Source organism: Amblyomma mixtum, chromosome 5, assembly GCF_055824585.1.
Source record: "Amblyomma mixtum isolate Tamu chromosome 5, ASM5582458v1, whole genome shotgun sequence".
NCBI lineage: Eukaryota > Metazoa > Arthropoda > Arachnida > Ixodida > Ixodidae > Amblyomma > Amblyomma mixtum.
Window position 1 is genome coordinate 177,527,988 of NC_143016.1, and position 139,251 is coordinate 177,667,238.

At 47.9% G+C, this 139,251-nt stretch overlaps 6 protein-coding genes, 35 non-coding genes and 3 pseudogenes across 41 annotated transcripts; 43 read left to right on the forward strand and 1 right to left on the reverse strand.

Annotated features, from left to right (window-relative positions):
- The first annotated feature begins 4,774 nt into the window (after positions 1 to 4,774).
- Positions 4,775 to 4,856, forward strand: TRNAS-UGA (transfer RNA serine (anticodon UGA)). Its single transcript has one exon. It is a non-coding gene; the product is annotated as a tRNA-Ser (tRNA).
- A 4,950-nt stretch (positions 4,857 to 9,806) lies between these two features.
- On the forward strand, positions 9,807 to 9,888 carry TRNAS-UGA (transfer RNA serine (anticodon UGA)). Its single transcript has one exon. It is a non-coding gene; the product is annotated as a tRNA-Ser (tRNA).
- Positions 9,889 to 10,722: 834 nt separating this feature from the next.
- TRNAS-UGA (transfer RNA serine (anticodon UGA)) lies at positions 10,723 to 10,804 on the forward strand. Its single transcript has one exon. It is a non-coding gene; the product is annotated as a tRNA-Ser (tRNA).
- A 142-nt stretch (positions 10,805 to 10,946) lies between these two features.
- Positions 10,947 to 12,212, forward strand: LOC149344861 (uncharacterized). Its single transcript, XM_089542675.1, has one exon. The coding sequence runs from the start codon at positions 10,947 to 10,949 to the stop codon at positions 12,210 to 12,212; it is 1,266 nt and encodes a 421-aa protein (XP_089398801.1).
- Positions 12,213 to 15,927: 3,715 nt separating this feature from the next.
- On the forward strand, positions 15,928 to 16,009 carry TRNAS-UGA (transfer RNA serine (anticodon UGA)). Its single transcript has one exon. It is a non-coding gene; the product is annotated as a tRNA-Ser (tRNA).
- Positions 16,010 to 16,103: 94 nt separating this feature from the next.
- TRNAS-UGA (transfer RNA serine (anticodon UGA)) lies at positions 16,104 to 16,185 on the forward strand. Its single transcript has one exon. It is a non-coding gene; the product is annotated as a tRNA-Ser (tRNA).
- A 119-nt stretch (positions 16,186 to 16,304) lies between these two features.
- On the forward strand, positions 16,305 to 17,512 carry LOC149344864 (uncharacterized). The gene has a single exon (XM_089542676.1). It carries the CDS (start codon positions 16,328 to 16,330, stop codon positions 17,510 to 17,512), a length of 1,185 nt encoding a protein of 394 aa, XP_089398802.1. The 5' UTR covers positions 16,305 to 16,327.
- A 3,739-nt stretch (positions 17,513 to 21,251) lies between these two features.
- On the forward strand, positions 21,252 to 21,333 carry TRNAS-UGA (transfer RNA serine (anticodon UGA)). Its single transcript has one exon. It is a non-coding gene; the product is annotated as a tRNA-Ser (tRNA).
- An 11,351-nt stretch (positions 21,334 to 32,684) lies between these two features.
- Positions 32,685 to 32,766, forward strand: TRNAS-UGA (transfer RNA serine (anticodon UGA)). The gene has a single exon. It is a non-coding gene; the product is annotated as a tRNA-Ser (tRNA).
- An 87-nt stretch (positions 32,767 to 32,853) lies between these two features.
- TRNAS-UGA (transfer RNA serine (anticodon UGA)) lies at positions 32,854 to 32,935 on the forward strand. The gene has a single exon. It is a non-coding gene; the product is annotated as a tRNA-Ser (tRNA).
- Positions 32,936 to 34,594: 1,659 nt separating this feature from the next.
- Positions 34,595 to 34,676, forward strand: TRNAS-UGA (transfer RNA serine (anticodon UGA)). The gene has a single exon. It is a non-coding gene; the product is annotated as a tRNA-Ser (tRNA).
- Positions 34,677 to 36,888: 2,212 nt separating this feature from the next.
- Positions 36,889 to 49,839, forward strand: LOC149344869 (uncharacterized; annotated as a pseudogene).
- On the forward strand, positions 46,543 to 46,624 carry TRNAS-UGA (transfer RNA serine (anticodon UGA)). The gene has a single exon. It is a non-coding gene; the product is annotated as a tRNA-Ser (tRNA).
- A 2,471-nt stretch (positions 49,840 to 52,310) lies between the features above and the next one.
- Positions 52,311 to 52,392, forward strand: TRNAS-AGA (transfer RNA serine (anticodon AGA)). Its single transcript has one exon. It is a non-coding gene; the product is annotated as a tRNA-Ser (tRNA).
- An 89-nt stretch (positions 52,393 to 52,481) lies between these two features.
- Positions 52,482 to 52,563, forward strand: TRNAS-CGA (transfer RNA serine (anticodon CGA)). The gene has a single exon. It is a non-coding gene; the product is annotated as a tRNA-Ser (tRNA).
- Positions 52,564 to 52,652: 89 nt separating this feature from the next.
- TRNAS-AGA (transfer RNA serine (anticodon AGA)) lies at positions 52,653 to 52,734 on the forward strand. The gene has a single exon. It is a non-coding gene; the product is annotated as a tRNA-Ser (tRNA).
- An 89-nt stretch (positions 52,735 to 52,823) lies between these two features.
- TRNAS-AGA (transfer RNA serine (anticodon AGA)) lies at positions 52,824 to 52,905 on the forward strand. The gene has a single exon. It is a non-coding gene; the product is annotated as a tRNA-Ser (tRNA).
- An 89-nt stretch (positions 52,906 to 52,994) lies between these two features.
- Positions 52,995 to 53,076, forward strand: TRNAS-AGA (transfer RNA serine (anticodon AGA)). The gene has a single exon. It is a non-coding gene; the product is annotated as a tRNA-Ser (tRNA).
- Positions 53,077 to 53,165: 89 nt separating this feature from the next.
- Positions 53,166 to 53,247, forward strand: TRNAS-AGA (transfer RNA serine (anticodon AGA)). The gene has a single exon. It is a non-coding gene; the product is annotated as a tRNA-Ser (tRNA).
- An 89-nt stretch (positions 53,248 to 53,336) lies between these two features.
- Positions 53,337 to 53,418, forward strand: TRNAS-AGA (transfer RNA serine (anticodon AGA)). The gene has a single exon. It is a non-coding gene; the product is annotated as a tRNA-Ser (tRNA).
- An 89-nt stretch (positions 53,419 to 53,507) lies between these two features.
- TRNAS-CGA (transfer RNA serine (anticodon CGA)) lies at positions 53,508 to 53,589 on the forward strand. The gene has a single exon. It is a non-coding gene; the product is annotated as a tRNA-Ser (tRNA).
- Positions 53,590 to 58,570: 4,981 nt separating this feature from the next.
- TRNAS-AGA (transfer RNA serine (anticodon AGA)) lies at positions 58,571 to 58,652 on the forward strand. Its single transcript has one exon. It is a non-coding gene; the product is annotated as a tRNA-Ser (tRNA).
- A 143-nt stretch (positions 58,653 to 58,795) lies between these two features.
- On the forward strand, positions 58,796 to 59,992 carry LOC149344880 (uncharacterized). Its single transcript, XM_089547315.1, has one exon. The coding sequence runs from the start codon at positions 58,796 to 58,798 to the stop codon at positions 59,990 to 59,992; it is 1,197 nt and encodes a 398-aa protein (XP_089403441.1).
- A 2,249-nt stretch (positions 59,993 to 62,241) lies between these two features.
- Positions 62,242 to 63,672, forward strand: LOC149344881 (uncharacterized). The gene has a single exon (XM_089542677.1). It carries the CDS (start codon positions 62,257 to 62,259, stop codon positions 63,589 to 63,591), a length of 1,335 nt encoding a protein of 444 aa, XP_089398803.1. The 5' UTR covers positions 62,242 to 62,256; the 3' UTR covers positions 63,592 to 63,672.
- Positions 63,673 to 63,684: 12 nt separating this feature from the next.
- Positions 63,685 to 63,766, forward strand: TRNAS-CGA (transfer RNA serine (anticodon CGA)). Its single transcript has one exon. It is a non-coding gene; the product is annotated as a tRNA-Ser (tRNA).
- Positions 63,767 to 73,935: 10,169 nt separating this feature from the next.
- TRNAS-CGA (transfer RNA serine (anticodon CGA)) lies at positions 73,936 to 74,017 on the forward strand. Its single transcript has one exon. It is a non-coding gene; the product is annotated as a tRNA-Ser (tRNA).
- A 4,788-nt stretch (positions 74,018 to 78,805) lies between these two features.
- TRNAS-CGA (transfer RNA serine (anticodon CGA)) lies at positions 78,806 to 78,887 on the forward strand. The gene has a single exon. It is a non-coding gene; the product is annotated as a tRNA-Ser (tRNA).
- Positions 78,888 to 78,976: 89 nt separating this feature from the next.
- TRNAS-CGA (transfer RNA serine (anticodon CGA)) lies at positions 78,977 to 79,058 on the forward strand. The gene has a single exon. It is a non-coding gene; the product is annotated as a tRNA-Ser (tRNA).
- An 81-nt stretch (positions 79,059 to 79,139) lies between these two features.
- On the forward strand, positions 79,140 to 79,221 carry TRNAS-CGA (transfer RNA serine (anticodon CGA)). Its single transcript has one exon. It is a non-coding gene; the product is annotated as a tRNA-Ser (tRNA).
- An 81-nt stretch (positions 79,222 to 79,302) lies between these two features.
- On the forward strand, positions 79,303 to 79,384 carry TRNAS-CGA (transfer RNA serine (anticodon CGA)). The gene has a single exon. It is a non-coding gene; the product is annotated as a tRNA-Ser (tRNA).
- Positions 79,385 to 80,125: 741 nt separating this feature from the next.
- LOC149344888 (uncharacterized) lies at positions 80,126 to 80,873 on the forward strand (annotated as a pseudogene).
- Positions 80,874 to 84,578: 3,705 nt separating this feature from the next.
- Positions 84,579 to 84,660, forward strand: TRNAS-CGA (transfer RNA serine (anticodon CGA)). Its single transcript has one exon. It is a non-coding gene; the product is annotated as a tRNA-Ser (tRNA).
- An 81-nt stretch (positions 84,661 to 84,741) lies between these two features.
- TRNAS-CGA (transfer RNA serine (anticodon CGA)) lies at positions 84,742 to 84,823 on the forward strand. Its single transcript has one exon. It is a non-coding gene; the product is annotated as a tRNA-Ser (tRNA).
- An 81-nt stretch (positions 84,824 to 84,904) lies between these two features.
- TRNAS-CGA (transfer RNA serine (anticodon CGA)) lies at positions 84,905 to 84,986 on the forward strand. The gene has a single exon. It is a non-coding gene; the product is annotated as a tRNA-Ser (tRNA).
- An 81-nt stretch (positions 84,987 to 85,067) lies between these two features.
- On the forward strand, positions 85,068 to 85,149 carry TRNAS-CGA (transfer RNA serine (anticodon CGA)). The gene has a single exon. It is a non-coding gene; the product is annotated as a tRNA-Ser (tRNA).
- Positions 85,150 to 85,230: 81 nt separating this feature from the next.
- TRNAS-CGA (transfer RNA serine (anticodon CGA)) lies at positions 85,231 to 85,312 on the forward strand. The gene has a single exon. It is a non-coding gene; the product is annotated as a tRNA-Ser (tRNA).
- A 128-nt stretch (positions 85,313 to 85,440) lies between these two features.
- LOC149344894 (uncharacterized) lies at positions 85,441 to 86,640 on the forward strand. The gene has a single exon (XM_089547316.1). It carries the CDS (start codon positions 85,450 to 85,452, stop codon positions 86,638 to 86,640), a length of 1,191 nt encoding a protein of 396 aa, XP_089403442.1. The 5' UTR covers positions 85,441 to 85,449.
- Positions 86,641 to 88,702: 2,062 nt separating this feature from the next.
- On the forward strand, positions 88,703 to 90,343 carry LOC149344895 (uncharacterized). The gene has a single exon (XM_089542678.1). The coding sequence runs from the start codon at positions 88,784 to 88,786 to the stop codon at positions 90,293 to 90,295; it is 1,512 nt and encodes a 503-aa protein (XP_089398804.1). The 5' UTR covers positions 88,703 to 88,783; the 3' UTR covers positions 90,296 to 90,343.
- Positions 90,344 to 90,545: 202 nt separating this feature from the next.
- On the forward strand, positions 90,546 to 90,627 carry TRNAS-CGA (transfer RNA serine (anticodon CGA)). Its single transcript has one exon. It is a non-coding gene; the product is annotated as a tRNA-Ser (tRNA).
- Positions 90,628 to 90,708: 81 nt separating this feature from the next.
- On the forward strand, positions 90,709 to 90,790 carry TRNAS-CGA (transfer RNA serine (anticodon CGA)). The gene has a single exon. It is a non-coding gene; the product is annotated as a tRNA-Ser (tRNA).
- Positions 90,791 to 90,871: 81 nt separating this feature from the next.
- TRNAS-CGA (transfer RNA serine (anticodon CGA)) lies at positions 90,872 to 90,953 on the forward strand. The gene has a single exon. It is a non-coding gene; the product is annotated as a tRNA-Ser (tRNA).
- Positions 90,954 to 91,772: 819 nt separating this feature from the next.
- Positions 91,773 to 91,888, forward strand: TRNAS-CGA (transfer RNA serine (anticodon CGA)). The gene is made up of 2 exons: positions 91,773 to 91,809; positions 91,844 to 91,888. It is a non-coding gene; the product is annotated as a tRNA-Ser (tRNA).
- An 81-nt stretch (positions 91,889 to 91,969) lies between these two features.
- TRNAS-CGA (transfer RNA serine (anticodon CGA)) lies at positions 91,970 to 92,051 on the forward strand. The gene has a single exon. It is a non-coding gene; the product is annotated as a tRNA-Ser (tRNA).
- A 2,527-nt stretch (positions 92,052 to 94,578) lies between these two features.
- LOC149344901 (uncharacterized) lies at positions 94,579 to 107,562 on the reverse strand (annotated as a pseudogene).
- Between the last annotated feature and the right edge of the window lie 31,689 nt (positions 107,563 to 139,251).

Sequence of the window (139,251 nt, forward strand, 5' to 3'; positions counted from 1 at the left end):
AAACCGAACGAGGACTACCAGCTGATTTTGCCGCATTTGCCAACAGGTTCGAGCGTTTTGCATACTGTTTTTTTGCATGGCGACGTCCAAGCCAGGCCATACCGTGTTGAAAACTTTCGCGACACTCTTGAGCGTATGTCATTGCTGCCGGAAGTGGTTGCCCTCGGGGCATATCAGATGAACCATGTTTGGGCCGTGACATTCTGCAATGAAGAAGGAAAAAACAAAATGCTACAGGCGGAGGCGTTCAACGTCAAGGGCCACCGCTGCGTGGTCATTGACCCACGCAACCAGGGCGTCAGGCTGAAGCTGTTCTGGCTGCTACACGGCGTGCAAGATGACGACGTGAAGGTAGCTCTGGCGGCTTTTGGAAAAGTGACCGACATAACTCGGGACAAGTGGAGAGTCAAAGGCTGCGTCGACAAGTCGTCTACTACGCGCTCAGTGACACTGAAGCTGAAAGTGGGCGTTACCATCGAGGACTTACCGCACCAGCTGCGTGTTGGAGAGGACGTCGCACTCGTCCACGTTCCTGGCAGAGCTCCGCTCTGCCTCCGGTGCCGCGGCACCGGACACATACGTCGGGAGTGCCGTGTGCCACGTTGCGGGCTCTGTCGTCGCTTCGGCCACGACGACGCCCAGTGCGTGCGAACATATGCTACCGTAGCTGGTCCTGGTCGTAGGGATGCTATGAGGAGCATATCATGAACGAAGTCGACGCGGTAGAGGCGACCCGTGAGAGTCGGAAAGACGCAGTACCGAAAAGCATAGCCTCAGAAAAAGCAACGCTTCCCACGGAACATGAGGCTGCCAACTAAGAAGAACCACCTGTGCCTGACACCAGAACTGAGGCGGACGCGGGAAAAGCAGATTATGCTGCGGTAGGTGCAGCTGAGGCGGTTTTGGAATCGAACGACGAGAAGGACGTTGACACGGAGATGCCCGCGGCGTCAACTTTGCCAGCGAAGAGAACGCACGACGAAGCTGATGACAAGGCGACGAGCTACGACGGGACGGACCATGAGGAACCTCTTCCCAAAGCGCCTCCTGTTCGACGTGCGGCCTACAAGCCCAAGCCGAACATCCCTCCTGATCGTAGGAGTTCGTCGGGTGTCCCTCCGCCTTAGCGGAGGTGCCTTGCAGGGTCTTCGTGTTGGTAACCCGGTCTTCGATCGGGTTCAGTGCTGACACCGCCGTACTTTGCAAACTGGAAGGATTTTTGATGAGGTGAGCTTCAAACCGATGTCACTTCGAGAGCGACGAATCCCAACCATTTAGATGGCGTCTAAAATAACATCTTGCTTCCGTATTGCCACACTGAACGTGAGAGGTCTTTCTGCGCGAAGGAGGCAATATCAGCTTAAGCGTCTCTTGTTCCAAAACGAAATTGATCTGTTGGCTATTCAAGAGACAAAAATTGAAAGCGAAGAGTTGACAGATGCGATGGCTGAAATTTACCGTGCACAGTTCAGTGTTTACGTGTGCCAAGCAAAAGGAAAGTCGGGAGGTTGTCTGATTTTAACTAGAAACTGCAAAGTCGCTGTGGAAACTGTATTTTCATGTGAAAGTGGCCGGATTGTAGCATGCGATTTTTACTTTTCTGGTGTAGAATGGAGACCTGTGTGTGTATATGCACCTAACAGAATTCCCGAACGAGATGCCTTTTTTCGCCGTGTTCAACCTTTCCTGCTGACAGAAAAGCGTGTACTATTGCCTGGAGATTTTAACTGTGTGTGTAGACCTGAAGATAGAACAACGAACAAAAGCCTGCAGGACATGAGTGCCGAGCTGCTGTTTGAGATGATTAATGAAGCAGAATTGGAAGACATTGGCATTATAATGCAAGGTTCAGAACAAGCGCAGTACACGCATTTTCAAGGCGTTAGTCACGCAACGCTGGACAGAATTTATGTTTCTTCTGAGGTTGTGCCCTTTTGTTCCCAGTATCAGACTGTGCACGTCAGCTTCAGTGATCATTCTTTAGTCGTGGTCACACTTGGGGAGAGGAAAAGGACTGTCAAGTTTAGTTGGGAATTATGGAAATTTAATGACACATTGTTGGAGGATGAGGAGTTTAGCAAGAAACTAAAATACTCAGTCAAAAGCTTGTTAGAAAAAGAGTCAGACTTTATACAAACATGGGAACAATTTAAATGCGACGTGAAAGTGGCCGCTATAGAAAGAGCATGTGTTTTAAAGCGTAAGGAAAAACACCAAGAAAAGGAACTTCGTACCGAGCTTGATTTCATGCTCAGCATGGAAGGCGTCAAGCCGGGGTTGTACAGACAAGAAATAAAAGAGACCAAAACTAAGCTTGAACTAATAGATGAAACGAAATACCGAGGTGCAGTGATAAGGGCGCGCAGCGAAAGATTTTGTCTTGGGGAGACGCCCACAAAAAGGGCGCTCAGCGACGAAAAACAGTATGCAGTTTCGAAAGAGATAAAGGAAATTTGTTATCGCAATGACGTAACTTCCGAATCTGAGATGATTGAAAGGGGGTTTCTGGAATATTACCAAAACTTGTTCAGCCTTAAAACGCCCGCTGTTGAACACTATAAAACTGCATTCTTGTCGCTAATGCCAAGAGTCGAGGATGACCTGGCGCAGGTACTTGAGGAGCCCATAACGGCAGCAGAAATCGAAGCTGCAATACAGCAGCTAAGCTTAAACAAGTCGCCTGGGCCGGACGGCATCGGTGCCGCACTTTACAAGGCTATGAAAACAGAAATGGCAATAGCATTACAACGCGTAATAAGCGAGTGTTATGAAAGAAAGTTAACTCTGCCGTCTTTCCGAACCTCCCACGTGGTGTTGATCCCAAAATCGGACGACCCGAGTAGGTTGCAGTCAGTTGAGTGTTACCGCCCAATAAGCTTAACTAACGTAGACTACAAAATTTATATGAAAGTGCTAGCCGGACGACTCCAAACAGTAATTAAAACCCTTGTTGGCCCACACCAGACCTGTGGCATAAAAGACAGAACCATTTTTACTAACATACACGTAGCTAGGAGTGTCCTTGAATGCTGTGATGCAACGGAGGGTCGTGTCGCCATGATCCAACTAGACCTGCATAAGGCGTTTGATAAAGTTGTACATGAAATTTTGTTCGCGCTGTTGGAACATGTGAATGTAGGATGTATCATCACTGATGGCATGGAAATGGTTTACAATGGCTGTACATCAAGGTTCATAATTATTAAGCGCCTGAGTAATACTATCCCTGTCTTGTCGTCAGTGAGGCAGGGTTGCCCTCTTTCTCCACTGCTTTTTGCACTTTACCTGGAGCCCTTTTGTTTAAAGCTGTTAACTACGCAAAACATTCAAGGTTACGCCTTTTGTCATAATGAAGTGAAGGTATTGGCATATGCAGATGATATAGCAGTGTTCTGCAGTGACCAGGAAAGCGTGCAACAAGTGGTGAGAGAAGCCGTAAATTTTTGTGATGCAAGTGGCTGTGCGATAAGCTGGCAGAAATGTTTTGGTTTTTGGCATGGAAAGTGGCAGGCCACGCCAGAAGTATTCTGTCGAATGAAGTGGGTAGACACGCCAGGAAAGTACCTCGGCGTGCCGCTAACCAACTACACAGAAAGCAAAGAATATTGGGCCCATGAAACCGAACGAGTCAAAGCTCAGACAGGCAAATGGGGCGGTCACAACTTTTCCATGTTTGCAAGAGCTACGGTGTGCAACATGTTTTTAATAGCGAGGATTTTCTATGTTCTGCAAGCGTTAACTTTGCCAAGGACTTCAGTGCAAAGGTTTCACAGAGTGTTTGCAACGTTTATTTGGTCGTCAACATGGGAACGTACCAGCCGATGCAATCTGTTCCGTAAGGTGCGGAACGGGGGGCTAGGATTACAAAATTTATTTCGGAGGCAGATAGTGAGTAGATTCTTTTTCTTGCGTCAACATAATGATTTTCTGCGAACTATTATACAAGTGCGATTGTCAGAATCACTGCCTGATTATGTTGTGTCATCCATGTCTGCATGTCGGAGTGGGTTAAGTGCTTTCTTGCAAGAAGTTGTTGCAGCAGTGCGTATTCTTCGGTCAAAATTTTCCGATGAGTATCTAGCCATTGTAAGAAGGAAAAAAATGTACAAGCACCTGCTCGATGTGTTTCTGCCAGTGCCTGTTTATCGCAGTGCATATCTTTTGGGTCGCGAACGCGATGTGCTAAAAAGGGTCAAAAGAATGCCGGTGAAGCCTTCAGTGCTTTCTTTCTTTTTTCAATTGCATACTGGAACCCTCCCAGTGAAGCCATGGTTGCAGAGCAAAGGCCTTTTTGTACCTTGGTCAGTGAAATGTCTAATTTGCAAAAAAGTGGAAACTATAGAGCATATCTTTCTCGATTGTCATGACGCTGTCTTTCTTTGAGATGTCTTGAAACGCACCCTGAAAAAAGAGTTACCTTTGACGCCTTTTGGAATACGCTTCCTACCATGTGCAGAAACAGGTGAAATGCCTTGCGACCTGCTAATGTTGCTCTGCATGCATAGCCTATGGCGCACGCGAATGGATGTCTGGCATGAACATGCTGTTGTGCATCCTGCACATCAGTATTTCATTGAAAGCATCATGTACACACAGGAAGTTTTCGGACAGCGAGCTCCACAACCTGAGGGGTTGCCTGTCCTCGACCAACTAAAATCTTTTAACCCATTTTATCATCGTGCACTAGCTAGAAACTGACCAGTGCTTTTATTGTCATGTCATTGTATTTTTGTGTTTCGTTTTTCCGGCCAAGTCGGTAATAAAGAAAAAAAAAGCAATCGTGGCCGAGTGGTTAAGGCGATGGACTTGAGATCCATTGGGGTCTCTCCGCACAGGTTCGAATCCTGTCGGCTGCGCGTCCTGGCTGGCAGGGCTCCCTTTTTATTCGCATACAGGTTATACGCACAAAAGGAGCGAACAAATGCACTGATACGGACACATCCGCAGTCTTGGCTGAGCATTCTACTTCCGGCCACCGGCGTGTACGGACGAGGAATCAGCTCCGGCGGAGCGGCGATAGCGGCCCAGGCTGGCCGCGGTAACAGGCTTGAAGGAAACGATGATAAGGGATATCAGATCATTTTGCCGAACCTGCCCACAGGACGTGTTGTTTTGAACACTGTTTTTTTGCACGAAGACGTACGTGTGCGACCCTTTAGGGCTGAAGATTTCCGGGACGCCTTGGCGAAGACTGGTACGCTCCCAGACGTGGAGGCTCTGGGGGCGTATCAAATCAACCACGTGTGGGCCGTGACTTTGAGCAGCGTCGAAGTAACCAAGCGGCTGCTTGCCGTCAAAGATCTTCTGGTGAAACGGCGCCGGTGCATCATCATCGACCCTGAGGATCAACAGGTGAAGCTCCGGCTTCATTGGATGTTGCATGGAGTTGCCGATGAAGACATCCGAACTGCGTTGGCGGTTTTCGGTCAGGTGACCGAAGTTACCCGGGAGAGGTGGCGCGTCCAAGGCGTTCACGAAAAGGGTTCAACTACGAGGACCGTGCTCCTAAAGTTGAAGCCTGGGATGAAGATAGAGGGCCTGCTCCACCAGATAAGAGTTGCAGGAGAGTTGGCCCTCGTGGTTGCGCCTGGTCGGCCAATGCAGTGCCTGCGCTGCCACGGGACCGGTCATGTACGCCGGGAATGTAACATTCCGCGCTGCTCGATATGTAAGCGGTTCGGCCGCGTTGAGTCTAAATGAGTACGAATCTACGCGGTGGCTACAGGACCTTCAGCGAGGGAGGCCTCGGCGGAGCACCAAATGGATGTCGCTGAGACTGAAGGAGCAGCAAGTGACGTTGGTAAAGCGGGAAAGCCAGCTGTAACTACGGGCAAGCAAGTGCTTCCGGGGGGTGGGAACGAGGCACCCTGTCTGTCAGGCAAGGGAGCCACAACACCAGGCAACGAAGATTCGGGGGAAGGCATGGAGAGCGAGGCTGAGCGCTTTCCATACGCTGAGGTAATGGTGTCAACGAGTAAGCTGGAACCTCTTGAGAAGAGTGGCGGCCGAGCGACCAGCGTCCCCGGACCGGCGAAGCGAGCCCACGACGAGAGCGGCAGCGAAAAGGAAAAGGCGGAGGCAGCTAGCATCGAGGAGCCGCCAGCGAAAGCGCCACTAGGGAGGAGACCGACTTTCAAACCCAAACCGAATGTCCCGACGGACAAGAGAGCCGTCGAAAAACTGCCCCCAACGGAAGGTCCGCCAGTCCACGGGCATGGCTCTGGCACCAACGAAGGCGTCTAGCTTTATGCTAGACGTCAAAGGTAAGCACCATGCTCTCGGCCTTTTTTCTCTGCAACAAATTGGCTTCTGCACAGTCGCTAAAAATTGCCACATTTAACGTACGGGGTTTAGCCACGAAAAGGAAGCAGAACCAGGCGTTGCGCCTCTTAAATGACTACGACATCGATATTCTAGGTGTTCAAGAGACAAAGGTCGAGGGCGAAAGAGAGACCGAGAGCATGGTGCAGCGTTTCACGTCCCGGTTTTATGCAGTTGTGAGTCACGCGGTTGGCCCTTCGGGGGGGTGTGTCTTGTTCGTAAAAAAGCTGCCAGGTTTTGTTGTACAAGCGCATGCTTCTTTTCTGTCGGGTAGGGGAGTGGTCCTAGATTTTAGTCTCTGGTCTATCCAATGGCGTGTTGTCTGTGTATATGCATCTACTTTTGTCGATGAAAGGGCAGCTCTGTTTGATTTAGTGCAGCAGTACGTAAAGACGGACAAGCAACTTGTCTTTATGGGTGACTTCAATTGTGCTTTGAGCTCCGCTGATAAAACTACCCCGCGTGCTTTTAGAGATAAGAGCACATAAATTTTGTCTCGCACGATTGACGAGTTTGCCTTGGAAGACGTGGCGGAAAGTTTTACGGGCAATGGGCAACTTCAGTACACGTATTTTCAGCGGTCTAGTCACGCCCGCCTTGACAGGATTTACATATCTGCAGAGCTGGTCCCAAAGTGCCAATGTAATGACGTTCTGTCTGTAACATATTCGAATCACTGCGTGGTTCAGTGTACGATTGGAACCAGAAAGAGAGGCGGTTGTTTTCAGTGGGACCTTTGGAAGATAAACAATAAACTGTTAGAGGATGATCAGTTTACTAGACTCGTATAAGCGGAAATTAATAACGTTGCACTGGATACCAAGCATGGACTGGGTGAAGAATGGGAACTTTGCAAACAACAAATTAAGGTAAAAGCTATTGAACAATCCAGCTGTATACGGTGCAAAGAAAAACAAAACGAAATGCATTTAACGACACTGCTTGAGAAATTGCTAGCTCTGGAGTGTAATGCGCCGGGTTTGTATATGGACGATGTTAGAAAAATAAAACAAAAGCTTCAACTCATTGACGAAGACCGTTATCGCGGGGCACTTGTGCGCGCGAGGGCGGAGAAACTGGCCATGGGCGAGACGCCAACAAAAAGATATTTCGGAATTGAAAAGCGAACGCAAGGCGCAATCACGTGGCTAAGATAGAATGGGCGGGCGGCACAGAAACAGATAACGAAGGAATCGCGAAAGCTTTCTTTGAACACTACCAACAGCTCTTTTCTTGCCACAGTGTCAAGTTGGAACTATTTAAAGAGTCCTTCCTTGAGGCGATGCCAAAAATTGACGATGAGCAAAAAGCTAACCTTGAGCGGCCAATAAGTGAACAAGAAGTGCAGCAGGCAATAAAAAACTTAAATCCGGGAAAATCCCCCGGGCCCGATGGCCTGAGTGCAGCTTTCTACAAAGCATTCAAGGAACAGTTATCACCATTGTTTTATGCCTTATTTAATGAGGCCTATGAACTGAAGTCGTTGCCAGCATCGTTCGGGTCGTCGCATACTGTGCTTATCCCAAAAACTGACCAACCAGATTAGCTGAAGTGGGTGTCGTCATACAGGCCCATTGCTCTGACGAATGTTGATTATAAGATTTATATGAAGGTGCTTGCTGGCAGGCTACAAACAGTTATAGCCGAAATATTTGGCCCCCACCAAACGTGTGGGATCAAAGGACGATCTATTTTTCAGACCATCCATAAAGCAAGATGTGTGCTCGAATGCTGTGATGCTACACGCGAACGTGTTGCATTTCTGCAGTTGGACTTGGAAAAGGCGTTCGATTGCGTGTCACATAACATTTTGTTTAGTATCTTAGACTACATTAATGTTGGTACAGTTATTCGAGAGGTAGTGGCCTTGGCGTACCGTAACTGCACTACGAGATTAATTGTCAATAAGTCATTGGGGGCCCCCATCAACGTACTGCGTTCGGTGCACCAACGTTGCCCCCTCAGCCCTCTTTTGTTCTGTATTGATATTGAAGCTTTGTGTTTAAGCATTCTACAAAACAAAGGCATTGATGGCTTCCGACTGCAGTCTACTGAAATGAAACTACTGGCCTACGCAGATGATGTCGCGGTTTTTTGTGTAAATGAGGAAAGTATAAAGAGGACAGTTGATACTGTGAAGCATTTTAGTAAAGTCACAGGGAGCCAAGTTAACTGGGGTAAGTGCCTGGGGTTTTGGCATGGAGAATGGCCGTCAACCCCCGAGACATTTACTAATATGTCATGGGCTACAACGCCTGTCAAATACCTGGGAGTGCCTTCAGAGTCTTATAAGAATACTGAGCCATACTGGACACAGCAGATCCAAGAAACCCGCGAGAAAGCGGAGAAATGGAAAAACGCCCACTTGTCAATATTTTCAAGAGCAACAGTTTGTAACCTTTTTTTAATAAGCAAGTTATGGTATGTGATGCAAGGGTTGCATTGTTCTCGTGTTAATGTGCGAAAACTGCACCGAATTTTAGCCGTGTTCATTCGGGCCTCCAATTGGGAGAGATGCAGAAGGACAAATTTGTTTAGGCAGGTGAAGTATGGCGGGCTTGGGTTGGGCCATTTATTTGTACGCCAGATCGTGAACCGGTTTATTTTTTTTAGGGATGTAAAAGACCCATTCCTGCGAGCTGTTTGCCAACAAAGGCTAGGTCGAGCTTTGCCTGATGTTGTGGTTCACACCCGATGTATATTTGGACGTATTTTTCGATTCTTTAGAGAGATTGTTCTAATTGTGAAATTCCTTAGCGTACGTTTTTCGATGGAGTATTTGAGTAACGTTGACAAGAAAACATTATACAAGAATCTTTGTGATGTAGTGTTCCCGGTGCCCTTCTACAGGGCCTTATACTCTGGAGGCAAAGGCAGTAATGTATTGAAACGTGTAAAGAAAATGAAAGTTTCACCAGGAGCAAAAACATTTTTCTTCATGTTACACACCGGTACATTGACGGCAAATTCATTTCTGGAGAAAAAGGGCTTGTTCCTTCCCTGGGGCGCCCACTGTCTCATTTGTAAGCAGCCGGAAACAATAGATCATGTGTTTCTCCATTGCTGGGAAGGGGTGTATTTGTGGGATGTGCTTCAAAGGACACTCTAAAAAGAGATCCACTCGATGCTCATGGGGTTAGGTACTTGCCAACGGATAACCAGGATGACGTCCCATTAGACCAAGTTATGTTAATGTGCCTCCACAGTATATGGCGCTCTCGAACAACTGGTTATCACTGCGATTCGGATGCAAGACCGGCACGCATGTATTTCCGTGAAAGCGTACAGATATGGCTGGAGACAGCGAAATTACAACCTTGTGTTCCCGAGTGGCTGTCAAGGCTGGAGCCCTTGACGGTACTCAAGGAATTTTAACATGACAATGCCTGCCCCTCGTGGGTACAGGCTATTTGAACGCTGTGTATATAAGTTCGCGTGTGTTACCGTTATTTTTGTGTCTAAGCCAGGCAATAAAGAAAAAAAAAGCAGTCGTGGCTGAGTGGTTAAGGCGATGGACTTGAAATGCATTGGGGTCTCCCCGCACAGGTTCGAATCCTGTCGGCTGCGCGTCCTGGCTGGCAGGGCTCCCTTTTTATTCGCATACAGGTTATACGCACAAAAGGAGCGAACAAATGCACTGATACGGACATATCCGCAGTCGTGGCCGAGTGCACTGAAAACCTTTTTCTTCCAGTTACACACAGGGACACTGCCGGTGAAGCCATGGCTCCAGGAGAAAGGGATATTTGTCCCGTGGTCCGTAAATTGCATAATATGTAGGAAACCGGAGACAATCGAGCATATGTTTCTTGACGGTAGTGATGCAGTTTTCCACTGGGACATTCTTCAGCGGACGCTCAGCAAGCGGCTACCTGTTACCCCCTATGGTATTCGTTGCCTTCCTGTAGAAAATGAGGTCCCATATGATATGTTCATGGCTCTGAGCCTGCACAGTATATGAAAAAACCGCATGGCTTTCAGAGATGCTGATGAAATTGTGAAATCTGTCAGAGAGTACTTCATTGAGAGTATATTGCATTTAAGAGAAGTATTGAAGACCCAGAAGGAGCAGCCAGAGTGGATGCCAGTGCTGGATCATCTTGCAGCACTTAAGCGCTTTTAATTGAATACCGTCAGCTGAATAAAGCATCACTGGCGGATTTTATCTGTTTTGGAATGTGAATGTTGAGTTGAAATTTTGTTATGTGCTAAGCAGCCAATAAAGAAAAAAAGCAGTCGTGGTCGACTGGTTAAAGCGATGGACTTGAAATCCATTGGGGTCTCCCCGCACAGCTTCGAATCCTGTCGGCCGCGCGTCCTGGCTGGCAGGGCTTCCTTTTTATTCGCATACAGGTTATACGCACAAAAGGAGCGAACAAATGCATTAATACGGACACATCCGCAGTCGTGGCCGACTGGTTAAGGCGATGGACTTGAAATCCATTGGGGTCTCTCCGCACAGGTTCGAATCCTGTCGGCTGCGCGTCCTGGCTGGCAAGGCTCCCTTTTTATTCGCATACAGGTTATACGCACAAAAGGAGCGAACAAATGCACTGATACAGACACATCCGCAGTCGTGGCCGAGCATTCTACTTCCGTCCACCGAGCGTGACGGACGCAGGATCATGAGCTCCGGCGGAGCGGCGATAGCGGCACTTGCTGGCCGCGGAAACAGGTTTGCTGCCGACGCAGATAAGGAATACGAGATAGTTTTACCTACCCTGCCTACAGGACGTGTTGTTCTTAACACGGTGTGTCTTCACGGCGACGTGCGAGCGAGGCCCTACAGGGTGGAAGATTTGCGGGATGCCCTGGCCAACGCTGGTGCGCTCCCCGACGTCGTGGCGTTGGGGGCGTATCAGATTAACCACGTGTGGGCGGTGACGATGAGCACCTCAGAAGCTGCGAAGAAACTTGCTGCTTGCAAAGAGCTACAAGTGAAAGGGTGCCGGTGCATTATTTTCGACCCTGAAGATCAGCAGGTAAAGCTGCGCCTGCATTGGATGCTGCACGGGGTGGCTGACGACGACATCCGGACTGCTTTCGCGGCGTTCGGCAACGTGACGGAGGTGACGCGGGAGCGTTGGCGTGTCGAAGGCATCAAGGAGAAAGGCTCGACCACCAGGACCGTGCTACTGAAGTTGAAGCCGGGAATTAAGGTGGATGATTTGCCACACCAGGTCCGAGTAGCCGGTGAGCTGGCCCTCGTTGTGGTCCCTGGGCGACCGATGCAGTGCCTGCGTTGCCACGGCACGGGTCACGTTCGCCGCGACTGCAAGATGCCCCGGTGTTCCCAGTGCAGGCGCTACGGACACGTGGACGCGGACTGCGTCCGTACTTACGCGTCAGCTACCGGGCTCGGAAAAGCGAACGACACTGCGGAACTCATGGACATCACCGAGGCGGAGGAAGCAGCCACTGGTACGGACGAGGCGGGCAAGTCGGCTTCTACGCTTGCGACGTCTGGGACTCCCAGTGACGACACCAAAGCGGCCGACGAACCAGAGAGCCAACAGCCGACGGGAAGCTCCCTTGGCGTCTCTAACGAGACGTCAGAGAACGGGGCGTGCCCATCAGAGCCCGTGGTCGACGAGGGAAAGGACCTGAACGAGGACCACCACGAGAATACCGGCGCCCGCACAACAAGCGCCATGCCCCCCGTTACCACCCCGGCGAAGCGTCCCCATGACCAGGCCAGCCCCGAAGGGGACAAAGTGGTAGCACCCGGCGTCGAGGAGCCCCCTGCAAAGACGACTCAAGCCCGGCGTTCGTCGTTCCGGCCACGCCCAAACTATGCGGCCGACAAACGGTACTCCTCCGCATACAATGCACTACTCGAGAAGACTGATGTTCTTGCGCCGGATGATACCGGCGGCAACAGTGACGTCTAGCTGCGCTCTAGACGTGGAAGGTAAGCACCATGCTGTTGGTTCCTTCCTCTTGCGTAAAAATGGCTCCCGCCTCCGCCTTTAGAGTCGCTACATTGAATGTGAGGGGCCTGGCGGCAAGGAAAAAACAAGGTCAGGTGTACCGACTTATTACGGAGCGCGAGATAGATGTATTGGCCGTGCAGGAGACGAAATTGGACGGCAACGAAGGAACCGACAGCATGGTGCGACGTTTCACGACTAGATTTTATGCTGTCGTCAGTCAAGCAGTGGGAACATCGGCTGGCTGCGTGCTTTTTGTAAAGAAGATGCCGGGGCTAGAGGTGCAGGCTTTTTCTCGTGTGTGTCTGGCCGGTGTATTGCGCTTGATTTTTGTGTGAACGGCACTGAGTGGCGCATTGTTACCGTGTACGCGCCGAATGTGGTTGAGGAAAGGGTTGCCTTTTTCCAAAGCCTCCAAGAGCGCCTTTGCACGGAAAGGCGGCTCATTGTATTAGGCGACTTCAATTCTGTTCTTAATGCGCGCGATAAGTCAAGCATCCGGGCGTTTCGAGACAGGAGCACTGAAGTGTTGATGCGAATGATCGAGAACGGAAACCTTGAGGATGTGGCTGAACTTATTGAGGGTGCGCGGGCAGTGCAGTTCACTCATTTACAGGGCTCAAGCCATGCACGGCTGGACCGCATTTACGCATCAGTCGACCTTGCCCCTGATTGCAACCATTATGAAGTTGTGGGAGTCTCCTTCTCAGACCACTGTTTAGTTGAGTGCTGCCTGGGAAGTGTGAACCGAAGCAGGGCATTTTCGTGGGAAATGTGGAAGCTAAACAACACGCTTCTTCGCGACGATATCTACTGCAGAGCAGTAAAGGATGAAATAGGGAAAATAAACCCGCGCAAGAACCTGAAGATTTGGCAACAGTGGGAGCTAAGTAAAGAATCTTTAAAAATCAAAGCAATAGAAAGGGCGACATGTATCCGTTATAAGGAAAAACAAGACGAAGCTGAGCTACGGGCACTGCTTCCAACGCTGATGAAGCAGAAATGCAAAAAGCCTGGGAAATGGATAGAAGATGTCAGGAAAACAAAACAAAAGATAGAGCTTATGGAAGAACGGCGTTATCGCGGAGCACTAGTGAGGGCGAGGGCGGAAGACACAGCTGCTGGCGAAGCGCCATCGAAACGTGCTCTTGGTCTAGAAAAAGCGCGCGCTGAAAGAAATCACATCGATAAAAGAGATTTGGGGGTATCTTATCGGCAGACACTGACCACATCAAAGAAGCCTTTAATGAATACTACCAGAGGCTTTTTTCATCGACTCCTGTAGACGCAGTAGCCTTTACGCATCAGTTTCTTGGTGCAATGGCATGGCTTGACGAAGGAAGCAAACAGAGAATGGAACTAGCAATAACTCACAGCGAGGTAGAGCACGCGATAGATCAGTTAAACCTAGGAAAATCACCAGGACCAGATGGACTCAGTGCGGCATTTTATAAAGAATTTAAGCACGAAATTGTCCCAGTGCTGTGTACAATGTTCAATGAAGCCTATGAAATAAACGTATTGCCTCCGTCTTTTGGGACCTCCCATACAGTGCTCATACCTAAAACGGATGATATAGAGAAATTACAATTGGATACAGCGTATCGACCGATAGCACTCACTAATGTGGACTACAAAATTTTTATGAAGGTATTGGCGCGAAGACTGCAGACAGTGATATCGGATATTGTTGGACCCCACCAGACATGTGGAATCAAAGGGCGCTCAATTTTTTCCAACATTCACAAAGCGCGCAGTGTGCTTGAAAGCTGTGACGACATCAGTGGGCGAGTAGCGATACTTCAGATTGATCTCGAAAAGGCATTTGATTGTGTTTGCCATGAAATTTTGTTTACCGTTTTAGACCATGTGAACGTCGGTTCAGTTATCCGTAAGGGTGTAGCCCTGGCGTATCGAAACTGCACGACAAGACCGATCGTTAACAAGAGTCTGGGGGGCCTCCATTAGCGTGCAGCGTTCGGTGCGTCAGGGCTGCCTCCTCAGCCCTCTCTTGTTTTGTATATACATCGAAACGCTGTGCATGAAAATCATAGAAAACAATAGTATTAATAGCTTTAGGCTGCTGGCCTATGCAGATGACGTTCCAGTATTTACGGTTGATCAGGGGAGCCTAAGTGAAGCTGTCGGGTGTGTACGAGCGTTCAGCGAAGTCACAGGTAGCGGGGTTAACTGGTCCAAGTGCCTTCGGCTCTGGCATGGATGGTGGCCATCCCACCCGGACCATTTCGCCAACATGCCGTGGGCGACGACCCTGGGCAAGTATTTGGGCGTTCCGCTCGATGCTTATCGCGATAGCGAGGAGTATTGGAAAGAGCAAACTAAAGACTCACGTTACCGAGCTGGGAAATGGAAAGGCACCAGCCTTTCAATTTTCGCCAGAGCTACAGTCTGAAATCTTTTTTTTATTAGCAAACTCTGGTATATGATGCAGGTTTTTCATTGCTCGCGTGTGAACGTTCAGAAGCTACACAGGATTTTTGCAGTTTTCATATGGGCGTCTGAATGGGAACGTTGTAGCAGAACGAACCTGTTCCGGCGGGTAAAAGACGGGGGGCTAGGGCTAGGGCACCTCTTTTTAAGGCAGCTGGTGAACCGTTTTTTGTTTTTTCGCGACGTCACAGACCCGTTCTTGCGCACCGTGTGCCAAGTGAAGCTGCGGCGATTGCTGCCGGAGTTTGTGGTATCCACAGAAGAGCTCTCTGGTGGAACTTTTGGTTACTACAGAGAGATTGTAGCAAGCGTTCGGTTTCTTTCGGCACGTTTTTCCACCGATTATTTGTGGAAAAGTAAAAGGAAAAAGTTGTACAATGATCTTTGTGATATTGTTTTCCCAGAGCCCATGTACAGGGCCTTGTACAGTGGAGGCCCGGGAGGGGATGTTTTAAAAAGGCTGAAGAAAATGCAGGTGCCACCAGGAGTAAAGACTTTTTTTTTAAGTTACACACCGGGACGTTACCAGTTAAAAAGTTTCTAGAGGGAAAGGATTTATTTTTACAGTGGGGATCGAACTGCTTAATTTGTGAACAGCCTAAAACGATAGACCATGTTTTCTCGCATTGCTGGGAAGGGGTTTATTTTTGGGACGTGTTACAAAGGACCATAAAGAAAGAGCTACGACTTGACGCGCACGGAATTCGCTATTTAAGCACTGATAATGAGGATGGGTCACCTTTTGATCTCATAATGCTCATAGGCCTCCACTGTATATGGCGTTCCAGAATGGCAGGCTACCATTGAGACAAAGACGCACGACCGGCCCGAATTTATTTTCGGGAAAGAAAGGACTGGTTTCTTGCCATCCAAAAAGCAGCTGCGGAGCCTCCCGAGTGGCTCTCAAGACTAGAGCCGTTGTGTATGTTGCGGGAATTTTAATCTCACGAAGCCAGTCTCGTGCTGGCTGATCACGACAGTGTCGAATGTATATAGCGTTATGTGTTTTTTTGTTGTTCTATGTCATGAGCCAAAGCCAGGCAATAAAGAAAAAAAAAAGTCGTGGCCGAGTGGTTAAGGCGATGGACTTGAAATCCATTGGGGTCTCCCCGCACAGGTTCGAATCCTGTCGGCTGCGCGTCCTGGCTGGCAGGGCTTCCTTTTTATTCGCATACAGGTTATACGCACAAAAGGAGCGAACAAATGCACAGATATGGACACATCCGCAGTCGTGGCCGAGTGGTTAAGGCGATGGACTTGAAATCCATTGGGGTCTCCCCGCACAGGTTCGAATCCTGTCGGCTGTGCGTCCTAGCTCGCAGGGCTCCCTTTTTATTCTTTATTCGCATACAGGTTATACGCACAAAAGGAGCGAACAAATGCACTGATATGGACACATCCGCTGTCGTGGCCGAGTGGTTAAGGCGATGGACTTGAAATCCATTGGAGTCTCCCCGCACAGGTTCGAATCCTGTCGGCTGCGCGTCCTGGCTGGCAGGGCTCCCTTTTTATTCGCATACAGGTTATACGCACAAAAGGAGCGAACAAATGCACAGATATGGACACATCCGCAGTAGTGGCCGGGATTCCATTTCCGGCCACCGAGCGTGACGGACGTGTGTGTCATGGGCTCCGTAGGAGCGGCTTCAGCGGCCCAGCAGGGCCGCGGTAACAGGAATATTGCTTCAGACAATGAGTACCAAGTTGTTTTGCCTAGTTTGCCAACAGGGCGTTTTGTTTTGAACACCGTTTTTCTACACTGTGATGTTAGGGCCCGCCCGTATCGGGCAGAAGATTTTCGCGATGCGCTCGCCGAGTTATCGCTCCTGCCGGAAGTGATTGCCCTCGGAGCCTACCGCATGAGCCATGTGTGGGCGGTGACTTTCAAGGACGAAGATGCGGTGAAAAAGATTGTCGGCATGGGTGAGCTGCTGGTGAAAAAGTGCCGCTGTATCGTAATTGATCCTGCCAACCAGGACGTTCGCATGAAAGTGCATTGGTTGCTACACAGCGTGCCCGACGACGACGTACGGTTTGCCTTCGAGCCGTACGGGAAGGTCACAGACGTCGGCCGAGAGCGGTGGCGGGTGCATGGCCTAGCAGATAAGGGCTCAACTACCAGACTGGTCACCTTGAAGTTGAAGCCGGGCGTAAAGTTGGACGACCTGCCGCACCAGGTGAGCGTCGCCGGAGAGTTGGCCCTCGTGGTCGTGCCAGGTAGGGCTCCGCTCTGCCTTCGGTGCCGTGGCACGGGCCACATTCGTCGCGACTGCCGCATCCCCAAGTGCAGTGCGTGCCGACGCTTCGGTCATGAGAGCAGCCAGTGCGAGCGGACGTATGCCAGCGTAACAGGACTGACAACCACCGACGACGCCTCAAACCTGCTCATGGACGAGGCGGACATGGAGGATGCAGCATCGGTGGCAAGTGCAAGAACGGAGGTAGCCGAAAATACGGTGATTCCACTGCCGCAGCAGGAGCAACCCGGAACCGAAGCGGTTACTGCAGAGCAGCATCAACCGCCTTCGCAGGATTCTTCGACAGCTGTGAGCGCCGAGCTGAAAACCTCAGTTGATTATGAAGCGGCTCCCAGCACCTCAGAACCCGAGGTTATGGACATCCTTAGCGCTTCAGCCAGCCTGCTGGCGGGGAAACGACCACACGACAAGACCCTTAGCGTTGGGACGAAGGAGGACGGCGGGGGCGGAGACGAGCCACCCACCAAAGCCCCAGGTATGCGGAGGTCTACCTTGAAGCCGCGACCGAACATTCCGGTCGATTCGCGGCAGGCGGGTAAACCGCCCCCGTAAATTTAGTTTGTCCAGCTAAGGTGGGTTGGGAGGGGTTTCCGTAAACGCCATGGCCCTCATCATGAGCGGTTCGTTTTTCGTGTTCGGGCTTGGAAAGAGGTGCCAAGTTTACTTGGACTGTCCTTTTTTGTTGGTTAGAGTTTCTTTTTTTTTTTCCTGGCCTTCGACGCACTTATCGCCACAGTATCATGACCACAGACCCTTGGGCTATTGTAATGGGCACCATTCTACCGTGTAACCATGGCGGTTAATATCGAAAGAGCGCTACGGGTAGCGACGTTAAACGTACGGGGCCTTGGAGCAAGACGACGACAATGTCAGCTTAGTCGCCTTCTCTTAGATAATGACTTACATATAGTGGGAATCCAAGAGACAAAAATTGAGAGCCAGGAGCTCACCGACCGAATGGTGTCCAATTTTCGTGCTCATTTCGATGTGTGTATTTCTCACGCGATTGGTGGATCAGGTGGTTGCGCCATATTCATACGCAACAACTTTGGAATCTGCGTGCAGTCAGTATTTTCATGTGACAGTGGACGCCTCTTAATTGCTGATATCGTCTTTGGCGAATTGGAGTGTCGCGTCATCTGTGTATACGCGCCGAATATTGACATGGAACGGCGGGCATTCTTTGAAAGGCTTGAGGCGTACCTAAACTGTCAGAAAGTGATAATACTGCTAGGCGATTTTAACTGTGTTTGCAATGTTGATGACCGCGCAAAACATTCGCGTGTTCGTGACAAGAGTGCAGAATTTCTTAATACACTTGTGCACGAATATGACCTTGAAGACATTGGTAGCGTTTTCGCCAGCGGTACTCGTCCGCAGTTTACACACTTCCAGCAAGACAGCCATGCAAGGTTAGACAGATTATATGTCTCTGCCGAATTGATACCAATGTGTAGCGAGTACGAAGTGAAACCCATCGCATACAGCGATCACTGCTTGGTAACGGCCGCCTTTGGAAAGACGCAGAGGAAACGAATCTTTAGCTGGGACTTGTGGAAAATGAATGCGCAGCTGTTGGATGACGAAGCTTTTGTCGACGCTGTAACGAAAGAACTGAAAAATTTGACTGCAAGCGAGCCAGAAAGTTACGCCATTCGTTGGGAAGATTTTAAGCAGAAAGTAAAAACAATGGCTATTGAAAGAAGTAGTGTCATTCGACGCAATCAGAAAGAAGCAGAGACAAAGCTTCGCCAGCAACTGCAGTTTTTTGTTAGTATGGAGAATGTTGAACCTGGTCTGTGTGTTAGAGGAATAAAGGAAGTGAAAACTGAACTTGAACGGATAGATTCGGAGAAGTACAAGGCGGCAGTAGTGAGATCAAGGTCCGAGAAGCTGTGGGCGGGAGAAATGCCAACCAAGCGGGCTCTCTCAGATGAAAAAAGATACGCATGTCAAAAAGAAATCCGCCAACTAGCTATAGGTGAAAACGTCACGTCTAACAGAAATGAAATTAAGCATGCGATTGCCGAGCACTTTAAAGAAATTCTAAGCCATCCACGGGACCTTAAAGATTGTTTCCAAAAAGAATTCCTTCCGTTGATGCCAAAGCTTGACGAAGAAGTAAGGACACAGCTAGAACAACCAATCACACCAAGTGAGATAGAATGCGCAATAAATGAGCTGGCAGTCGGGAAAGCACCTGGGCCGGATGGCTTAGGGGCCATTTTCTATAAAACCTTCCGGTCTGAGGTTGCCCAAGTTCTTTATCACGTTGTTAGCGAAGCGTATGACCAGAAAAGACTACCCTTGTCCTTCACAACCTCGCATATCGTGCTAATCCCGAAGAGTGATGATGCTCAGAAACGTTTGTTGCCAGGCTCATATCGCCCAATAACTCTTGCTAACGTCGACTATAAAATATTCACCAAAGTTCTAGCAAAGCGACTGCAAGGTGTTATTAAGAAGTTGGTTGGACCACACCAGACTTGTGGCATTAAAGGCCGCACTATCGCGACGAATGTGCACGTGGCTCGAAGCGTGCTCGAGTGTTGCGACGTGCTGGGCGATCACGTCGCGATGATGCAGCTTGACCTGGCAAAAGCCTTCGACCGTGTCTCGCACGAGGCATTGCTCTGCATACTTGAACACACAAATGTGGGCAGTGTGATTACGGAAGGCGTCACGATGGCGTACAAAAAATGTACAACGCGTATTATTGTTAACGGTGAGCTCACTGATAGCTTGTGCGTGCTCTCGTCGGTGAGGCAGGGATGCCCCCTTTCACCACTGCTGTTTGCCGCTTATCTTGAGCCACTCTGTCTGGCGATGGAACATAATGCGCGCATAACAGGTTACAGACTACAGGCTGCCGAAGTCAAAATGCTGGCGTACGCGGATGACATCGCGGTGTTCTGCGCCAGCAAAGATAGCATTAGAGAGGCAACTAATGTCGTCGAAAAGTTTTGTGATGCGACTGGAGCCCAGATAAACTGGGATAAAAGTCATGGCTTCTGGCATGGCGATTGGGTGGACACACCAGAAGCCTTTTGTCGGCTCACCTGGTCAATGGTGCCAACGCAGTACCTTGGTGTGCCTCTCGGAAATTATCGCGACCCTGAACCGTACTGGAGGGATCAAGCCTTGATGGCTAAAGAAAAGGCGAACGGGTGGCAAGGCAAGCAACTGTCGATGTTTTCTAGAGCCACTGTCTGCAACCTTTTTTTGATATCAAAAATCTGGTACGTCATGAATGTGTTGTGTGCGGCGAGGATGAGCATTCAAAAAATGCACCGGGTTTTTGCTATTTTTATTTGGGCCTCGACTTGGGAGCGGTCCAGTCGAACGAATTTGTTTTTGCCTGTAAAGAAAGGAGGTCTTGGCCTGGCTCACTTGTTTCTGCGACAAATTGTGGCACGCTTTGTTTTTTTACGGGATCAGAATGATATCTTCCTGCGCACAGTTATACAAGTAAGACTGTATAGACTTCTGCCTGGATTCGTAGTCTCGTCTGTGCAAAATATGTGCGGAAGGGTGACTGGATACCTGCATGAAGTTGTTTTATCGTATAGGCTGTTGAATGTACGTTTTTCCCAGCAGTACCTGTCAACCGTTACAAAGAAAAAACTCTACAGAGACCTTGTAGATGTCATGCTCCCTGTACCTTTGTACCGTTCTCCACATCGCGGTGGCCCAGGACAGGACGTCCTAAAAAGAGTGAAGAAAATGCCTATACTACCCTCCGCCAAATCGTTCTTTTTCAAGTTACATACAAACACCCTCCCAGTTAAGACCTGGCTTCACGATAAAGGACTCTTCATTCCCCGGAACACTGACTGCTTTTTATGCAAGAAACCCGAAACAATAGAACACGTATTTCTAGACTGCTGGGACCCGATCTTTCATTGGGATGTACTCCAAAGAACTTTAAAAAAACAGTTACCCCTCGATCCGTACGGCATACGTTTCTTGCCTGTGAATCCCTCAGAGGAAATACCTTATGACCTCATTATGGTCCTGGGCCTCCACGCGGTGTGGAAAACACGAATGCAGTTTGAACACGCGGACTTGGTTGTTCGCCCGGTTCGCGAACATTTCATTGAGAGCGTTGTGCGCTTAAGAAATGTGTACAACGCACTGCCTGATCCACCACAATGGATAACTGTACTAGATGGATTAATGTCGCTCAAAAAATTTTAAAGTCGTGTCGGCCGAAGTGTGGCCGCCATGTTTTATTTCTTGTAACCTCTTGATTTGTACGTCAAAATCGGCAATAAAGAAAAAAAAAAAAAAAGCAGTAGTGGCCGAGTGGTTAAGGCGATGGACTTGAAATCCATTGGGGTCTCCCCGCACGGGTTCGAATCCTGTCGGCTGTGGGTCCTGGCTGGCAGGGCTCCCTTTTTATTCGCATACAGGTTATACGCACAAAAAGAGCGAACAAATGCGCTGATATGAACACATGCGCAGTAGTGGCCGAGTGGTCATTTTACTTCCAGACGCGATAGCGGACGGTCGCAGAATCATGGGCCCCACGGAGCGGCGATAGCGGCCGTTGCCGGCCGCGGAAACAGGTTTGCCAGCGACGCAGATAAAGACTACGAGATCGTTCTGGCTACCCTGCCCACTGGACATGTTGTTTTCAACACGGTTTTTCTGCACGGTGACGTGCGTGCGAGACCCTATAGGGTCGAAGACTTCAGAGACGCCCTCTCCAGCGTTGGTGCGCTCCCCGACGTCGTGGCGTTGGGGGCGTACCAGATTAACCACGTGTGGGCGGTAACCTTCAGCAGCGCTGATGCCGCAAAGAAACCGGGCGCCATGAAGGAGCTCGAAGTTAAGGGACGCCGCTGCATCGACTTCGACCCAGAAGACCACCAGGTGAAGCTGCCCCTGCACTGGGTGCTACACGGCGTCACCGATGAGGTTATCCGGACCGCACTCGCGGCGTTCGGCAACGTTATCCAGGTCACCCGGGAACGTTGGCGCGTCGCCGGCATGAAAGAGAAAGGGGTCCACCACGAGGACCGCGCTGCTAAACATGAAGCCTGGCATGAAGGTGGACGATCTACCCCACCAGGTTCGTGTCGCTGGCGAGTTGGCTCTCGTGGTGGTGCCCGGGCGGCCGATGCAGTGCCTGCGCTGCGGCGGCACGGGGCACGTGCGCCGTGATTGCAAGGTGCCCAGGTGCTCGAAGTGCCGACGCTATGGACACTCCGAGGCTGACTGCCTGCGCACCTACGCGTCGGGTACCGGGCGTGTAGCGGCGAGCGACTCCGCAGAGCTCATGGACGTCGTCGAAGCGGAGGAACCAGCGAGCGGCATCGACGACACGGGCAAAACGGCGGTGGTTGAGCCTGCTGTTTCGAGCAGCAACACAGACGCGGCTGGCGCACAGGAGAGCGGGTCGCCAACTACTGACCCATCTTCGACGCCTGTGGAGACGACCAAAGTTGGAGCGAGCCCGCCAGAGCACGTGTACGCGGAAACAAAGGCGGCCAGCGAGAACCACGACGAGAAGGCCGACGCCCGCATGAGCACCGGCGTGACTACCCCTGCTAAGCGTCCGCACGCCGAGACCAAGGCCGACGGGGAGAAGGCAGCAGAGCCCAGCGTGGAGGAACCGCCGGCAAACACGCCGCAAGCACGACGGCCCTGTCTGCGACCGCGTCCGAAGGTTCCGGCTGAGAAGCGTGGCGGCGACAAGGCGCCTCCTGACCAGGAGCACGTGGCCGCGCCGGATGACACCGGCGGCGACGGCATCGTCTAGCGAGACGCTGGGCGCGGGAGGTAAGCACCATGCTTTTGGTCTCTTCTCCTTAAGTTAAAATGGCTTCTGCAACTCCGTTTAAAGTTGCCACCCGAAACGTCAGCGGCGTGCTAGGTAAAAGAAAACAAAGCCAGCTGCACCGACTTATAACGGAGCAGGATATTGATATAGTGGCAGTGCAGGAGACCAAAGTCGACGGTGAGGAAGAGACCGGTAGCATGGTGCGACGTTTCACGTCTAGATATTTTGCTGTTGTTAGCCATGCGGTGGGCACATCGGCTGGTTGTATTCTGTTTGTTAAAAAGTTGCCGGGGTTAGTGGTACACGGTCATCATTCGTGCTTGTCGGGTCGATACGTGTCGATAGATTTGTCGCTGTGCAACACTGACTGGCGCATTGTTTGCCTGTACGCACCTAATGCGGTAGATGGCCGAGCCACGTTTTTTGAAAGTGTCGAAGAGTGGCTTCGCACGGACAGACAGCTCATTGTTATGGGCGATTACAACTGTGTCCTTAGTGCGCGCGACAAGACAAGCGTCCGAAGTTTCCGAGATAAGAGCACTCAAGTGTTGTTACGAATGATTGTTAACTGCAACCTCGAGGACGTGGCTGAGTATCTTGAAGGAGCGCGTGCTGTAAAGTACACACGATTCGAGGGCTGAAATCACGCACGGCTAGACCGCATTTATGCATCCGCGGATACTGTACCTAAATGCAATAGTTATGGAGTAGTGCCGGTTTCATTTTCTGACCACTGTTTATTTCAGTGCTGCATAGGAATTGTTAAGAAGGGGAATGGTTTTTCGTGGGAAATGTGGAAGTGAAACGACAAGCTACTTCAGGACGAATTTTATAACCGAGCTGCAAGGGAAGAAATAGCAGAAATAGAACCAAGTAGCAACATGAGAATTTGGCAGCAGTGGGAGCTCTCTAAAGAAAGTTCAAAATTAAAAGCCATAGAAAGAGCCACCTGTATTCGTCAAGAGGAAAAAAAAAACAGGAAATGGAGCTAAAGGCACTGCTTCAGAAGATGATAAAACAGGAATGCCGAGCGCCTGGTAAATGGATAGAAGACATAAGGAAAACCAATCAAAAGCTACAGCTTATCGAAGAAGAACGTTATCGGGGAGCGCTGGTGAGGGCAAGGGCAGAAGACTTGGCTGCAGGCGAAGCGCCAACGAAGCGAGCACTTGGTTTAGAAAATGCCCGTGCCGAAAGAAATCACATTAACGAAATAGAATGGGGAGGTGTTTTAAAAACGGACATCGACCACATCAAAGCAGCTTTTTTCGAGCGTTACCAGGCGCTCTTCGCATCGCATCCGGTAGAAGCTATCACATTTAAGGAGGCGTTTCTAGCCGAGATGCCGTGTCTGGACGACGAAACTAAAGAAAGATTAGAGCAGGAGATAACTTAAGGGGAAGTTGAGCAAGCAATAGACAGTTTCAACCCAGGTAAGTCGCCTGGACCCGACGGGTACAGCGAGGCATTCTACAAAGAATTTAAACATGTAATTTCCCCAGTCTTCAAGGTAATCTTTAATGAAGCCTTTAAAATAAAAGCACTGCTTCCGTCCTATGGTTCGTCCCATACTGTGCTGATTCCCAAAACGGACGACATAGACAGATTACGATTGGTAACAGCATACCGACCGATAGCACTCACTAATGTCGAGTACAAAATTTACATGAAGGTTCTGGCGCGAAGGTTGAAGACCGTGATTCATTACTTAGTTGGTCCGCATCAGACCTGCGGGATTAAAGGGCGGTCTACCTTTACAAATATTCACGTTGCGCGCAGTGTCTTAGAATGCTGTGATGACACAAATGGCCAGGTGGCAATTCTCCAGATCGATTTAGAAAAGGCATTTGACTGCGTCGCCCACGAACTTTTGTTTGCAGTATTAGGCCACGTTAATGTAGGTTCTGTTATCCGCGAGGGGGTGGCCATGGCATACCGGAACTGCACGACGAGATTGATCGTTAACAAGAGTTTGGGGGCCCCCATTAGCGTGCAGCGTTCGGTGCGCCAGGGCTGTCCCCTCAGCCCCCTTTTATTTTGTATTTATGTGGAAACCCTTTGTTTCAAGATACTGAAAAGCAGGAGTATTAATGGATTTAGTTTACAGGCAGTCGAAGTAAAGCTCTTGGCGTACGCTGATGACACTGCTGTGCTGTGCTGTGATGACACTGCTGCCTTGCTTATGCCTCCCTCGACAAAGGGAGGCATAAGCAAGGCAGTTCAATGTGTACGCGATTTCAGCCAAGCTACAGGCAGCGGGGTTAACTCGTCGAAGTGCCTCGGGCTTTGGCATGGAAGGTGGGCATCTGCGCCTGAACGGTTTGCCAGCGTGCCTTGGACGACGACACCCGATAAATACTTAGGCGTTCCGCTCGATGCTTACCGTGACAGCGAACAGTATTGGGCAGGACAGGTCAAAGAGATACGAGAGAGAGCGGTTAAGTGGAAAGGAACGACCTTGTCGATTTTCGCCAGAGCCACTGTTTCCAACTTGTTTTTTTATCAGCAGGCTCTGCTACGTAATGCAGGTGTTGCCCTGTTCACGGTTAAGTATTCAACACCTACACCGAATTTTCGCCGTCTTCATCTGGTCGTCTGAATGGGAGCGCTGCAGCCGGACCAACCTGTTCCGACGGGTACAAGACGGCGGGCTGGGACTCGGCCATTTGTTTTTGCGACAGCTGGTCAATCGTTTTTTTGTTTTTTCGGGACACAAGAGACCCGTTTTTGCGTACCGTATGCCAAGTTAGGCTGCGGCGTCTTCTGCCGGAGTACGTTGTCGGAACTGCTGAGGTTTGCAGTAGGGTTAGCGCTTTTTACCGGGAAATCGTTGACAGTGTAAGGTTTCTTTCCGCGCGGTTTTCGAATGACTTTCTGTCCATGTTTTAAAGAGAGTTAAAAAAATGCAGGTCCCGTCAGGAACAAAAACCTTCTTTTCTAAGCTGCACACCGGAACCTTACCGGTTAAAAAATGTTTAGAAGGAAAGGAATTATTTTTACCCTGGGGTTCTCACTGTTTAATTTGCAGAAAGCCTGAAACAATAGACCATGTATTTCTACACTGTTGGAAAGGGGGTTATTTTTGGGATGTTTTGCAGCGAACCCTAAAGAAAGAATTTCGACTAGACCCGTATGGCATCCGGTACTTATCTATAGAAAATGAGGATGGGGTGCCTTTTGATATAATAATGCTGACAGGCCACCACTGTATATGGCGCTCCAGAATGGCAGGTCGTCATTGTGATAGAGACGCAAGACCTGCCAGGATCTACTTTCGCTAAAATATCCACATGTTTCTGGCCATTCAGAAAGCCGCTGCGGAGCCTCCGGAGTGGCTCTCAAGACTAGAGCCGCTCTGTACTTTGCCTGAATTTTAATTTGACGACGCCAGGTTCATGCTGGCTGACTACTAGTTATATGTACATAGCGTTTATTGTGTTTTGTTGATTGTTTGTTTTTTCCAATTTTCTATGCAAAAGCCAGGCAATAAAGAAAAAAAAAGTCGTGGCCGAGTGCTTAAGGCAATGGACTTGAAATCCATTGGGGTCTCCCCGCACAGGTTTGAATCCTGCCGGCTGCGTGTCCTGGCTAGCAGGGCTCCCTTTTTATTCGCATACAGGTTATACGCACAAAAAGACAAAACAAATGCAGTGATCGGGACATTTCCGCAGTCGCGGCCGAGTGCTTAAGGCGATGGACTTCAAATCCATTGGGGTCTCCCTGTACAGGTTCGAATCCTGTCGGCTGCGCGTCCTGGCTGGCAGGGCTCCCTTTTTATTCGCATACAGGTTATACGCACAAAAAGAGAGAACAAATGCACTGATACGGACACATCCACTGTCGCGGCCGAGTGGATTCCTTTTCCGGCTTTCGAGCAGGACGGTCACGGAATGTCAGGCTCCTCAGGAGCGGTTTCAGCGGCCCAGCCGGGCCGCGGTACTAGGGGTGTTGCCAACGACGACAAGGAATATCAAGTCATTCTTCCTCAGCTACCAACAGGTCGTGTTGTTTTAAATACCGTTTTTTTGCATGCAGATGTGCGGTATCGACCGTATCGTGTGGACCATTTCCGAGATGCGCTGGCTGGCTTATCGCTGCTGTCCGAGGTAGTCGCCCTGGGGGCGTATCAAAGAGCCATGTGTGGGCAGTGACATTCAAAAGCGGCGACGGTGTGAAGAAGATACTCAGCGAGGGCGACATAAAAGTGAAAGAGCGGCGCTGTGTGGTCATCGACCCCACCAATCAAGACATTCACCTGAAGCTACACTGGACGCTGCATAACGGTTCAGATGAAGACATACGCCATGCCTTTTCATCATATGGAAAGGTCACTGAAGTTGCAAGGGAACGGTGGCGAGTTCAAGGGGTACAGGACAAAGGGTCGTCGACGCGACTGGTGACTCTTAGGCTCAAAACGGACCTGTCGGTCGACGATTTGCCCCATCGGGTGCGCATTGCTGGGGAGCAGGCACTAGTTGTTGTCCCGGGGAGGGCTCCGCTGTGCCTTCGGTGCCGCAACACAGGCCATGTACGGCGAGAATGTCGTGTACCACGTTCAGTTCAGTTCAGTTTTATTCCTTAAAGGCCCCCTTTTCAGGGGGTGTTACATAAGGGGTGGGAATACACTTGAAAAACAGCAATGATTAACATTGAAGATGATTTGTTACACGCGCTTGAAAAACAGATGGCGAAGCGATGACGACGATGTCATAGGGAAGGCCGTTCCAGTCTGAAGCTGTTCGCGAAAAGAGCGATGCAGAAAAAGTAGTAGTGTGCGACGATGGGCGTGCAACTTGCAGTGGATGACTGGTGCGGTGAGATATGCGTGCTGCGGCTGTGATGTACGGTGCTTGATTCAGGGAAGAGTAAAAAAACTTGTGAAAAAGAGCGAGGCTAGCGATGCGGCGACGAAATGAAAGGAGTGGCAATCCGGATTTCACTTTCAAAGTTGAAACACTGGTGTCGTACGAGTATGAGGAATGAATGAACCGGACGGCACGATTTTGAACAGATTCCAATGCAGTGATTAGATATACTTGATGTGGGTTCCAGATGGCAGATGCATATTCTAATTTTGGTCTTACCAATGATTTGTACGCGAGCAGCTTTACCTCAGGTGGGGCAAGACGGAGGTGACGCTTCAGGAAACCTAGTGTTTTATTTGATGCTGAAATGATGTTACTGATATGAGCGCGCCATGAGAGATCAGGAGAGACAGTGATTCCCAGATATTTATACGATTCTGTTAGCTCAATCGGTGTATCAGAAACAGAGTAATAAAAACGATAAGGGTTGCGACGACGAGAAAAAGACATGAGTTTGCATTTAGTAGGATTAAGGGACATCAACCAATTATTGCACCAATTTAATACACTGTTAAGATCTGCCTGAAGGGTGTGTTGATCATCGCGATTGTTAATGGTACGGTAAATGACACAATCATCGGCGAACATTCTAATGGTGCTGGAAACATGCATGGGCAAGTCGTTAATATATATTAAGAATAAAAGGGGACCAAGGACAGATCCTTGTGGGACACCGGATGTTACTGGGACGGACTTAGACAGGTGGCCGTTAACATAGACAGACTGCGAACGATTAGTTAGAAATTCTTCAATCCATTTTAAAATATTAGCGTGTAGGTTGAGCTGCGAAAGTTTTAGTAATAGTCGGCGGTGAGGGACCTTGTCAAAGGCTTTCGCAAAATCTAGAAAAATAGCATCGGTCTGCATGTTACGGTCGAGTGCGCTTTGCCGGCGCTACGGGCATGGTGAGTCCGAGTGTGTCAGAACGTACGCCAGTGTCACTGGACTGAGAGGGAAAGAGGATGTTTCCGAACTCCTCATGGACGAGGCTGACGCCGAAGAAGCTTCAGGTGGTAACGCCAGCGTGCCGAAGGCTGCACCTGAACTGCCTCCTGAGAGCGCCAATACGGAGAAAAAGCAGGAGGATGTCGAGCACTGCAAAGAAGGTTCCAGCAACCAAGCAGTCAAAAGCGTAGGTGAGCCGGAAGAGACACCCGAGGTTGAGGAGTGCGTGGTCGATATGGACGGCGTCGAGGCAAGCGGAGCAACTGGTAAAAGATCGAGCAAGGAAATGTTAAACGACGCCGAGCTCCTTTCTCCCAGCAACGATGAACCGCCACCTAAAACGGTGGGGGGACGCCGGGCGTCACTACGCCCGAAACCTAACATCCCGCCGGACAAAAGACCGGCGGCACAACCGCCCCCGTAGACGCCGGGACCTGTGCCTCAGAGGGCTCCTAGGAGCACAACGCCAAGCAATGGACGGTCAAGCAGCGGTGTGCTCGCGTGACGCTACCAAGGTACGAGAGAGGAGACAGTGTTGGGCATGTTGTACTGTATGCTGCTCGCAAAGAGCATTTCTGGCTACTGCTACGCGTCACATGTCTGTCTCCACTGCACGATCTGTCTGTTCCTGCTCTTAAATGATAGCTAGAATGGAGAAAACACTAAGGATTGCTACCATTAATGTTCGAGGTCTTCCAGCAAGGCGGCGACAATACCAGCTCAGCCGCATCTGCCTAGACAATGAGCTTGACATTGTGGCTGTGCAAGAAACGAAAGTTGAGAGCCAGGAGCAGACAGATCGTATGGTTGAAGCGTTTACAGCGCATTATAATGTTTCTATTTGCCATGCTGTAGGTACATCTGGTGGTTGTGCCGTCTTAACACGTAAATGCGCTGGCATTTTTGAGGAGTCGCTAACTGTCAGTGAAAATGGGCGTCTGATTGTTTTAAATTTTCTTTTTGCCGGTTCGCAATGGCGACTGATATGTGTGTATGCACCAAATGATATGCGAGACCGAATTATTTTTTTCGAAAACTTTGAACCCTACATCAAATGTAATAGTGCTGTTATTTTTCTGGGTGATTTCAACTGTGTCTGTTGTGTGGACGATCGTGCAAACTACCCCTACGTTAGAGACAAAAGCGCTGAACTATTGAACACGCTAATCAATGAACATAACCTTGAAGATGTTGGCATGGTTTTATCAAACGCGGGAAAACGACAATACACACATTTTCAGGGGAAAAGTCATGCGAGACTAGACCGAGCGTATCTGTCACTGGATTTGATACCTCTTTGTAACTGTTTTTCCCTTACACCTGTATGCTTTAGTGATCACTGTATGGTGTCCTTTACGCTAGGGACGAAAAGAAAGCAATCAAAGTTTAATTGGCAATTGTGGAAGCTTAATGCTAAACTGCTCGAAGATGACACTTTCGTTAATAGCGTAAAAGAAAAGATTGACGATGTGTTGACAAGGGAGCCCGCGCAGTACGCGGTCGCGTGGGAGGAACTAAAAATCCAAGTAAAAATGATGGCGATTGAAAGGGGCACTATCCGACGCTACAACGAAACGTTAAAGGAAAATGAGCTCAAACGGCAGCTTGAATGGCTAGTAAGGATGGAAGGAGATGAACCCGGCGCATACAATATTGAAGTAAGCAAAGTTAAAAGCGTATTGGAAGTGCTTGATGTGGAAAAATACAAAGCAATAGTGATTCGCGCACGCGCAGAAAGGTTATGGCTGGGGGAAAGCCCAAATAGACGGGCGCTGGGCGATGAAAAACGATACGCTACGAAGAAGGAAATCAAACAGATATCTCATCAAAATGAAATCAGTTCTGATAGCGTGGTAATTGCAAGGGCATTCGTCGAGCACTATAGGTATCTTTATGGCGGCGCAAAACAAGTGCAAAGTGGATTTGAAGAAGATTTTCTTGCTGACATGCCGAAGTTAGAAGATGAAACTAAAGAGAGCCTAGAAGGTGCTATAAGCACGGACGAAATTGTGACGGCGATAAAGGAATTACCTGTAGGCAAGTCACCCGGGCCCGATGGCTTAAGTGTAGTCTTTTACAAGGCTTTTACGCCCGAACTGTCAGTGATTTTACAGCGTGTGTATGCAGAAGCGTACGAGGAAAATAGACTGTCCCTTCTTTTAGGACAAGTCACATGGTGCTAATACCAAAAACAGAAGACCCAGAGAAGCTGTTGTCGGTTGAGTCATACAGGCCAATTACATTAACAAACACCGATTATAAAATTTTAATGAAAGTTTTGGCGAAGAGAACACAAACAGTAATTAAAAGTCTTGTGGGGCCTCACCAAACATGCGGAATCAAGGGCCGCACGATCACAACTAATACTCATATTGCGAGAAGTGTTTTAGAGTGCTGCGACGCGTTCACAGGTCGAGTTGCTATGCTGCAGCTCGACCTGGCGCAGGCTTTTGACCAGGTCTCGCATGAAATAATGTTTGAGGTACTAAAACATACCAATATCGGCAGCGTGATTATTGAAGGTGTCAGGATGGCTTGCAGCGACTGTACAACGCGTATTGTAATAAACAGGACGCTCAGCGAACTTGTTCCTGTCCAATCATCAGTGAGGCAAGGCTGCCCACTCACCCCACTGTTGTTCACCTTGTACCTTGAACCCTTCTGTGTTGCTCTGTTGCGCCATGCAAGCATTCATGGCTTCAAACTGCAGTCAACAGAAGTTAAAGTGTTAGCTTACGCGGATGACATCGCTGTATTTTGCGAGGACAGAAGTAGTGTCCTTGAGGTGGTTCAAGTAGCCAACAAATTTTGCAAACAGACGGGCTCCCAGATTATTTGGGAAAAGAGCGTTGGCTTCTGGCACGGCAACTGGGACATGACACCGGGCTATCTTGCAAATATGGGTTGGACGGCGACACCAGCTAAATACCTGGGTGTCCCACTACAGTATTACAAAGGAAATAACGAATATTGGAAGGGAGAAATGGAGACTTTGAAAGAAAAGACTGCATCATGGCAAGGTCGCGGTTTCTCAATGTTCGCGCGGGCTACAGTGTGCAATGCATTTCTTGTCGCAAAGATTTGGTATGTATTACAAGTTCTCTTCATGTCACATGCGAATGTGCACAAAATGCACAGGGTTTTTGCGGTATTCATTTAGGGCTCGAGTTGGGAGAGGGTTAGTCGATTAAATCTTTTTCGATTCGTTCGCAGTGGGGGACTTGGCTTATGAAACTTGTTTGTTAGACAAATTGTGTCAGGTTTCTTTTTCTTACGGGACCAAAGTGATGGTTTTTTGCGCACAATGTTACATGTTCGACTGGCTGGAACTTTACCTGATTTCATTGTTACCACTGGTGATGCTGTGAATCGTGGTGTAACTGGTTATCTGCACGAAATTGTTGTGTCATATTGCGCACTAACAGCTCGGTTTTCTTTGCAGTACTTGTCTTTGGTTAACAAAAAGAAATTGTACAAAGCTTTAATTGACGTCATGTTGCAGTCCCACTGTACAGAACGTTGTACTGTGGAGGCCCAGGAGATGATGTTTTGAAAAGAGTGAAAAAGATGCCAATTAGAGGTTCTATTAAAACTTTCATTTTCAAGCTGCACACTAATACTCTTCCAGTAAAGACATGGCTCGAGGACAAAGGAATTTTTGTGCCCTGGACAGTAAACTGTCTTTTGTGCAAAAAACCGGAAACCATTGAACACGTTTTCATTGAATGCTGGGATCCGATCTTTCTCTGGGACATTTTACAACGCACACTTAAAAAAGAACTACCAATTACCCCTTCAGGAATTCGGTTATTAACTCCAGAGACAGATGATGACACACCGTATGACATGTTCATGCTCCTGGGCCACCACAGTTTGTGGAAGACAAGGATGGCGGTTCGACGTTTGGACATCGTTGTTCGTTCTGCCCGTGAAAATTTTATTGAGAGTGTCACGTACGTTGCAGAGGTGTATCGCGCACTAGCGGAGCCGCCGCAATGGATGGCTGTTCTGGAGGATTTGGTGAACCTTAAAAAGTTTTAACCACGCCAGGTCTGCCTGTACTGGCGTGTTTTATTCGTGTCTGTATTGTTTGAACTGTTGTCTAAGGAGGCAATAAAGAAAAAAAAAAGCAGTCGTGGCCGAGTGGTTAGGGCGATGGACTTGAAATCTATTGGGGTCTCCCCGCACAGGTTCGAATCCTGTCGGCTGCGCGTCCTGGCTGGCAGGGCTCCCTTTTTATTCGCATACAGGTTATACGCACAAAAGGACAGAACAAATGCACTTATACGGACACATCCGCAGTCGTGGCCGAGTGGTTAAGGTGATGGACTTGAAATCCATTGGGGTCTCCCCGCGCAGGTTCGAATCCTGTCGGCTGCGCGTCCTGTCGGCTGCGCGTCCTGTCGGCTGCGCGCCCTGTCGGCTGCGCGTCCTGGCTGGCAGGGCTCCATTTTTTATTCGCATACAGGTTATACGCACAAAAAGACAGAAGAAATGCACTGATACGGATACATCCGCAGTCGTGGCCGCGTGTGTATACATAGAATCCCTGTGTTTGAGCATAATACAGATTGACGGTATTCAAGGTTTTAAGTTACAAGCGACAGAAATTAAGTTGCTGGCGTATGCGGATGACGTAGCTGTTTTCGCTGCTGATTATGAGAGCATAAGGAAGGCCATTGATTGTATTCGGCAATTTAGTCAACCGACAGGAAGTCGAGTCAACTGGGCCAAATGTATTGGCTTCTGGCATGGTGAGTGGCCAACCACCCCTGTTAACTTTGCGAATGTGTCCCGGGTGACGACCTCAGTGAAGTATTTAGTTGTCCCACTGGAATGTTATCGAGATAGCGAACCGCATTGGAAACGGCTGCTGGAAGACACCCGTGCAAAAACTGACAAGTGGAAAGGGGCTAGGTTATCTACATTTCCCAGAGCTACAGTGTGCAACTTATTCTTCATCAGCAAGTTGTGGTACGTGATGCAGGAACTGCACTGTTCGCGAGTTAACGTGCAGAAACTGCACCGCATCTTTGCAGTGTTTGTCTGGGCCTCGAGCTGGGAACGATGCAGCCGGACAAATTTGTTCAGAAGTGTAAAAGACGGGGGACTAGGGCTGGGCGATCTGTTTTTGCGCCAAATCGTCAGCAGATTTTTATTCTTTCGAGACGCGAGTGACCCGTTCTTGCGCACAATCTGTCAAGTAAGGCTGGGCCATGCATTATCGGAATGGATTGTTGGAACAGATAACATTCAAGGTCGTATTTTTGGCTACACCAGAGAAGTGGTTATGAGTGTTATATTTCTAACTGCTCGTTTTTCGCAGCAGTACCTCTCTACTGTAAAAAAGAAAACTCTCTATCGGGATTTACGAGATGTTGTTCTGCCTGAACCATTGTACAGGGCCACATACCGTGGAGGCCAGGGCGGTAATGTGTTGAAGAGGGTGAAGAAAATGCAGGTACCAGCAGCAGCCAAAAGCTTCTTTTTCAGATTACACACAGAAACACTGGCCGTGAAAGAATTTATGGAGAAAAAGGGAATGTTTCTACCTTGGGGTTCAGATTGTCTGATATGCAAGTAGCCAGAGACAATCGATCATGTATTCTTGCACTGCTGGGAAGGCGTCTACTTCTGGGACGTCTTGCAAAGAACGCTGAAGACTTACCTCTAGACACGTATGGAATACGGTATCTCCCTCTACAGAACGAAGAGGGAGTGCCTTATGATGCAATACTGCTGTTGGGCCTCCACGCTATTTGGCGCTCACGAATGGCTGGATACCACTGTGAACCGGATGCGAGGCCTGCACGAATTTACTTCCGTGAGAGTGTGCACTGGTTTGTCGAAATACAAAAAACGGCTGCTCACGTTCCTGAGTGGCTCTCGAGGGTAGAGCCCTTGGTGTCCTTACAGGACTTTTAACATGACGATGCCTGCAGCAGACGGTTGAGTGTGAGTACCACCTGAAAGGGGTACAATGTAAATTTCCTTTTGTGCTTGTGTACCGTGTCGGAGCCCGGCAATAAAGAAAAAAAAGCAGTCGTGGCCGAGTGGTTAAGGCGATGGACTTGAAATCCATTGGGGTCTCCCCGTACAGGTTAGAATCCTGTCGGCTGCACGACCTGGCTGGCAGGGCTCCCTTTTTATTCGCATACAGGTTATACGCACAAAAAGACAGAACAAATGCACTGATACGGACACATCCGCCGTCGTGGCCGAGTCAATATGGCGGTCTTGGTCTCGCGCATTTGTTTGTCCACCAGCTTGTGTCCCTTTTTGTGTTTGTGAGGGATCAGAACGATCCCTTTTTGCGTTAAATGATGCAAGTTAGACTGAGCAGTGCTCTGCCCTACTTTGTAGTGTCTACTGTGAGATTGTCAACTTATGGTGCTAGAGGTTACCTGGAGGAAGTTGTGGACTCTGCGATTTCTTAAGGTTCTGTTTTCACTGGTGTACCTCAGCACTGTAAAGAGGAAAAAAACTGTACCGAGATCTGATAGACATCATAATGCCTGTGCCTATGTATCGTACAATAAACTCTGGAGGCCGAGGGCAAGATATTCTTCAAAGTATTAAAAAGATGCCAGTTAAGGCAAGCACAAAAACATTCTTTTTCAAACTTCACACGAGTACTTTGCCGGTTAAGACGTGGCTTTCGCACAAAGGCATATTTGTACCATGGACAACGAACTGCTTGCTTTGCAAGAAGCCTGAAACCATAGAACATGTGTTCATTGAATGCTGGGACCCAATTTTAATTGGGATGTCTTACAACGTACGCTAAAGAAAGAATTACCCATATCACCAATTGGCAGTTGCTACTTACCGGTAGTCAAAGATGACACAGGTGTCCCCTATGACATGATTGTGGTCCTGGGGCTGCATAGTTTATAGAAAACTCGAATGGCTGTCCGGAATAGAGATGTTGTTATCCGATCTGTCAGGGAGAACTTTGTGGAGAGTGTGTGTCACTTACGAAACGTGTACCAAGCGCAGGCGAACCCACCTGCATGGTTAAGTGTGCTTCATGAACTGGTGCAATTCAAGAAATTTTAACTTGTGACCGGCCTAAGCAGGCCTGGTTGTTTTAGCAATGTATCGTGCTTGTTTCAATAAAAAGGTACTAAAAAAAGCAGTCGTGGCCGAGTGGTTAAGGCGATGGATTTTACATCCATTGGGGTCTCCCAGCACAGGTTCGAATCCTGTCGGCTGCGTGTCCTGGCTAGCAAGGCTCCCTTTTTATTCGCATACAGGTAATACGCACAAAAAGAGAGAACGAATGCACTGATACGGACACATCCGCAGTCATGGCCGAGGAGATTCTGCTTCTGGCCACGCTCGTGAACGGACGCAGGGCTCCATAGGAGCGGCTTCAGCGGCCCAGCAGGGCTGCGGTAACAGGTCTTTTGGTGATCTTTCTTCAACAGGTTCTGAATACCAGGTAGTTTTAGCGAGTTTGCCTTCAGGGCGTTTCCTTGCAAACACATTTTTTCTGCACTGTGATATCAGGGCCCGCCCATTTTGTGTGGAAGATTTCCGCGATGTTCTTGGTGAATTATCGCTCCTGCCGGAAGTCATCGCTATCGGAGCCTACAGGATGAGACACGTGTGGGCGGTTACCTTCAACGATGAAGACGCCGTGAAAAAAATTGTCAGTGCTGGCGAGCTGGTGGTGAAAAAGTGTCGGTGTCTCGTCATCGACCCAGCTAACCAAGACGTGCGCATGAAAGTGCACTGGCATCTGCACAGTGTTCCGGACGATGATGTGAAGCTCTCCTTCGCGGGCTTTGGCAAGGTGACTGACGTCGCTCGTGAGCGGTGTCGCGTGCAGGGTATGGCGAACAAAGGGTCTACCACAAGGCTGGTCACCCTGAAATTGAAACCGGGAGTGAATCTCGACGACATTCCGCATCAGGTGAGCGTCGCCGGTGAGTTGGCTCTCGTGGTCGTGCCAGGGAGGGCTCCGCTCTGCCTTCGCTGCCGCGGCACGGGCCACATTCGCCGGGACTGCCGCATACCACGGTGCGGTGCGTGCCGACGGTTCGGCCACGAGGACAGCCAGTGCGAGCGGACCTATGAAAAAGTCACCGGGTCCGCAAACACCCCGGAAGCCTCAGCTTTGTTCATGGACGAGGCGGATATGGAAGAGGCATCAGCCCCTACGGCTGAGACAGCGGCGGACGAGGAGAAGAAGGCACCGCAACAGGAGAAAACCGTTGCTCACAATACGTGAACCAGCGCCTCACCAGTACGACGTGCCAAGGTCGGAGGGCGAGGTGAAATCCCCAGTCGCTACTGGGGCTCCTTGCACTCCTCCTGACCCGGAGAGCATGGACGTGTCTTTCGGAGTGGCGGGAAAGCGCCCGCACGACGACGGTGACAACAGGGAGCTTCAACAGGATGGCAGTGGCGGAGACGAGCCACCTCCCAAAGCGGCAAGTATGAGGCGACCGACCTTAAAGCCGCGGCCGAACACTTCGGCCGAAACACGGCAGGCGGGGAAACTGCCTCCGTAGTTTCAGGCGTAGAACCAGTTTTGGGGTCTGGGGAATTCTTGAGGTTTGGCGCGATGGCAGACACCACAAAATAAGGCGTTGATATGGCTACCAACCTAAGTGAAGCACTACGTGTAGCCACCTTAAACGTGCGAGGCCTTGGAGCGAGAAGGCGACACTGCCAGCTCAGTCGCCTTCTTCTAGTCAACGATCTACACGTAGCTGCAATACAAGAAACGAAAATTGAAAGCCAAGAAGCTACAGAACGTATGGTGTCCGTTTTCCATACGCACTTTGATGTATGTGTTTGTCATTCTGTAGGTGGCTCGGGTGGCTGTGTACTTCTTCTTCGCAATAATCTTAGTATTACTGTGCAGTCACTGTTCTCTTGTCAAAGCGGCCGTCTTCTGGTGGTTGATTTTTTGCACTACGGCCTTGATTTCAGAGTTATTTGTGTGCATGCGCCAAATGCAGAGACCGAGCGAAAAGTGTTTTTGACCGTTTTCAGACATTCCTAAACTGTGACAAGGTGATAATTCTACTGGGCGATTTAAATTGCGTCTGTCAGGCTGCGGATCGCGCCAGAAGGTCAGTTGTGAGAGATAAGAGTGCTGATGTCTTGAACGAATTGGTCCATGTCCACGATTTAGAAGATATCGAAAGTGTTTTTGCAAATGGCACTTGCACACAGTATGCCCATTTTTAGGGCAATGGCCATGGTCGATTGGACAGAGTGTATGTGTCGGCAGAACTTGTTTCACTATGCACCTTGTATGAAGTTAGACCTGTGGCTTTCAGTGACCACGCCCTGGTCATTACAACCTTTGGTAGGCAACAAAGCAAGAAGCGGTTTAATTGGCACTTATGGAAATTAAATAATAAGTTGTTGGAGGACCAATGCTTCGTTAAGAAAGTTGAGCAAGAACTAGAGAAGCTAATTAATGCGCAACCATCGAGCTTTGCTGCGGAATGGGAGGAGCTTAAGCAAATGGTAAAAACAAGAGCGATCGAAAAAAGTACGCAGTTGAAATATGCCGAGAAACAAAAGGAAGCACAGCCGCCGCGGTGGCTCAGCGGTTATGGTGCTCGGCTGCTGTCCCGAAAGACGCGGGTTCGATCCCGGCCGCGGCGACTAGAATTTCTTTGGAGGAGAAATTCTGGAGGCCCGTGTACTGTGCGATGTCAGTGCACGTTAAAGAACCCCAGGTGGTCGAAATTTCCGGAGCCCTCCACTACGGCGTCTCTCATAGCCTTAGTCGCTTTGGGACGTTAAATCCCATAAACCAAACCAAAAGGAAGCACAGCTTCGTGAACAGCTTGAATACCTCACGTGTATAGAAAACGCCAAACCAGGCACATGCTTTAATGAAATCAGGGATGTCAAAGCCCAGCTGGAAAAAACGGACGCCGATAAGTATACTGCGGCAGTTATTCGGGCGCGAACAGAGCAGCTGTGGGCAGGGGAAACACCAACAAAACGCGCGGTAGTCGATGAAAAACGATACTCATGCCGAAAGCAAATACAACAAATAAACACTGGCGCAGGTGTGTCGGCGGACAGGGGTGTAATCAAGGGTGCATTCTGTGATCACTTCAAAGATATGCTGGGTCATTCGCGAAAAGCCGAAAGGATTTTCTATAGTGATTTCTTACCGCTTATGCAGAAACTTGATGAAGTCAAAACACGGCTTGAACAGACGATTTCCGTGCAAGAAATAGAGGACGCTATAGATGCACTGCCAGCTGCTAAACCTCCTGGCTCTGACGCCTTGGGAGCAGCTTTCTACAAAGCCTTCAAAAGTGTCGTAGCCCAGATTCTGCAAAAAGTTGTCGTTGAAAGTTATGAGAAAAAACGTGTTCCGCTGTCCTTCACAACTTCGCACATAGTGCTTATTCCTAAAACGCCGCCGCGGTGGCTCAGCGGCTATGGTGCTCGGCTGCTGTCCCAAAAGACGCGGGTTCGATCCCGGCCGCGGCGGCTGGAATTTCTTTGGAGGAGAAATTCTAGAGGCCCGTGTACTGTGCGATGTCAGTGCACGTAAAAGAACCCCAGGTGGTCGAAATTTCCGGAGCCCTTCACTACGGCGTCTCTCATAGCCTCAGTCGCTTTGGGACGTTAAACCCCATAAACCAAACCAAACCTTATTCCTAAAACAGATGATCCTGAAATGCGCCTGTTGGTTGGGTCTTATCACCCGATAAGCCTCACCAAGGTCGACTACAAAGTTTTCATGAAGGTGTTGGCGAAGAGATTGCAAGGCGTGATAACATCGCTTGTAGGCACGTACCAAACATGTGGCATAAAAGGTCGAAGTATTGCTACTAACACACGTGGCGCGGTCCATACTAGAATGCTGCGATTCTTTTGATGACCGAGTTGCGATGATACAACTAGATCTGGCAAAAGCCTTTGACCGTGTGTCTCATGTTGTCCTGTTTGCCGTATTAGAACATGCAAATATTGGTCAAATAATAATAGACGGTGTTACAATGGCATACGCAAACTGTACGACTCGGATTGTTGTAAACGGCGACCTCACTGAAAGCCTGCAAGTGAAATCTTCTGTAAGGCAGGGTTGTCCCTTGTCACCATTGCTGTTCGCGGCCTACCTTGAGCCGCTTTGCTTGGCCATCCAGAATAATGAATGCATAACGGGTTTCAGGCTACACTCGGCGCACGTAAAAATCTTGGCTTATGCCGATGACATCGCTGTCTTTTGTGTACATAGAGAAAGTATTTGTGAGGCCACGAAAGTAGTACATAAATTTTGTAGCTGTACACGGGCCCAGATCAACTGGGAAAAAAGCAACGGGTTCTGGCACGGTAGCTGGGATGTTACGCCTGAAAACTGTCGGATGCGCTGGTCCACCACTCCAGCTTTGCATTTAGGAGTGCCCCTTGACTCTTACCGGGACACACATCCGTACTGGCGTGACCAAGCATCGCGGGCCAAGGAAAGCAGTGATGCATGGCAATGAAGACAATTGTCCATGTTTTCGCGGGCGACTATATGTAACCTTGTTCTTTACTGCTAAGGTGTGGTACGTGATGAATGTGCTCAGCGCTTCCCGGGCAAGCGTTCAAAAACTTCATCGTCTTTTTGCCGTTTTTATTTGGGCTTCGACCTGGGAAAGGACGAAACGAAAAAACTTGTTTCTTTCTGTGAAGAAAGGTGGGCTCGGCCTGGCGCACTGATTTTTGAGACAAGTTGTCTCGCGTTTCATATACCTTCGGGATCAAAATGATGTGTTCCTCCGGACTGTAATCCAAGTTCGACTTTGTCGACTGCTTCCCGAGTTCCTTGTAAGTTCTCTAAATGTAAATAGTGCGATAAGAGGGTACCTTCAAGAAGTTGTGCTCGCGTACAGAATGCTACATGTTCTGTTTTCCATGGAGTATTTGTGTAATGTCAAGAAAAAAAATTGTACGTTGACTTAGTGGACACAATGCTTCCTCAGCCGATATACCGCTTACCACACTGTGCAGGCCCAGGAGGCGATGTACTTAATAGAGTTAAGAAGATGCCAATATTACCATCCATCAAATCCTCTTTCTTTAAACTCCACACTAATACCTTATCAGTGAAAACATGGATGCACGACAAAGGTCTTTTCGTCCCTTGGTCAACCAACTGTTTTCTGTGCCACGAACCTGAAACCATTGAACATGCGTTTTTGGACTGTTGCGACCCCATGTTTTCTGGGGTGTTCTTCAGAGAACGTTGAAAAAAGAACTCCCGCTAGATGCATATGGCATAAGATTGTTACCCCTTTCACAAAGCAGACGACTTTCCATTTGACGCAGTTATGCTCCTCGGCCTTCACAGCTTGTGGAAAACCAGAATGGAGTTTAATAATACAGAGGTACAACTTAAACCTGTACGAGAACATTTCGTTCAACATGTTGTGCGGTTCAGGGAGGTGTATAAGGCACTCCCTGAAAAGCCAAACTGGATTGATGTGCTTGACGGTTTGGTAAGACTGAAGAAATTTTAACATACCGTGTCAGGCAAAGGTGTGCTGGCACGTTTTTTATCGTTCATTTTGTCTGTTTTGGATGTCAAAGTCGGCAATAAAGAAAAAAAAAAGTCGTGGCCGAGTGGTTAAGGCGATGGACTTGAAATCCATTGGGGGCTCACCGCACAGGTTCGAATCCTGTCGGCTGCGTGTCCTGGCTAGCAGGGCTCCCTTTTTTATTCGCATACAGGTTGTACGCATAAAAAGACAGAACAAATGCACTGATACGGACACATCCGCAGTCGTGGCCGAGTGATTCTACTTCCGGACGCAGAAGCGAACGGACGTGCCTCAATGGGCTCCGTCGGAGCGGGATCAGCGGCCCAGTCGGGCCGTGGTAACAGGATTTTGGACACTGCTGACCAGGATTATCAAGTGATACTGCCGCAACTGCCACCAGGTCAGATTGTTTTGAACACAGTTTTTTTGCACGGCGATGTGAGAGCGTGGCCTTTCCGCGTCGAAGATTTCAGGGACGCCCTTGCTAATCCGGGAGCACTCCCAGATGTCATCGCCCTGGGGGTGTACCAAATCAACCATGTGTGGGCGGTAACTTTCAAAACAGCGGAAGCGGTGAAGAGCATGCTCGCTAAAGGCGACATGCTGGTGAAGGAGCGTCGGCGTCTGGTTATAAACCCGAACAACCAGACGTCAGGCTCAAGCTCCACTGGCTCCTTCATGGAGTCAGCGACGATGATGTGCGGGCTGCGCTGACAAATTATGGCAAGGTAACTGAAGTGACCAGAGAGAAGTGACGTATTTACGGCATTACCGACAGGTCGTCGACGACGCGCCTCGTCGCCCTGAAGTTGAAGGCCGGTGTCAGTGTGGAAGATCTGCCCCATCAGGTGCGGGTGGGCGGTGAGCTGGCCTTAGTTCTGGTAGCGAACCGGGCACCCTTGTGTTTGCGCTGCAACAGTAAGGGCCCATATACGGCGTGATTGCAAAGTCCCGCGCTGTTCCCGATGCCGGCGCTTTCGTCACACCGATACGGACTTCGTTAAAACCTACGCAACCATCACGGTCAGCCGAAAAAACGATGTGACCGAGCTCGTTATGGATGACGAAGACGCTGAAGAGGCTTCCAGAGGGGCTGGGAATGTGCCCGTGTAGTCTCCAACGGGCGACAAGGCTGAAGCCGCCGAGAACACTCAAGGCGCCGTCAGCAAAGGCGACCTACAAGATCAAGGCAGCACCACCCCCTCGGGGGCGGGGACTGCGAAAGAACCAACAAGATCAAGGCAGCACCACCCCTTCGGGGGCAGGGACTGCGAAAGAAGACTCCGGCATAGAGTTGGAAGTAGTGTCGACGGGGGGGATGCTGGGATGGTGAACAAACCACGGACACCACGAGTGCAGCGCCAGGAAAAAGAGTGCACGAAGAAACAGTCGTCGCGGGCGACAACGCCGACGTGGAACCGCCTCCCAAGACCCCGGCTACTCGGCGGCCGAGTTTCAAGCCCAAGCCGAACATTCCGCCCGACCGCAGAGGGGGCGGGACGGAGCCCTTGTAGCAGCGTGGTCCAGTCTTGTTCCTGCCCACGAAACTGCAATTAGCGTGCATCATGGAGCTGTATCAAGGGCCAAAACACCGACGCCGACTACTATCTTGCTGCGGGGGCAGAGAAGTCGAGTGCCGCGGTTTTCAACCCCAGCGGCGTACCTCAGATTGTCGAGGTAAGCCCTGTGCGGTCCTTCTGTCCTAGCGTAAATATGGCAGCAAACTTTAAAAAATCCCTCCGTGTAGCGACATTGAATGTACGGGGTTTGGCAAGTAGGCGAAGGCAGTGCAAGGTTAGTCGGCTACTTTTCGAAAACGAGCTGGACATCGTTGCTGTCCAAGAAACGAAGGTCAGCAGCGATGACCAAACTGACCGCATGGTGCAGCCCTTTAGAACTCATTTCAATGTTTGTATAGCTCATGCGGTTGTAACATCGGCGTGATGCGCGCTCTTTGTAAGTAACAGTGTTGGGATTTTGTAGGAACAAGTCATTGTTTGCGAAAGTGGCCGTTTTGTTATCCTGGAGTTTTCATTCTGTGATTTATTGTGGCGTGTTGTGCGTCTTTATGCGCCTAACAGAGAAACCGACCGCAGAATTTTTTTTGAGAACCTCGAGCAATATTTGAAAACAGAGCGACGTGCTATATTTATGGGAGACTTCAATCGTGTTTGCAGGCCTGAGGACCGAGCTAAAGTCCGTACTCTAAAGGATCAAAGTGTGCAGGTTCTGGATGAGCTCGTAGAGGAGTTAGTCAGACACAGTTTACTCATTTCCAGGGTGAAAGCCATGCCAGGCTCGATCACATATACATATCGGTGCATCTGGCGCCGCTCTGCGAAAACTACGAAGTCATTCCAGTATCCTTCTCTGACCACTGCATGGTGTCCTTCACCTTAGGATCAAAATTAAAGGAGGTGAGATTTAATTGGGAATTATGGAAATTTAATGCCAAATTTCTGGACGAGAACAGCTTCGTTTGCGAGGTAGATAATTTACCGAAGTCATTGCATGTGTCTGGAGCCGAAAGCTGGTTGGAAAGGTGGGAAGGTTTCAAAAATTACGTTAAAATGAAAGCTATTGATAGAGCAAGGATACTAAGACGCGAAGAAAAACAGAAAGAAAAGGAATTGCACAGCCAGTTGAAACTATTGCTGAACATAGAATCTGCGCAGCCTGGTTTATGCATGAACCAGATAAAGGAAGTTAAAAGAAAGCTAGAGCAGGCCAATGAAGATAAGTACCGAGGGGCCGTTTTGCGGGCACGCACTGAGCGATTATGGATGGGTGAGGCGCCCACTAAGCGGTCACTGAGCGATGAAAAGAGCTATGCCTCGAAAAAAGAAATACAAAAAATAATGTACAGAAATGAAGAAACCACTGATCCAGAGAAGATAAAACGCTCCTTTTTGGAGCAATATCAAGCTTTGCTAGGACAGGAGCAAGTGAAGAAGGACGGCTTTGAACGTGACTACTTGCGATTAATGCCCAAATTAGATGAGAGTGAGAAGGAAAGACTTGAAGCTCCAATCAGCATAACAGAAATAGAGAAAGCAATTTACCAGTTAAATGCCGGCAAGTCCCCTGGGCCCGACGGCCTGGGTGCAGCTTTCTATAAAGCCTTTAACGATGAACCAAGTCAGGTCCTGCATAGAGTAATCGAAGAAGCCCATAAAACAAAACGATTGCCGCCATCTTTCAAAGCTGCCCACGTTGCATTGATTCCGAAGTTTGAGGATTCAGCAAGGCTGTTTTGGTGGGGCCTTATCGGCCGATAAGCCTCACCAACGTAGATTACAAAATCTTTGTGGAAGTTTTAGCGAGAAGGACACAGAGCGTCATTAAAGACCTAGTGGGACCACACCAAACTTGTGGAATACAAGGACGAAGTATTACGACCAATATACATGTGGCGAGAAGTGTTTTGGAGTGTTGCGATACTTTTCATGGACGAGTTGCGATGATGCAGCTGGACCTAGCAAAAGCTTTTGATCGATTGTATCATGAAGTGCTTTTTAATCTCCTAGAATTTGTGAACATAGGAAATGTTATTACCGAGGGAGTCAAAATGGCTTACTCTGATTGTGCAGTGCGAATTATTGTAAATAAGAATCTCACCGAAAGAGTGCCAGTGAAATCGTCTGTGAGGCAGGGCTGTCCATTATCCCCGTTGCTTTTTGCTTTATACCTAGAGCCGTTATGCTTGAGTGATACAGAACGAAAAGATACGCAGTTTCGCGCTGGAAGCAACGCAGGTAAAAATGCTTGCGTACGCAGATGATGTCCCTAGTTTTTGTAGAGACAAAGAAAGCGTTCAAGAAACTGTTAGAGTGGCGGCTGATTTCTGCGCTAAAACGGGCTGCCGTGTTAACTGGGAGAAATCATCTGGATTCTGGCACGGGGAGTGGGATCAAAAGCCTGAAGTGTTTGCCAATGTGCGATGGACAGCGCTGCCCTCAAAGTACTTGGGTGTACCACTTGACCAATACAATGACACTGAGGAAACTGGAATAGGGAAATAGAGAATCTCAGAAGGAAAACGCAAGCTATCTATGTTCACCCCAGCAACTGTTTGCAACCTTTTCTTGGTTGCAAAAGCGTGGTATGTCTTGCAGGTATTGTTCATGTCGCGCGTAACCATAGAAAAAATAACTCTAATCTTTGCTGTTTTCGTGTGGGGAAGCACATTGGAACGTACGAGTCGGACAAATCTGTTTCTTTCGGTTCGAAAAGGGGGAGTGGGGCTTGTGCATTTGTTTGAGACAGATTGTGTCGCGTTTTATTTTTCTGCGAGACCAGAATGATCGCTTTTTGTGTACTTTTGTGCAAGTGCGCCTGCGCGATGCTTTGCCTGAGTTTTTGGTGTCCTGTTCTGATAAAAGAACGGCAGCCGTAAGAGGATTTTGGCGCGAAGTTGTCACGGCTTTTAACATGCTGAAAGTGCGATTTTCTTTAGATTATTTAAGTTATGTGTCGAGAAAGAAACTGTGTAAAGATTTGTTGGATGTCCTGCTGCCTGCAGCAGTTTATCGACAGCTTGGTTGCGGAGGCCCAGGGCAAGATGTTCTGAAAAGGATGAAACGTATGCCAGTAAATCCTAACGTGAAAAGTTTTATGCGTGAAACTTTAGCTACCACTTCAGCCCTGCACCGTGGTTATGCGCCTCCAAATCACGTGATACATGACGTCACACCACGTGACACGATGACTTCACGACAGTAGAGAAACGGGGGCCCACCTCGCGCCGTCGCTGTGGTTGTGCGCCTCCAAATCACGTGATACATGACGTCACACCACGTGACACGATGACGTCACGACAGTGGAGAAACGGGGGCCCACCTCGCGCCGTCGCTGTGGTTGTGCGCCTCGAAATTACGCGACACGATGATGCTTCGCATTCTCCAGGCTTAACCAAGTTAAGCCTAAGCCATTTTTTCTTCAAACTCCATACTAACACTCTGCCAGTTCAAAAGCTGGCTAGAACAAAAGGGCATTTTTGTACCATGGACGGTTAACTGTATGCTCTGCTAAAAGCTTGAGACAGTCGAGCTTTTGTTTATAGAATGTTGGGATCCGGTATTCCATTGGGACATTTTACAAAGAACAATAAAGAAAGACCTGCCAATCACGCCGTATGGAATCCGGTTCTTAGCGGTAGAAGATGACCGAGATCTTCCTTATGATCTCATCATGCTACTGGGCCTCCACAGCATATGGAAAACCAGGATGTCAGTGAGAAATGCCGATGTGAACATTCGACTTGTAAGAGAAAATTTCATTGAATGTGTTGTGCGTGTGCGGGAATGTTACCGAGCCCAATCGCAGCTACCCGAATGGCTTGGCGTGCTGGATGAACTTCCAGCCCTCAAGGAGTTTTAAACAACCACGTTGACCGCAGGCCGGTTCACGCGTTTTAGCGGTTTGTTTGTGTGTTTGTTTGTTATCGTTGTCAAAGCAGGCAATAAAGAAAAAGCAGTCGTGGTCGAGTGGTTAAGGCGATGGATTTGAAATCCAGTGGGGTCTCCCAGCACAGGTTCGAATCCTGTCGGTTGCGTGTCCTGGCAAGCAGGGCTTCCTTTTTTTCGCATATAGGTAATACGCACAAAAAGAGCGAACAAATGCACTGATGCGGACACATCCGTAGTCGTGGCCCAGGGATTTCATTTCCGGCCACGGCAGTGAACGGACGTGTTATCGTGAGCTCCGGCGGAGCGGTGTTAGCGGCTCAGCCGAGCCGCGGAAACAGGATTGCTGCTGAAGATAGAGAAGCAGGTTACGAAGTTATGCTGCCCACCTTCCTACAGGTGGTATAGTTTTCAATACCATATTTTTGCACGGCGACGTTCGGGCGCGGCCGTATAGGGTCGAGGACTACAGGGACGCCCTTGCCCGTTTGGAACTGCTTCCCGAGGTTGTGGCCTTGGGAGCATTTCAAATGAATCATGTGTGGGCGGTTACGTTTAAGAACCCTGAAGCTGTAAAGAAAATGCTCGCTGCCGGGAGCATTAGCGTCAAGGAGCACCGGTGTCTTGTGATCGATCCCAACAAGCAAGATGTGCGTGTTAAAGTGCACTGGGTTCTTCCCAACGTGACTGGCGAAGAAGTACGTGTGGCCTTCCTGCCTTATGGCGAAGTGACCGAGCTCTCGAAGTAGCGCTGGCGTGTGTTCGGCGTAACAGAAAAAGGTTCAACAACCCGTGTGCTAAGCCTGAAGTTGAAGTCAAGCGTCACGGTTGAGGAAATACCTCACCAGCTTCGTATTGCCGGTGAACCTGCGCATTTGGTGGTCGCTGGGAGGCCCCCACTCTGCCTCCGATGCCAAGGGAAGGGCCACATTCGTCGCGACTGTCGAGTGCCTCGGTGCTCGCGATGTCGCCGGTTTGGTCATGACGAAAGCCAATGTGTACCCACGTACGCGAGCATGATAGGGCCTGCAAGAAATATTGACGTGGCTGAACATGTCATGGATGAGGTGGAGGCCAAGGAAGCGTCAGGCCCAGCTGGAGGCAGAGCAGCAGCCGACGAGAAAAGCGCTCAACCTTCAAGCGTTGAGCACAGCGAGACAACTCCGGTCAAGCCACCTGAAGTGTTACAACACGCCCCTGAGGAGAAGGCGATCCAAGACGAGCAGCCTACGGTCAGAACTTCTATGACCCCCGTGGAGGAGGCGCACATAGGGCAAGACAATAATGATATCACAATGGGAAACGCTGCCGTTTTACCCACGAAGCGAGCTCATCTCGAAACAGTGCAAGGTGACCAATCAACAGACGGCGCACCTTCGGAGGAGCCGCCCACCAAAGCGGAGCCGACACGACGGGCGTCATTCAAACCCAAGCCAATTATTCCACCAGACAGAAGACCAGCGGAAGCGGCGCCTACATGGCGCTGCAACTGCGGTAACGCGCTACTGCCGCGTCCGGATCAACATGCAACGGTGCCGACCATAAACCATGGAAGGGAATTTTGTGCGCGACCGTCAAACTTTGGCCATGGACTGTGAAAGTGCGAGGGACAGCTTAGCGGCGATGCCCCAGCGCACGGAACCCTCGGCAGCGTCGTGATGTCCTGAGGTGAGCGCTCCCCGAACTGTGGGCGCCTTTAAATATGATGGGGAAACAAAGTTTCCCGTGCCACTGCGCTGAACGTGCGGGGACTGGCGGTGAGGAATCGGCAATGCCAGGTCAGTCGCCTCTTCCTAGAAAATGACTTGGATATAGTCGCATTGCAAGAAACAAGGATTGAGAGCCAGGAACACACAGAGCGCATGGTTTAAAATTTTCGGTCCCGATACAGTGTTTGCATATGTCACGCGGTTGGCAAATCCGGAGGTTGTGCGTTATTTTTGAGGAATAATCTGGGCATTGCAAATGAAAGTGTTGTTGCGTCCGAAGGAGGACGGTTGCTGGTTGTTGATTTTAGTTTTTCTGGATATGCTTGGCGAGTGATTTGTGTCTACGCTCCTAATAGTCAAAAGGAGCGTGTCAGTTTTTTTGAAAAAGTCGAGCTGTATTTGAACTGCGAGAAAAGTGTTGTTTTGATGGGCGACTTCAATTGCGTTTGCTTGCCATAGGATCGAGTCCCGAGCGTTCCGGTGCGTGATCAGAGTGCACAGTACCTGGATGCAATAACTCAAGAACACGAAATAGAAGATCTTAGCTGGATGTTGTCCCAAGGCTCGCACCCATGCTTTACGTATTTCCAACGCGGCAGCAATGCGAGGCTAGATAGAGTGTATGCAAGCATAGGATTTGTGACCGTGTGCAGTAAATATGAAGTTAAACACCTTCCATTTAGCGATCACAGCCTTGTGATGGTAACCTTTGGTAGTAAAGCCGTTAAGACTCGCTTCAACTGGAACCTTTGGAAATTTAATGTGAAACTGTTAGAAGACGAAACCTTCGTTGAGCAAGTTAAAAAAGAAGTGACTAAAATGTCTTCCGCCCAGTCAGGAAGCTGCGCAGGTAACTGGGAAAACTTTAAGAAAGCCGTCAAGATACTAGCGATAGAAAGAGGAACTATCCTTCACCAAAATCAAAGGAAAATAACCGAAGAATTGCAGTGCCAATTAAACTTTTTGACATGTATGGAAACAGCAACGCCTGGGTTGCACATAAAAGGAATCCAAAAAGTTAAAAGCCAGCTAGAAGCTCTAGAAACAGATAAGTACCGAGCGGCTGTGATAAGGGCACGCGCTGAAAAACTGTGGGCGGGTGGAACGCCCAACAAGCTTGCGTTGTGTGACGAAAGAAGGTATGCAGCACAAAATGAAATCCGACAGATCCGTTACCGCAACAGAATAACGACCGATAGAGAAGAAATTGAGCAGCCGTTTGTCGAGCATTACAAAGAGCTGATAGGGAATGAAAGAAGCGTGAAGAGTGGGCTGTGCGATGATTTTTTTGCAGCTCATGCCTCGATTAGACGAAGATACACGAGCTCGCCTAGAACAGCGTATTAGTTTGGAGGAGGTACAGAAGGCTATAGATGAGCTACCACTGGGGAAAACACCAGGGCCGGACGGTCTAGGGGCTGCTTTCTATAAAACATTCAGAAAAGAAGTAAGCCCGATTTTATATGAAATGATCACAGAAGCACATAGAGTGAATCAAATGCCACCTTCCGTTCGTACTGCTCATATAGTACTGATCCCTAAAACAGATGACCAAAAGAAATTGCAGTCAGTGTGGGTTTATCGTCCGATAACCCTCACAACTGTTGACTATAAGATTTATATGAATATTCTATGTCGACGTTTGCAGAGTGTGATCACGAAACTCGTTGGACCGCACCAAACGTGCGGAGTGAAAGGCCGTACAATTTGCACGAATATGCACGTTGTTCGTAGTGCCCTTGAATGATGTGATGTATTCGGGGGCCAAGTCGCAATGATGCAACTAGACCTGTCGAAGGCGTTTGATCGTGTGGCGCACGATGTCCTGTACTCGGTTCTGGAACAAGTGAATTTAGGCAGTGTAATACAAGATGGGCTTAAAATGGTCTACAGCAACTGTACGGTGCAGATAATTGTCAATAATAACCTGAGTGAAGCCGTCCCTCTGCGTTCCTCCGTTAGGCAAGGATGCCCACTCTCGCCCTTACTGTTTCCGCTTTATCTCGAGCCTTTCTGTTTAAATCTTATTAACAACGATCGAATTAATGGCTTCAGGTTTCAGTCATCTAATGTTAAAATACTTGCGTACGCAGATGACATAGCTCTATTTTGCAGTGACCGCGAAAGTGTCCAGGAAACTGTTGGTGTCGCCAAACGGTTTTGTCAGCTCACAGGTGCTGAGATTAATTGGGAGAAGAGTGTCGGTTTTTGGCATGGAAGTTGGGATATTACACCGCCGGCGTTTGCGAGTCTGCAGTGGACAACCGTGCCATCGAACTACTTCGGTGTGCCTCTAGAGCACTATGACAAGAGCGCTGATTTCTGGAATGAGGTGACACCAAGAGTAAAAGAATAAGCAAGGGCATGGCAAGGACGAGAATTGTCGATGTTTGCGAGGGCGACACTTTGCAACATTTCCTTAATCGCCAAGGTGTGGTATGTTTTGCAGTTTTTGGCTATGTCGCGAGTAAATGTACAAAAAATGCAAATTGTGTTTGCTGTGTTTATCTGGAGTTCGAGTTGGGAGAGGGTCAAAAGAACTAATTTGTTTCGAACTGTTCAAGATGGCGGTCTTGGTCTCGCGCAATTGTTTGTCCGCCAGCTTGTGTCCCGATTTATGTTTGTGAGGGGTCAGAACGACCACTTTTTGCGTTCAATGATGCAAGTACGACTGAACAGCGCTCTGGCCGATTTTGTAGTGTCTACTGTAAGATTGTCAACTTATGGTGCTAGAGGTTACCTGAAAGGAGTTGTGGACGCCGTGCGATTTCTTAAGGTTCGGTTTTCACTGGAGTACCTCAGCACTGTAAAGAGGAAAAAACTGTACAGAGACCTGATAGACATCATAATGCCTGTGCCTCTCTATCGTACAATAAACTCTGGATGCCCAGGGCAAGATGTTCTCAAAAGAATTAAAAAGATGCCAGTTAAGGCAAGCACGAAAACCTTCTTTTTCAAACTACACACGAGTACTTTGCCGGTTAAGATGTGGCTTGCGGACAGAAGCATATTTGTAGCATGGACAACGAACTGCTTGCTTTGCAAGAAGCCTGAAACCATAGAACATGTGTTCATTGAATGCTGGGACCCAATTTTTTATTGGAATGTTTTAATACGTACGCTAAAGAAAGAGTTACACATATCACCAATTGGTATTCGCTACTTACCGGTATACAAAGATGACACAGGTGTCCCTTATGACATGATTATGCTCCTGGGCCTGCATATTTTAAGGAAAACTCGAATGGCTGTCCGGAATGGAGATGTTGTTATTCAATCTGTCAGGGAGAATTTTGTGGAGAGTGTGTTACTTACGAGATGTGTACCAAGCGCAGGCGGACCCACCTGTATGGTTGAGTGTGTTTCATGAATTGGTGCAATTCAAGAAATTTTAACTTGTGACCGGCCGAAGCAGGCCGAGTTGTTTTAGCCATGTATGGTACTTGTTTCAATAAAAGGTTCTAAAAAAAAATGGCCGAGGCTTAGCTAAGGTTAAGCCTTGTCAGATGCAAGCATATTGATGGCTAGGCGTGGTAATACATGGCTTTCCTTGGTTGAATACTTGGTCATTTTAATACAACCACTAGAAGCCTTCGTCGTGGGGGAAGACAACGGCATGGCTACAGCGGAACGCCGACTAACCCCGAGACGCGCGTTGGGTGAGCGCTTGGATTGCCACAGAAGCCACGTCCGCCTGCCCGTTGGAGCGAGCGTTCCACCTACACCGAATGTGAACGCGCGTTCGAAATGCGCGGGAATGCCGCTCGAGGACATTCCGGCGTCTGTGCGAAGGCATCGTTCTCCCTCTCCCAGCGCGTGACGGCGACCTGTCGTGACGTCATCGTGTCACGTGGTTGGTCGCGTACAGCTCCGAGCGACGGCGCGAGGTGGGGGACCTGTTTCTCATCTGTCATGACATCATCGTGTCACGCGGTGTGACGTCATCGTGTCTCGTGATTGGTCACGTACAGCTCCGAGCGACGGCGCGAGGTGGGGGACCTGTTCCTCATCCGTCATGACGTCATCGTGTCACGTGTGTGACGTCATCGTGTCACGTGGTTGGACGCGTACAGCCACGGTGACGGCGTGGGGCATAGCTCTAGCAATATGCTTCGCATAAAAAAAAGCAGCCGTGGCCGAGTGGTTAAGGCGATGGACTAGAAATCCATTGGGGTCTCCCCGCACAGGTTCTAATCTTGTCGGCTGCGTGTCCTGGCTGACGGGCTCATTATTTTTTATTCATATACAGGTCATACATACAAAAAGAGATCACAAATGCTATGTTGCGGAGACATCCGCAGCCGTGGTCGAGTGGTTAAGGCGATGGACTCGAAATCCATTGGGGTCTCCCCGCACAGGTTCGAATCATGTCGGCTGCGTGTCCTGGCTGATGGGCTCACTATTTTTTATTCACATACAGGTCATACATACAGAAAGAGATCACAAGTGCGCTGTTGCGGAGACATCCGCAGCCGTGGCCGAGTGGTTAAGGCGATGGACTAGAAATCCATTGGGGTCTACCCGCACAGGTTCGAATCATGTCGGCTGCGTGTCCTGGCTGATGGGCTCACTATTTTTTATTCCCATACAGGTCATACATACAGAAAGAGATCACAAGTGCGCTGTTGCGGAGACATCCGCAGCCGTGGCCGAGTGGTTAAGGCGATGGACTAGAAATCTATTGGGGTCTCCCCGCACAGGTTCGAATCCTGTCGGCTGCGTGTCCTGGCTGATGGGCTCACTATTTTTTATTCCCATACAGGTCATACATACAGAAAGAGATCACAAGTGCGCTGTTGCGGAGACATCCGCAGCCGTGGCCGAGTGGTTAAGGCGATGGACTAGAAATCCATTGGGGTCTCCCCGCACAGGTTCGAATCATGTCGGCTGCGTGTCCTGGCTGATGGGCTCACTATTTTTTATTCCCATACAGGTCATACATACAGAAAGAGATCACAAGTGCGCTGTTGCGGAGACATCCGCAGCCGTGGCCGAGTGGTTAAGGCGATGGACTAGAAATCCATTGGGGTCTCCCCGCACAGGTTCGAATCATGTCGGCTGCGTGTCCTGGCTGATGGGCTCACTATTTTTTATTCCCATACAGGTCATACATACAGAAAGAGATCACAAGTGCGCTGTTGCGGAGACATCCGCAGCCGTGGCCGAGTGGTTAAGGCGATGGACTAGAAATCTATTGGGGTCTCCCCGCACAGGTTCGAATCCTGTCGGCTGCGTGTCCTGGCTGAAGGACTCATTATTTTTTATTCATATACAGGTCATACATACAAAAAGAGATCACAAATGCTATGTTGCGGAGACATCCGCAGCCGTGGTCGAGTGGTTAAGGCGATGGACTCGAAATCCATTGGGGTCTCCCCGCACAGGTTCGAATCCTGTCGGCTGCGTGTCCTGGCTGATGGGCTCACTATTTTTTATTCACATACAGGTCATACATACAAAAAGAGATCACAAATGCTATGTTGCGGAGACATCCGCAGCCGTGGCCGTGTGGTGGATTCAACTTGCGGCCACCGAGCGTGATGGACGTGTGTATCATGGGCTCCCAAGGAGCGGATTCAGCGGCCCAGCCGGGCCGCGGTATCAGGAGTACGATGAAACCGAACGAGGACTACCAGCTGATTTTGCCGCATTTGCCAACAGGTTCGAGCGTTTTGCATACTGTTTTTTTGCATGGCGACGTCCAAGCCAGGCCATACCATGTTGAAAACTTTCGTGACGCTCTTGAGCGTCTGTCATTGCTGCCGGAAGTGGTTGCCCTCGGGGCATATCAGATGAACCATGTTTGGGCCGTGACATTCTGCAATGAAGAAGGAAAAAACAAAATGCTACAGGCGGAGGCGTTCAACGTCAAGGACCACCGCTGCGTGGTCATTGACCCACGCAACCAGGGCGTCAGGCTGAAGCTGTTCTGGCTGCTACACGGCGTGCAAGACACGGCGTGAAGGCAGTTCTGGCGGCTTTTGGAAAAGTGACCGACATAACTCGGGACAAGTGGAGAGTCAAAGGCTGCGTCGACAAGTCGTCTACTACGCGCTCAGTGACACTGAAGCTGAAGGTGGGCGTTACCATCGAGGACTTACCGCACCAGCTGCGTGTTGCAGAGGGCGTCGCACTCGTCCACGTTCCTGGCAGAGCTCCGCTCTGCCTCCGGTGCCGCGGCACCGGACACATACGTCGGGAGTGCCGTGTGCCACGTTGCGGGCTCTGTCGTCGCTTCGGCCACGACGACGCCCAGTGCGTGCGAACATATGCTACCGTAGTCGGTCCTGGTCGTAGGGATACTACAGAGGAGCACATTATGGACGAAGTCGACGCGGTAGAGGCGACCCGTGAGAGTCGGGAAGACGCAGTACCGAAAAGCATAGCCTCAGAAAAAGCAACGCTTCCCACGGAACATGAGGCTGCCAACTCAGAAGAACCACCTGTGCCTGACACCAGAACTGAGGCGGACGCGGGAAAAGCAGATGATGCTGCGGTAGGTGCACCTGAGACGGTTTTGGAATCGACCGACGAGAAGGACATTGACACGAAGATGCCCGCGGCGTCAACTTTGCCAGCGAAGAGGACGCACGACGAAGCTGATGACAAGGCGACGAGCTACGACGGGACGGACCACGAGGAACCTCTTCCCAAAGCGCCTCCTGTTCGGCGTGCGGCCTACAAGCCCAAGCCGAACATCCCTCCTGATCGTAGGACTTCGTCGGGTGTCCCTCCGCCTTAGCGGAGGTGCCTTGCAGGGTCTTCGTGTTGGTAACCCGGTTTTCGATCGGGTTCAGTGCTGACACCGCCGTACTTTGCAAACTGGAAGGATTTTTGATGAGGTGAGCTGCAAACCGATGTCACTTCGAGAGCGGCGAATCCCAACCATTTAGATGGCGTCTCAAATAACATCTTGCTTGCGTATTGCCACACTGAACGTGAGAGGTCTTTCTGCGCGAAGGAGGCAAAATCAGCTTAAGCGTCTCTTCTTCGAAAATGAAATCGATCTGTTGGCTGTTCAAGAGACAAAAATTGAAAGCGAAGAGTTGACAGATGCGATGGCAGAAATTTACCGTGCACAGTTTAGTGTTTGCGTGTGCCATGCAGAAGGAAAGTCGGGTGGGTGTCTGATTTTAACTCGAAACGGCAAAGTCGCCGTGGAAGCTGTATTTTCCTGTGAAAGTGGCCGGATTGTAACATGCGATTTTTACTTTTCTGGTGTAGAGTGGAGAGCTGGGTGTGTATATGCACCTAATAGAATTCCCGAACGAGATGCCTTTTTTCGCCGTGTTCAACCTTTCCTGCTGACAGAAAAGCGTGTACTATTGCTTGGAGATTTTAACTGTGTGTGTAGACCTGAAGATAGAACAAGCAACAAAACCCTGCAGGACACGAGTGCCGAGCTGCTGTCTGAGATGATTATTGAAGCAGAATTGGAAGACATTGGCATTATAATGCAAGGTTCAGAACAAGCACAGTACACGCATTTCCAAGGCGTTAGTCACGCAGGAATGGACAGAATTTACGTTCCTTTTGAGGTTGTGCCCTTGTGTTCCCATACCAGACTGTGCACGTCAGCTTCAGTGATCATTCTTCAGTCGTGATCACACTCGGGGAGAGGAAAAGAACTGTCAAGTTTAGTTGGGAATTATGGAAACTTAATGACTCATTGTTGGAGGATGAGGAGTTTAGCATGAAATTAAAAGACTCAGTCAAAAGCTTGTTAGAAAAAGAGACAGACTTTATACAAACATGGGAACAATTTAAATGCGACGTGAAAGGGGCCGCTATAGAAAGAGCATGTGTTTTAAAGCGTAAAGAAAAACAGCAAGAAAAGGAACTTCGTACCGAGCTTGATTTCATGCTCAGCATGGAAGGCGTGAAGCCGGGGTTGTACAGACAAGAAATAAAAGAGACCAAAACTAAGCTTGAACTAATAGATGAAACGAAATATCGAGGTGCTGTGATAAGGGCGCGCAGCGAAAGATTTTGGCTGGGGGAGACGCCCACAAAAAGGGCGCTCAGCGACGAAAAACAGTATGCAGTTTCGAAAGAGATAAAGGAAATTTGTTATCGCAATGACGTAACTTCCGAATCTGAGGTGATTGAAAGGGCGTTTCTGGAATATTACCAAAACTTGTTCAGCCTTAAAACGCCTGATGTTGAACATTACAAAACTGCCTTCCTGTCGCTAATGCCAAGAGTCGAGGAGGACCTGGCGCAGGTACTTGAGGAGCCCATAACGGCAGCAGAAATCGAAGCTGCAATACAGCAGCTGAGCTTAAACAAGTCGCCTGGGCCGGACGGCCTCGGTGCCGCACTTTACAAGGCCTTGAAAACAGAAATGGCAATAGCATTGCAGCGCGTAATAAGCGAGTGTTACGAAAGAAAGTTAACTCCGCCGTCTTTTCGAACTTCCCACGTGGTGTTGATCCAAAAATCGGACGACCCGAGTAGGTTGCAGTCAGTTGAGTGTTACCGCTTAATAAGCTTAACTAACGTAGACTACAAAATTTATATGAAAGTGCTAGCCGGACGACTCCAAACAGTAATTAAAACCCTTGTTGGCCCACACCAGACCTATGGCATGAAAGACAGAACCATTTTTACTAACATACACGTAGCTAGGAGTGTCCTTGAATGCTGTGATGCAACGGAGGGTCGTGTCGCCATGATGCAACTGGACCTGCATAAGGCGTTTGATAAAGTTGTGCATGAAATTTTGTTCGCGCTGTTGGAACATGTGAATGTAGGATGTATCATCACTGATGGCGTGAAAATGGTTTATGATGGCTGTACATCAAGGTTCATAATTAATAACCGCCTGAGTAATAGTATTCCTGTCTTGTCGTCAGTGAGGCAGGGTTGCCCTCTTTCTCCACTGCTTTTTGCACTTTACCTGGAGCCCTTTTGTTTAAAGCTGTTAACTACGCAAAACATTCGAGGTTGCGCCTTTTGTCATAATGAAGTGAAGGTATTGGCATATGCAGATGATATAGCAGTGTTCTGCAGAGACCAGGAAAGCGTGCAAGAAGTGTTGAGAGAAGCCGTAAATTTTTGTGATGCAAGTGGCTGTGCGATAAGCTGGCAGAAATGTTTTGGTTTTTGGCATGGAAAGTGGCAGGCCACGCCAGAAGTATTCTGTCGAATGAAGTGGGTAGACACGCCAGGAAAGTACCTCGGCGTGGCGCTAACCAACTACAGAGAAAGCAAAGAATATTGGGCCCATGAAACCGAACGAGTCAAAGCTCAGACAAGCAAATGGGGCGATCACAACTTTTCCATGTTTGCAAGAGCTACGGTGTGCAACATGTTTTTAATAGCGAGGATTTTTTACGTTCTGCAAGCGTTAACTTTGCCAAGGACTTCAGTGCAAAGGTCGCACAGAGTGTTTGCAACATTTATTTGGGCGTCAACATGGGAACGCACCAGCCAATGCAATCTGTTCCACAAGGTGCGGAACGGGGCGCTAGGGTTATCAAATTTATTTCTGAGACAGATAGTCACTAGATTCTTTTTCTTGCGTCAAGATAATGATTTTCTGCGAACTGTTATACAAGTGCGATTGTCAGAATCACTGCCTGATTATGTTGTGTCATCCATGTCTGCAGGGTGGAGTGGGTTAAGTGCTTTTTTGCAAGAAGTTGTTGCAGCAGTTCGTATTCTTCGGTCAAAATTTTCCGATGAGTATCTAACCATTGTAACAAGGGAAAAGCTGTACAAGGACCTGCTTGATGTGTTTCTGCCAGTGCCTGTTTATCGCAGTGCATATCTTCTGGGTCCCGAAAGGGATGTGCTAAAAAGAGTCAAAAGAATGCCGGTGAAGCCTTCAGTGCGTTCTTTCTTTTTTCAATTGCATACTGGAACCCTCCCAGTGAAGCCATGGTTGCAGAGCAAAGGCCTTTTTGTACCTTGGTCAGTAGAGTGTCTTATTTGCAAGAAAGTGGAAACTATAGAACATATCTTTCTCGACTGTCATGACGCTGTTTTTCTTTGGGATGTGTTGAAGCGCACACTGAAAAAAGATTTCCCCCTGGCTCCTTTTGGAATACGCTTCCTACCATGTGCAGAGCCAGGTGAAGTGCCTTGCGACCTGCTAATGTTGCTCTGCATGCACAGCCTATGGCGTACGCGAATGGATGTCAGGCATGAACATGTTGTTGTGAATCCGGCTCATCAGTATTTCATTGAGAGCATCATGTATACTCAGGAAGTTTTCGGACAGCAAGCTCCTCAGCCTGAGAGGCTGCCTGTCCTCGACCAACTAAAATCATTTAACCCATTTTATCATCGTGCACTAGCTAGAAACTGACCTGTGCTTTTATTGTCATGTCATTGTATTTTTGTTTTGTTTGCCCGGCCAAGTCGGTAATAAAGAAAAAAAAAGCAGCCGTGGCCGAGTGGTTAAGGCGATGGACTAGAAATCCATTGGGGTCTCCCCGCACAGGTTCTAATCCTGTCGGCTGCGTGTCCTCGCTGATGGGCTCATTATTTTTTATTCACATACAGGTCATACATACAAAAAGAGATCACAAATGCTATGTTGAGGAGACATCCGCAGCCGTGGCCGGGATTCCATTTCCGGTCACCGAGCGTGACGGACGTGCTATCATGAGCTCCGAAGGAGCGGTGTCAGCGGCCGCTGCTGGCCGCGGAAACAGGTTTTTTGCTTCTTCGGATGAAGATTACCAGGTCATCTTGCCAACGCTACCAACAGGAAAAATTGCTTTGAATACCATCTTTATGCACGCTGATCCGAAGAACAGGCCTTACCGTGTCGAAGATTTCCGGGATGCGCTGGTTCGTCTAGGTTTGCTCCCCGAAGTGCTGGCTTTGGGGGCGTACCAGATGAATCATGTGTTTGCTGTCACAATGAAGAGCGCCGACGCGACGAAGAAGCTTTTGACTGCCAGGGATGTTAAAGTGAAAAACGTCCCGTGTATCCTCGTGGATCCGAATAACCAAGACCTGCGGATAAAGATTCACTGGGTGCTGTACGGCGTCGCGGACGAGGATGTGCACGAGGCCCTGTCCCCGTACGGAAAGGTGACGAACGTGACGAAGGAAAGGTGGCGGGCTCAAGGTGTGGTGGACAAAGGAACCACAACGCGTACCGTCACCTTGAAACTGAAAGCCGGAGTCAAGACTGACGACATTCCACACCAGCTGAGAATTTCAGGTGAGCCCGCACTTATTGTTGTGCCGGGAAGGCCGCCGCTCTGCTTGCGGTGCAAGTCGACCGGGCACATTCGACGGGATTGCAAAGTTCCGCGCTGTAGCCTATGCCGCCGCTTCGGACATAACGAGGGGCAGTGTGTGAAAACGTACGCAAGTGCGGCGGAGTCTGGCAAAGGTGATGGTTTTGTAGAACATTTAATGGACGAAGTAGAGGCCGAAGAGGCGTCAGGGGCCCAACGGGGTCTCAAAGAAGCGGATGCGGCGGCCAGCACGCCTCTTCCTTCTGAGCACGTGCCTGAAGACCGCGAGAACAGCGTTCAGGCCCCACCCACCGTGCAGCATGAGCATGCTCCGGCACCGGACTCTAGCGCACGAGAGAATTCTTTGGGCGATGGTTTGGAGGCCGTTGCCAAGGAAGACACAGCCCCCATGGACGCGAGTGAGGATGTGTGCAGCGGCGGTGCGGCGAAGCGTACTCGTGAGGACGACCACAACTTGACAGGCAGTTCAGAGAACACCGAGAGTGAGGAACCACCCGCAAAGACGGTCCTAACTCGGCGCCCAAGCTTCAAGCCAAAGCCAACCATCCCACCGGAACGGAGACCTGCGGGAACAACGCCCCCGTCATGACGGGGGAAAGTGTTTTCGTTACCAGCGTGGAACTAAGAGGTGCCTCTGGCGTCGGTGACGGGGCCGAGACACCTAAGCAGTTGCCGAGGCGCCAACCACTAGACCATTGGAGCGGTGTTGCGGCACATGGGACGTCTCTATTTGCCGAAGAGCTCAAGGTAAGACCATGCGGCTCGTTTCACTCGTAGCGAAAATGGCAGCAAATACCATCACAGCACTGCGTGTAGCCACTTTGAACGTGCGAGGGCTGTCTGCGAGGCGTAAGCAGTATCAAGTGAGACGTGCTTTTTTAGAAAACAACCTAGATTTAATTGCAGTGCAAGAGACCAAGGTTGAAAGTGAAGAGCAGACGAACCGCATGGTCGAGCCTTTTAGAGAAAGATACGACGTGTGTGTGTGCCATGCTGTTGGGTCTTCGGGAGGCTGTGCGTTATTTGTTCGCAAATCCTTGGCTGTCCAATTTGAAGCATTGACTGTGTGTGAAAATGGTAGATTTATTGTCTGTGATTTTTCTTTGTCAAACGTTGAGTGGCGAAGTATCTGCGTTTATGCGCCAAATAGGGAGGAAGAACGTAGATTGTTCTTTGCAAACGTAGGGCCTTACCTGAAATGTGACAGATACGTTATTTTTCTTGGAGACTTCAACTGCGTATGCACAGCCGAAGACAGAGTTGGTAGTCAAGCTGTTCGAGACAAGAGTGCGCATTTATTGAGCGAACTGATGCTTGAAAATGACTTGGAGGACATTGGATATGCTTTATCCAGTGGTGATATACCAGAGTTCACGCACTTCCAGCGAACAAGCCATGCGAGACTCGATAGACTGTATGTTTCCACTGATCTTTTGCCAGTGTGCACGCGCTATGAAGTGAAACATGTATCTTTCAGCGATCACAGTATAGTAATCGCCACAATAGGATTAAAGCAAACGAAGTCGCTGTTCAACTGGGAGTTATGGAAATTGAATGCTAAACTGCTACAAGACGAAGTTTTTCTAAACCAAGTAAAGCAAAGTATTCAGTTTCTACTAGAAGCTCGGCCAGAAAGATCAGTCGAGATGTGGGAACAGTTTAAAGAACAAATTAAGATGAAAGCCATTGAAAGAAGTAGCCTCCTAAGGCACAGTCAAAGGAAAAAAGAAAAAAATTTGCAGTGCGACCTAAAGTTTGCCCTGAGTTTGGAAAGTGCACATCCGGGCAGGTATACGGATGAAATCAAAGAACTCAAAAATAAATTAGAAGTTATCGCCCAAGAAAAGTACATGGGAGCCGTTGTGCGGGCACGTGCCGACAGACTGCTTTTAGGAGAGGCACCAACGAAGCGATCCCTATCAGACGAAAAGAGATACGCAGCAAAGAATGAAATCAAACAGATAAGGCACGGGGATTCTGTGACCACCGACCCCGATTTAATCCGGCAAGCTTTTGTAGATTACTATCGTGATTTACTCGGTCGGAAGAGAAGTGTAGACGACGGATTTGAACACGAATTTCTAAGCCACATGCCGAAGTTAGATCAGGATGTGATGTCTGCGCTAGAAGAGCCAATCACGGTGGAAGAGATAAGGACAGCAATTGGTGAACTCTGCCCTGGCAAAACGCCTGGACCAGACGGCATAGGCGCGGTGTTTTATAAGTCTTTCAAGGATGAACTAGCAGCTGCACTGCACAGAGTACTGAAGCAGGCTTATGACGAAAAGCGACTGCCCCTGTCTTTTCGGAGAACGCACGTTGTGCTTATTCCTAAAACTGACGACCCCGTGAAACAGCTTTCAGTGACATCGTATCGCCCCATCAGCCTGACAAACGTCGATTATAAAATTTTCACGAAGGCTTTGGCGAGAAGACTCCAGAGGGTGATGAAAGAAATAGTTGGGCCCCACCAGACATGCGGAATTAAAGGAAGATCAATTTTTACAAACATACATGTGGCCAGAAGCGTCATGGAGTGTTCTGATGCTTGGGGGGGAACGTGTCGCCATGATGCAGATCGATTTGCAAAAGGCCTTTGATCGCGTCGTACACGAAATTCTCTTCAGCATATTAGAACACGTTAATGTAGGTTCAGTGATAATGGAAGGCGTTAAGATGGCATATGCCGAGAGTTTCACGAGCCTTATTGTCAACAAGTGCGTCACAACACCCTTTCAGGTGTTGACATCCGTGAGGCAAGGATGCCCACTGTCTCCTCTGTTGTTTGCGATATACCTAGAACCGTTTTGTTTGAAGGTTATTCATAATGAACAAGTGAGGGGTTTCCGTCTAATGGCGACTGAAGTTAAACTCTTAGCTTACGCTGATGACATAGCAGTGTTTTGCACAGACAGAGACAGCATCAACGAAACAGGGAGCATTGTAAACAAATTTTGTAGAATGTCAGGGAGCACTGTGAATTGGGGTAAATGCTTGGGTTTTTGGCACGGGAGCTGGGAGTCCAAACCTTTATCATTCCAAAACATGCAATGGACTGAATCACTGGGAAACTATTTAGGGGTACCCCTTGAGCATTACAAGGACGCTACTGAATATTGGAACTGCGAAACTGACAAAGCGCGAGAGAGAACACTAAACTGGGGAGGACGTGAGCTGTCAGTGTTTGCTCGGGCCACAGTATGCAATTTGTTTATAGTGGCGAAAATCTGGTATGTGCTTCAAGTTATGTGCATGAAGCGTGTAAATGTTCAGAAACTGCACAGAGTTCTCGCCGTTTTTGTGTGGGGCTCTACATGGGAGCGAACGAGTCGGACCAATTTGTTCCGGTCGGTGAGAGAGGGAGGTGTGGGGCTAGCCCATTTGTTTTTGAGGCAGGTCGTCTCCAGATTTATGTTTCTGCGGGACCAAAGTGATCCTTTCTTAAGAAGCGTCATACAAGTTAGGCTACATGAACTCCTTCCAAATTTCGTTGTGTCGACGAGTGACGTACGAAGCACGTGTGTCCGCGGTTTCCTGTTTGAGGTGGTTGCTGCTTTCCAGATGTTGAAAGCTCGTTTTTCTTTAGAATTTTTGTGTACTGTCTCTAAGAAGCAATTGTACAAAGATATATGTGATTTAATGATGCCCGTGCCTTTGTATCGTACCATATACAGTGCAGGCCCAGGAGGAGACGTCCTAAAAAGAGTTAAAAAGATGTCAATTCGCTCTTCAGCCAAAACATTCTTCTTCCAGCTCCACAGCAATACACTGGCGGTAAAACCATGGCTTGAAGCAAAGGGAATCTTTGTTCCGTGGTCTACAAACTGTCTATTGTGCAGAAAGCCAGAGACAACAGAACACATCTTCCTCGAGTGTTGGGATGCCGTATTCTTGTGGGACATCCTTCAAAGAACCTTAAAAAAAGACCTCCCGTTGTCACCTCGCGGCATCCGGTTTCTACCTGTCCGAGATCTTGGTAGTATACCCCTAGATATGGTCATGCTGCTGGGCCTGCACAGTCTGTGGAAAGTGCGTATGGCAGTCCGGAATGCAGACATTGATACTCGCCCTGCGAGACAGTACTTTATTGAGAGCATTTTATATGTCAGAGATGCACTCAAGGCCCAAAATGACCCCCCAGAATGGATTGGTATCATGGATGAACTTGCAAATTTGAAACACTTTTAATGAACGCTCCACCAAATGTCGGAGGACGTATTTTAACATTTCATGTACAGTGATCTTGTTTTTCGCCAAGCCGGCAATAAAGAAAAAAAAAAAGTAGCCGTGGCCGAGTGGTTAAGGCGATGGGCTCGAAATCCATTGGGGTCTCCCCACACAGGTTCGAATCCTGTCGGCTGCGTGTCCTGGCTGATGGGCTCACTATTTTTTATTCACATACAGGTCATACATACAAAAAGAGATCACAAATGCTATGTTGCGGAGACATCCGCAGCCGTGGCCGAGTCATTCTACTTCCGGCCACCGAGCGTGACGGACGCAGGATCATGAGCTCCCACGGAGCGGCGACAGCGGCCCTTGCCAGCCGCGGAAACAGGCTAGATTTAAAGGATGATAACGACTACCAGATTATTTTGCCGCAGCTGCCCACCGGGCGTGTCTTGTTAAACACGGTTTTCTTGCATGGTGACGTGCGTGCGAGGCCCTTTCGGGTTGAAGATTTTCGTGAAGCCTTGGTTGAGACTGGTACGCTCCCCGACGTGGTGGCTTTGGGGGCGTATCAGGTGAACCAGGTATGGGCGGTGACTCTCAGTAGCGCGGAGGCAACGAAGCGCCTTCTCGCTTTTAAGGAGGTTCAGGTGAAAGGCCTTCGGTGCATCATTATCAACCCAGAAGACCAACAGGTGAGACTGCGACTGCATTGGATGTTGCATGGCGTGGCAGATGAAGACATAAGGACGTCCCTCGCGGCATTCGGAACAGTTACCGAAGTCACTCGGGAGCGCTGGCGGGTTCAAGGTTTCCAACAGAAAGGGTCGACTACAAGAGCCGTGCTCATGAAGCTGAAAGCTGGCATGAAAGTGGACGACCTCCCGCACCAAATCCGAGTCGCGGGAGAGCTGGCTCTCGTTGTCGTGCTCGGAATGCCAATGCAATGTCTGCGTTGTGGAGGCAAGGGTCACGTCCGCAGGGATTGCAAGGTACCGCGATGTACACAATGTAGATGGTACGGTCATGTTGTGGCGGACTGCGTGCGGACCTACGCTGCGGCGACAGGGTCGACATCAAGGGACGAGTCGGTAGACCTGCTGATGGACGTAGACGAGGCTGAAGCTGCTGCGAAGGGTGCCGGAGGTGACGAAGGGCTGGCAGCGACGAAGCATTCATCGGTGTTCACGGGGGAAGAGAGCAAGGTGACCGACAGCGCGGAGACGCAGACTGCGGCAGCGGCATCGCCTGAGACAGCTGAAAGAGCGTCAACTGAGGGTGGGAGCCCTCAGCTTGACGAGTCGCTGAAACCAATGGACTGTGAGGCCGCGACGCGAAAGGACAACACTATCGTGGCCAGTGTCTCCGGCCCTGCAAAACGCTCCCATGCACAGACCGACAGTGAAGAAGACATGGAGGCCGCGACTAACGCAGAGGAGCCGCCTGCAAAAGCACCTCCAGTACGACGACCACCTTTCAAGCCGTGGCCAAATGTCGCGACGGAAAGACGGCCGACCGATAAGCCGGCACCGCAGCAGAGTGACCCTGGTCCACCCGATGACTCAGGGGTAGGCGTGAAAGGTAAGTACCATGCTTCCGGCCTCTTCTTTCGCTACCAAAATCTATCCGGAGTCGTGCCTTAATTTCGCCACGCTTAACGTAAGGGGCATGAGCGGGAAGCGAAAGCAGAGTCACGTGCTCCGCCTTTTGACGGACAGAGACATAGATGTACTAACCGTTCAAGAAACCAAAGTGGAAGGGGAGGTGGAGACTGGAGGCATGGTGCAACGATTCACGTCGAGGTATTATGCAATTGTGAGCCATGCGATTGGCAACTCTGCTGGGTGTGTTGTCTTTGTGAAAAAGTTGCCGGGACTCGAAATACAGGCTTATTTTTCTTGTCAATCGGGCCGCTACGTAGTATGCGATTTTTTGTACTGCAACGTTGAATGGCGTGTGCTATGCATTTATGCGTCAAACGTAGTGGAAGACAGGGCAACGTTTTTTGAGAACCTGCAACAGTATCTTCTTTCCGACAAACAAATAGTTTTCATGGGTGACTTTAACTGTGTTTTGAGCGCTCGCGATGAGAGTAGCACCCGTGCCTTCAGGGACAGAAGTACTGAGGTTTTAAATCAAATGATAGACGAATACGCCTTGGAAGATGTTGCCGAATGCTTAGAGGGCGCACGCGATGTGCAGTACACGCACTTTCAACGTGTCAGTCACGCGCGCCTCGACCGCATCTATATGTCACTTGATTTATTGCCGAAATGTCACAAGTACAATGTCTTGCCTGTGTCCTACTCTGATCACTGTGTAGTCGAGTGCTCTGTAGGATCGAAGAAGCGAAATAACAGCTTTTCGTGGGACCTATGGAAACTAAACTCTAACCTGCTAAGTGACAAAACTTTCACTGATGCCGTGGTAGAAAAGATTAATAAAATAGAGAGGGAGGGAAAAAACGAAGTCTGGTTGCAGTGGGAACTAGCGAAACAAGACATTAAAATGAAGGCTATAGAACGGTCCATCGTTCTAAGGCACGAAGAACGATTACAAGAAAGGCAGCTGAAAGTTATGCTGGAAAAATTAATAGCCCAAGAATGCAAACAACCGGGCATATTTATGGAAGACATCAAGAAAACAAAGCAAAAGCTGGAAATTGTCGAAGAAAAACGGTATCAGGGAGCGCTAGTTCGGGCGCGAACGGCAGATTTGGTCGCGTGAGAAACGCCCACTAAGCGGGCGCTTGGAATGGAAAAGGCGCACGCTCGACGAAACCAGATTCACGAGGTAGAATGGGCAGGCACTTCAGTCTCCGATAACGATAGCATACAGCTGGCCTTCTTTGAGCACTTTCAGACAATCTTCGCGCAACATGAAGTGGACTCGAGTGCATTTAGAGACGAGTTTTTGAAAGATATGCCACGGCTGGATGACGAGCAAAAAGAAATTTTAAAGCAGCAGATTACGCAGCAAGAAGTCGAACGCGCAATAGAAAGCTTAAACCCTGGAAAATCTCCAGGCCCGGATGGTTTAAGTGCTGTTTTTTATAAAGTGTTTAAGAGTGAATTAACCCCTCTGCTGACGTCTTTAACGAAGCCTATAATCATAATGCTCTGCCTCCATCCTACGGTACGTCCCACACAGTACTTATTCCTAAAACAGATGACGCACAGAAACTTAAACTGGTTACATCATATAGGCCCATCTCGCTGACGAACGTCGATTAAAAAATTTTTATGAAGGTGCTAGCTGCCAGACTTCAGATGGTAATTAAAGAAATTGCTGGCCCTCATCAAACGTGTGGCATCAAGGGGCGGTCTATTGCTTATAACATTCACAAAGCCAGGAGTGTGTTGGAGTGCTGTGACGCCCTTGGCGCTCGTGTTGCAGTTCTACAACTAGATTTAGAAAAAGCTTTTGACTGTGTTGCGCATGACATATTGTTTTCTGTCCTTCATCATGTTAATTTAGGCACTATTATCACTGAGGGTGTGGCCTTGGCGTACAGAAATTGCACTACCAGGTTAATTGTTATGTAAGGAAGATAGTTGGAGTTCGATGCCCCAGCAGCTAGCGCCGACGAAGGCGAGGAAGAAGATAGGCGAAGCCGACGAAGTTCGGGTTTCGCGCTTGCAAACGCTGGCCTGCGGAGCGGCACCGCTGGGACAAGAACTGTGCCCGTCCACGCTAACTGTGCGAGTTTCCACATTACACTTGGTGGAGGTGCTGCTTGTTCTCCCCGTGGACCTACGCTACGATGCCCAGGCTACAAGGCTCTACCACGACGTCCGACACCTCGGTCCAACTTGGCCAGCCTGTCCTCTGTTCTGGTGCCGTCCGTCAGCGCGACCCGGCGATCTTCAGCGGCACTGATGACACTGACGTAGAAGATTGGCTCGCCTCCTACGAACGCGTGAGCGCATACAACAAATGGGATGACGTCGTTAAGCTCACGAACGTCATCTTCTACTTGACCGACGTCGCCAATTTATGGTTCCGCAACCACGAGGCGGATTTTACTACCTGGGCGGCTCTAAAAAGCAGCCTGACTGACGTTTTCGGCCGCCCCACTGTCCGAAAACTTCGCGCTGAACAACGGCTGCGCAGTCGTGCCCAACAGAACGGCGAGAACTTCACAAGTTATATCGAGGACGTCGTTGATTTGTGTAAGCGGCTCAATCCATCTATGAGCGAGGCTGACAAAATCCGACACATTCTGAAAGGGATTGAGGACGATGCGTTTCAAATGTTGGTGTCTAAAGACCCCCAAACCATCTCCGACGTCGTGTCTTTGTGCCAGAGCTACGACGAGCTCCGCAAACAGCGACATGTCACCCGCCGTACCACTTGCTCGGACGCCACCATTTCGAGCTTGGAAGCAGGCAGTCCTGCCCACGATCAGCCGACACTTCTTGAGCACATCAAGCAGTTTGTGCGGGAGGAGGTGGCTCGTCAATTATCGCTGGTTACCTCCCAACCCGCCCCTTCGCCATCGCTGTCGCCTTCAATTCAGCGTGTCATCCAGGAGCAGGTAGCTGAGGTCCTGCCGCCCACTAATCCACCCCCTCTCGTCACTGCACCGCTGACATATGCGGAAGCACTCATCCGGCCACGACCTCAGCCGGTTGTTCCCACTTATGCGCCACCTGTCAACGTGTACCCTCAGCAGCGGCTCGCCCCTGCGCTGCCATGCACTCACCATCCTTTGACTCGCACCGGTCCCCGCCCTATCAATCCGTGGCGCACCCCAGATAACCGGCCGATATGCTACGCCTGCGGTCTCGCTGGTCATGTGGCCCGCTGGTGCCGCACGCGCGGCTCCGGTCCTTACGACTACGGGCGCTCGCCAACGTACGACACTCCATTGCCCTCCGTCCCTGTCTCTTCTCCTCTGCCGCCTCCGAATCCCTCTCTGCCTCGCTCCGACTCCTACAATCGAAGCCATCGGTCACCCTCTCCTCGACGCCGTTCGCCCTCTCCTATGCGCCGCCGGCCCCCACCACTTCAAGCGGAAAACTAGGCGCCGCAGTTCCGGAGGCAAGAACTGCGCCGTCAACGACCGTCTCAAGCCCTATCGCCGCTCCTATGAACGTTATTGAAGTGATCGTTGAAGGTCTTCCTGTTGACGCGCTTATTGACACTGGTGCTGCCGTGTCCATCATTAGTCGCAACTTGTGCAGCAAATTAAAAAAAGTGATGACGCCGCTTTCTGAACTTTCGCTTCGGACCGCCAGCGCTGACCCCATTCGCCCTCTCGCAGCGTGCACTGCCCGCCTCGTCATTCAAGGTCTCTCCTATACCATTGAGTTCTTCGTTCTCGCCCGCTCCTCTCCTGACATCATCCTCGGGTGGGACTTTCTGTCCGCGCATCGCGCCATCATTGACTGTGCACGTGCTCAAATTGATTTGTCGCCGCTGTGTGATGCTCTTGTGGACGCCTCCCCTGTTACCGCCGCGCCTATTCTCGCCGCTGACGACGTCGACTTGCCAGCTTTCTCTTCTGTTCTTGTGCCGCTGACTTGTGCTGCCCTCTCCGACGATACTGTTCTTTATTCACCCTCTCCTCTTTGTGCGCACCGCAAGTCTGTTTTGCTCCCTCATGCCGTGCTCACCCTTTCTGGTGGTTGTGGCGCTCTGTACATCGCGAACCCGTTGCCTTTCCCCACCACTTTACATCGGGGAGAATCGCTCGGCACGGTTGATGTCATCGATCTCGACGACGCTTCTCCTGTCCTTGATGACCCTGACACCCATGACATCAACGCCCTCACCCCTCCCGCCGACGTCGCCGACCCGTCCTCCCCGGATATGTTTTCCCATTCTGTCGATGCCGCTCTACCACGTCACCAACGCGCCCAGCTCATCGCTTTGCTGCAGCGGTTCCGCGCATCTTCGACTCTCCTCAAGCACCGTTGGGTCGTGCAACCGCGGTTCGCCACCATATCGACACTGGCACCCATGGACCCTTGCGCCAACGCCCCTATCGCGTCTCCTCCGCCGAGCGCCGCATCATTGATGAACAGGTGACCGACATGCTGAACCGCGGCGTGATCCAGCCCTCTCACAGCCCGTGGGCTTCTCCAGTCATGCTCGTCAAGAAAGAGGACGGCTCCATTCGATTCTGCGTAGACTACCGCCGGCTAAACAAAATTACTCGGAAGGACGTCTACCCACTGCCTCGTATAGATGACGCGCTGGATTGCCTGCAGGGAGCGGAGTACTTTTCTTCGTTGGATCTGCGCTCTGGGTACTGGCAGGTGCCGATGGCCGACGTCGATCGCCCGAAAACAGCTTTCATCACGCCTGATGGGCTGTATGAATTTAATCTGATGCCCTTCGGTCTGTGCAACGCGCCTGCCACTTTTGAGCGTATGATGGACAACATCCTCCGTGGGCTTAAATGGCAGACATGCCTCTGCTACTTGGACGATGTTGTCATCTTCTCCCAGAATTTTCCGTCTCATCTTCTTCGCCTGGAGAGTGTTCTTCGCTGCCTCAGTGACGCTGGCCTGCAGCTGAACTTGAAAAAGTGTCGCTTCGGCGCTCGACAGCTGACTATCCTAGGCCACGTCGTGTCCAAGGATGGTGTACTCCCGGACCCTGCCAAGCTCCGTGCAGTTGCTGATTTCCCGAAGCCCACATCCCTGAAAGAACTCAGAAGCTTTCTTGGCCTTTGTTCTTACTTTCGCCGGTTCGTCAAGAATTTTGCTGCCGTTATCGCCCCGCTGACGCAACTTCTCGCTGGTGGCCACGACCTGTCGGCTTGGTCCCCTGCATGTGACGAAGCTTTTGCAACGCTGCGCCAGCTCCTCACCTCTCCTCCGATCTTGCGCCATTTCGACCCTTCCGCGCCTACAGAACTGCACACAGACGCCAGCGGCATTGGTCTCGGTGCCGTTCTAGCTCAGCGGAAACGTGGTTTCAATGAGTACGTCGTTGCCTACGCCAGCCGTGCGCTCACAAAAGCGGAGACTAACTATTCCGTCACAGAAAAAGAATGTTTGGCGATTATTTGGGCGATCGCAAAATTTCATCCTTACTTATATGGGCGACCGTTCGATGTCATTACAGATCACCATGCCCTTTGTTGGCTGTCGTCACTCAAAGATCCATCTGGCCGCCTCGCTCGTTGGTCTCTGCGTTTACAAGATTACGACATTCGGGTCATTTATCGTTCCGGTCGTAAACACTCCGACGCCGACGCTCTCTCGCGCTCCCCTGTGGCCTCTGAGCCTGACCCGCCATCTATTTCCGGCCTGACACCTTCTCTTGACACTATTGATATGGCTTCTGAGCAGCGCAAGGATCCTTGGATTGCTTCTCTTCTGGATTTCTTAGACAACCGATCACCGCGCCTCCCTTCTCGAGCGCTCCGTCGTCAAGCTCATCACTTTGTCGTGCGTGACCAGCTGCTTTACCGTCGGAATTACCTCCCCGACGGTCGCAAATGGCTGCTCGTGATTCCCAGGCATCTCCGCTCCGCCATTTGTGCCAGTTATCACGACGACCCGCAATGTGCTCATGCCGGTGTGCTGAAAACTTTTACCCGCCTGCGTCTTCGGTATTATTGGCGGGGTATGTACCGTTTTGTCCGCCAGTACATACGCTCTTGTCTGGAATGTCAGCGCCGCAAAAACCCACCACCGCACTCACCTGCTCCTCTGCAACCGTTACCGTGTCCGGCCCGACCATTCGACCGTGTTGGAATCGACCTTTATGGCCCTCTTCCCAGCACTGCCGCCGGGAACCGCTGGATCATGGTCGCCATCGATCATCTCACGCGCTATGCGGAAACTGCCCCGTTGCCAGCTGCGACGGCCTCTGACGTAGCCGGTTTCATACTACAGAATATCATTCTTCGTCTCGGTGCGCCTCAGGAATTGCTCAGCGATCGGGGTCGCGTCTTCTTGTCCGGCGTAGTGGAAGCCCTTCTTCGGGAGTGTGATATCGTTCATCGCACGACGTCTTTGTACCATCCACAGACGAACGGCATGACTGAACGCTTTAACCGGACCCTCGGCGACATGATGGCCAAGTACGTTTCTACCGATCACTCCGACTGGGACCGCGTTCTACCTTTCGTTACATACGCTTACAACTCTGCAACGCAAGCCACTATTGGTTTTTCACCGTATTTTCTTCTCTACGGACGCGAGCCTTCCTCCATCATGGACACCATACTCCCTTACCGCCCCGATTCGTCCGACTTTACAACCGTCTCTCAAGCCGCTGCGCATGCCGAAGAATGCCGTCAACTCGCCCGTTCCTTTACTTCTCACGATCAGCACCGTCAGAAAAGCGCCCGCGCCGCTTCTTCCGGTCTGCCGCCGTCATATCTGCCTGAATCCTTCGTTTGGCTGTGGTTGCCCTCCTCCAGCCCCGGACAGTCTACAAAACTGCTGAGCAAATACCAGGGCCCCTATCGCGTTATTCAGCAGGTCTCCCCAGTTAATTATCTGGTCGAGCCCATCACGCCTTCGTCTGACCATCGCCGCCGCGGTCGTGAAATTGTGCACTTAGACCGCCTGAAGCCCTACTACGACCCAGCCATCGTCTCGTGCCCTTAGGCCGCCAGGATGGCGCCTCTTCACCCTGGGGGTATTGTAAGGAAGAGAGTTGGAGTTCGATGCCCCAGCAGCTAGCGCCGACGAAGGCGAGGAAGAAGATAGGCGAAGCCGACGAAGTTCGGGTTTTGCGCTTGCGAACGCTGGCCTGCTGAGCGGCACCGCTGGGACAAGAACTGTGCCCGTCCACGCTAACTGTGCGAGTTTCCACATTACAGTTAATAAATCGTTGGGGGCCCCCATTAACGTTCAGCGTTCTGTTCGCCAGGGTTGCCCCCTCAGTCCTCTTTTATTTTGTATTTGTATAGAAACTTTGTGTAAGCACATTATAAGAAATAATGCAGTTCAAGGATTTCGGCTACAGATGGCTGAAGTCAAGATCCTAGCATATGCAGATGATGTTGCTGTTTTTGGCGTGAGTCACGATAGCATTCGTAACGCGGTCGGCGGGGTAAAGCGATTCAGCACTGTGACTGGGAGCAGGGTTAACTGGGGGAAGTGTGTGGGGTTCTGGCATGGACAGTGGCCAGTGACCCCGGAAAATTTTGCTAACGTGACCTGGCACACAACCCCTGTGAAATACTTGGGTGTCCCGCTGCAAAATTACCGTGACAGCGAACCGTATTGGACACGGCAGGTGCAAGAGACACGAGAAAAGGCTGAAAAGTGGAAAGCGTCCTATCTATCTATATTTGCGAGAGCCACAGTGTGCAATCTGTTTTTCATCAGCAAACTGTGGTATGTGTTGCAAGTGATGCATTGTTCGCGAATTAATGTACAAACGTTACATCGTATTTTTGCTGTTTTTGTGCGGGCCTCTAAATGGGAGAGGTGTACGTGAACCAATTTGTTCAGAAGAGTAAGGGATGGAGGACTCGGTATTGGACATTTATTTGCGAAGCAATTGGTCAATAGATTCTTGTTTTTGCGCGATGTGAATGATCCTTTTCTGCGCACAGTGTGCCAAGTAAGGCTCGGTAGGGCTTTGCCAGACTTTGTGATTTCAACTGAGTGTGTGACGGGTGGAATTTTTGGGTTTTTCAAGGAGATAGTTGCCAGCGTCCGATTTTTGAATGCTAGATTTTCAAAACAGTATTTGAGTGATGTGAGCCGGAAAGATTTGTACAAGGATTTGTGTGACATCCTCTTTCCGGTGCCCGTGTACAGGGCCATGTACTGTGGAGGGCCGGGCTACAACGTATTGAACAGGGTAAAGAAAATTAAGGTGCCACCGGGAGTCAAGAGTTTCTTCTTCAAGTTACACTCTCGAACTTTACCTGTGAAAAGTTTTCTTTAGGCAAAACAGTTATTTCTTCCTTGGGGGTCGCATTGTCTCATATGCAAACAGCCGGAGACAATCGATAACGTCTTTTTGCACTGTTGGGATGGGGTCTATTTTTGGGACGTGCTGCAGAGGATTTAAAGAATCCACTCATACGGAATAAGGTTTTTGCCAACCAAAAACGAGGATGGCGTTCCCTTAGACTTAGTCATGCTGGTGGGCCTCCACAGTATATGGCGCTCCCGCATGGCAGGGTATCCTTGTGACCCTGACACACGGCCAGCCCGTATGTATTTTAGAGAAAGTATGCACAAGTTTCTGGAAGAACAAAAGCTAATAGTGGAGGTTCCTGAGTGGTTACCAAGGCTGGAACCCCTCGTAACTTTAAGAGAATTTTAACCTAAGTCAGGCCCACTCTTTGGGATCCTGGCTAACTCTGTATAGTGTATGTACATTTTATAATGTTCTGTTTTGTAATGTCGAAGCCCGGCAATAAAGAAGAAAAAAAAAGCAGCCGTGGCCGAGTGGTTAAGGCGATGGACTCGAAATCCATTGGGGTCTCCCCGCACAGGTTCGAATCCTGTCGGCTGCGTGTCCTGGCTGATGGGCTCACTATTTTTTATTCACATACAGGTCATACGTACAAAAAGATCACAAATGCTATGTTGCGGAGACATCCGCAGCCGTGGCCGAGCATTCCACTTCCGGCTTCCGTGGGAGACGGTCGTGTGATGGGAAGCTATGAGCGCGCTTCGTTATCGGTCATGTCTGGCCGATGTTTCGGTGAGCGACGCCCACCAGTGGGCTATCGCTTAGTTTTGCCTACGCTGCCTTCGGGAGACGCAATGAAGACAGCGGTTTTCCTTCACTGCGATATTGCCGGGCGGCCTTATCGCATACAGGATTTTCGTGAGCCTTTGGAAACTGCCGGTGTTCTACCTTTCGTGGCTGGCATTGGGGCCTTTCAAATGTCACATGTGTGGATGGTGAAGCTGAAAACTTCGGAAGCGAAGGAACGACTGCGGACAGAAGGAGCACTTGAAGTGAAAAAACGCTATTGTGCGGTCATAGACCCCAACAAACGTGAGTTGGCCTTCAGGGTGCACTGGGTGCCCTTCTACGTGTCGAATGATTCTGTGCAGAAGGCTTTCGAAGAATTCGGGGAGGTGACAGACGTCAACCGCGAGCAGTGGAACAGTCCCGGTTTCGAAGACGTCGAATCGACAACCCGTCTGGTGCGTATGGTTCTGAAGGAGGGGCTCTCTATCGATGATTTGCCCCACGTTTTCAAGTTCTACGGAGGACAAGTGTTAGTGGTGGTGCCTGGATGTCCACCAATATGCCTACGGTGCAAAAGGACGGGACATATTCGACGCGACTGCCGCACGCCAAGATGCGGTTTGTGTCACGCCTTCGGACACGAATGGGAAGGATGCGTTCGCACGTATGCGCGTGTGGCCACGGGTACTGCTCCGCCGCAAGACGACGGCAGCGAGCTGCTCATGGACCAGGAGGAACTGGAGAACGCCGGAGCCCCGCCCCCTTCAGGACTCAGCGACGGCCCTGCTACCCAGCAGCCGGAGCTGCCCTCTGGCGACGAGAAGTCACGAGGTGACCCCGCTGCAGAAACGACTGGCAAGAAGGCGGTTGCTGCTGCGGCGCCAGAAGAGCCAACGAGGAAGAGCACTTCAGGCGACCACGATTCCGAGGCACCGATGGATGCGACAGCCGCTTCCATTAAGCGACCTCGTGACTACGAAAAGGCACCGGCCACGGAACGAGAACTTCGTCGGCTAGAAAGGCATTGGAGAGGGGAGGGAGCCAAGAAAGGCAAGTTAGCCTTGTCGCGGTCCTCGTCGCTCACTCGCGACGAGAGACCGAAACAGTCAGCTTTAGTCACTGTTGTTTGTTTGCTGTGTGCACGCTATGGCTTACTTGAAGAAACCGCTAAAAGCTGGCACTCTGAACGTACGAGGGCTGGCCTCGAAGCGTAAGCAAGTGCAGTTGAACCGACTGTTCGGGGAGTTAGATCTAGATATCGCGGCTATTCAGGAAACAAAAGTGGAGGAAGAGCAGCAAACAGATAACATGGTGCTTGGTTTTCGGTCCCATTTCAATGTTTGTGTAAGCCATGCTGCTGGTTTGTCGGCGGGATGTTGTGTTTTCCTGAGGAAAAACATAGGCATCGTAGAAGAACAAATAATAACTTGTGCAAGGGGGCGATTTATCGTGTGTTACTTCAGATATGACACATTCCCGGTGAGGGTTGTTGTCCCGTATGCTCCTACGATACAAAAGGAACGGCGCGGATTTTTTTAACAGTTAGCCTCGTTCCTTGAATGCAATCGAGTGCTCATATTATTGGGAGATTTCAATTGTGTTTTGGACCCTAAAGATCGTTCAAATGTAAAGGATGTAAAAGACCCGAGTGTTGATTTGTTGAAGAGTGTCCTCAACGAGTGCAGCTTGGAGGACGTAATAGGCCTCGTGAAAAGACAGAATCATGTGCATTTTACGCATTTTCAGGGTAGTAGCCACGCACGACTGGATATAATATATGTGTCGCCGGAGTTTTCGCCTTATTGTGAGCAGTATGAAGTGAAGCAAGTGTCATTTAGTGACCACTGCCTAGTTGCGGTAACTTTGGGAGGAAGGAAACAGCGTAAAGCAAAAATGAACTGGGGTATGTGGAATCTAAACTCAAGGCTTATAGAAGACGACATATTTGAAAGAAAAGTTATGGAAAGCATGGATATGTTTAATAATAGTAAAACAGAATGTATTGAATCTTGGGAATGCTTTAAGCAGGAGTTGAAAATGCATGCCATTCAGCGTTCAACCATAAGAAAATATGAGGAAAGAAAAGAAGAAAAGCAATTGCGTGAGCTTTTGGCGAATTTAGGGCACGAAGAGGAAAAAACGCCGGGCATGTTCTTGCATGATATAAAAGGCGTCAAAGTTAGGCTAGAAGCTTTAGATGCTCAGAAGTACAGAGGGGCAGGGATAAGAGGACGCACGGAAAAATGGCTTACTGGTGAAATGCCTACAAAACGCGCGCTCACAGATGAAAAGCGATATCAGTTATCGAATACAAAGGACAAATCCTCAGTGAACAAAGTGGAATTTCGAGTGCATTCGTGGAACAGTACCGTGAGCTGTTTGCACGCAAAGCACCAAGTGAAGAAGGGTTTCGGGAAAACTTTTTGCCACTTATGCCAATATTAGGCAATGACATTACTGAAGACCTAGAAAACGAAATAAGTATTAAGGAAAATATAGACAGCAATTGATGAATTGAATGCCGGAAAGTCGCCGGGACCTGACGGTTTGACTGCGGCTTTTTATAAGAGCTTTAAATGTGACCTTGCCGCTATGCTCTATAAGCTTTTCAAAGAGTGTTTTGACGTCGGTAGGCTGCCACCTTCGTTTAGCAATGCTCATACGGTCTTAATTCTTAAGACAGATGACCCTGCCAAGCTGGTAAAATAACAAGCTATAGACCGATCACGTTAACAAACGTTGATTATAAAATCCTGATGAAAGTGTTAGCTAAGCGATTGCAATACGTCATAAAGGATATTGTAGGGCTTCACCAAACGTGTGGCATAAAACAAGAAGCATATTTAAAAATATTCACGTAGCACGCAGTGTGCTTGAGTGCTGCGATGCTTTAAATAAGAAAGTGGCTATGGTTCAAATTGACTTTGAAAAAGCATTTGATCGGGTGTCTCATGAAATACTGTATTGTTTCTTGGAACATATTGGTATTGGTTCGGTTGTTCTCAAGGGGGTAAAAATGGCTTATGCATGTTGCTCGACACGTCTTATGGTAAAAAAAATATTATCAGAAAGAATTGATGTGAGGGCATCTGTTCGACAAGGATGTCCACTGTCCCCTCTACTTTTTGCAATTTATTTGAAGCCTTTTTGTAGGATGATAACTACGAGCGAGCACATCCGAGGTTTTAGGTTGAGAGCGTGTGAGGTGAGAATACTGGCATATGCAGATGATGTGGCCCTCTTTTGTGAAGACCGCAAAAGTATTGTAGAAGCGTTACAAGTAACCGAAAGGTTTTGCAGGCAAACTGGTAGCGCTGTTAATATAGATAAATGCCTCGGAGTCTGGCATGGGCAATGGGACTTGGAACCAGAATCGTTCTGCGGGGTCCGATGGGCTACAACTCCCGGAGTTTATTTGGGAGTCCCGCTGGACAGATATGGGGAAAATACCAATTACTGGAATGAGAAAGCGGAAGAAATGAGGGACCGGACCAAAGGACGGATGGGCCGTAATCTTTCTATTTTCGCGCGTGCTACTGTATGTAACACCTTTCTTGTGGCAAGGATCATGTATTTACTTCAAGTATTATATCGTGCACGAACCAATATCCAAAGGTTTCATCGGGTTTTTGCGGTCTTCATTTGGGCGTCTAATTGGGAACGAATCCGCAGAGGTAATCTCTTCCGGAGTGTAAAGGTCGGGGGACTGTCTCAAATGCATCTCTATGTAAGGCAGGTTGTTTTAAGGTTTTGTTTTCTGCGTGACCAAAATGACACCTTCCTGCGAACATTCATACAAATCAAGTTATCCAGTGCACTTCCAGAATTCATTGTCTCTTCGTGCAATGCTCGGCGGTACACAGTGTCTTGCTTCCTGCGAGAGGTTGTCTGGTCGTTCAGGTTTTTGCAAGTGCGGTTCTCTCTAGAGTATTTAGCGAATGTAACGCCGAAGCGCTTATACAAGGATCTTATTGAACAGTTGTTTCCAGTGCCACTGTACAGAACCTTATACTGTGAAGGCCCTGGGAAAGACGTTCTCAGGCGAGTTAAAAAGATGACTGTTGCACCTGGCGTCAAAACATTCTTTTTTAAATTGCACACAGGAACGCTACCAGTAAAAACATGGCTAGAAGAAAGGGCTTTTTTGTTCCTTGGGGCTCGAACTGTCTCCTGTGTAGAAAACGGGAGACGGTAGAACATGTGTTCCTGGATTGTTAGGATGCGGTGTTCTACTGGGATGTTTTGCAAAGAACCCTAAAAAAGAACTTACCATTGACACCGCGCGGAATTCGGTACTTGACCACTGAAAGTGATGTTGCACAGTATGACCAGATTATGTTATTGGGCCTTCACAGCATTTGGAGGAGTAGAATGGCTTTAAGACATTGTGACTTGGATGCACGATCGGTATGTGGTTATTTTGTGGAACATGTGTGTAAACTAAGAGAAGCCTTGAAGCAACAAGATTGCGCGGATGATGTATTGAGTCTGATGGGCCAACTTGTGTTAATTAAAGTCCATTAGACACGGTTGTCTGCCAAGGGGCATGACAACTACGATATTTTACTGATGTATTCATTCATGCAATAAAGAAATAAAAGCAGCTGTGGCCGAGTGGTTAAGGCGATGGACTCGAAATCTATTGGGGTCTCCCCGCACAGGTTCGAATCCTGTCGGCTGCGTGTCCTGGCTGATGGGCTCACTATTTTTTATTCACATACAGGTCATACATACAAAAAGAGATCACAAATGCTATGTTGCGGAGGCATCCGCAGCCGTGGCCGAGTGGTTAAGGCGATGGACTCGAAATCCATTGGGGTCTCCCCGCACAGGTTCGAATCCTGTCGGCTGCGTGTCCTGGCTCACTGTTTTTTATTCACATACAGGTCATACATACAAAAAGAGATCACAAATGCTATGTTGCGGAGACATCCGCAGCCGTGGCCGAGTGGTTAAGGCGATGGACTCGAAATCCATTGGGGTCTCCCCGCACAGGTTCGAATCCTGTCGGCTGCGTGTCCTGGCTCACTGTTTTTTATTCACATACAGGTCATACATACAAAAAGAGATCACAAATGCTATGTTGCGGAGACATCCGCAGCCGTGGCCGAGTGGTTAAGGCGATGGACTCGAAATCCATTGGGGTCTCCCCGCACAGGTTCGAATCCTGTCGGCTGCGTGTCCTCGCTCACTGTTTTTTATTCACATACAGGTCATACATACAAAAAGAGATCACAAATGCTATGTTGCGGAGACATCCGCAGCCGTGGCCGAGTTCATTCTACTTCCGGCCACTGGCGTGTACGGACGCAGGATCATGAGGTCCCACGGAGCGGCGATAGCGGCCGTCGATGGCCGCGGAAACAGGGTTGAAGATAAGGAAGGACAGGAGTACGAAATCGTTTTGCCTACGTTGCCTACCGGTCGTGTTGTTCTAAACACCGTGTTTTTGCACGGCGACGTGCGAGTTAGGCCCTACAGGGTCGAGGATTTCTGCGACGCCCTCGCCAACGCTGGTGCGCTCCCCGACGTTGTGGCGTTGGGGGCGTATCAGGTAAACCACGTTTGGGCGGTTACGCTCAACAGTACCGAGGCAACGAAGAAGTTGGCAGCGATAAAGGAACTGGATGTCAAAGGACGGCGCTGCATTATCATCGATCCTGCCGACCAACAGGTGAAACTACGGCTGCACTGGATGCTGCACGGTGTAGCCGACGACGACATTCGGACGGCTCTTGCGGCTTTTGGGAATGTAACGGAGGTGACCCGGGAGCGTTGGCGTGTTTCAGGCGTCAAGTAGAAGGGGTCTACAACCAGGACTGTTCTCCTGAAGCTGAAACCCAGTATGAAGGTTGACGACCTGCCACACCAGTTATGCGTCTCCGGCGAGCTGGCCCTTGTTGTGGTGCCTGGGCGGCCTATGCAGTGCTTACGGTGCTGCGGCACGGGTCACGTTCGACGTGAATGCAAGGTACCCCGGTGCTCCAAATGCAGGCGTTATGGCCACGGTGACAGCGAGTGTGTTCGCACATACGCGGTGGCTACCGGTGCGGTATCGAGAGACGACACGGCAGAGCTTCTGATGGACGTCGTCGAGGCGGAGGAGGCGGCGAAAGGAGCCGTGGAAGTTGGCAAGGCTGCCGGGACGACCGACGCATCAGGGCCTCCCAGCGGAGACATTAGTGGACCCGGCAACCAAAGGAAGCCACTCGAAGAGGAAGAATTACCTTCGAGTCAGGCGAGCACGTCGGCAGACGGGGAGAACGTCTTGGCAACTAAGGACGCCGAGTCAATGATCAGCGAGGAACAGCAGGACCAGAGCTGCGCCCGTTCAGCGAGCGGCACCGCCCCAGCCAAGCGCCCTCATGGCCTGACCGACAACGAAGGGGACAAGGCGGCAGCTCTCAGTGGTGAGGAGCCGCCAGCAAAAACTGCTCAATCCCGACGGTCATCTTTCAGACCGAAACCTAACGTTTCGGCGGACAAGCGTGCCGGCGATAAGGCAGCCCCGCGGCAAGGTCAGGGGCTTGCACCGGATGGCTCCGGTGGCAACGACGGCGTCTAGCCATGTGCTAGACGTGTTGGGTAAGCACCATGCTCTTGGCCTCTTCACTATTTGCGACAATGGCTTCTGTAACCCCGTTGAAAGTAGCCACACTCAATGTTAGGGGCTTGGCAGGAAAGAAAAAGCAAAGCCAAGTTTACCGGCTTTTAACAGAACACGATATTGACTTACTGGCCGTGCAGGAGACAAAAGTAGAAGGGGAAGAAGAGGCCGGGAGCATGGTGCGACGTTTCACGTCTAGATTCTACGCTGTAGTGAGTCATGCGATAGGTACATCTGCTGGCAGCGTCCTTTTTGTAAAGAAGTTGCCGGGTCTTGTCGTGCAAGCTCATTTCTCCTGTCCGTCAGGTCGCTGTGTCGCTATCGATTTTACATTGAAGAACATTGAGTGGCGAATTGTCTGTGTGTACGCACCAAATGTTACGGACGAAAGGGCTGCGTTTTTTTCAAAGTGTTGAACAGCGTCTTTGTTCCGAGAAACAGCTTATCGCCCCGCCGCGGTGGCTCAGCGGTTACGGCGCTCGGCTGCTGACCCGAAAGACGCGGGTTCGATCCCGGCCCCGGCGGCTGAATTTCTTGAAGGCGAAATTCTAGAGGCCCGTGTGCTGTGCGATGTCAGTGCACGTTAAAGAACCCCAGGTGGTCGAAATTTCCGGAGCCCTTCACTACGGCGTCTCTCATAGCCTCAGTTGCTTTGGGACGTTAAACCCCAATAAACCAAACCAACCAAACAGCTTATCGTCATGGGCGACTTCAACTGCGTCCTAAGTGGCTGCGATAAGACCAGTGCAAGGGTGTTCAGGGACGCAAGCACGAAGATACTGTCGCAAATCATAGATAAATGGAACCTTGAGGATGTGGCAGTGTTTGCAAGGCGCGTGTGGCGTGAAGTACACACACTTTCAGAGGACAAGCCATGCTCGGCTGGACCGCATTTATGTATCGCTGGATGTGATTCCAAAATGTAACAGTTACCATGTGGTGCCGGTGGCTTTTTCGGACCACTGTTTAGTAGTATGTGGGATAGGATTGAAAAAACGGGGCAGTGCTTTTAGTTGGGATATGTGGAAAATAAATAACAAGCTAATTAAGGACGATGAATTTAACTGTGCAGTAATTGAAGAAATAAGCAAAATAGAGCCTAGTAGTGAACTGAGAATATGGCAACAGTGGGAACTTTGCAAAGAACAGGTTAAAATTAAAGCAGTCGAACGATCTAGTGCCATTGCGTACGAAGAGAATCTAAACGAACGCAATCTAAGATGTATGCTTGCAAAACTGCTAGAAAAGGAAAGTGAAGCGCCTGGTAAATGGATCGATGACATTAGGAAAATAAAGCAGAAAATTCAACTAATAGAAGAGGACCGTTATCGTGGAGCGTTGGTGCGGGCCAGAGCGGAAGATATAGCAGTAGGGGAGACGCCGTCGAAACGAGCGTTGGGAATTGAAAAGGCTCATGCTCGGCGAAATCACATTGATAGCATAGAATGGGGTGGCATCTTATCAGACGAAAACGAACATATACAGCGTGCGTTTTTTGAGTACTATGAGGCGCTCTTCGCATTACAGGATGCAGACATAAATACGTTTAAGAACAGGTTTCTTGGGGCACTGCCGCGACTCAGCGACGAGCAGAAAGACGTTTTAGAGCAGGCAATAACCGAATCAGAGGTAGAAATGGCAATAGACAATTTAAATCCTGGGAGATCACCAGGACCAGACGGGTTAAGCGCGGCGTTTTACAAATCATTTAAGAGCAGAATCGCGCCAGTGTTGAAGACGGTCTTTAATGAAGCTTACGACGTACGTGAATTGCCTCCGTCTTATGGTAAATCACATACTGTCCTAATTCCGAAAACGGATGAAGCTGACAAGTTACGACACGTAACAGGGTACAGGCCGATTGCTCTCACAAATGTCGATTATAAAATTTATATGAAGGTGTTGGCGCAAAGGTTACAGAGTGTAATCCAGGAAATTGTTGGCCCCCACCAAACGTGCGGGATAAAAGGCCGGTCTATTCTTTCTAACATACACAAGGCAAGATGTGTGCTCGAGTGCTGTGATTTTACAAATAGTCGCGTTGCCATCTTGCAGCTTGATCTCGAAAAGGCGTTCGACTGTGTCGCGCATAAAATTTTGCTGTGCATACTTGATTATGTGAATGTTGGGTATGTTATCCGGGAGGGAGTCGCCTTGGCGTATCGGAACTGTACGACGAGATTGATTGTTAACCAGAGTCTGGGGGCCCCCATTCGTGTGCAGCGTTCGGTACGTCAAGGCTGCCCCCTCAGCCCTCTTCTGTTTGCTATCTACATCGAGACTTTGTGTTTGGACATCATCGAAAACGAGAAAATAACTGGTTTTCGGCTGCAAGCTGCGGAGGTGAAGCTGCTGGCATATGCGGATGATTTAGCGGTTTTTTCCGTTAATCGAGAAGGTGTAACAGAGGCCGTTGAATGTGTCGCTGAATTCTGCAAAACCTCAGGCAGCAGAGTGAACTGGTCTAAGTCAGTGGGGCTCTGGCACGGAGCATGGCAAACGACGATGGACCATTTTGCAAACGTACCCTGGGTGAAGACACCAACGAAGTACCTTGGAGTACCGCTAGAAAGCTATCGTGATAGCGAAATATATTGGAGAGTGCAGACCCAGGATGCGCGTGAGCAGGCGGAAATATGGAAAGGAACAGGCTTATCAATTTTCGCTAGAGCCACCGTGTGCAACCTTTTCTTTATCAGCAAGGTGTGGTATGCGATGCAAGTGTTGCATTGTGGAAGAATGAGCATACAAAAGCTACATCGAATTTTTGCTGTTTTTGTGTGGGCTGCACAATGGGAAAGGTGCAGCCGGACGAATTGTTTAGAAAAGTGAAGGATGGTGGAGTGGGTCTGGGACACCTTTTCTTGAGGCAGATTGTTAACAGATTTATGTTTCTGCGTGATGCCAGTGATCCGTTTTTGCGCACCGCGTGCCAAGTAAGGCTGGGGCGCGCGCTGCCTGACTTTGTTGTTGCAACCGAAACCCTATCGGGCGGAATTTTTGGGTACTTCAGAGAAGTTGTCGCAAGTGTCCGATTTCTCTCAACGACGTTTTTCAACGAATATTTATCTACAGTGAACAAGCAAATATTGTATAAGGATTTATGTGAAGTTGTCTTGCCGGAACCCATGTATAGGGCCTTGTACAGTGGAGGCCCTGGAAGGAATGTGTTAAAGAGGGTAAAGGGAATGCACGTCGACCCAGGGGTTAAAACTTTTTTTTTCAAGTTGCACACAGGAACGTTATCAGTCAAAATGTTTTTACAGGATAAGGGCTTATTTCTTCCGTGGGGTCATCACTGCCTTATCTGCAAGCAACCAGAAACGATAGATCACGTTTTTCTGCATTGTTGGGAAGGGGTTTACTTTTGGGACGTACTTCAAAGGACTATAAAGAAACAATTTCCACTTCACCCCCATGGAATACGGTATCTGCCCATTGAAAACGAGGACGGAGTACCTTTCGATCTGATAATGTTACTGGGCCTCCACAGTATTTGGCGCGCGAGAATGGCAGGATATTACTGTGATCCCGACGCGAGCCCAGCACGAATTTATTTCCGTGAAACTGTGCACCGGTTTGTTGAGAGTGTCAAATCTGTTGGCGAGGCTCCCGAGTGGCTGTCAAGGGTGGAGCCTTTGATGGCCCTAAAGGAATTTTAATGTGACGAAGCCAGCCCCTGGCAGGCTGACTATATCAACACCAAGTGTTCATTGTGTCCCGCCATTTTGTTGTGTAATGTCAAAGCCAGGCAATAAAGAAAAAAGAAGCCGTGGCCGAGTGGTTAAGGCGATGGACTCGAAATCCATTGGGGTCTCCCCGCACAGGTTCGAATCCTGTCGGCTGCGTGTCCTGGCTCACTGTTTTTTATTCACATACAGGTCATACATACAAAAAGAGATCACAAATGCTATGTTGCGGAGACATCCGCAGCCGTGGCCGAGTGGTTAAGGCGATGGACTCGAAATCCATTGGGGTCTCCCCGCACAGGTTCGAATCCTGTCGGCTGCGTGTCCTGGCTCACTGTTTTTTATTCACATACAGGTCATACATACAAAAAGAGATCACAAATGCTATGTTGCGGAGACATCCGCAGCCGTGGCCGAGTGGTTAAGGCGATGGACTCGAAATCCATTGGGGTCTCCCCGCACAGGTTCGAATCCTGTCGGCTGCGTGTCCTGGCTCACTGTTTTTTACTCACATACAGGTCATACATACAAAAAGAGATCACAAATGCTATGTTGCGGAGACATCCGCAGCCGTGGCCGAGTGGTTAAGGCGATGGACTCGAAATCCATTGGGGTCTCCCCGCACAGGTTCGAATCCTGTCGGCTGCGTGTCCTGGCTCACTGTTTTTTATTCACATACAGGTCATACATACAAAAAGAGATCACAAATGCTATGTTGCGGAGACATCCGCAGCCGTGGCCGAGTGGTTAAGGCGATGGACTCGAAATCCATTGGGGTCTCCCCGCACAGGTTCGAATCCTGTCGGCTGCGTGTCCTGGCTCACTGTTTTTTATTCACATACAGGTCATACATACAAAAAGAGATCACAAATGCTATGTTGCGGAGACATCCGCAGCCGTGGCCGAGTGGTGATTCTGCTTCCGGCCACGCCAGTGAACGGACGCAGGATGCAGGGCTCCGATGGAGCGGCTTCAGCGGCCGTGTCAGGCCGCGGTGACAGGGCCAGTCAACAGGAAAATACTTACCAGGTTGTTTTGCCAGCACTGCCTACAGGTCGGTTCGTTTTGAATACGGTTTTTTTGCACGCCGATATCAGGGCCCGCCCGTACCGGGTGGAAGATTTCCGCGACGCTTTAGCAGAGCAGTCGCTGCTCCCCGATGTTATCGCAATGGGGGCGTATCGGATGAGCCACGTCTGGGCCGTCACTTTCAAGGATGCTGAAGCGGTGACCAAGATTATTAGTGTCGGTGAGCTGGTAGTAAAAAAAGGCCGCTGCTTGGTGATTGACCCGGCCAACCAAGACGTGCGACTGAAACTTCACTGGCTGCTACACAACGTGCCCGACGAGGATGTTCGGGCTGCCTTTGCGCCGTACGGAAAAGTGACGGAAGTTGCCCGCGAGCGCTGGCGCGTGAGTGGTATGTCAGAAAAAGGCTCGACTACTAGACTCGTCACGTTGAAGTTGAGAGCTGGCGTGAAGCTGGACGACCTGCCGCACCAGCTGAACGTTAGCGGTGAGCTGGCGCTCGTTGTTGTACCGGGCAGACCACCGTTGTGCCTACGCTGTCGGAGTACGGGACACATCCGTAAGGAATGCCGAGTCCCGCGTTGCGGAGCCTGTCGACGGTTCGGCCACGAAGACGGACAGTGTGCCCGCACTTACGCGAGCATTACCGGCCCCGGTGCAGGAGTAGACTCGTCTGAGTTGCTGATGGACGAGGCTGATGCGGAAGATGCAGCCCGTGCAGACGGGCAACCAGCAGCGAGGGAAGGGCCGTCGCTTACGGTTTTGACGAAGCAGAAGGCGACGTCAAGTGAGGTACCGGCGAGTGTAGTACAAGTTCAGAGTGCCTTTCAACAGGATGGCGATGGCTCGCCGAAGGGCGCGACAGAAGTCGCGGCGGAAGCTCCGGACAGCGCTGAACCTGCCAACACCGAAGGCATGGACTTCAGTCAGGAGGCTGGCACCCTAACGGCTGGAAAACGCTCCCGCGAGGAAAGCGCCGGCGAAAAGACGCATCTTGATGGTGGTAGCGACGAACCACCGTCGAAGACCCCGGGAATCCAGCGTCCGATGTTCAAGCCGCGGCCAAACGTCATGGCCGAGACAAGGCAGGCGGGGAAACCGCCTCCGTAGTTCTGCAATGTGCATTTGTGCTGTTTTTTTTTCTTGCTTTTCTTTTTTTTTCCTTGTTGTCTTTTTTTTGGGGGGGTGGGGAGTGGTACCCATCAGACTGTGTGCGCGGATCTGGATCTGCTGGCGAAGGAATTACCCATGGGTTCCCGACGCCTGCACGCGGATATCTGGAAAGGCGACACCATACATGCACAGTGAGTTTAAGAAGACTGCTCGGCTGACTATGAGGGGTACTGTGGGACTCAAGTCTCCTTTTCATAGGGCATGGCGATGAAACTAGACACAGCTTTACATGTAGCAACCTTGAATGTGAGAGGCCTTGGTGCACGACGGCGTCAGTGCCAGCTTAACCGCCTGCTTGCTGAAAACGCGCTTGACATAGTTGCAGTCCAAGAGACTAAGATCGAAAGTGAGGAATCCACTGATCGCATGGTGTCCACCTTTCGTTTGTGTTTGCCATTCCGTTGGCACCTCGGGTGAGTGCGTATTATTTGTCCGAAATAATTTAGGCATCACTGTCGAGTCGGTTTTTTCTTGCCCTAGTGGACGGCTTATTGTTGTAGATTTTTCTTTTTCCAATTTATGTTGGCGCATTATATATGTGTATGCGCCAAATGTTGAATCTCAGCGTTTTGATCTCTTTACCCGTTTGGAGCCCTACCTTGTTTGCGACCGAGTGTTGTTGCTGTTGGGAGATTTTAATTGTGTGTGTGCCGCTAATGATCGAGTGAAGGGTACGCCTGTGCGTGACAAGAGTGCTCAATTGCTTCAATCTCTGGCTTATGATAATAGCTTAGAGGATATTGGCAGTATATTTACCGAAGGGAATCGACCTCAGTTCACTCATTTTCAGCGTAATAGTCATGCCAGGTTGGATAGAATTTATGCATTCATAGATCTCGTGTCTCTTTGCACGAGTTGCAAAGTTATACCTGTAGCTTTTAGTGATCATTGCCTAGTGATCGCAAGTTTCTGCATAAAGCAAAGAAAAGCAAAATTTAACTGGAATCTCTGGAAATTTAATGTAAAGCTTTTAGAGGACGAGGAATTCGTAACTGATATTGCGGATGAAATGCAGAAGCTGCTTGAGGAGCGACCCAGCGTTGTTGCGGTTCAGTGGGAAGATTTCAAGGAGTGGATAAAAAGGAGGGCCATTGAAAAAAGTTGCTTGAAGCGATACGAAGAAAAACAGGAAGAAAAAGCAGCTCGCGAGCAACTGAAATTTTTAATAGGCATGGAAAGCTCCGAGCCTGGGAAGTTTTCTAAGGACCTAAGGGAGGTGAAAAGCCTGCTCAAACGCTTAGACACTGAAAGGTATAAAGCTGCCGTTATACGCGGAAGGACACAGAAACTGTGGGCTGGTGAAACGCCGACGAAGCGAGCTTTGTGTGACGAAAAGCGTTATGCTTGCCAAAACGAAATCAGGCAGATAAGGAACGGAGATGAAGTCACGAATGACGCTTTTGCAATCAAGCAGCTATTTGAAGAGCAGTACATTGAGCTTCTTGGACATACGCGTGACATGAATGAGGCCTTCCTGGTTCACTTTTTGCCTCTCCTGCCGAGACTTCAGGACGAAGTAAAGGAGCGTCTTGAGCAGCCCATAACTGCAAAAGAAATAGAGACTGCAATCGAAGACCTGCAAGCGGGAAAAGCTCCAGGACCTGATGGAATAGGGGCCGAATTTTACAAAGCATTTAAGCCCACAGTCGCTCAGTTACTGCTACGAGTTCTAGATGAAGCTTACGAAAGAAAACAAGTGCCACTCTCATTCACCACGTCGTACATAGTGCTGATTCCGAAATCAGATGTCCCAGAAAAGAGGTTGTTGGTGGGAAATTATCGCCCGATAAGCCTCACCAACGTGGACTATAAATTGTACATGAAGGTTTTAGCAAAGAGATTGCAGAGCATAATTACGAAATTGGTTGGGCCGCACCAGACTTGCGGAATCAAAGGTAGGAGTATCGCCACAAATGTGCACGTCGCACGGACCGTGCTGGAATGTTGCGATGTGCTCCGGGACCGCATCGCTATGATGCAGCTAGATCTGGCGAAAGCCTTCGATCGCGTTTCCCATGATGTCATTTTCAGCATTTTGGAGCACGCTAATGTAGGCCGTATTATTGCAGAAGGTGTTAAGATGGCATATGCAAACTGCACCACGCGCATTATTGTTAATGGTGACCTCACAGACAGGATAGCAGTTCATTCGTCAGTAAGGCAGGGATGCCCGCTATCGCCTCTGCTGTTTGCGGCCTACTTGGAGCCACTGTGCTTAGCTATCATCAAAAGTGAGAGCATCACGGGCTTTCGATTGCAGTCGACTCACGTCAAAATCCTTGCTTATGCGGACGATATTGCGGTATTCTGTTCAGACAGAGGCAGCATTACTGAGGTGATCAGCACGGTGGATAAATTCTGCAAACAAACGGGGTGTCTCATAAACTGGGACAAAAGCTCTGGCTTTTGGCATGGCGACTGGGAAGCGATGCCTGAACACTTTTCCAGAATGCGATGGTCGTCTTTGCCGACGCAATATCTCGGCGTCCCCCTAGTGCATTATCGCGATGCAAGTGAACACTGGAATGAAGATACGTCAAGGGCGAGGGAGAAAGCAGATGCCTGGAAAGGGAGGCAGTTATCAATGTTTGCGCGAGCCTCCGTCTGCAATCTTTTCCTTGTATCCAAAATATGGTATTTGATGAATGTGCTGTGCGCATCTCGGGCCAGTATTCAAAAGATGCATCGAGTGTTTGCTGTTTTCATTTGGTCGTCAAACTGGGAGAGAACCAGCCGTACAAATTTGTTTCTTTCAGTGAAAAAAGGAGGCCTCGGCCTTGTGCATTTATTTCTGCGTCAAGTTGTTTCGCGTTTTTTCTTTCTCCGAAATCAAAGGGATAATTTTCTTATGACTGTTATCCAAGTGCGGTTGCAGAGACTTCTTCCTGAATTTGTCGTCTCATCTTGTGCGAATATGTGTGGCACTGTCAATGGGTACATGCGAGAAGTTGTACTCTCTTTTAGGCTGCTCCATGTGCGATTTTCCCTTGAGTACTTATCTAAAGTGTCAAAGCAAAAGCTGTATAAGGATCTGGTGGACACCATGTTACCGACCCCAATCTACCGGTTACCTTATCGTGGAGGCCCAGGGCACGATGTATTAAATAGAGTTAAAAATATGCCTGTGAACCCATCTACGAAATCTTTTTTCTTTAAATTGTACTCGAATACACTTCCTGTTAAAACGTGGCTGCACGAAAAGGGGATTTTTGTCCCATGGACCACAAACTGTCTCTTATGCAAAAAACCTGAGACAGTAGAACATGTATTTCTGGACTGTTGGGACCCCATTTTCTATTGGGATGTGCTACAACGAACAGTCAAAAAAGATTTTCCCCTGGACCCCTACGGCATCAGATTCCTGCCAATTCAGAATGAAGCAGGAGTACCGTATGATTTAATCATGCTTCTGGGCCTCCACAGTCTCTGGAGGACACGGATGCAAGTGCGACACGCGGATGTTCACGTTCGCTCGGTGCGCGAAAACTTTATTGAAAGTGTTGCGAGCTTGAGAGAAATGTACCGTGCACAAGCTGACCCACCTGAATGGATTACTGTATTTGATGAACTGGTCGCATTGAGAAGATTTTAAGCCCTGATACGTCAGCCGAATTAGGCTGATGTTTTTATCATTTGTACATTTTTGTTTTCATGTCACAGACGGCAATAAAGAAAAAAAAAAGCCGTGGCCGAGTGGTTAAGGCGATGGACTCGAAATCCATTGGGGTCTCCCCGCACAGGTTCGAATCCTGTCGGCTGCGTGTCCTGGCTCACTGTTTTTTATTCACATACAGGTCATACATACAAAAAGAGATCACAAATGCTATGTTGCGGAGACATCCGCAGCCGTGGCCGAGTGGTTAAGGCGATGGACTCGAAATCCATTGGGGTCTCCCCGCACAGGTTCGAATCCTGTCGGCTGCGTGTCCTGGCTCACTGTTTTTTATTCACATACAGGTCATACATACAAAATGAGATCACAAATGCTATGTTGCGGAGACATCCGCAGCCGTGGCCGAGTGGTTAAGGCGATGGACTCGAAATCCATTGGAGTCTCCCCGCACAGGTTCGAATCCTGTCGGCTGCGTGTCCTGGCTCACTGTTTTTTATTCACATACAGGTCATACATACAAAAAGAGATCACAAATGCTATGTTGCGGAGACATCCGCAGCCGTGGCCGAGTGGTTAAGGCGATGGACTCGAAATCCATTGGGGTCTCCCCGCACAGGTTCGAATCCTGTCGGCTGCGTGTCCTGGCTCACTGTTTTTTATTCACATACAGGTCATACATACTGTGACGAAGACGAAGCTGGCAGTGGCGCGGGACGAAGCGCCCGCGCTAGGCCAGCGGCCATTAAATCATCTCATAGCCATGGTTCACCACGTCTCATTCTTCGGCTGGCCGCCACGTAACATTTGGTGTGAGGTGCTGGGGTCCCTTCATCGCCATCCTGGTCACGTAGCTTCGGCGTCCTGGGCCTGCCGTGGACGTCGGCCGTGAGTACCTGGTCAGCGCCGCACGGCCGTGCCCCAGCCCGCCCGACCTGAACCGACCTCGCCGCTCACCCCAGCCCCGTCCCCCGCCCGGACCACACGACACGACGACCCAAGACCCGACGGACCCAAGACCCCACCGACCCAAGACCCCACTGACCCAAGACACAAACGTGAAGACACCGCCCCCCTGCCCCCACCGTTCGGTGCGTCCAGAGACCTCGGCCGTCAGCTCCTGGCACCCTACGGCCCGGATGCTTCGTGGACCGGGACTCATTCTCTCATCTTTCTCATCGTGGCGGCCAGCACTGCACCATCTTCTACATATTGCTCGATCCTTCGCTCAAGACCATCGCCATTTCGCCGTCTGTTCGTCACCGATCGGGACGATCGCTCGGAGGCCCCGGTTAGTGTGACGAAGACGAAGCTGGCAGTGGCGCGGGACGAAGCGCCCGCGCTAGGCCAGCGGCCATTAAATCATCTCATAGCCATGGTTCACCACGTCTCATTCTTCGGCTGGCCGCCACGTAACAATACAAAAAGAGATCACAAATGCTATGTTGCGGAGACATCCGCAGCCGTGGCCGAGTGGTTAAGGCGATGGACTCGAAATCCTGTGCGGGGAGACCCCAATGGGTCCAAAAGACCCATTGGGGTCTCCCCGCACAGGTTCGAATCCTGTCGGCTGCGTGTCCTGGCTCACTGTTTTTTATTCACATACAGGTCATACATACAAAAAGAGATCACAAATGCTATGTTGCGGAGACATCCGCAGCCGTGGCCGAGTGGTTAAGGCGATGGACTCGAAATCCATTGGGGTCTCCCCGCACAGGTTCGAATCCTGTCGGCTGCGTGTCCTGGCTCACTGTTTTTTATTCACATACAGGTCATACATACAAAAAGAGATCACAAATGCTATGTTGCGGAAACATTAGCGTCCCACTGGACGGTTATCGCGATAGCGATTCGTACTGGAAAGCACAGACGCAAGCCACGCGTGAAAAGGTGGAAAGGTGGAAAGGGCGACACCTTTCAATTTTCGCAAGGGCCACAGTGTGCAATCTGTTTTTTATGTCTAGGCTGTGGTATGTGATGCAAGTGTTGCATTGTGCAAGGATGAACGTACAGAGACTGCACCGGATCTTTGCCGTTTTTGTGTGGGCTGCGGACTGGGAACGCTGCAGCCGGACCAATTTGTTTAGGCGGGTGAAGGATGGCGGCCTGAGTCTGGGACACTTATTTCTGCGGCAGATTGTAAGCAGATTTTGTTTTGTGCGCGATGTAAGCGATCCGTTTTTGCGCACTGTGTGCCAATTAAGGCTCGGAAATGCACTGCCGGACTTTGTTGTCACAACCGAAAGTTTCTCGGGACGTATTTTTGGTTACTTTAGAGAGGTTGTCGCGAGTGTTCGATTCCTGTCGGTTCGATTTTCGTATGAATATTTATCTTCTGTTAGCAGGAAAAAGTTGTATAAAGATTTGTGCGATGTAGTTCTTCCACAACCTATGTACAGGGCCTTAACAATGGAGGCCAGGGACGCGACGTACTTAAGCGTGTGAAGGCGATGCAGGTGCCGCCAAGTGCAAAAACTTTTTTCTTTAAATTACATACCGGAACACTACCAGTAAAGGAATTCTTGGAAAGGAAGCAGTTATTTCTACCTTGGGGATCACATTGTTTAATTTGTAAACAACCAGAAGCAATAGACCACGTTTTTTTGCACTGTTGGGAGGGGGTATACTTTTGGGACATCTTGCAACGGACTTTAAAAAAGGAATTTCCGCTCGACGCTCATGGTATCCGGTACTTGCCTGTAGAGAGTGAGGATGGGACACCATTCGACCTCATTATGCTAATGGGCCTCCATTGTATTTGGCGCTCCAGAATGGCAGGATATCATTGCGATCCTGATGCACGGCCAGCACGGATCTATTTTCGGGAGTGCATGCATAAGTATATTGAAGTTCAGAAACTTGCTCCTGAAGCTCCCGAGTGGCTCGAAAGAGTCGAGCCTTTGGTGACGCTTAAGGAGTTTTAATATGACGAAGCCACGCACCCCCGGGCGGATAGTGTTGTTAATTATTGCTCATTGCGCTCTGTAAGTGTATTTGTGTACTGTATTTGTATGTGTGTATTTGTGTATTTGTGTGTGTGAAGTCAGGCAATAAATATAAAAAAAAAAAGCCGTGGCCGAGTGGTTAAGGCGATGGACTCGAAATCCATTGGGGTCTCCCCGCACAGGTTCGAATCCTGTCGGCTGCGTGTCCTGGCTCACTGTTTTTTATTCACATACAGGTCATACATAAAAAAAGAGATCACAAATGCTATGTTGCGGAGACATCCGCAGCCGTGGCCCTGTACATGGGCTCTGGGAAAATAATATCACAAAGATCATTGTACAACTTTCTCCTTTTACTTTTCCACAAATAATCGGTGGAAAAACGTGCCGAAAGAAACCGAACGCTTGCTACAATCTCTTTGTAGTAACCAAAAGTTCCACCAGAGAGCTCTTCTGTGGATACCACAAACTCCGGCAGCAATCGCCGCAGCTTCACTTGGCACATGGTGCGCAAGAACGGGTCTGTGACGTCGCGAAAAAACAAAAAACGGTTCACCAGCTGCCTTAAAAAGAGGTGCCCTAGCCCTAGCTCCCCGTCTTTTACCCGCCGGAACAGGTTCGTGCCTTGTACAGTGGAGGCCCGTAAGGGGATCTTTTAAAAAGGGTGAAGAAAATGCAGGTGCCACCAGGAGTAAAGACTTTATTTTTTAAGTTACACACCGGGACGTTACCAGTTAAAAAGTTTCTAGAGGGAAAGGATTTCTTTTTACCGTGGGGATCGAACTGCTTAATTTTTAAACAGCCTGAAACAATAGACCGTGTTTTTTTGCATTGCTGGGAAGGGGTTTATTTTTGGGACGTGTTATAAAGGACCATAAAGAAAGAGCTACCACTTGACGCGCACGGAATTCGCTATTTAAGCACTGATAATGAGGATGGGGCACCTTTTGACCTCATAATGCTCTTGGGCCTCCACTGTATATGGCGCTCCAGAATGGCAGGCTACCATTGTGACAAAGACGCACGACCGGCCCGAATTTATTTTCGGGAAAGCATAGACTGGTTTCTTGCAATCCAAAAAGCAGCTGCGGAGCCTCCCGAGCGGCTCTCAAGACTAGAGCCGTTGTGTATGTTGCGGGAATTTTAAGCTGACGAAGCCAGTCTCGTGCTGGCTGACCACGACAGTATCGTATGTATAGAGCGTTATGTGTATTTTTGTTGTGCAATGTCATGAGCCAAAGCCAGGCAATAAAAAAAAAAAAAATCCGCAGCCGCGGCCGAGTGGTTCAGGCGATGGACTCGAAATTCATTGGGGTCTCCTCACACGGGTTCGAATCCTGTCGGCTGCGTGTCCTCGCCGATGGGCTCACATTTTTTATTCACATACAGGTCATACCTAAAAAAGAGATTCCAAACACACTGTTGCGAGGACATCCGCTGTCGTGGCCGAGAGGCCTTCCCGGAAGTAAGCGTGAGATGGATGAAGCATTTCTGGTTCACTTTTTGCCCCTATTACCAAGGCTTGAGGATGAAGTGAAGGTGCGCCTTGAGATGTCAATTAGTGTTCGAGAAATTTAATCCGCAATATACGAATTTCAAAACGGAAAAGCACCTGGCCCAGATGAACTAAGCGCCAATATCTACAAAGAATTCAAATGCATGATAGCTCCGTTTCTGCTCAATGTGCTCTCTGAGGCATACGAGCGGAAAAAAGTTCCACTTTCTTTTACTACATCACATATTGTCCTGATCCCAAAACAGATGACCCGGAGAAGCGCTTGTTGGTGGGCTCTTATCGGCCGATAAGCCTCACCAACGTAGATTACCAGATATATATATGAAAGTTTTAGCAAAGAGCTAGATGGTCCATTAAGGGGTGGTGCCATTCCCAGATGGAGCTCGTCTGGTTCCATAAGAAACACTGTTGGTCCCTTAAGGAGTGATGCCATTTCCATTTCAAGCTCATCTGGTTCCAGATGGCAGTGGAGCCTCTTCCGGTTTCAGCCTTACTGGTTGCTTATTGGTTCAGGACTTAAATGAATCCTCAGTGGAGAGCCTGTTGCTTCACATGCGGCTAGGAGTGTGCTAGACTGGGTCTGAATTAATGATAGCCCAGCAGCACAACGTAGTGCCAAAAAATAGCCTACACTTGGGATGATTGCAGCCATTTGATTTTTTATTTATTTATTTATTTCATACTGCAGGTCATCTTACAGATCCAAGCAGAACAAATACATATTAGATAACTCAGGTACACGGGTAACAAATAAAATAAAAAGAAAACTAAAAAAAAGGCATGCAGAATGACTATACGCTTACATTTTATCGTGTCAGAAAATTCCACTCCCTGATGGTACGCGGGAAAAAGGAAAAATTAAAAATTTCAGTTCTAGCAAAGTACGGGGTAAGTGAACCGGGATGATGGTGACGTGTGATGCGTGTAGCTAAAAACGATAAATAGGGTGCAGGATCAAGCGCCAGTTTGTTATTTTTGAGCAAGGAAGGAAATTCTCGTCGAATATTTTTTTCTTCTTGCCTCAAGAGTTTGGATACGGTTAGATTTCATTAGCTCAGACGGAGAATCAAAAGGGGAAAATTTAGAATACATAAATCGTATGGCTTTTCTTTGCATTCTTTCAGTTTTCTTAATATTGGTATTAGTATAAGGATCCCACACCACGCATGCATATTCGAGCTTAGGCCTGATTAGTGAGTTAAACGCGAGAAGTTTAACCTGAGGGGGGCTTTGGAAAGTTTATTTCTTAAAAAACATAGTTTGCGAAAGCCGGATGAACAGATATTTTCCACATGTGAATTCCAGGACCAATTGTTAGTTAATTTTATTTATTTATTTATTTATTTATTTGGTCATACTGTTAACCCTCAAATGAGGGTCGTTACAGGGAGGGAACAAAAACAAATACATAAATGAGCAATCATGAGTCAGAGTTCAAAATTTGTGCACCATTTCTCAAAAATATATCAACACCTAGCTCAAATTGTTGCACGTTCATACTCTCCACAACATCACTTGGCAATCTGTTCCACATTTCAATTACATGTTACACCCAGCTATTTAAAACTGGAAACTTCCTGTAATGGTGTTTGTCCGAGATGATACCTGTGCTCAAAAATATGTTTTTTACGTGTCACGTGAAGGAAGTTTGTTTTTTCTTTGTTTAAACCCTTAGCAAAAACTAATACGTTTGGAATATACGGAGGTCTATTTAAAATGTATTTTAAACATATTTTGTATTCATGAATGCACTAAAAATATGTAGGAAATACGTTTCTGAAATTTCATGCTTGGTATTCGAAATATATTTTTAAAATGTGCCAAAAATACCTCACTTAAAGCATACTTCGAGCACTTTTCAAATACATGAAAAAATATGCATGCAGTTTTAGCATCTTGTCAGTGTATTAAAAGTGTATTTTCGGAAATATGAAATTAATTTATCGAAAGTATACTTCAATTCTAGAAAACGGGCAGCCCTTGTAAACGTATATGTATGCAGTTTTAGCATCTTGTCAATGTATTAAAAGTGAACTTTCGTAAATATGAAATTAATTCATCCGAAATATATTTCAATCCTAACAAACGGGCAGTCCTTTTAAACGTCTTTGCACACTTCTAGCTGCCATGAACAGTCGAGTGCTCGAAATCGTGTTTCGGGAAATGGCATTTGCGTGTCGTCAATGTATTTGAAGTGTACTTCCGTAAATACGTAATTAATTCGTCCAAAGAACACTGAAATTCTAGCCAATTGGCAGTCCGCATTAGCATATTTGCAGCGCACTACAAGCTGTCGTTGAACAATCTAATGCTCAAAATCGAGTTTCGGGACATCGCATTTTGGTGCTGGCCATCTATTTAAAGTGTACTTTCGTAAATACGCAATTAATCCGTCTGAAGTATATTTAAATTCTAACAAATGGGTTGTCCGCGTAAACATATTTGCATTACACTTCAAGCTACCGTGGAACAATCTAGGGCTCGAAATGACGTTTCAGCGAAGAGTGAAAACTTTCCCTTTCTCGTCATCCTTTCGTTTATGGTAACTTCTAGTAGGAAGGTGATCACCACTTATACCCCTGCTACACGGGCGCTTCGAATGCCTTCCAGCCGAATGTCATCTAACGATATGCTACACGTGTTCTGTCTAAGGGAGTGCTTGAAGATAATATTACGCCAATGAATATTAACCGCGTCAGCATGAAATTTCCCCGGGAGTGCGCCGATGAGGACGACTGCACTCATACTGTTGTTTACATCGCTTGTTTACATAACATAAAACGCAATCTGCGCTTTGGTTCTAATAAACAATCTGTTTTCTTTTTTACTGGTTGTACTCGTGATTGTTTACGCAGTGCTACAATGTGTGGGAAGCGATGATGCGATCGCACGCCTGAGAAAGCCGGGTTGTTGGCATCGCGCAGGACTGGCGCTTCTCGCTTCTTGTCCCGGCTTTCTCCGACGTGACCAGTACTTTCTTTTAAACTACTTTATCCAGAAGTATGTATGGCGACTGTTCGCTTTAACTGAAACGGCCTAACTTGTTATCCACAAGCTAGCGACGGCGACGACTGCTGCTGGCCGTAAAGCACGGCTCGGCAGTCTGGGTCACACCGGCGATTCCCGTTCATCGTACGCGTGCCCTGCGATGTAAGCAATAGTTGATTTCAGATCACTGTTGCCAAAACTACACCTGGTGACCATTTGCATTCGCTAAAGCTTGTGATTCGCTCTTCACAACCGCCGAAATCACAGATCCAACCCTGCGAACTCGCTGGGCCTAGTCATCGCGGAAGGGAACAGAGCCGTCGTCGATTGAAACTGATTTGGCAAGCGCTTATCGCTGGTGAGTGTTCAGGTATGCACACGTGAAATATAGCCGTTCGTTTCGCTCATTTAGAAGCGCGAGCATACACACACCGCCGCCTCATCACCGTGCTCTCGCTCAGCCGCCGACAAGGCTGACCGTCCGCCGACCGGATTCGTCGGTGTCGTTGGCCTGAAAAACGTGTCCCTCTAGAATCATATTATAGTAAACTAGATATTTCACTATAATTACATGCTGTTGTTCAGCGTGATATATACTGTCGTTGTCGGGCTAGTGTGACCGCCGTCGTCGTCGTCGCTGTACACTGAAAACGAGCTGAGGCTTTCGAATGCGTTTCGAAAGTGTCGTGCAGCACCGCGGCAGTCCATCGAGTCCGAATGTCATTCCTATTCTCGAATGCCATTCCACTCAGTGTCATTCGAACAATTCCGTGTGAGAACGTGATATCATTATACCAGCAAAAGCGCCTTGGGTACTTCTGGGTCCGAATAAGCCAGCGGAAAGGACCCCGTGTGGCAGGGCAGACCGGCTCCCTTACACGCCCATGTATCTGTTGGTTGACAGTTCGACTCCTGACCTGTGCCTGACGCAAGTTTCAACTAGCAATTACGTTCTCAATTAATCCCAGATTCGAACGCGACCAGTAGGGTACTTCTGCGATAATTTGCAAGCCCACAGTATTTGCGCAAAAAAAGGCATCACCGTGCAAAATAGTGCGTCGCTTTTGCTGGGTATATATACGGCAAGCCAAGTATAGCGCTTGTCGTAGGATTTGTTGTTTGCTGTGCCGCTGTCATCTTGGTATGCTGTATGTAGGCATCTGCCGTTCCCATTCAATCACGTGACCTTATAATATCAGACTCCTGTTGATTAATGATAAATACCCGTGTACGATTTGTTCTCCAGTTGATGAGTTAACCCGTGTCATTCCATGGAGCCGCCCAGTAGACTTCTTTTAAGCCCGAGTAAACACATTTTTAATGTATTAAATGTATATTTTTAGTATATTTCTAATGTATATTTTTATTATATTTTTAATGCATTATAAATATGCTAAGCGGGCAAAAATGTACTTTTCACGTATTTTTAAGAACGTTTAAAATATTATTCCTAGTATACTTAGAAAGCATTCGTATTGCAGTTTAAGCATAGGGACAAAAAAATGCGAAATAAATATGAAATTAATACAATACGTTTGAAATGCATTTTTAGCACATCCTCTTTTTCGCTAAGGGAAGCCATGTCCCATTTCTGGCACTATGCAAGGATGTTAGTTAGAGAGGTGTTTAGGTCAATCTGGTGATTAGAACATGTAATATCTCTGTGCAGCAAGCAGTCATCTGCAAACAATCGAATCTCAGCGCCCGGAACAGTTGTGTCGACGATGTCATTAATATATAGTAAGAACAATAAAGGTACAAGTACACTCCCCTGAGGCACTCCAGAAGTCACTGCAAGAGCGCCTGATTCCTCTCCATCAATCGAGACATACTGCTTACGGTTAGTTAAATAGTTTCAAATCCAGGTAACTAATATCTCAGGAAGGCCAATAGATTTAAGCTTTAGAATTAATTTATCATGAGGGACTTTGTCAAAAGCCTTGCTAAAATCTAAAAATATTAGGTCAACTTGGCCATTACTGCCTAAGGTCAATGCAATCGAGTGAACAATTGTTACTAATTGGGTTACTGTTGAATATCTTTTACGAAAACCGTGCTGAAATTTGGATAAAATGGAGTGCCGATTTAGGAATTCATTTGTGCGATCAGCAATGACGTGTTCAATTAATTTACAGCAAGATGAAATAAGGGAGATTGGGCGGTAGTTTGACAGCATTAAACGGTTTGGTTTGGTTTGGTTTATGGGGTTTAACGTCCCAAAGCGACTAAGGCTATGAGGGACGCCGTAGTGGAGGGCTGCGGAAATTTCGACCACCTGGGGTTCTTTAACGTGCACTGACATCGCACAGTACACGGGCCTCTAGAATTTCTCCTCCAAAGAAATTCCAGCCGCCGCGGCCGGGATCGAACCCGCGTCTTTCGGGTCAGTAGCCGAGCACCATAACCACTGAGCCACCGCGGCGGCATTGACAGCATTAAACGATCTCCTTTCGTGTGTACAGGGATGATTCGGGCGGTCTTCCAGTCAACAGGCAATTCCCAGTTCGCAAGGATGCTTGAAACAGTACATACAAAAACTTTGCAACTGATTCGGCATATCTTCGCCGAAAAATGTTAGGAATGTTATCAGGGCCACATGCTTTTTTGGTTTTCAAGTTCAGTAGCATAGAAAATATCCCAGTGTAAGAAACAAAATTGACTTCGGTGCCATGAAACTGCGCGACTATTGGGGTACATGAACTGGAATTCGAAAACAGGCTTTGAAAATATCTATTAAAATGCTGCGCAATGGCTCTCTGGTCTGTGACTATGGAACTGTTGACTGATATCTGTGACACAACAGCCTTTTTTTCCGGTTATGTAATTCCAGAACTTTTCTGGTGCGTTCTTTATAAAGTTTGGTAGAGACGTACTGAAATAGTAATTTTTGGAATCGCAGACTGACTGTGAAAGATTCTCCTGCAGTTTCTTGATTATGCCAGGTTGCACTCGCTGCTTTTTTAATCCTTTTATTTTGCGCTTCTGGTGTATCATGTCACGCGTCATCCACGGAGTCTCTTTGTTAACTTTCTTTCGTTTGCTCGGTACAAAGTTTTCAATGCAGTAGTGGCACATGCGCTTAAAAGGGTCCCACAGGATGCAGGCGTCAGTATCACCGAGTTCAGTCATACAGCTTTCCATATAATCTACTATGCATGCGTCATTGGCACGGGAGTAATCTTTGAAAGTAGTAATCGAAGAATTCTGATGTTTCTTAGGCAATAAAAGAGGAAAGCTAACATCTACTAAATAATGATCAGAGAGCCCCTGCTCAACTTATACAGAATATTCAGCGATATCACGTTTTATGAATACCAAATCTAGAACAGAAATGCTCGAACCCTGTACGCGTGTGGGCTTATCCACGACCTGAATCAAATCATGCGCTAGCATTATATCAAACATGGCATCGATGCTTTGGTTATGATGCGAACATGTTTGAAACAGCTCTCAGTTGACTCCAGGTAAATTGAAATCCCCAATTAGAAGAGTTCGGCTCTTTTGAAATTGTGACATATGTATCTGCAGTTTGCTTCAGTAGCTCGGTGGGGAATCTGGAGGCCTGTAGATTGCGTACAGAACTAAGCTATAACCCCAGCATGTCAGTTTTAGGCACAAGCATTCAAGATCAGCGACAACGTCCAGAATAAAAGCATCTATTTGATTTTTAACAAGCACGGCCACACCACCTCCTTTTGATGACCTGTCGTTTCGGAATACCTGATATGTGGGAGGAAAAACTTCGTCGTCTAATATTTCACTGTGAAGCCAAGTTTCTGTTATTACAGCGATGTGAGGATCGTATTGGAGTAAAGCTATTTCAAGGCTGTCTGTTTTATTAATGTTACTTCGAGCATTTATGTTTAGCAAACGCACATGCTTCTTTTGAGTGTGAGAGTGACGTCACGCCTTGGATCCCACAGTGGGTGATTCCACAGCGGTTGTTTCCACCGCGGGTGAGTCCACAGGGGATGATTCCACAGTTGGTGATTCCATACCCTCAGTTTCTGCAGAGTGACCAGCCATAACTTTAATGCGTCTGTTTTGCGTTTCATCCCAAACGAAAACATCTTTTTCGATCCTCAGCCTATCTTGCACGAGAAAAAACTTCATTTTAGCATCCCTTTCTGCCTTTGCACTTTCCCACAATAGCTTGCGTTTCTTAAGGGTTGAACGGGAATAATCATTCTGTATGAAGAAGCCGGACCCTTTTAGTTTCTTCACGTTTTCTTGTATTGCTTTCTTTTCAGCAAAATTTTGGAGACATATGATGACTGGTCCCTTCCCGCTTTGCTTTCTGAGCCTGTGAATGCGCCCAATAGACTTGACCTCCACATTAAGTTTATTAGTGAAGATTTCTTTGTCTATCTTTTCTCTTAATGACTGCTCCGTCTCATCAGGGCTTTCAGCAACCCCGTAGATGACTAGATTCGACCGCCGACTACGGTCCTCTAGGTCGGTCAGTTTTCTAGTTTGAAAAGTCATGACTTTCTCAATAGACTGCAGGCTGGTTTGAAATTGTTTAGTTGCGTCCGAAAACTGTGTAGTGTCGCCAAGTCGTTTCTCACACCGAGTAAGCCTCAATTGGAAGCCACTGAACAATTTTTCCATATTTTTTACTTGCTCTTTTAAGTGCTTGATGTCGCTTCGCAAGGCAGACTGACCCTCGAGTAACTGCTCTAACAATTCTTTCTGCGTTGGGCCAGGATTCGTTTCTATATCCCCGCTACACATCAACAACAGTGTCACTGCATTCCAACAATCAACAATCAAAACAAAAATTGCCTGTGGGCTCGGCAGCACTAGTAGACCACGACAGTCGTCTCTGATAGAAGCTACAAAACGCTTTTCACCAACCTAAGTGAAGAATAGAAGAGGGTTGGTCATAGTTCTTCCAGTGCCGCCAAGTCCACTGGCATTGCGATGAAAATCCAGTCCCGAAAAAGACGCCCCTTCTGTTGATGTCCCTGTCACTAGCGCTGTCCAAGTGAATCCATCGACCACCGGCAAGTCGGCGGGAGAAAGCCCACGTTGGTGAAAATTGTCGAGCTTGCAGTAGGCTGGTTGGCTTCGCTCCACTGTAAGTTCATCGCTGGCCTGCGCCGGAGCAGACCAAAGCAGCAGCACCTGAGTGAAGAATAGAAGAGGGTTGGTCATAGTTCTTCCAGTGCCGCCAAGCCCATTGAAACCAAAGTGCCGGCCATTTATAGCTTATTGAACTGTGCAGCCATTCTACTGGTATTTACAGTCAACCAACAGCTGTATGCAAATGAATGACGTTTCCGTGTTGGTGAAATTCCATTTCATCATCATTTATTTTCCCTTAAGGACCCCTAGGTGGGGCATTACATAAGAGGGGAGCAAAAATACGAGATCACAAACAATAGGAACATTTGCAATATAACAGTGAAGTAGGCAAAACAACTGTTAAAAGAGCATTGAAAAATAAAAAAGGGAACAATCACAGGTACACTGTGGCCATCACGCTATATACAAAGGAAGAAAACGGGAACACTGATTAGCAGACAAGGGTTCAAAAATGTAACATGTGCAGAGGTGGTACTGAAAATTGTCGGGCATTACACTATAAGTGTGCTAATGAAAAAGATGAGATAAAAGCAGGGTTTTGAATTTATTTGCATCGCGCTCAGTTACAACTGCCTCAGGCAGCTCATTCCACTGTTCAATGGCGGATGGCAGGAAGGATTTTTGAAAGGCATTGGTGGAACCATGTAAACGCTGTAGGCTCAGGCTGTTAAAAAGACGACGAGATGTTCTATTGGGAGGGAGTAGAAGTGTGCAGTGCAATTGACGAAAACTGTAGTATAACTTGTTGAAAAGGCAGAGTTGGGAAATTGTACGGCGAAAAGACAGTGGCGGTATGTCAAGCGACGATTTTATCCCAGAAACACTGGTTCTGCGATCATAATATTAAGTAATAAATCGGGCTGCACGACTTTGTACTGATTCTAATGCTTCAATTAGGTATGACTGCTGCGGATTCCAAATGGGTGAGGCATATTCTAGTTTTTTTTTATTATTGTTTTACAGTTTAGTACGAATGAATGTTTCATAAGCGAGTTTGCGGATGAATGGAGGGGACACGGCTAAGTACCTTCTCAGTCTGTTGAGCGATTTTGAACTTTCAGCTACTATGTTTAAGATAGTAGCTGAAAGTTCAAAATCGCTCAAATTTCCGCGGACCGGCTTGAACATTGAGACACGGACGTTGAAAGACAAACAGGATAGATCACTGACCTTTAGCTTTAATGAAGATAGACCAAGCCGGACATATACACATAATGTGTATATGTCCGACACACACAAACACAATGCAGTGGCTCTGCACATGACAAAAAAGTAGAACTGCAATGAAGTATGGGCAAGGTAAATGCATATGTTATCTAACAGAAAGAGTTTTTACACACAGCTTTACAAAAAAAACTCTTCCATCGAACTTAATATAAGTGCATGGAGTCACACCATGTAAGAATTCAATGAAATGTGTAGACTCTGCCTGGCGAGCTCTCAATATGTGCGCACAGTTATATGAGGCACACGTGACAAACTTCTTCGATGAAGCAAACACTCTTGTATTGCTGCTAGATCCTTGAAGGAAACAATACGCTCTATCTTGAGGCATGTTTCTTGATCTGTAAGCAATGCTGTAGAGTCTGTTTTATTTGCCCTTAACAACTTCTCTCTGTGGAACATGTGCCCAGACACAACAACTCGGCCATGCTCCACAACAGGGCCACTTATAATGTCAACAACATGGTTTTCAACTAAGTCACAAAATGACTCAGAGAGAGGTCTAGGGTTGCTAGGCTACAGAATGCCTTTGCTGTGTGATGGATAAGCTCCTGACAAAAACAGCCGAGTATGAGGACTAGCTAATGCCTTCATGTTTTTGTAGTTGTTGTCATCATCAGCCTCTCTACAATTTGCACAGGCAGTCCTCTGGCCGATGTGACCAGTTCTTTCAACTGAGCAATATTGGTTTCAAAAGGAAAACAAGAATGTGCCCAGAGTGGACCTTGCTGTGCAGAACTTTTTGGAATGTGTAGCAACTGGTGCACATTGTACGTCATGTGCCTTTTGCCATACAAAAACTGCACTCCAACGACAAACTTAACGAGGCACTCTGAACTTCTAGTTACATCTACTTTGCTAATTTCTCTCCGCAGCAGGAGAGAAATCCCTTCAACAAGGAGCGCGAAATGCTCAAAATACTCCTTTGGCAAGATTCCTGCCAAACATGGCAAAGAGAAATAAAGCAGCCATTTCTGCCACTCTGACGCTTTCCAGTACTTCTGTACAGAAAGTGAACAGGGCAGGCGGCACACAGAAAGTTGAGGCCTGATGGCACACAGGCGTTCGTCTGAAGCAGCAAGAACTTGTGGTGAACCGATGCAGAACGGTTCTCCAACACACGATAACCAAATTTCAGTCATCTGACGCGACACACCTAGAAGAACACAATGCTTGTAGTCTGGGGTGAAACCCTAGATTACATCAAAGTGTTGTAGGTTCATCAATGGCATAGGGCCTTTCACGCCTTGAACTGTTTCTCCACCATCCGCAGCCGCACGCATCTTCTGCCGGGTGTCTGCTGCATCCCTGTCAGACACGATATTGTCTACAGGGTACTTGACAGTATCTGTTTGGAATAGTAACACAAAAGCAGAAAGTCAATGCCTTTCCACAGAGAGCTAAGTAAGTGACTGCCCTATATTATCAAAGTCCAGACTCGATCAGAAGAAAGGAGAAAACGCCTTACTGTAATGATATCAATGATAGCACAGCAGTAAAATTTGTGCTATTTTAATTGCACGATACTAAAAATAAAGCATCTCAAATATTCGTATTTCAAACGTAGCACATCATATATGTGTGAATGCACATCTTAATATATATATATATTAGTGCTACTTCTTGATATTTTCGCTTTAACTAATTCACTTACCACCTACACTCTCTCCAGGATGCAAGCACCATCCGCGGCCATAAAAACCATTGAACTGAACAAAGTTCTGCATTGCCGCCCTTGCAGGTGCATCGGCACAGCAGCTGAGACAAAATACCTGCAATAAATAAAGACAATGATTTTAAGCTTTTCTTTCAGTGAGCGTCTGCAAAAAGCACTAAGCAAAAAGCAATTTATGACTGTCTCATACACTCGTGGAAAGCTGCAATGGAGCGCACAATCACTGTCTGCAAATCAGTCTTTCCTTGTTGCTACAAATTTCACTACATGTTGTTTATTGCTGCTGCCTTATCTTTTGTCAACCCCATAAGAACAATCCTAACATGCCGAGACAGCACTGATTTATAACGAATTTGGGATAAACTTCGATTTCATGGGGTGTAAGATCCCAAAGTGACTCTAGGCTATCGAGAACCACCTGTGGTTCTTTGACGTGCCCTGACATCGCACAGTACACGGCCCTCTAGAATTTCGCCTCCACCAAAAATGCAACTGCTGCGGCTGGGATCGATCCCACATCTTTTGGTCAGCAGCTGAGCTCACATAACCACTGACCCACTGCAGCGCTATATGGGATAAAAAAAATAAGCAGCAGTAACGTCGCTGCAGGAAAGGCAGTGACTGCCCAATAGAAGTGCAGCTTCTAAGAAATACAAAAGGTGGTGTATCTGCACTGGCTGTTGCCATTTACAAGCTCTTTGAGTCGTCGATGTAGAAGAAAAAATGTTCGGCAATATTTATTGGGAGCTGGTCTAGCACAATCATTTCTTGATGTCTTGCACTTCTGCTAAGCTTTTTTGCATTGGGCTCACAATAAAAGAATACTGAAACATTCAGCATAACCAGTTATATGCAGGGAATGAAATAACTTAATGTGCAGCAATAATTCTAAGCAGTAATCTGTTAAATTTCCTAAGTGTGAAAACATGGTTACCTTTCAGAGCATAGCCTCGTGGGAAGCCTTCCATACAATGCCACTTCCGCCTAGGACATCCATCTGGTTGGCAAAGGCGTCTAGGAGCAGTATCATATTCGGATGAGACTTGCCGTACCATAACGCAGACACTAGCACGTTTTTGTCTTTTATATGAGGCGGCAGTTCATTTAATGTCAGCTGCACAGGCCAGATCGAATAGCTCGACGATCTGAACACAGGGCTGCCGTCGGCGTTGATGGTAGTAGTCAGGTCGTTTAAGGTCAATTCGCGTCTCAGGCGTTTGTATAGTGACCCGTAAGTGATGTCAGTCAGTTTGTATTCGTTTTGGGTCAAGTTACGCGCAATGAACTGTAATCTGTTTTGAAGGGAGTCAACTTCACTTTGTTCCGAAAGCAGCGAACACAGCTGTTCCCTAATGGGCAACGTTACAAAAAACTGTCCATCCGACAGCATCTGCCTGCCGCTGTATGTCCGTGAGCATGTCCTGCAACACCCCTCCACCCGATTTCTATCGCCTAGGTCTCCGGACGTTTCCGCGACCAGCCTCATAAAATTTCTGCAATAAAAATGAAATTGTGCTTTCTCAATGATGGCTCCAACTTGTTTCTTGAAGAGGAACTTCGTTGCCGGGATATCGTGCCTTTTAAGGATATAAATTATGAGCTTCTGGAGCGCTTCAACTCCTTTCCACGGGAGGCCCAACTCAGGAACAAAGTTCACTGCAAGTGCCAGCCAGTCATCTGCGGACAGCTGATCACCACTGTCGGCAGTGTCCTGAGCATTTTCGGACACGCATGTAACGTCAGGATCATCACTATTGTCGAGCGGGCATGAAGCAGATGTTGCACCTGACGAGGATGCGGCGTCAGCGGGCATTGGAGCAACACTTGCCACCGAGAGGCTCCCAGCTTCACTTTTGCCACTGCCATCCTGTCCACATAATTGGGGCCGCTGTGCAAATCAAGCGATACTCCGGCCTGCCAGCGCGCAGATGCTTGAAGATATGACCTGGTTGATTTAGGAAGAGTTTCGATGTTTGTGTTAGGTTCTAAATACCGTTTTCGAGCCTTCATTCTCGCAACCTGGTTTTTTTATGCCTGTCAAGCCGCAGTTACGTTCACAGGAGATGAAAAAGAAAAACTCATTCCTGTCTTCCCGGATCACGTTGGATACACCAGCGGGAACGGCTCGTGTTGGATTACGGCAGATAGCTGACGTCTTTCTGTTATATTCCACATAAATATTTATACAAAAATAATCAAAATTGCTAACACTCTAGATATTGAACAGTAAAGGTTGACGTTATAAAATAATAAAATGTCTGGAAATGTCGGCCGGAAAAAAAAAAGTGCCAGCTGGCAATACTGCCTCAGTGCAGATCCATCGCCATCACTACCACTTTTCGACGTCGTTTTGCTGCGCTTGGTTGTTTTGTCTTTCTCATTATATTTAAACATTAGTAATTTGTTTCGCGATCCCCATCACTTTTCGTCCCCGTTTTCCTGCGTTTGGTTGTTTTATCGTTTTGTTTTTATTTAACTATGAATAATTTGTTCCGCGATGTTTGCTGTTGTGCGGTTTTTAAATGACCTCGATAAGAGGATACATGGTCTGTTCTGAAAGTAGTAGGACTCATTTTTTTTAAACAAAATTTATTCGAGAGAATAGTACAAACGATTACAATTTTTCAAGGTAGCACCCTTCCGCACCTACACGCTGCTGCCAATGAGTTTTACAGTTTTCGTACGCCTCCAGGAACGCCTGGACCGGAAAGCTGTTTAGCTCCCTCGTCACGGCCTGTTGAACCACCTCTACCGATCCGTGATGCTTCCCCTCGAGCGTCGATTTTATTCTCGGGAATAGAAAAAAGTCTGGCGGGGCCAAGTCGAGTCTGTAGGGGTGCTGAGGCAGCGCTGCCGCCTTGTGCTGGGCAAAAAATCGGGGTCCTCATTCACATGATGAAGAAGATCCTACCGGTCGGCCTTTTCCTCCTCTGACAACACTCCCGGCACCAACTTCGCGCACGCTTTTCTCATGGATACGTTTTCTGTCACGATCTCAAAAACTTGGGTTTGAGTAATGCTCAAGTCATCAGCAATCATTCTGATACTCATTCTACGATCCCTGTTAAGTAAATGTTTCACTCGCTACACATTTTCGTTGGTCTTGCTCGTCGAAGGGCGTCTGGAGCGGTCGTCTTCCTCCACTCCTTCCTTACCTTCTCGGAAAAGCTTGTGCCACACAAAAAAAACCTTATCTACCCATGGAAGTGTCACCATAGGCCTCCTTAATCATGTTGTGAGTCTCTTTGCCCGTTTTACCAAGATTTACTCAAGATTTGATCGCGTATCGCTGATCCAGTAAACGCTCGACGATTCTGCGTGACGAGACGGTTAGATAGGGGATCACAGTACAAGCGACCTCCTCTCTTCAACGGCCGAGAGCCGACTGCCGATTTTCCCCAGCATTCCCAGCACTCCCAATATCCCCCCTTCAACGATGCTGCACGCGCAGACCGCCTCTCGTCCGCCCGTTCGCCCAGGAAAAAACCAGTCCTACTACTTTCAGAACAGACCCTGTACATACTATTCCAACGAGTGACATCGAAAACTTTTCACCCAATAATGAACACGATTTTGATAATCGAGCCGTTTATTCGGCATTCTGGAGTGACCCGATTGATGAAGAAGGCTCCGGCATGTACAACGCTCAGGTGCTTATGCTGGTAGGTATATCTGCCATGATTGCTGCTTGTCTTCTCGTTCACGTGGCCTTTTTATTTTATTTATTATTTCAGAAAGTGAAGAAGAGATAAAAGAACGGATGGCCACAAAAAGACTTCTGATTCCTAAAATCCAGAGTTCAAACGGGTCATCTGATGAAGCTGAGCCGGTACAAAAAAATAATGATAAAAAGGTTGGTGAAAATTGCATCCCTTGAATTTGAAAGCACCCCCTTCCCTCCCCTCTTAGAAACGTAGCAAAATACATACTAGCTAGTGCAAGTTGGTTCAATTTTAGAGAAGAAATGGGGTGCATTTCCTTTTATTGCTGAAAATTGCCATCACTCTTCGTCGACCCTTGTTTTTCACAAATTACCTTGCATTTCAGAGACAGAAGCAAAACAGGGTGGCAGCAAAGAAGTCTCAGTATGAAAGCTTACTGGGAAGGAACCTGGAGGCAGCGCAGAAGAAACGGAGGCTGATCTTCCAGGAGGAAACCAGCGCGTAAGGAAAAATAATGGCTACCTTATTTGTCATGATGCAAACGTGTAGCCTTAAATTATTGCTTACAGTCGAAAAGACAACGTCCACAAATTTTCGAGTCCTCTTCATATTCTGAGGATTCTTTATGCTCCCGACGCGAATTGTTGGAAGGGATTAAAAAAAAAAATTTGGAGAAAAAGGGCACAAGACCTCGAAAAGGACAAGCTTTTTCTGACCGAGCAAGTTGCCTCTTTGCAGCAGTATCTGAAAAGCAAAATTTTGGAGTGTAGGTTGGGCCTGTACCCATTTCACTGTGCTTGTAATTCGTGTAGAATATTCTATTTTTGCAAGTGCTCTTTACAAACGTTAAGTTTGTATTTTGCATGAAGTGGAAAAGCAGCAGGAGACTGTGCGGGCCAAACAAGTTCCAAGATGCACAGGTCAGTTACTATTTTGGCGTCGACTAAACATTAAAGTATAATTTGATTTGTATCGTTGTGTGTGAAGATAACATGTAGCGTGATCCCTAAGTTGCCATGTTTTCTTCTTTACAGCTGGGCTACAAGCCAGCTAGCTGTCATGCACCTACTGCTGCCACAAGTCATGTTCCAGCTGCTGTGGGTAGTAGAGATGAATGTAATTACTTTGTTACTTGAGTAAAGTGCACCAAGCAGTGATAATGCGTCGCGTAATTGATCTGCACTAATATTTCATTTACCTGTAGGGAACTTTGGCTATCACGCCAGCACCTCTGCTGAAAAACAAATGCTATACCGTGAGTTACATTTGCTCTTCATGGTGCTGCTTTCTTGTGTTCATTTTTTTAAACACGCAAGTGGCAGCTCCTAAGTCTTGGTAATCTTCTCTAGCACCACCATCAGACGCTATTCAGCTCGAGGGCACTGGCAAGCAGCAGCTGGCCAGTACTGCCCCAAGTAAGCAGAGTATATTGATATTGTTCACTTTTTGCTCCCATTACATTCGCCTCTTTCTTATAGGCTACCTGAATTGTTTTGGGAAAAAATTTCATGCCCCCATCTGCTAGTAATCCACTCTTGTATGTTTTAGACACATTTCTATGCGGGTAAAATTTGAGAACGCCCACGTGCTGTGCGGCAGCATACGATAAACAACCCTAGATACTAAGAATTAAATCAGCGCTTGTCTACAGTGCTCTGCATAGCTTGTTTCTTGCATAAACTCAGCATAATAATATGTCATTTAAGATGAGTTTGTTTAGTGCTGCATACAGCTGTAGTGCAGTTTTCTATGAGGCTTAGTATAGCATTGCACAATACTAACGGAAAAGGATATACATTAACCTGGTCACTTCTTAGAAGTGTGTGGGCAGCAAGTTTTTGGTTACATTTGTTTCTTTGGAATGGGGCATAAAAAATTATTATACATACGCCCTCTTCTGAAATTAGCGTATAGCTACAATTTACAACTGGATTATGTTTTTCCTTTTCTTGAACATTCGGACCCAACATGTAGGACGTTTTGGTCTAAGCAATCTTTTGTTCCTGCAGCATTTTTGTTTAACGCCTAAAATATTCATTATATAGAGCGTGCATACTCAAGCTGTGAAGCCTCTTTGTTGCACCTGCTCTGCTTAGGCGGCCTGCATTCAGTTTGCTTGTCTTTTTCTTTTGCAGCTGTACCACCAGAGCCTTTCTGCTATTTGGAAGACGGAACTGTGAGTAAAGGCTTCTCACAACGCTTGGTGCAGCCAGCTGTGGCAATAATGTGGAATGCCTTTGTCCTAAGCTGCACTACCCTTTTACCGCTTTTAAAAAGGTCTCTTGGTGTCCAATAAAACAAAAGCCAAATCAAGGGGTTAGTGCCTCCAACCACCTGCTGCTCTTTTACCCTCCTCCCACCCATTTTTTTTAACATTTACTGATCAATTTCAGGCATGTATCATCGGAATTGTCATGCAGATATTTGTGAATTGTTACAAACATTTTGTTATGCATGCACAGTTACAGTATTTTGAATCTGCCTTACCGTTGTTAGCCATTTGCGAGGCATTATGTGTGCACATTAATAATTTCTATGTTGATTCCCACAGTTTCATCTTGTGGATGGCATCAGGATTAAAGAAGTTCAGGCTGCAAAAATACCGCAGAATAAGAAGCCCACGCTTGTGGTGAAGGACACCGCACAGGCTATATGGGGCGATGAGACCCTCGCCACAAGAAGTGTCTGCGGCGTATTAGCGCCCAAACAAAAAAGTTCAGGGGAGCTGCCAAAAAAGCCCCTCACACCAGAAAAATTGAAGGCTGTATCCGGTAAGTCCACATCCACAATTTTGAAAAGATGTGCTGGGCACTTTAATGGGATACAACTTAAAAAAGCCTCACCTTCCAAGCCCTGCAAACTGACCAGCCTGTTCTACCTCCAAAGTTGTGATCTGTTTTTGTTTATATTTCTCCCCACTCTGCCATGACTTATTTGAATTTGTTACTCTTGTCTTTTTTCGTCTTGTACTTTTTTTCGATTCTATATTTTATATTTTCTCTATTTTTCGGTATTTCTACATTTCTTCTATATTTATATTCATGTATGACTGCTGAACACCCCTGTACCACCTCCCCCTTTATGTAATTGTCCCTAACGGGACTTTTAAGGGTTAATAAATGATGATGAAAACATGATGATGTATGACATCGTCCGAGACTTCCTGTATTACTCTGCTGACCAGTCACAACAATAAACGGAATCAGCTTTTCAGCATTTGATTACATTATAATTAACAAAAAAGGCATCAAAATTCTAGATTTTTTTTCGTTTGATTAGCGTCTTGTTTAGGTAACCAGAAGTTTCATTACAACAGATTTTCTTATCCCATCACGTTTCAAGAAGCTTGTGCTCATGGTGTGACAAGCAGTCTGTGCACTGTCTTGCATGTGTACTATTTGCTCGAGCAGCACAATTGGGGATGCTCCACCCTCCTAGGCTTGGCTCCATTGTCAAGAAAGGTCCCTGACTGTGGTAAAGCAGCTTAAAGGTTTCAGACAATGTTAGCCTCGATTTAAAGTGCAGTGTAGTAGAAATGTTGGCTTTGAAACTGTAACTTTCAGTGAAGTGTTTGCTTTTGAACATTTGGGCCTGAGTGTTTCCGTGGGTATCCTCCTAAAGAGGGCTATATACTGCTCTCTACTGACGTATACGTACATGTTTTGTTACAGGCCTACATTGTTCTTTTTTATTTTTTAGCTTTTTTCTCTATAGACAAGTTTAATGTTGGGACATGGGTTACAGTCTGTAAAGAAACTAATTGTCACAAGCAGCCTGTTCTTTTAACTTGGTCTGCATACAATTTCCTTTTTGCAGAGACCCTGAAACACTCGGGAAAAATGAAGCCTGATGACGTGGCCCCCACGCTGAAGAACTTCAACAGGATTCTCAGTGAAAAGATTCATGACGCCCTTAAGGCCAAGCGTAACACGACAGTGGCGCAATAAAAGGCACGCCACCTGATTTAAAGGAAACGTTTTCTTTCCTTTTCAGTCCCACATCTAGCTGGGACTACTGGTCCTACAAGCTACTGGTCCCACAAGCTACTGGTCCCACAAGCTTATGGTTCCACAAGCTTATGGTCCCACATGCTGCTGGTCCCAGTAACTACTGGGAGTGGGCTAATAAACCATTTGAGCTGGGACCATTAATATTCCTATAAGAACATTTTCAGCGTGAAGATTACAGGGCGTGATCAAAACATTGGTTGGACCACAACAGACTTGCGGCATCAAAGGACGGAGCATCGCGACAAACATGCACGTTGCACGTAGCATACTGGAATGCTGTGACGCCCTTGGGGAGCGCATTGCAATGATTCAGTTGGATCTTGCGAAGGCCTTCGATCGGGTTTCACATGACGTTCTTTTTCGCATTCTAGACCATTTGAAAGTAGGGCGCGTTGTAGCGGAAGGCATGAGAATGGCTTATGCGAGCTGCAGGACGCGAGTAATCGTAAATAGCGAGTTGACAGACCGAATAAAAGGTAATTCTTCAGTGAGGCAGGGATGCCCTCTTTCGCCCCTACTCTTCGCGACTTACTTACTCTGCTTGGCCATAATTAACATTAACCGTATTTCCGGCTTTCAACTGCAGACATCCCATATGAAAGTACTCGCCTATGCAGATGATATGGCCATTTTTTGCTCAAACAAGGACAGTGTTACTGAAGTTACCAGCCTAGTCGAAAAGTACTGTCAGCAAACTGGCTGCCTGATAAACTAAGGCAAGAGCTGTGGGTTTTGGCACGGTGATTGGGATGATGCACCGGAACACTTCTGTCGGTTGCAGTGATCAAAACTGCCAACGCGGTACCTTGGCGTGCCTCTCGAATGCTATCGGGATCCCAATGACTTCTGGAACGATGCAGCGTCAAGGGCGAAGGACAAGGCCGTCTCGTGGCAACGGAGGCAGCTATCGATGTTTTCGCGCGCCTCTGCCTGACATTTTCCTTGTGTCCAAGATATGGTACCTAATGAATGTATTGAGAGCATCCCGAGCCAATATTCAAAGAATTCACCGTGTCTTTGCTGTTTTTGTCTGGGCGTCGAGACGGGAGCGAACCAGTCGCATCAATTTGTTTATTCCTGTAAAGGTGGTGGCCTAGGACTTGTTCATTTGTTTTTCCGCCAGGTTGTTTCGCGTTTCATGTTCCTCCGTGACCAGTCGCAAAGTTTTTTGCGGACTGCTATTCAGCTGCAATTGCAGAGGCTACTTCCTGAAATTGTGGTGTCTTCGAGTGAGAATATGCGTGGTTCCGTCGTGGGGTACATGAGGCAGGTTGTACTCTCGTTCAATCTTCTCCAAGTGCGGTTTTCTCTTGACTACTTGTGTAAAGTTTCAAAGAGAAAGATGTATAAGGAATTAGTGGATGCAATGATGCCAATTCCTCTTTACCGAAGCCTGCACCATGGTAGTCCAGGGCAGGATGTTTTAAAACGAGTTAAAAGCATGCCAGTTAATCCATCTATGAAAACTTTTTTCCACAAATATCTTTCAAATACGCTGCCTGTTAAAACAAGGCCGAACGAAAAGGGGATTTTCGTCCCCTGGACAACTAACTGTATCCTATGCAAGAAGCCAAAGACAATAGAACACGTATTCCTAGAGTGTTGGGACCCGATCTTTCAATGAGACATCCTCCAAAGAACTATCAAGAAAGATCTACCCCTGGACTCCTACGGTATTAGATTTTTGCCAATTCAAAATGAAACAGGAGTGCCCTATGACATATTCATGCTGGTGAGCCTCCACAACTGGCGCTTGTTGTGGTGCCCGGAAGGGCCCCGCTATGCTTGCGCTGTCGCAATACCAGCCACATTCGACGTGACTTCCGTGTACCGAGCTGCGCACTATGCCACCGATACGGCCACGGAGAAGAGCAGTACGAGAAGACGTATGCCTCTGTCACGCAGAGAGCTACGAGGGAATTAGACGTCAACGACCTGCTGATGGAAGAAGCCGAAGCTGAGGAATCTTTGAAAGGAGCAGAGAATAGTGGCGAGGACGCGAAGTCTCCAGAACAGAAGTCCGGAGGTGACCACAAGGCCGAGGGCAGTGATTCTGCGTCTCTTACTACTTCTAAACCGGGGCACACTTCGACGAACACGACTACGGGCGCAAGCCCTCTAAGCTCGCACGGTGGAACAATTCCTACGGATAGAGCTGAGGCAATGGACGACAGCGAGAAAGGCCGAAGTGGTGTGGTGGTGAAGAGAACCCATGATGAGTTAGCTAACCAGGATGGACAACCAAACGAGCCGAATAACGATGAACCCCCGCCAAAGACGCCGGCGGTGCGACGGGCGACGCTACGCCCGAATCCGATCATCCCGCCGGATAGAAGTTCGGCGGCGACGCCCACTTAGCAGACAGACTTTGTGCCGTCGAAGGTGCCGGGTTTCTTCTGATTCGAAATGGAAGAAATAACGAAACCTTCGGGCAACACATTTGAGGTACGGTTGAAGATTCCACTGGACTTGGTTTTGGTTTGTCATGTTATTTTTCACCTTAGAATTGATATAACAGTGCCAGTCATGTTTGTAACAACACTATTCTTATCTTTATGCTTGATTCAAAATTGTAAATAACTTAAATTCCTCGCCACGTACAGCGAAAGTTAATGTTAGGGGCTTGGCTGCAAGGGGATGGCAGCACCAGCTTAACCGCCTTTGCATGAAAAACGAGCTAGATCTAATTGCGTTACAAGAAACAAAAGTGGAAGAGCAAGAGCAGACTGATCGTATGGTGTCACCTTTCACAACGTGCTATAATGTCTGTGTATGCCATGCGGTAGGAAGATCTGCTGGCTGTGCTGTATTGATACCCAAAAGCGTGGGGATTATTGAGGAAATGATTACTGTGTCTGAAACTGGTCACCTCATCGTCTTGAACTTTTCGTTGACGGGGGAAAAGTGGCGCCTGGTTTGTGTCTATGCCCCCAACAGAGGCAATGAGAGATGTATTTTCTCTGAACAACTTAATCAGTATCTGCCTTGTGAAAGGAAAGTTATTCTGCTGGGAGACTTTAATTGCGTTGCTTTTTGGAGGATAGATCTAAAGTGGCATGCGTACGTGATCGAAGCGCCGATTTACTTAGCTCCTTGGTGGTTGACTATACCTCGGAGGATGTAGGTCACACAATAACAAGCAGTGGGCGGCCACAGTTCACTCACGCCCAGCAAGGTAGTCAAGCAAGGCTTGACAGGGTTTACGTGTCCCTAGCTCTAATTCCCCAATGCAAAACACTGCAAAAACAATAATTACATTTTAGAAGATGACATCAGTTCTACAGAGAACAGTATTGACGAAGTATGAATTATAACTTCAAAAGAAATTTACACATTGTTTTAGAATACAATTATGGGGCATACAAATATAAAAGATATTAAAGCTAAGCAAATAATAGCATGAACAAACTATGCATCAAATAGTTAACTGGTAATATATCTAGGAAAAGGCAACACATAATAAACACAATCTCGAAACCTACATTATATAATTATAGCTAAAATCAGTACACTTGTGCACATCTGATATCATTTGTAAAGGAAGGTGCAGCTATGTGGCCAAGAATTGGTCAAGTAACTGTTTCAGTGTAGGCTTTGTTATGTGTTTGTATTTATTTAGGATGACTGGAAGATTATGCTGAAGTGTTTGCACTTAATAATTTGTGCGGAAACGAGGTATGAACCATATTCAGTGTTTCGTGAACGAGTGTTTTTATTGAGTTCTAAAGAGGCTAACGACTTAAGGAACTGCCTGAAAGAATCCATTGCTAAATAAAATGATCACAGGACGCGAAACTCGTAAGCACGTTTGATGCTAATTATATTGTAGGACTGAAAATATTCTGCTGTTGACGACAGGAAGTCTATATTGGCGATGTTTCGAATATATTTTTTTTCTGGAGTACCCTCTGGACATTTCTTTGTGATGTAGTCAACCAAACTAAATTTTGAATAATTAGTGTAGGAGGCAAACAAGGCATTGTAGACTTGTAGTTTTATTTTTGTTGGTAGAAATGAACGGCAACTTGATAATGCCCCTGTAACTGTTGAAAGCTTTTTTGCAGAGGTTATCTATGTGAGAGTCCCACATAAGATCAGAACTAAATGTTATGCCAAGCATCATGATTTCTTCAACAATCTCAATAATTTGGCCTTCGCAGCGGATATCTTGTTCAGTTGTAACTAACTTATTTTTGGCGCGAAAAATAACTACTTTGGTTTTTGAGGGGTTGATTTTCAGCTTATTTGATCGTGACCAGAAGATTAATTTTTCAAGAATGTTATTACCCTTTGATATAAGAGCATTAACATCACTGCCTGATAGCAAAATGCTGCTGTCGTCTGCGTACACGATAAATTTAGCCCCCCCGTCAATATGGGCAATATCGTTTATATAGATAATGAAAAGTAATGTGTCCAAGATGCTACCTTGTGGTACACCAGTTAATATTGGTAGAGGTGAACATTTATGATTGCCAAGGTGAACACACTGAGTCCTATTTTTTAAGTATGACCGAAGTAACTCAAGTGATTTACTACGAATGCCATAATGTGTGAGCTTAAATATTAAAATGTTGAGATCAAGACAATCGAAAGCCTTACTGTAGTCAATAAAGAGACCAAGTGTAAGGAGTTATTGATCAATATTTTGCAACACAAATTCTTTACATGATAGAAGTGCAGATTCGGTTACAACACCAATTCGGTTACAATAACACCTCTTCGGCTATTACGGGCATGTAGGTCGGTTACCACTGGGTGCACTAAAAATTACGAATCACTGCTAACGCTCGTCTCTAACAAATCGGTTTTTCACAGCCCGCCCACGCTGAATTTCATTCGCTTCTGGAAGAATAACAGGAGGAAGACTAGGATTTTTTCGACCTTCATCGTAACAGTGACGAGAATACAAGAATTATCGTCGAATCGATGCAGCCTGAAATACACATTCCTCGAGTGCTTCGAAAAACATGTGAGCAACTCTCATAGCGGTTTCACTATCATTATTGTATTACAGCATAATTCATTCCATGCTCAATAATGCCTTCGATATAGCGCTCATGTCGGATTCTGATGTAAGCTTCTAGCAATTTTGAGGGACGGCGACAATGTCACGGGCTCAAGCTTGTGGCGACAACGTGACAGTACGTGCGCACCTAACAAGTAAAGTCAGCTGAACTTCTACATCCGGTAGCGCCGAAAGTCCCGTTCGTACAAGTTGGCATTACCTTCTTGGCCCTTTGCCAACCTCATCTTGGGATAAAAAGAGGATAATCGTCGCAGCTGATTATCTCACGCGCTACTCTGAAACCAGCACTACAACTGCGCACAGCAGCCAATGCAACGAAATTTTTCCTCGACCACATCGTCCTGAAGCATTGCGCCCCAGCACAGCACTTATCACGGATAGAGGCTGAGGGGTACTACTCACAGGAAAACAACCGCCTATGATCCCAAAAGAACGGCCTGAACGAGCGTCTTAACAAAACTCTCGCCGACATGCTGTCCACGTACAATGACATTGAACCTCGATTTTGGGACGATATGTTGCCATATCATAATTTCGTGTACAGTGGTGAGCAGCCTTGTCTAGAGCGCTTGAGCAGTGCGCACTTGGTAACAAAAACGGAAATTAGAGAGCAGCCCCTCATTACAGGGCAAAGTTTTTGTGCCTGCTTTGTTTACGAGGCTATCTGGCGCTACTTCCGTGCAAGCGTTGCAGCTGGACCCTAGAGGCTGCCACAAAATCTGGATTTGTTTGCAAGGAAGTGCACCGCCCGAGCGCTCTAGACAAGGCTGCTCACCACTGTACAACACGGCGCAACAAGAAACCACGTGGAGGACCTACTTCTGTCGATTGTACGGCCGCGAAGTATCGAAAATGACGGAAGCAATGCTGCCCCATGATGGCCATTATACTTCGGTGTTCGCGCCGAGAAATTTACTCGTCGTGCGGAAGAAGCCCGACAACTAGCGAGGCTGCGTATCCAGCACCAACAAGACCGTGATGCCCGACATTACATCTGTAGCCACAGACTGGTAACGTTCGAGCCGCATGAGAGAGGGTGGGTATGGACCAGTGTTGTAGACGTTAGCGAAAAAAAATAATTAAATACGTTACTCGTTACGCTAGAAAAAAAGGATCGCGTTACCACCGTGCGTTAGCTACAAAAAAAAACTAACGCGTTTTTAGCGTTACCGAAAAAAAGTACCGCACGTTACTTTGCCATTACTCCATGGCCATAAATTTCAATCAGTGCGTCTTCGCTGCAAGAACTCACGATAACAGTTTTATAAAGCTAATGTTTCCCCTAAAACTTCTAGCCCAAACAGCGACTTTGCCGAAATCCTGATTTAACGAGAATACTTTACACAAATGTGCAGGAGCTTAGCAATGTTGTAGTGGCCTAAAGTTGCCTGTAGAGTTACATGTGATCGCTTCTAAGTCTGTGGCACATAGTGAAGCCATTTTCTTAATGTGACATTAAATATAAAATGACACTTTATCATCAATTGTAACTTCACAATAAAAGCATCGCTGAACTCTCAACAAATTTACAGTAATTCTAAAAAATGTGACGTTCCAAAATGCGCGGCATGCTTCCTCTTTTTAAAGAGTTGCATGAGTGAATGGTTTGGGAAGTGCAGGCAGGTGAAAGCAAGTGTGTGAATGCGTGTTCGTTCACGTGTTTCATGCTTTAAGGGTATTCCGTCTTTTTCCTTTGGTTGGGTGCGTCGTCAAAGGCAGGTGTTTTGTAGCGAAAGCTATATCGGCCACGAACCTGCGATTTCGCTGTGGCGGTGCTCCGAGGAGGCACAGAGACTGACCTTGAGCCGTTTCCTAGCAACAGCCGCAGCTGGCGGACGGCGCTAGGGTGCCTCGATGACTAGCGCCGCTTGGCATCGAGGAACCCTGGACGCCGTGCGCTCGCCGCGCCATGTGGCATGACGTCACACCGCGCGCCTCGCGGCGAAGCCGCCGCCATCGTTTGGTATGATGTCGCACCGCTCACCTTATCGTTGCGCTCGCCTCCGCTCGCTTCGTCAGCTGTGTCGCATGCCTGATAACATGTCGGAGGATTGAAAAGGAGAGCTCGCGCGTGCCGTAACCACAGCTGAGGCAGCAGTATGGCAGAGTATCCCAAACGGAAAAGGGCGGCGGATACTGCCAACGTCTCCGCGTCGACATCGGCCACGGGTTCGGTTTCTTTTGCTCCGTATAACCCGGCTCAGCCGAGCTGGGCCACAGCCATTTTTTTCTGGCAGGCATGCGAGCTGTAACAAGCGTCGCTGAGAGCACGTGTGCATTTTGTTTATTTGCAACATCACGTTGCCTCTTACGGTGCTTTTGGGTGTTGGCAGTCCTCTGCCGTTGAGGCTAGAGATTCCAACGTCAACTGCTACGTCACATTATAATAAGCACATTGGCTTGCTAGCAAACAAAATACAATCTACTTCCTATATGATTATTTTATTGGCGATAATCATTCAGCTCTGGCACAAGCAACAGTTCAGACAGGCGTAAGGCATGGCTCATCACGATTTGCTTTAACGCGCGACGATTACGATGTGTAACTTGTTCCGAGATTCTTATTACAAATAACGCAGTTAAGAACGTTACGAGGAATTTGGAAGCGACAGGCATTTTGGTTTCTACTTAGGAATGTAATACAGGAATGAATACAGGAAGCCGTCTATAATGAAGAAAAGGCGCCGTCTGCTGCTTTAGACAGGCCAGCATTCTATGTCATTTTCGTGTCCCATTTTATTCCCGCTAACCTTCCTTCTCTCGACTCAGGATTCTCTTTGCAGAAGCGAGTTAGGCATACAATAGGAAATGCTCAAGGTGCAAACTCCCTGTAGCTGAGGCAGCTGTTAGTACTTCCTGCATATATTTCTGCTTTGTGTACGATTTTGTGCTCCTTTTAATTCCTCAAATACGCAGTCTTTGTCATCAAGGAATAGGGATTACCAAACCTGTCCTATCGAACTTCGGTGTAATAAATATCCCAAGAACTGCATGTAGTTTCTGTTTTACCGGGGCCAACAGACATCAGACGGTGTTTGCTCGAAACAGAAGATTGAAAATTAGTTATGTTCATGAAACCCTTGAAATTAATTTATCACTGGATAAACAAAAGAAAGCAGAACAAATGTTGCTCTCACAATTTGTCTGCCGCTACCCTCTCATTCAGTCTATGAAAATGAGGCGCTTTAGTTTTCAGAGACTGCAAGGAAACAGACCTGTCAGATTTTTCTCAATAAGATGCTGAACTGTTCTTTACTCATTACTCTGCCGGTAGACACTTCAGCTGGAGGGGCAGCATTTTGCTTTCTCTTGTCGCGCTCAAAATCTCAATCGATATATAACCACCATTGCTGCTTTTCTGAGGAATACAGATATATTTTCGTCTTCTTCTCATGATCCTACGGACACTGACATCGTCGCTTACCCTAGCCAGGTTAGCGAGACTATATTTTTCGAGCCTACTGATCAAAATGAGGTTCATAATGTGTACATGGGAATTAGTAACAGCAAAGCCTTAGATATCGATACCATGGAGATGAAACCACTGAAATATGTCTTACCCACAATTTGACCCTTGCTTTCTCACATCTATAATCTTGCACTTGAACGCGGGGTTATCCCAAACGTAATGAAAACGGCAGAAGTGACTGTTATCTATAAAGGGGGCTACCGAAATGTACCAGCTGTAGTGGGTTTTTCGGGCACAGAACACAAAACACAGCACGGTACAAAGCAATAAGCGCGGAACGGCGTTCACCGACAGTCAGCGGTTCCAACAGCACCAACAGGAAGCACGCGCTCGCCGAGAGCAGTCCCGCTGCCGCGCGGGCACTTCTTCGTCATTACAATGGCCCCCGACGAAGGAGGAGTCATCCTGGCGACTCACGGCGTGGTACACATCACGGGTTCGTGGTAAGGCTGCAGACGGCTGATGTGAAAGGTTTCACGGCCACGGCGGCGGCGGTCAGAGGGTGGTGTCAGCGTTTCCACAACGTAGTTCACGGGGGAACTCTGGCAGACAGCACGGTAGGGGCCGTGATATTTGGTGAGGAACTTGAATGACAGGCCAGGAGGACCAGAAGGGATCCAGAGCCAAACAAGGGAGCCGGCAGGTAGGCGGGTAAAGGGTTGACCTGAATCACGGTGTTCTTTCTGAAGATGTTGATCGTAGCACGTGAGAGATCGGGCTAGTTGGCGGCATTCTTCGGCGTACTGGGCTATTTCAGAAGCACGCGAGCAGTCAGAGGCATCAGGATGGTAGGGGAGGATGTTGTCAAGCAGGCAGGTAGGTTCGCGTCCATAAAGAAGGAAGAATGGCGAAAACCCAGTAGTAGACTGGACGGCGGTATTATAGGCGTATGTCACAAATGGGAGTACGAGGTCCCAGTTGGAGTGGTCGGGAGTGACATACATGGTGAGCATGTCACCGAGCGTGCGGTTAAACCTTTCGATCAGCCCATTTGTGTGAGGATGGTACGCCGTGCTTGTTCTGTGAACTACGCGCATTCTTGTAGGAGCGCCTGGACAACATCGGATAAAAATACGCGGCCACGGTCGCTAAAAAGCTCGCGGGGAGCACCGTGGCGAAGAACGAGATTGCGCAGAATCAAAAAAGCAACGTCGCTGGCTGTAGCCGCCGAATGAGCGGACGTTTCGGAGACGACAATCCAACGGTGACCAGAAGTAGAAGGCGGCAGAGGCCCATAAAAGTCGACGCCCTCACGAGGGCATGACACCGCGCAAGCGACGATGCACTCACCACCGCTCGTTTTCCAGGCTGTTGCCACATGGGCCGTATGCGCCGGGATTCTCGGTTCCTGCCAGCTCAGCTCGGACGTTCCGTTCCTGCCATGTCCTACCTTGGATTCCATGCCGCTACATCTGGTGTCAGCTGGCTCTTCTATCTGGCAACCTTCGTCTACGACAACCGAAGCAATCAGCACGGCATATAAGCGCGCATCGGGGGCCTTACCCTTCGGGCATGACACCGCGCAAGCGACGATGCACTCACCACCGCTCGTTTTCCAGGCTGTTGCCACATGGGCCGTATGCGCCGGGATTCTCGGTTCCTGCCAGCTCAGCTCGGACGTTCCGTTCCTGCCATGTCCTACCTTGGATTCCATGCCGCTACATCTGGTGTCAGCTGGCTCTTCTATCTGGCAACCTTCGTCTACGACAACCGAAGCAATCAGCACGGCATATAAGCGCGCATCGGGGGCCTCACCCTTCGGGCATGACACCGCGCAAGCGACGATGCACTCACCACCGCTCGTTTTCCAGGTTAGTTACCTGAAGTCTGCGTCTTGTATTAGAAGCAGCAATTACTGCCTATTAGCGGTGTCTTGCCCAACAGAGCTTCTTGATGTGTCAAAGCGATTATGTGGTCTGCCAAGTTGTTTGTGGGTGTCATTATCTGAGGTACTTCTGATGCTTTCGGGTGACGTCGAGTCTAATCCCGGTCCCATGACGAAGGCTGAATCTGAGGCATTTGCCCTCGTCTTAGAAAGGGTACAAAAACTGGATGAAGGATATGCGTCCTTACTCGAAACAACCCGAAAGCTGGAAGAAGGTCGAGCTTCATTGCTAGAAGAATTGAAATGTTCCAAAGAGAGGGAGGAAGCCGCAGAGAACGCAATTAGGCACTTGAGTGAAAGGGTGGCTGCGCTTGAGGCGCGCGACACTGAGGAAAGTGAGGCACAAACTGCGACAGTAAAGGAGGCGGCCTCACAAAGTGAAGTCACCCTTTTGAATGAGCGAGTCGCGACGCTGGAAACATCGTTGGCCAACCAACGTTCAGGTGAAGCCAGCACATCTGAACAGGCGCATAGCTGCGTCTCGGAACAATTGTCGCTCATTACGTCTAGGTGCGATGATGCAGAAAATCGTTTGCGACGATGCAACCTCCTTTTCTTTGGATTGGAAGACGATCCTGAAGAGGATTGGGCTGCTTCTGAACAAAAAATAATTCAGTTTTGTTCAGATAAACTAGGAATCGAAACAACCGGTACACAGTTCGAACGCGTTCACAGACTAGGGAAATATAACGATGACAAGCGGAGGCCAATTATAGCAAAAATGATGTTTTTCAAGGATAAAGTGCACATTCTTTCATGTGCACGTAAACTGAAGGGAACTTCGTTTTCCATCGGCGAAGATTTCTCGCTCACAACTAGACAGGCAAGGAAGAAGCTTTATGAATTTGCCAAGGCTTTGAACAAGCCTTTCAAACTATCTTTTGACAAGCTGCACATGGGACCCAAGACGTACATATATAACACCACTACAGACAGCGTTGTGCCATCCAACAGATAGCTAAACAATAGTAAATGCCCGAATGATACTCACGAGTCAAGTGCACATAACAGTCAATCACTATCTTTGTCATATGCCAACATCCGAAGCCTAGTGCCAAAACGCGATCTGCTTTCTTCTTTCCTAGACGATAGTGAATCGCACATCATCATTCTTACAGAAACTTGGTTGAATCCTAACATTACAAACAACGAAATCATTCGTGGTGCACATTCATACAACATATACAGGCATGATCGCGTTGAAAAAAGAGGCGGTGGCGTCCTTTTAGGCATAAAGAAAACAATAACATCATACGTAATTAACACCGATTCACATCTGGAAATTGTCTGGGCCGCCTGCCTACTATCTTCCACTAGGATTCTCATAGGCGCTTGTTACCGCCCGCCAGATTCTAGTTTTTCTTTCACTAATGAATTGCGTATCAGTATTACTAAAGCAACAGAGTTATGTCCTGCTCATAGCATCTATCTCATCGGAGATTTTAATTTTCCTTTAATCAACTGGGCTCAACTATCATCATCTTGTCATATTTCCACAGAATTTTGTAACCTGACGCTTGATTTCAACCTGTTCCAGGTTGTAAACCGACCTACACGCGACACTAACTTACTAGATCTGATACTGACTACAGCACCGGAAACGATAGGATCAGTCACTCATTTAAAGGGATTCAGCGATCATCATTTACTTCAGCTGAGTATTGACATCCCGGTTCAGTTCATGGGCTATGTGACAAAAAAGATTCACGATTATAATAAGGCTAATTTCACAGCTATCAACACAGAACTAGAAACCTTCTTTTATCACACATTTCTACCTTCAATTAACAACCGATGCGTTGAGGAAAACTGGATACTTTTTAGAGATAAGATTTCATATTTGATCAACCGGTTTGTTCCTGTGATCAAAATAACTAAAGATAAATCTAATCCCTGGTTTACTAGAAGGCTTAAACAACTAAGGAACAAGAAAAAGCGGCTATACCGGAATGCTAAGCGTTCCTGTACCATTTCTGCGTGGAATAAGTACAGTGACGCACTAAAACTCTATTGCTCCGCCTTATCTGCTGCAAAAGACAAATATTTTTCTCATGATCTTCCAGCCCTTTTGAAAACTAACCCCAAAAGGTTTTGGAAACAAGTATGCCCTGAGCGTGATGATAGTTCCATCTCTCTACAAAGTAACAACACCCCCATCCCAGACAACGAGTGCCCCTCAATATTTAACACCTTCTTTTCATCTGTGTTCTCTTCTGAAGATCATTCTACCCTTCCGGAAGTTCCCGATCTTAATTACCGCTACATGACACCTATTCAGATAAGTGAAGAAGGCATCACGTGTCTCATAAATTCTCTGAAGGTATCTACTTCGGCTGGTGTTGACGGCATTAATTCAAAAATTTTAAAAAATACAGTTCCAGTGACAAGCAAAATTTTATTTCATATTTTTCAGCAATCATTAACTACAGGAATACTACCCTCAGACTGGAAGATAGCTAAAATAGTGCCAATTTTTAAATCTGGAAACAAAAACTCAGCTGAAAATTACCGTCCTATATCTCTCACGTGCATCTGCTGCAAAATGCTGGAACATAATTTCATCGCATGTCTTCAGTCATCTTGAGCAGAATAACTTTTTTTACACTAATCAACACGGGTTTAGAAAGGGTCACTCCTGCGAAACACAGTTATTCGAACTAACTACTGATTTGCATTTTAATATGAACGATAACCTTCAAACTGACTGTATATTCCTCGATTTTGCCAAAGCGTTTGACCGCGTAGCTCACTCCCGCATGATTTCGAAATTATCATCACTCCGTCTAGACTCGCTAACTTTAACATGGCTTCGTAACTTCCTCTCGCATCGCCAACAGTTTGTATTTGTTAATAATATGTCCTCTAACCTTTCCCCAGTTAACTACGGTGTACCGCAGGGCAGTGTGCATGGTCCCTTATTATTCCTTATTTATATCAATGATTTACCTAATAACATAACTTCCAGTATGCGAATTTGGCGGATGATTGCATTATATACCGCCCTATTAGATCTACTAATGACCACCTGACGCTCCAATCAGACCTTCTTACTATTAACGACTGGTGCAACTCATGGTTAATGACTCTTAATGTATCAAAGTGCAAAGTCATCTCTTTCACCCGTAAAAATAACAAATCTAGCTATACATACCGTATTCAAAATGATCTACTCTCTCACGTATCACATTACAAATACCTTGGCGTTAACCTTTCTTCAGATCTTTCATGGTCATACCATATCTCATCCATATGTGCCGTCGCCTCAAAGTCATTAGGATACCTACGCCGTAATCTCCGAAATTCACCATCTAATATTCGAAAACTAGCATACCTCACTTTTGTTCGTCCACAACTTGAATTTGCTTCTCCCATTTGGTCTCCCTATCATAAGAACATGATCATCGCGTTAGAATCTATCCAAAACAGGGCAGCACGATTCATTTCCCGAAACTATAACTACCGTTCAAGCGTCACTCAGATTAAAACAGATCTTTCTCTACAATCATTAAGCACGCGCCGTGACATCGCTCTCCTAACACTTTTTCACAAATATGCGCACTTCAATAGAACTACTTCATTTCAACTCGATGTCTCATCCCGCACGTCGAAAAGATTATATAATCAGTTTAGTTTTGCAAGAATATATGGTGACACATTGGCTTTCAATTCATCTGCACTATCACGAGCCATCAGATTATGGAATGATCTGCCAGACAACATCGCTTCCGCGTCTAATCTAGAATCTTTCCATTCTCAACTCATCACATATTTCACTGAAACCGTCATTTAGCACACCTACGTTCAAGTCTATTTTTTTTTGTTCTTTGCTTTGCTGCTACACTCGTGCCATTCGGATGTTTTTTACTTATGTTTGCCTGCCTTGTTTCCGTGTTTGCCTTAATCGCGCTATTTTGTTCCCACGTTCGGTGAGCACATTATCCTTTATTGTAGTGATTTATTTTGTGTCGCGTATTCTTTTTATCTTTTCCTGTTGTTATTTCCGCGTTGTTTCTTCTTCTCCACTAATTTGTTGATATATTGTTTATCATGAATGTATGTTTCTCTTTTGTTTCCTTAGGTTATTAATGCACTGTATAGATTTATTTCTTTTTTATCATGGTCATATGTTCCCTTTTGTTTCCTCTGGTTTTAATGCACTGTATTATATTTTTTTTCGCCCCCCTTACACAATGCCCAATGTGCCTGTAAGGTATTTCAAATAAATAAATAAATAAATAAATAAACGGACGTGCAGGGCAAGGTAAAGGCTGCAATGTTCCGGAAAGGCGCTGCGATGGTGACTTGCGGCGTTGGCAGTCGAGGCATGAGGGAATGTACTCTCGCAGAAAGGTGTACATGCCGCGCCAGTAGTACCGGTGCCGAAGTCGCGTGTATGTTTTTAAGAGGCCAGAATGAGCGTTCTGGGGTTCGGCATGAAAAGATGCGCATACTTCAGTGCGTAAGTGGCGAGGTATGACAAGTAGCCATCTTCGACCATCTGGCATGTAGTTCCGGCGATAAAGAAGACCGTCTTGCGGAGTGAAGTGGCCGGCATGACGACGAAGGGAGCCGGAGGGCGCTGGTGTAGTGCGGCCGGAAAGGAGATGCACGAGAGAGGTTATCGAGGCGTCTTTGCGCTGCTCCAGATGCAAGTTTGGAGGACGTAACGCAGAGAGCACGGGGTCAATGCTAGAGAGGGTCGCATCGTCGGCAGGTAGCGGTGACCGGGAGAGAGCGTGGGCGTCAGAGTGCTTGCGTCCGGAACGGTAGATGACTCGGATGTCGTACTCCTGAAGTCGCAGTGCCCAACTACCAAGTCAGCCGGATGGATCCTTCAAGGACGACAGCCAGCATAAAGCATGGTGATCGGTGACTACGTCGAATGGACGGCCGTAGAGATATGGTCGAAATTTGCTTATTGCCCACAAAATGGCCAAACATTCTTTTTTGGACACAGAGTAATTGATCTCGGCTTTGGACAACGTGCGGCTGGCATAGGCGACAACATATTCATGAAAACCAGGCTTCCGTTGTGCAAGCACAGCGCCGATGCCGAGCCACTAGCATCCGTGTGGATCTCGGTTGGCGCGTTTGGGTCGTACCGGCGAAGTATGGGTGGTGAAGTAAGGAGCTGGCGTAGTGTACCGAAAGCATCATCACATTTGGAGCACCATGACGACAAGCAACTTTGGGCTTGAAGTTGCGTCAAAAGAGAAATGATGGTGGCAAAATTCCGAATGAAGCGCCGAAAATATGAGCATAGGCCGATGAAACTGCGCAGTTCTTTGGGCGTGGACGGCTTCGGAAACTCGGCAACCGCACGAATTTTTGTGGGATCCGGAAGGAGGCCCTCTTTTGAGACGACGTGACCGAGGTGGTCAGCCGGCGAGCTCCGAAATGGCATTTCTTCAAATTTAATTGCAGCCCTGCGGTGCTGAGGCAAGTCAGCACTTGGCGCAAGCGTGTCAGATCAGTTGAGAAGTCGGCCGAAAACACGGCGACGTCGTCAAGATACCAGAGGCACGTCTTCCAGCGGAGGCCAGGCAGAACATTATCCATCATTCTTTCGAATGTTGCAGGGGCATTGCAAAGCCCAAATGGCATTACGTTAAACTCATATAACCCATCAGGCCTGACGAAGGTTGTTTTTTCGCGGTCATCTTCGGCCATGGGTATTTGCCAATAACCAGATCTCAGATGGAGAGACGAAAAAAATTCTGCTCCTTGCAGGCAATCGAGGGCGTCATCTACAAAAGGCCCATTTCAGTACTCCCTGTGTTTTCCAAGGGACTGGAAAAGATTATTTCGTCAAGAATCACAAAGTTTTCGACAAACATAGGGTGATAACTGAGTCACAATTTGGTTTCAGAACTGGTAAATCCACAGAAACAGTCTTACTAACCATGAAAGAAATTATTTTGAGCAACATTAATGAGAACTTGTATAAGATGTGCCTTTTTCTTGATTTCAGTAAGGCGTTTTATTGATTAAACCATACGATTCTTGCTAGCAAACTTCAAATGTACGGTATCCGGGTAAACCACTGAGTTTGCTTGAAAGCTACGTCCAAAACAGAAGTCAATCGATGTCTGTAGATAATGAATTTTCTTCCCTTTTGCCTATCAGTTTTGGTGTCCCACAAGGAAGCGTACTGGGACCTCTTTTGTTTAATGCGTACATAAATGATATTTTTAGTACAGACCCTTCAACTGATTTTGTAATATACGCCAATGATAGCACAATACTTCTTTCAGGCCCTAACCTTAACGATGACACAATCAACAAATTATCTCGGTGGTCAATGATGAATAAATTAAAGATAAATCCTACAAAGTCCAAGGCTATAATATTTCGCGCAAGAAATAAACCGATAACACCCAACTGCATGCTCAACTTTGAAAACCAACCAATAGAAATTGTTGAAGAGCACAAGATTCTTGGCGTATATTTTTCGTGTCATTTCAACTGGGATGCCCAAGTCGAACATCTCTGCCAAAAACTTTTCTGTCTGCAGGGCCCTTTCGCGATGCCATGACGCCTTACCTTTGAAATGTAAATTGCAAATTTATTATGCGTTATTTCTTTCTCAACTTAACTACTACAGTTTAGTATGGGTCACAATGATTATAAATAACACAAATAAGCTTTTAGTATTGCAAAAGAAAATTGTTCGAATAATCGCCAGTATTCATAACATGACTACCACCAAATACGCCTTCCAAGCACATAACAATGTCCGCGTTAATTTTTATATAATTTTAAGTTAGTGAAAAAATGTATTTTTCCACGGCATCAACTGTCAATTTTTACTCTGCCCTAGCATCTTTGGACACGCGTCGTGCAAACATACACACAAGAGGTAGCAACTCATGGAACATACCACGTTTTCGCACCGATTACAAATTACAAGTGTTGTATGTAGAAAACCAGCGAAAACGACGCGTTCACAAGGAGGAGAAGTGCGCAGGACAACGCTGAAAACACAACTGAAAATTCTTTACTTGGTGAATCGCCTACATCAGAACAGGGCGCACATGCGCAAGAGCAACCACAAACGTTAACAAAACAAGAAACACAAAATTCATTAAGCGACCGAAGATTGCATGTGGCAACCTATGTCCCATTCATGAAACTGTTTTCTTTTGCCGCGAACCTGACAGAGCTGTCGCTGACGCATTCACTTCCTAACATATTGATTTTGAAGGCTTCTAAGATTTCTCGTTCTATCTACGTTTTGCCGCGACCGATGATTTTGACATTATGGAACTGAGGGATGCAGTCTTTGCAGTGGTTGCAATGTCTTGGCAGATTTGCTGTGTTGCCTGGCTGCAGCGAAGTGCAGTGCTGCCTCATACGGTCGTTGACGCATTGACCTGTTTGACCTATGTAGGCCTTGCCACAAAACAGTGAAAGCGAGTAAACAACATCGGTTATGCATTTGGTGAACATGCTCTGGTGCTTGACGTTACAGTTCTTTTTTGTGCTAATTTTACAGATACGTGAAAAATGAGACGACAGTTTGGTGGGCGCAGAAAAGAGAACCTTAACACCGTATTTCATGGCTACCTTTTTAACGTTATATTAGACTTTATGTAGGTATGGCATTACAGCAGGTCTGGATTCTTCGCTAGGCGTTTCATCTTTTTTGTACTGTGACTTAAACATACTGGTTAAGGTCTCAGCAATAGAAACGAGGACGTCCTCAGGGTAGCCCGCTGACCTCAAGCGGTCAAGCTGCCCTAAGAAATTTGTGCATATTGTGTGTACAAGACCTGCGCAGAGCACTACCGAGGCAAAGGTTGGCAATGCCTCTCTTCACAAGTTTATAATGTGAGGAGGAGTAGGACAGCAGGCTTTTCTTAGTCCGTGGAGAGTAGCTCGAGAAAACATGGCTCTCTTCAGAGAAGGTGAGAGTCAAATCTAAAACCCTAATTGAGGCATTGAGGTTGCCACATGCAATCTTCGGTCGCTTAATCAATTTTGTGTTTGTTGTTTAGTTAACGTTTGTGGTTGCTCTCGCGCATGTGCGCCCCGTTCTGATGTTGGCGATTCAGCAAAAAAAGAATTTTTAGTTGTGTTTCCAGCGTTGTCCTGTGTACTTCTACTCGTGAACACGTCCTTTCGACTGGTTTTCTACTTACCATGCACCAACTGGCCCAACAAGCTACGCTTCTTCAATACATATGTTGCTTCATAATCTGCCCCATGTTTTAAACACATATCAGCATACAACGGGATAAAAAAAAGCTTAGCTGCAGAAATATTTTGTTCAAATGTCATTCTATGCCTCCACTTCTTGATTGTTGAACGTTTGGTTGAGTACTAATGTATTTTTCTTTCGACATATCTATGACCATTTAAGTGTTCCCATCTTTTTTTCTGCATTATCCGAGTGACTGTATATATGTGTCGAGTGTTTTCTTTATTTAATTCGCTACTGCATGTGTGACTGGTTTTGGAAAATTTCCTGTACCGCTCGTGTGCTAATGCTTGTAAGGGTTTCTTGGAGCAAGTCAAGCTGGCCAAGCAGCTTTTAGCCAGGAAATCCTCCAGTTGAACCTGGAAAATAAACTCATTTACTCTTGAAACTTATTGACTTATTTTAGTGCTAAATATATAGATAACAAAACAGGCGCGCTGGATATTTACTCTGCGCTTTAACTGTAGCTGTATAAGGCTCATGAACAAAAACATGAGCAATGGCGCACTACAGTCTAGCTCCCGTAACATTCCCAAAAGAAAAGTGAGAAAAATCTTTTCTAGTTCAAAAATTCAAATACATGAAATAAGCACAGGGAGCGGTAGATACCGAGCAATCTGGAGATGCTCACTTTTTCAACCGGAAGTTGTTTTGGGAGACAATTTCTTTTTGCATATAATAAGATTACACAATAACCATCATGCAAAGACACCTACTGAAGACACCAGATATTTTGTGCTATTTGTCGTCAAAAAAGCACGTTATCAGATTTATTTAAGTACTCAACTACTCGGTAGGAGAGCAGGAAAATTTTAAATAGCACGATTTTGCAAAGGACCAAAAAGTTACGACATTGGAATAAAGATCGTCATAAATATATATTAAAGCATTGCACAGTGGCTTGAAAATTAAAAGTGATGTCCAAGAAAGCTGGACTTGAAACACAGACTAAGGAGCTTGTTAAACATCGAACATTGTTTCAAGCGAAGCAGCATGTCCAGTGCCAATAGCGGCTTGGTAACAGTGGGTCTTCCATTGTCTCATTTCTGCCGGGAAGTCCAGAAAAAGGCGGCACATAGAGAGAGGAACTTTGCTGAGTGAAGCAAAAATGTTGAGGAGCAAATTATTTCCATTACACAAACTACTACGGAATATCATTCATGTGCTCACTCTGAGCCCGACGAATAAATGCCGAACGTAAAAAAAATGAAGGGTTTCTCAATGTTCTGTTTTGGAGGAATATGCACCGTTGGCATAAGGGGCGTGACCATCAAGAGGCTCAAGTTCTTTTCTCCGCTTGCACAATACTGCTACAAAGCCTATTGGTTGTGTCGTTCGACTAACGTCGTTCCTAGATAAAGTTCATTGATTTCGACTCGCTGTGCTGGCGCCTACCTGTACAGCTCATTTTAGTGGGGAGGACGCCGGACAGGCAGTAGTTACTGGTGTCGTCTCGAGCAGGAAAAATTTTGTTTAGAAATTAAGCATCAGTAAACGTTGTATTGCTTAATATCAAGCCGAATGCCTCCACCGTAGTACAAAATAACAGGCGTAATTCTTTATTTTAGGAATTATCTTTAGTGCGACAATTCATTTCGCGCCCACATTTTTGTACTTCTCCCTTTCCAGGCGTTCTGTTACACTCGTCTGTCTGTCCATCCATAGCACTGGAAAACTCACGAGATAGAAACACAACGCAAAAAAGTGCAATTATAAGTAGGATTCGAACTCATCCATTTTGGCGGTTTCCTAACGCCTGCCACACTGCGATCTCCTGGTTGGTTTGTTTTTGTTGCGAAGCAATACTACTTCAGCTACCACCTCAGCCCGTTCCAGCGCGAGGCGGTGGTAGGCACCACTTGACCTTTGGCATGACCTTTGGCATGACGGCATACCATCTGTGTAAAAACGGGGCCCCATCTCGCGCCGTCGCAGCGCGAGGCTGGTAGGCACCAACGCTGCCTAACTCTCGCTCCTCTCACCAGGGGCGCCGTGCGCGGAGTGACGTCATAAAAATTCAGGGGCACTTTGACTGTCTAAAGTGCGTAGAGGCGAAAGCGTTTTCCGCAACACTTTGACTGCTTCTGTGGCACTGCTGGCGTCACATATAATTGAGTACTAATTACTAACTGATGACAAACCACAAGTTAATGATTAATTACTTATTAATGCCTGAATACTAATTCACTGCTGATTAATGACGCTTAATCTTCGCCTTTAGGAGTGGAACGCGACAGCGTGTTGTAGCGCTGCCAGAGAGTCCACGGAACGCCACCACCCGTTCGGCGCGATGCCTTGCCGTTAGAACGCAACGCTTTTTCAGGAAAGGAAATGGCGCAGTAATTCTCTGTCATCTCGGTGGACACCTGAACCGCACTGTAGAGGAAGGGAGGAAGTGGGAGTCAAAGAAGAAAGACAAAGATGGCCCGTAATGAAGAAAATGAAAATTGTATTTGAGGAAAGGAAATTACGCAGTAACTGTCTCACATATCTCGGTGGACACCCGTCAAAATTAAGGGGGGGGGGGGGGGGAGGGTGCACTTTTTTGACCTAAAGTGCGGTCACTGATGTGTGGTTAAGATGTTCAGTTTCGCCTCTAAGAGTGGAACGCGACAGCGTCTTGCAACGCTGCCAGGGAGTCGTATTTGTTAAAAAAAACCATTTCTTTTCTTCAATAAGACATTGTTTGTATTAATTAATTTTTGGTGTAATCAAGGTGTATATATATTATCACAGTACGGTGTGCTAAGTGTCTGTAATCTATGTGTGCGTGTGTTTGCAATTACATGAGTTTTGCAGAGTGCCGAGATGTGCATCTAGCGTTTCTTTTTTCCCTTAAATTCTACTAAGTGTTGTCTAATCCGTATTTATATGTTCACTCTTATATGTTGAAATATTTATATGTTCAAATGTGTTTTTGTAATTGAGAACTGTTTCCCTGTCTATCTTTTCTTTGTGCACTGAAATGCCGAATTGTGTTACCTGGGGCAGGAGCCTCTGTCAGGCTATGAGCCTTTAGCTCCTGCTCCTTTTTTCTCTGTTGTGAGAAAATGAAATAAATAAAGAAAGAACGCCATCGCCCATTCGGTTCTACGCCTCGCTCGTCGGTAAATTGGTTTTTGAGGAAAGGAAATGTATCTGTCTCTCATATCTCGGTGGACACCTAAACCTCGCCGGAAGGGTAGGGTGGAGGATGACAGTGAGCGAAGACACCGTATTCACTAGACGCGCTTTTCTTCGTTCCAAACCATCGAGCTGGCATGGCGGAGTGGATAGCATGCTCGTCTCGCACTCGGTAGACCGGGGTTCGATTCCCGAGCTCGAACAATTCCGTACTCGGTTTTATTTATTTATATGGCCTGACTAGAAAAGTTAATTAGGCTAATTGGGTAATTAAGCAATTAACTAAGCTCAGTCTCACTTACTTGGAGCATCTCTATGTGATCCCTTCAATTGGTTGCATGGTTACTAGCCAAAGTACAATTGACCCCGTTTGAAATTGGCGCACTGTGACGTCACGACCGTTTCCACCAACTGAAAAGCGTGACATTTCTGTCGACAACTGCTGCTTACAACGATGAGACATTAAAAGCTTTCGCCTTAATATCTGTGTAAAACCGGGGCCCCATCTCCCACCGTCGCAGCGCGAGGCTGGTAGGCACCAACGCCGGTTCGCTCCTCTCGTCAAACCTGCCAGATGCCGCCTCAAGCAAGAAAAACACGTGTGTGTCGTCATTCTTGGCTATGCGTCATTAGCCGTGTCAGTACATGGGAAACCAATAAAATAAAACCAATAAACCGTCTCACCAGGTTCCATGGAATCTTTCGCTTTAATTTGCCGTAAAGGAGGGTGATTTATCTAATAAAGAAAGCAGCGCAGGGATCGAGAAAATGAGTGTTTATTGACTTCCCAGCTCTTTATTAATTGGTTGCGTTATTGGCGTCTTAATTCAGGGAAGAAAGGGATACATTTCTCTCGGGTGTTCTATGACGACACGCGGAAGTTGCATATCCGCTAGCGGCAGCCGCTATACTCTTTTCATCTTGAATTAACAGAAATTAAAGCATCATCATCATCATCATTAGCCTCACTACTCCCACTCGAGGGCAGAGGCCTCTCCCATGTCTCTCCAATTAATCCTGTTCATTGCCAGTTGCGGCCACCATATCCCCGCAAACATCTTAATCTCATCCGTCCACCTAACTTTCTGCCACCCCCTGCTACGCTTGCCTTCTTGTGGAATCCACTCCGTCAACCCTAAGCACCACCGGTCATCTTGCCTTCGCATTAAATGCCCTACCCAAGCACACTTATTCCTGTTGATTTCGACTAGGATGTCATTAACACGCGTTTGTTCCCTCACCCACTCCGCCCGCTTCCAATCTCTCAACATTACACCTATCATTTTTCTTTCCATAGCTCGCTGTGTTGTCCTTAACTTAAGCTGAACCATATTTGTTAGCCTCCACGTTTAGAAAATCAGACAAGCAAGAACACACTTCAACCTGAACGCCTGTGAGGTTGAGTACTACCACGATATTGTTTCAGCCAGGAGGGTGTTCAGCTTATTCCTTAATAATGAACAGACCGCCGGCAGTTGCAAAAAAATGTTTTCATTACGCTTAGCTTGTGGGAATCCTGGCTTCCCGCCGTTGCCTTTGCGCGGCTGTTGCCGGCTTCCCACGTTGTTTCTCCTCTTTCCCTTGCTTCCGCCTCAGGCGGTGGAGAGGCGGCTAGGTGACTAATCACTGTCATTTGGCCACAGCTCCGCCCCGGCTTCCCTAGGGCCTTTGCCATTGGTGCCTTTTGGCGGGATTTCGGGACCCGCTTGGGCGGCCGCGCACCGCGCGACGGTCCGAGCGGGGCCCAGAGAGAGATCCCTCGGAGACAGCGTAAGGTGCGTACGCTACTGTTTTGTTCGTGCCGGCTTTTGCCGTTCGAACCAATGCATACTCGAGCTCGCCCGCACGTGTCCTCTGACCTGCAGCGGCTCGAGCCTGTCCAGCGGGGTCCAGCGACCTCCGACAGGCGTACCTTGCGTTGTTTGCCCACTCTCTCTCCCAACCGGCCCAACGGTCGACACGAGAGAGAGATCACAGCACTTCCGCGGGGACATTCTCCTGCAGCGGCGTGCTAGCGGCGCGCATTGCTCGAGTCGCTTCGTGCGCGCAGCGGAGCCTTGCTCCTCGCGCGCCCCCGGGACGGGGTGTCTATTGAGCGTTTGTGTATCTGCTGAAGGACAACGGGAATAAACGTCTCCTTTGTGAACTTCGAGGCCTATTTTTTTGCGGCGAATCGCCCTCCTCCCTGCGGGGGTTGATTGCGCCGCAGCGGTGCCCCAGGGTGTGTGTGGTGACGGCTGATCGGGGCCCTTGGCTCGCGCGAAGCTCCAACCCGCGGTGGTTGGTGGCCTGTGTCGACTTAGAAACCCACAAGCTAAACCTACCATTTCCCAGGTCTCTTAGATGTTACTGGATTCAAGAGAGAATAACAGCTGTTTGGCTGTGACAGCCACGTAGGTTGGTTACCACTTTGAGCACTAAAAATTACGAATCATTGAAACGCTCACCTCTACGAAAGCGGTTTTGTTTCAGCCCTGTTATGCTGAATTTTGTTTACTTTTAGAAGGAAAACAGCTCGAGACTGCCATTTTTTCAACCTTCAATCTTATAGTGACAAGATTACAAGAATTAGCGTCGAATCTATAGAGCCAGAAATACGCATTGTTCGATTGTTTTGAAAACCTTATGAGCAACTCTCTGAGCAGTTTCACTATCATTTTTTTGTTAAAGCTCAATTCATTCGGTGCTCTACAATGGCTTCGAGACAGCGCTTGAGTCCGATTCTGAGTTAAGATTCTAGCAATTTCGAGGGACGGCGACAATATGACTGTTTTAAAAGAGATGATTGCCTTAGTACTGCGTTGTACCTGCTTCGCTGCTGCAGAGAATGCAGCCAGCGGTAAGAATAATAGGGCATAGGGACATTTTTAGTAACTATTAGATGTAAAGTAATATGATACGATATAGGGGACACTGACATTTTGATGAATTTTAGGCAGTACTGAACGTGGCATTTTCAAGTCGTTAGCCACCACTAGTTACTGTGCTGGTTAAGAAACTTACGAGATTCCTGTGGCCACCCTGCACGTTGAAGCAAGCTTCAACGTGCAGGGTTGATGTGAGCATAGTGTACAAACTAGGGAGCAAGCGCAAAGATGCCGACAACTTGTCGAGGTCTCTAAATAATTTGGCGTGTGATGACGAGGAACCAGACTGTCCTCTCACCAGAGCTGTAAACACCGCAACTCTGCCCAAACTGCAACGCGAGGACCCGAAGCTGAAACCTCTCATCGATTTCCTTGAAGCGCGTGCTATGGAGGTTCCCCAGGACGGCAACAACGCAGACCTTTTTTGTATACGCAGTAACGTGCTGTAAAAAAACATCTTTGATCCAAAAGGAAGAGACTACTTCCTCGTCGTCCCAGAGGCTCTCCGAGACGAAATATTGCTAGCTTGTCATGAGGAGCCCGCCACCGGTCAGCTAGGCTACGCTCTCACCCAGGCTCAAATCCAAGGAAACTATTACTGGCGCAAGCTTTGTGACGAAAGCGTGGCACTACGCTCCCACCTGCCAATAGTATCGACGGAAAACACTGCCTGTAATGTCAGCTGGACTTTTACATCAGGCAGTGCCGAAAGTCCCGTTCGAACAAGTTGGTATTACCTTCTTGGCCTTTTGGCAACCTCACCTTGGGGCGACAGGTGTATAATCGTAGCAGCTGATTACGTAATGTGCTACTCTTAAACCAAGCCACTCCAGCGCGGCACAACAGCCAATGTTGAAAAATTATTCCTCAACCACATCGATCTGAGGCACTGCGCCCCAGCACTTATTATCAGGGATAAAGGCACCGCTTTCATTGCCAAACTCTTGACATCCCTCATGGGACTGAGGGGTACTACTCACAGGAAAACAACCACCTATGATCCCAAAAGAATGGCCTGGATGGAGCGTCCTAACAAAACTCTCGTCGACATGCTGTCCATGTATACTGACTTTGAGCCTCAATCTTAAGACGATATCCTGCCATGTGTCACTTTCCCGTACAACATGGCGCAACAAGAAACCACGTTAGTACTCACTTCTGTTCGTTCTACGGCCGCGAAGTATCGACAATGTTGGGAGCAATGCTGCCCCATGATAGCCATTACCCCGACGTTGGCGCCGAGGAATTTTCTCGTCG

What these genes read in the sequence shown, in the direction of transcription:
- LOC149344864 (XM_089542676.1), top strand. Translation starts at nt 16,328, where the DNA reads ATGGGCTCCGTAGGAGCGGCTTCAGCGGCCCAGCAGGGCCGCGGTAAC.
- LOC149344880 (XM_089547315.1), top strand. Translation starts at nt 58,796, where the DNA reads ATGAGCTCCGAAGGAGCGGTGTCAGCGGCCGCTGCTGGCCGCGGAAAC.
- LOC149344894 (XM_089547316.1), top strand. Translation starts at nt 85,450, where the DNA reads ATGCAGGGCTCCGATGGAGCGGCTTCAGCGGCCGTGTCAGGCCGCGGT.
- LOC149344861 (XM_089542675.1), top strand. Translation starts at nt 10,947, where the DNA reads ATGAGCTCCGGCGGAGCGGCGATAGCGGCACTTGCTGGCCGCGGAAAC.
- LOC149344895 (XM_089542678.1), top strand. Translation starts at nt 88,784, where the DNA reads ATGGCATATGCAAACTGCACCACGCGCATTATTGTTAATGGTGACCTC.
- LOC149344881 (XM_089542677.1), top strand. Translation starts at nt 62,257, where the DNA reads ATGGCGACTGAAGTTAAACTCTTAGCTTACGCTGATGACATAGCAGTG.